The sequence below is a fragment of the Tiliqua scincoides genome, chromosome 2, assembly GCF_035046505.1.
Source record: "Tiliqua scincoides isolate rTilSci1 chromosome 2, rTilSci1.hap2, whole genome shotgun sequence".
Taxonomy (NCBI): Eukaryota; Metazoa; Chordata; class Lepidosauria; order Squamata; family Scincidae; genus Tiliqua; species Tiliqua scincoides.
Window position 1 is genome coordinate 148,746,981 of NC_089822.1, and position 144,179 is coordinate 148,891,159.

Here is a 144,179-nt window from a genome sequence, read left to right on the forward strand (position 1 = left end):
TCATGAGTTATTTATACAGTGAAGGAGAGGACTTTCATGGGCTCAAAAAGGTAGAATGGCAGTAATGTACGGAGGTCACTTGTCATGACTGTGATCACCAGTGGATAAAACAGGATTTACTCAAAATCGCTTGCCTCAAAAAGATATTGCATCTCACCAGGCTCTGGTTCTGCTGTTACACTGAACAATTTGTTTGAGATGTTATATATATGGTGCTAACCCCAGTGTTCTTACATGTAGCTGTCAAGATCAAGAAGAACAAGGATAATGTGAAATTCAAAGTGCGTTGTAGCCGGTATCTGTATACGTTGGTAATCACAGACAAAGAAAAGGCTGAAAAACTGAAGCAGTCTCTGCCACCAGGTAACTAAACTTGAAGGATGCTATGTATTGTAGGGAAAGACTCTGGTTATGTGATCGTGGTCTTAATTTGTTTTCAGGACCAACTGATATATATGTGTGTGTATTATTTAATAGTATATAACCCGTCATTCTCCTCCAGAGACAGTTGACAATTTTAAAAAACACCAAACATAAAGATTAATATCCAGTATGCATATTTATTATTATATCAGTATAAAAAAGACACTCTCATAGCTGATAGCCGGTTGAATGTCTGCCAGCAGCTCACACAGGACCTCATCCAATGTCTGTGGGGGTAGGGGCGTAGATTCCTATGGGGACTCGAATATCTTAAGATCTTCTCATGCATTTCTTCATGAGATTGATGATATGGGTGCAACCCAGCTGTAGTTAAGCCCGTTAATGTTAATTTCTTTTGAAGAGTAAAATATGACCCTAACACACTCCCTTTTTTGTCATTCACGCTTGAAATTGAAATCTAGTTGGATTATGCTTAAATATCCATTTCTTGTTAAGTCAGTGGCTCCTAGCACCGGCACCTACTTTTTTTAAAACTACACTCTATTGGAAACCACCTATATTTTCCAGACTTTTTAAAAAGGAGATATAGAAAGATTTATTTATTAGTAATGAGAAGAAAACATTTATCTCTCTACATTTGCACATGCTTGCAAACTGCAGGAACTGAGCTTTTTGCAAAGTAATTAGCAGCTATAGTATCTGATTTTTTTGAATAACCTCAGGTCTTGAGATAATTAATTATCTGACCATTCCATCACTCTTTGGCAACCCAGCATTGGGTCCTGATCCACAGTTTGGGAACCACTGGGTGATATCCCCCGCCCCGTTCATTCTTTGTCATGGAAGAGCAGTCTTTAATGTGGTGTGTTTGGTAGTCCTAGAAATCTACTCAGTTTAACATGTTGGCTTGCATTAAAATCAGATCTTAGTTTTTAAAAAAATGCCCAGTAAAACTGGAAGTTCTCAAATCAGATTTAAAAATCAAGGGGTTTCAGCATGGTACAACTAAAATGGGTGATGGTCACTAGTTTTTAAGACTGGGTGAAAACATTTATAGTAGTGATCAGGGTGAGTACCAATATTTGGTGTGTACTTCAAAAGTTAGGGAAAACAAAGCTAGAAGTCCAATTCAAGGATAAATTAGTGAAAGGTAATGCCATTTCCCCAATTAAGTATCCATGAAGGACATGGCATGAGAGAGAAGTTCTCATACAACAGAGCTTGTAAGATCTAATAATATTGGCTTCTGAAGCTGTAGGTCTCTAAACATCACTTACTAAGGCGGAAAGCCACTGGACAGAGAGAAGATACGTCAACCTGAAGAATGACATTGGCTCTCTTGGTGTGAAATGTCATTGAACATTTAGCTGTAGTAGCAGTACATGTATGAAAAGTCCTGCAAGTGTTCTGACCACCTGGTTCACAAGTCAGCTGGTTGTGGGGGTCAGCTAACAAGCCTTGGCAGCTTGTGGCTGGAATGTAGTAAAAACCTCTGGGGGTCTGTCAGTCTGACAAGTAGAAGTAATGAGAGCAGAATCTGTCTCTTCGCAGTTCTTCAACCTACTTTTCTCCCTTCTCTTTAGGTTTGGCTGTGAAAGAACTGAAGTGAACCAATCGTGTCTGAAATTTGGCCATGGGTTGTAATAAAGGAACAAACTGTTCTTCCTTCTCAGTGTTATATTTTATGAAGGGTAGCTCAGGCAGGTGGCGGCTAGCAATACAACTCTAGTCCTTGGAGAGGAGCAGCAATTCATGGATTCCTGTTACTGTTCTGAAGAACTTTGTTTATCTCCTTGAGGGGTGGGGCATTAATAGTCTTTAGTCAGTCTGTTCATCCCATTAGCTGTTTTCTTTCCACTTGCCTAAATTTTGAATCCAAATAGTTCTAAGATAGGAAGGGTGACTTTCGTTCAAACAGTTCTTAGCTTTCCTGTGGTTAATATATGAGCACCATTTTGAAACACTCATCTGAGACATTTGATTTCAATGTACAGTCGTGCGCCAGTTGACAGGGATTGGGACCGTGATCCCTGTCGTCAAGCGGTGCTTGATGCAATCTGAACCCTCTGCGGGGAAGGGAATGCTCCACTCCCCTCCAGAGGGTTGTCAGAGCCTTCCAGAGGCAGCACACATCCAAGCACTGCCTCTGTGAGGCTCAGGCTGAGGGAAATCGCAGCTCTCGCGTGACTTCTGGATTCACGGAGGAAGCCATAAATTGCACTAGAGGTGCAATTTCCTTCAGTCTGAGCCTTGCAGAGGCAGTGCTTGGACGTGTGCTGCCTCTGGGAGGATCAGACAGCCCTCCAGAGGCAAGAAGAGCGGAGCTCTCCACATTTGAAGGGTGGGTGTGTGCCCCCATGACCACGTGACCACACATGGTCGTTGCATATGTGATCCCAGCATAGAGGTCACTGAGGGGCGCACACTTGTACATAGAGAGTCCAGCGTTTACAGATCTTCACTTGAACCCCAGAACTGACACCCAAATTCAGTATCTCCTCAAAGCATTCTGCAGTATACTCATTGAAACCCTACAGTGTGGAATTTATAGACATAGTAGGTGGGGGGGAGTGGAAGAGAATTAAGTTATTCAACCCTGTGGTATGAGTAGAAGCTGGCATGGGCTTTGACCGAAAAAAGGAAGCCAAAAAAACAGTGATGGGAACTTCTACCATATAGTACTTGAGTTTGGAAAATATGAACTAGCAGAGAGTTCAGGCTTTTATAACTATCAGTCTGTGTTCTTTAGAGGGAGGCTGTAAAAGTCATCCCAGCATGGCTTGATTTTACTGGTCAAAATGTATTTCTGAATTATCTTCTTTCCCACAAAATGTGCCGAGGCAGTAGCAAAATCTAGTTTTCAGTAAGTGTACTAGTAAATGCTCCATGAAGTCATTTGTGATATAGGTCATTGTTCTGCAGAGTGACTATCCAGGACAACTGGAAAGTTTCCTTGTTAATTAAGAATTTGGGCCCAGGTTCTTAAAAATAGAACTCTGTCCACGTGCAAGTCATGTTGGATATGATCATTTTTGCTGTTTTCCAAATTGAAATTGTTAAGATATTTTTCTATTAGTTCCTCTTTTTAATACACCAAAAATGGAGAGATCTGTAAATTCAAGGGAAAAATACTTCATTTAGACTTACTGGGAATGTCACAGTATAAGATAACACATATCACATAATGATATGATGAGACCATTACAAGAAGGGTGAAGATTCCTTCATTGTGGGTTTCTGTTTCAGCTGTAGCTTGAAGATGACTGCACAAGTCTGAATTTTAGTCAAAATTCAACCTAAAATTTTCTTTCAAAAGCACCAGGTTGACTTTAGAGTGTTAATGACTAGTATATGAAGAACACACATCTACCATCCATAGCTATTTCCTACATCTGGGGTTGTACTCATGGGACTCCTGTACTCCTGCCATTAGGCAGTGAAACCAGGAATGTGACCCGACTAACAGTGATAGGAGGCTGCTCAGCAGGCAGAGCTCCAAAGCCTGCTTTTCCATACTCAAAAAAGCCCTTCTATTCACCCTGAGCCTCTTACTGGTGTTATGTCACATCTGGTCTCCCGATGTAGGAAATGGCTTGTAGTTTGCAATGCACAACTTTTAGGTTGCCCTGAGGCCTAGTGCCTCTGTTAAGAAACACCTGCTGTGTCTCTATTTTCATTAACCTGAATGAAAGTTGTTACAAGATGGGAGCAGCTTAGCTCAAGAAAGGCATAACCAAAATAATTTATGCCTTTGCTATATCAGTCTGATATTTGAATTGTGTCCTAACACATGTTCATTAACATAAGGCACTTTCATCCATAAGAAGGGGGTTTGCTAATTTCTCCCTCCCTTGACTACCCATATTACTATTGCCCATCTTGCTGTAGAGCTACTGTTCTCAGACTGGAGTATGACCCAATTTTTGGCAGATAGGGTTACACCTGTGCATCAAGGGTTAAACCTGCTACTCACAGGGAGCACTACTGCCCAATCACCATTGTAATCACAGAGGCTTGAGCAGCTGGTAAGGTGAAACATTTTTTTAGGTGGGTCCTGATGCTAAATAGTTTGGGAACGTCTGGTCTAGAGGGCTCGATCCTATGCCAAGGCAGTGCCAGTTGCCTGTTGCTGCCTAGCAGTGGCCATCACAAACATACCATAAGGCATGTTGGCAGTGGGCCTCCATGCCAGTCAATGGCCAACAGAAGCCCACAGCTGTATTATGCCAAGCAATGGGGAAGGCATTTCTGGATGGCAGAGGGAGTAAAACTGGATGGGTAGAGGGTGGCCCCAGGGATGAATAAGGCCCATTGGTGGCAGAGACTGCCACCAAATCCAATTCCCACCTTCTGCACCAGAAAGCCCTAAATGGGATGTTCAAATCCACACCAATTTCACTGGTGCAGATCTGAGTAGACCCACAGGGGCAAGGGAACTGATACCCTGAGGAGATCTCCGGCTGGCTTGTTGGCCCCACTGAATATAGCAGCAGCTGTTTTGGCACATCTGTACCATGGCACCATCAACCAGCATAAAATCGAGCTGTAAGTGGCTTTGTAATCTCTGCATTTTCTCTTTGCCTTTTCTATAACTGTACTGACTGAAACAGAAGAGATTACTGATACAAAATTAACACATTTGGAGTTCTGCATAAGAGCTACAAAACTGCAATAGAGTTTCAGGGAACAGTGTTTCTCAACCAGTGGTGCGGGTACCATCAGTGGTGCTTGAGGTGGTGTCTGATGGTACTCACAGAACCCCTGGACTCCTGCCATCCAGCAGCAAGACCAGGAACATGACCCAACAAATAGGTAAGAAGCTCGACTCAGCAAGCGATGCTCTGGAGCATGCTTTTCCACACTCAAAAAAGCCCTCCCGTTCACCCTGAGCCTCTTGGGGTGCAATCCTAACCCCTTAAGTCAGTGCTTTCCAGCACGACATAAGGGCAATGCAGCTCTGAGGAAAGGGAACAAACATTCCCTTACTTTGAGGAGGCCTCTGTGAGTAACACTCAACTGCAGGATGCAGCACATTTCCTGTTGGCACCGCTATGCCAGTGCTGGAAAGCACTGACATAAGGGGTTAGGATTGCGCCCTTGTGTTTGTCATGTTGCATCTGGCCTCCCAACTTAGAAGTAATGAGTGATGATGTCATTGCCAGTTACTAATGTATGTGGGGGACAAACAGACACTGCTTTAGAACTTTCAAAGTTCATTGTCAGTCAAGAATCTTAAGAATTATTTAGGTGGGATGAACTTGTTACATCCTTCAGTCTCCTATGGTATCGCGCTCTAAATGGTGGTTCTGGAACTGTCCTCTCCAGTGCGCGAAACCTGGGTAAAGCAGATATGGAGGAGAGACTGTTACCGGTGCAGGAAATCCTCCCTCCAGTGGTTCAATGGAAAAGCAGAAGCCAATACAGTTGGTTCCAGCGGTGTTGCAGGAGTTGCCAGAACGTTGATGTGTTCAGCCATGAACTGCCTCAGGGACTCCGGCTCCGGATTTTGCCTCGAGGTTGACTCCTGAAGCCTTTTCCAAAACTGGATGTAGCCACAAGGCGGTGGAGGTTTGGGATCAGTTTTCCTTCTCTCAGATGAGCTGCCTTCCCATGCTAACGAGTCTCATCTACCCGGTGGCTGTTTAGTCGCCTCTTACGACAAGTACAGCCAAACTGAGGGCCTATTCTTATCCCCCAGGGGAAGGAATGAACTTACTATTTCTGAAATAGTGTTGCACAGCAAACACTGCTCATTCTGTCTTTTACTTCAAATTCCCCACCTGAACTTTATTGACAATAGTCTTTATTTTTTCACCCAATGAGAAGCTTGCTATAAGTTTCTAAAGTGGTAGCCAGTCTGCTCTGGCTCAAGGAACACCCTCAGCTACTATAATTATTTGCCCTGATGCCAAAGATATGTTTAACTAATGACATCAAGCACAACCACTGTTTCTGCTAAAGATAAGTTGAGTGCTCTTCAAAATCCTGCCCCTAGATGTCGCTCTATGTTTTAAAAAGTCCAGTTGTGTGTTTGGGGGCAGGCAGGTAATACAGGGCTTATAAGTGAAATACCCTGTAAGGTTTGAGTGTTGAAGGTCATTCAACTCACCTCCCAGTCCATTCTCTGCTCTTTAGTGTATCAATAAACTTCCAATTAAACTGTCTTGTGGGGTTGAAATGGAACTTGTCTGTTTGGAGCAGGTACTCTGCTTGCAAATCACTTTGGCTTGACATGTGCAGAGACAATTGCCTTGTCTGCCAAAAGAGCTCTCTTCCTGCTAGAAATGTACTGTAGGTTAGCTACTTGGGGCTGCCTTCCCCAATGCTAACTTTCAGTGTAGAGCTCCTGCCTAGCAAGAGGTGGAGGAAAGTCTTTACAGGGAGCTGAAGCAAGGAAGAAGATAACCTAGCAACAGTGGGCTGAGATGGACAAGAACACTGTTTGGGCCTAAGTCTGTGCCCTATTAAGGTGAAGAGTTGCTGTCCTGTAGGAACCTGACCTAAGAAGAGAGTTCACTGCAGGATTGTCAGCCAATTATACAGTCCCAACCAGTAAAACTCAGATATTAAAAATTTACAACACACCTCTAATCACACTATGTGATTTGGTCTGAATCGCAACATAAAACAACTTTAAAACGTAAAACAAATCAGTACACAATCAGAGCAGGAAAAAAAAAATCCCAACAGAGCAAGTGATAAAAATTGATAATGGAAAATAAATCTAGCAGTCAAGTCTTAAATCTTCTATTAAAAAAAAAAAAAAAAAAGCCAGGTTTTGGCCTGGTGTTTGATGGTATTAAGTGAGGGGGTTTATCCTGGCTTTCACAAGACTTATGGGACTGCAGAAAAGGCACTGTAAGGTAACTGCTATTGGTGGACCTAGATCCAGCTGGCAGGGCCCAGGAGCAGGGGGTAAAGGGTAATTTGTACCCGGGCCCAGGGTCAAAAAGGGAGCCCAGGAGCCAAAGGAGGGGGCCCAGAAATTTCCTGGGATTTTACATTTTCCTATCTACTCAGACTTGTTGCTGGGGACACTACTATGAGCATGTGGCTGCAGCTACTGGCAAGCCATATATGCTGGGCCAAGAAGTGCATACATGACACTGCTTAACACAGTGTCAGATCTGGGAGGCAACTGGACCGCTACAGTAGCTCTTTAGCTTGTGGATCTGCTTACTATGAAGGAGTGTATAGGAGCTCAACGATGCAGTTGCCGACGATGCAGCTGTCACTACCCACTCTCCCAAAGATCTCCAGCAGCCCATGGATCGTTTTAGCAAGGACTGCCAAGATTTTGGACTGACAATCAGCCTGAAGAAAATACAGGTCATGGTTCAGGATGTGGACTTACCTCCCTGCATTACAGTCTCTGTGCATGAACTGGAGGTTGTCCATGACTTTGTGTACCTTGGCTCAACGATCTCCGACACTCTTTCTCTCGATACCGAGCTAAACAAATGCATCGGTAAAGCAGCTACCACGTTTTCCAGACTCACAAAGAGAGTCTGGTCCAATAAGAAGCTGACGGAACATACCAAGATCCCAGTCTACAGAGCTTGTGTCCTGAGTACACTTCTGTACTGCAGTGAGTCATGGACTTTTCGCTCACTACAGGAAAGGAAACTGAACGCTTTCCACATGCGCTGCCTCCGACGCATTCTCAGCATCACCTGGCAGGACAACGTTCCAAACAACACAGTCCTGGAACGTGCTGGAATCCCTAGCATGTATGCACTGCTGAAACAGAGACACCTGCGTTGGCTCGGTCATGTCATGAAAATGGATGATGGCCGGATCCCAAAGGATCTCCTCTATGGAGAACTTGTGCAAGGAAAGCGCCCTACAGGTAGACCACAGCTGCGATACAAGGACATCTGCAAGAGGGATCTGAAGGCCTTAGGAGTGGACCTCAACAAGTGGGAAACCCTGGCCTCTGAGCGGCCCGCTTGGAGGCAGGCTGTGCAGCATGGCCTTTCCCAGTTTGAAGAGACACTTGGCCAACAGTCTGAGGCAAAGAGGTAAAGAAGGAAGGCCCATAGCCAGGGAGACAGACCAGGAACAGACTGCACTTGCTCCCAGTGTGGAAGGGATTGTCAGTCCCGAATTGGCCTTTTCAGCCACACTAGACGCTGTTCCAGAACCACCATTCAGAGCGCGATACCATAGTCTTTCGAGACTGAAGGTTGCCAACTCCCATAGGAGCTCAGGGACACCACTGTGGGGCTACAGGTGCTGGAGAAGTATACTTTGGTGCAATCAGGGCACTTTCCATTCTAGGGTGAGCCTAAATATGATGATGCAGTCTGAAGAAAACACAGGTCATGGTTCAGGATGTGGACTCACCTCCCTGCATTACAATCTCTGAGCATGAACTGAAGGTTGTCCATGACTTTGTGTACCTTGGCTCAACGATCTCCGACACTCATTCTCTCGATACCGAGCTAAACAAGCGCATCGGTAAAGCAGCTACCACGTTTTCCAGACACAAAGAGAGTCTGGTCCAACAAGAAGCTGACGGAACATACCAAGATCCAGGTCTACAGAGCTTGCATCCTGAGTACACTTCTGTACTGCAGCGAGTCATGGACTCTTCGCTCACAACAGGAGAGGAAACTGAGCGCTTTCCACATGCGCTGCCTCCGACGCATCCTCGGCATCACCTGGCAGGACAAAGTTCCAAACAACACAGTCCTGGAACGTGGTGGAATCCCTAGCATGTATTCACTGCTGAAACAGAGACGCCTGCGTTGGCTTGGTCATGTCGTGAGAATGAATGATGGCCGGATCCCAAAGGATCTCCTCTATGGAGAACTCGTGCAAGGAAAGCGCCCTACAGGTAGACCACAGCTGCGATACAAGGACATCTGCAAGAGGGATCTGAAGGCCTTAGGGATGGACCTCAACAAGTGGAAACCCTGGCCTCTGAGCGGCCCGCTTGGAGGAAGGCTGTGCAGCATGGCCTTTCCCAGTTTGAAGAGACACTTTGCCAACAGTCTGAGGCTAAGAGGCAAAGAAGGAAGGCCCATAGCCAGGGAGACAGACCAGGGACAGACTGCACTTGCTCCCGGTCTGGAAGGGATTGTCACTCCCGGATTGGCCTTTTCAGCCACACTAGACGCTGTGCCAGAACCACCTTTCAGAGCGCGATACCATAGTCTTTCGAGACTGAAGGTTGCCAATACAATACAAATAATTTTTTGCATGATTTTCTATATTTAAAAAATGTAAGAAAGACTTGGGAGTGTGTTTGGTTTTTCATATTACCGTATCTAGCTGCTGATGTCACATGGGTGGGTAGACCAGAGCTCTAAAGACTTTTCCAGGTGTCTCCACCCTCCCCCCACCCTGTTTCACCCTTCTCTGCCTCCATTCTGCTCACCTGTCACACCCTCCCCTGCTCTGTTTCACCCCTCCCCCTTTGCAAAGGGGCCCAAAAGAAACCTTGTACCCCCTGATAAAATTCCTCTCAGAGGCCATGCCAGCTGGTCTCCACCCCATGACTTGCCAGATTCTGCTTAGTAAACTGACTTTAAATCTGCCCAGATGTATCAGTTTAGACATTAAATTGGCAATCCATGTCACTATGGTATGGAGGGGAAGGAACCAGAAGAGGAGACAGCAGCAGGCTCTAGGGCTCTACAACCTAAAGCGGCAACATCAGATCTTCATGGTCCCTCCAGGCATGTAAATGGGTACCTGGACAAAGCAACATCTCAGAATCTTCTAAAACAAAATAGGACTGTGCTCATGCTCCTTTCCTCAAGGAGGAAGATCCAGCATGATGTGCATGGTCACTCACATATGCATGTGTGCATGAGACATTCCTTCCTTCTTGGGGTTCTTGGATTGGTACAATGTGACAGCAAAAGGGAAAGAAACAAAAGAGGAGAAGATGAAGTCTGGGACAGGCTTTGGAGCCTAATCCTATGCATGTCTACTCAGAGATAAGTCCCATTATAATCAATGGGGCTTACTGTTGGGTGTGAATAGGATTGCAGCCTTAGGTTCAAATCCTAACCAACTTTCCGGCACCGGCATATTGGTGCTTGTGTGTTGGCAACCTTCAGTCTCGAAAGACTATGGTATCGCGCTCTGAATGGTGGTTCTGGAACAGCGTCTAGTGTGGCTGAAAAGGCCGATTCGGGACTGACAATCCCTTCCACACCGGGAGCAAGTGCAGTCTGTCCCTGGTCTGTCTCCCTGGCTATGGGCTTTCCTTCTTTGCCTCAGTCTGTTGGCCAAGTGTCTCTTCAAACTGGGAAAGGCCATGCTGCACAGCCTGCCTCCAAGCGGGCTGCTCAGAGGCCAGGTTTTCCCACTTGTTGAGGTCCACTCCTAAGGCCTTCAGATCCCTCTTGCAGATGTCCTTGTATCGCAGCTGTGGTCTACCTGTAGGGCGCTTTCCTTGCATGAGTTCTCCATAGAGGAGATCCTTTGGAATCCGGCCATCATCCATTCTCATGACATGACCGAGCCAACGCAGGTGTCTCTGTTTCAGCAGTGCATACATGCTAGGGATTCCAGCTCGTTCCAGGACTGTGTTGTTTGGAACTTTGTCCTGCTAGGTGATGCCAAGGATGCATCGGAGGCAGCGCACGTGGAAAGCATTCAGTTTCCTCTCCTGTTGTGAGCGAAGAGTCCATGACTCGCTGTACCAATATAATGGGACTTGTGCTGCATCCTGCAGTTGGGTGTCACTCACGGAGGCCTCCTCAAAGTAAGGGAATGTTTGTTCCCTTACCTCAGAGCTGCATTGTCCTTATGTCAGTGCTGGAAAGTGGGTTAGGATTGTGCCCTTAGTCAATGAATTCGTATGGACTGACTGACCAATCAGGGACTCTGATGGGCAACAGAGGCTTTTACATTAGCTTTTCTAGCATAGTAGTGCCTAGATAGTATGACTGGACATTGTTTGGCCAAGGTTTATTTGTGCCAAACTGGCCCTGTTTTCTGCATGGGGAATGGATATTTTCTCTTTGGATGAAAATTCTTCTCTTCCTGCAACTGCACTAGGGTCAGAAGGTGAGAAAAAGGCTTTGTTTTGTGGGGTTGAGTGCTTTTCACAGCAGCAGTTGCTAGGGTATTCTGCAGCAGTGGGGATGGGGAACAACATGTCTGTTTGGCTGGTGGGGGCTGAATTTCCCCCCTTCAGGAAACTGCTGCTGCTGTAGTCAAGGTTGATTAATAATGATAATCTACAGGGACCCCAGATATGTCCAGTCAATTCATGGTGGTGCTACGAGTAGTCCAGCCACCTTAAAGAAAGAATGCAAATAGAATAATAGCATAATCCTATGCATGGCTATTCAGAAGTAAAGTCTTCTGAGTTAAATGAGACTTATCCCAGGTAAGGGTGTATAGGATTACAACTGTATTCTTGTCAGTCTCAGAAAAAGAAAAAGTACTTATTGGGTCCTTTGAGAAATCAACAGTCGCTGGAAGTTGCAGCTAATGTGAACTACACCATCATCGCTACAATACTGAGGAGGGGGCATTCTTCCTAACCCCATTAGGATACCACTGAGATACCAGATTAAGGGTGCAATCCGCAAAAGGACTTGGGCCAGCCAGCCCAGCGGTGTTGCACTCCCAAGAGAAGAGGGAGGCTGGCCCAAGTCCCGTTGGCATGAAGGTATGCCCGCACCAGCCAAGTCAGGTTGGCAGGGGGCGGGGGAGGGCAGGAAGGAGACGTTTTGGGGTGGGGAGCACAGGAGGTGGGTCAGCGGGCAGGCCAGGAGCTGCTCAAGTGCCAGATCCTAACCCTGGTCCCGGGCAGTCCAGAGCAGCTCAGGGCTGCTCAGGTTTGAGCCACTTCTTGAGGATGTGCAGATCTGAGTAGCCCCATTGGGGCTGCTGTGGCTTTACTCAGGGGAAGGGGAAGGAATTCCCCTTGGCCCTGGCTGAGCTTCAACTGGCCCCAATCCTGCTCAATAATGTTGTTTGTGTTTATGAAAAAAATTGTTAATCACAGAAAAATATACCATAGTCATTGCAAGGTTCTTGTTCCCCTGTTGCTTAATGCCATTTGATGATTGCATAATGTCAAGGAAAGGAGATTTTTGTTTCTGTACAATCACTTCCACTTTGTATTCACTGATAATTTTTATATCATAAAAACAATTATTTCTTCCAAGTGTGTACTTATTTAAAGCTGTCATGTCCACTGCTGCTGCGGAAATACCTCAGAATTACAGCACCTGTTATGAGAATCCACAAAAATTGAACTCATGGAGAGGTGAGCTAAAAAGGAGAAACACAAAATGTAAAATCTACAATAATCTGAGGCAAAGAAGGAAGGCCCATAGCCAGGGAGACAGACCAGGGACAGGCTGCATTTGTTCCCGATGTGGAAGGGATTGTCACTCCCGAATTGGCCTTTTCAGCCACAATAGACGCTGTTCCAGAACCACCATTCAGAGCGCGATACCATAGTCTTTCAAGACTGAAAGTTGCCTACAGGACAATAATCAAGTGCTAGTTATTTTTGGAAGAAGACAAAATCCTGTTCTCAAAGCAGTCCTGCTTTCACTTTCTGCTCTTAATTATACAAAAGTTAAGAGAAAATCCATTTATGGGGCAAGGCAGCTCCTTCCTACTAAACCTCTTCCCACCATCAGCAGAGCAAGGATTTAAAAGTGTTCTGAGGCTGCTTCAGCTCCACTCCTGCAGTGACAAACTCAGAGAATTATTTATACCACAGTCTGATGCAGAACAGAAAACACGTGCGGGAGATGGTTTTCAAGGACGTAACTCAAACTGTATTTAAAAGCACCATAAAGAGGAAATGGGAACCAAAGTTCACATTTCAATAAAAATCTCCCAGGCAGTGCTGATGTATCCCAGGCCCACCACTCACTGTTCTTTGCCTATATATCATTTGCTGATGCTGTTCCAAGAGAATCTCCACAATGGGATAACGAACAGAATCAGGAAACATGAATTCCTTCAGGGATATTAAAAGTGTCCAGCATCTTATTCCAGCGAAAGTTTCTCCACCACATCACAATACGCAATGGAAATTTCACCAGTGCCAGGAGAACAAGGTGCAAGGTGCCTACTAGTATCAGATGGAGTGAATTATTTCAGGATATGACTAGAGCTGAACCCACAGTTTCAGACTCGAATAAATTCCAATATTAGAATATTTTACTGGAGGTCAAACACTCTGAGGACCTTCTTCAACATTATAAATACAAACCACTTCTAGGAGAGCCACTCTGATTTTACTAACCCTTGAGATAACTAAAATTGATGAGGTGATCTTTTCATTATGAGACTTGAGGATTTGTGTGTTTGTGGATGGCAAGATTTGAACTTGACCAGTGGTTGGTTATATCCACCTGCCTTGGAAGGAATTCTGTCAAAATAAAAGAGTAAATATAGCGACACAGGGTGGCATTTCTTGGAAGGCTTGTGAGGATGGTATAAACAACAAAAGAAGATAGGCTATTGATATACGGACCCAATTCATTTATGCTGCAAATGACATCAATAAGATCAGAGGTTTAATTGGTTGGTTTAAATATAATGCCAAACTGTGGTCCGGTGCTAGTTGAATGAGGCCCGGGCTTGCATTCTGCCTCTGCCTCTGACTTGCTTTGATTTCCTTCCTCATTTCCAATGTACTTGCAAACCATAGTTTGCCAAGACACCCAGCCTGAGGCTCACATCTCAACCTGGAAACAGAGCAAATCATTGCATGACATGGCAAATACAGCTTCTCTACAACCAGGATTGCAACCTCAGTTCAAGCTGTAGTTTGCAATCCTAGTTTGGCACAAGCCATAGTTAACCCAGTTTGGGTATAACCGTATACGATTGTTAGCCATAAAATTGAAAGTAAAAGAAGAAATCAGAGCACTGAGGAAAGGAAAGCATTCATGAGTGCAGGGCTTGGTGTTTTCTTTATAGGACAATAGGAAGCTGCCTTCTACTGAGTCAGACCATTGAACTACCTTAGCTCACTATGGTGAATACCGATTGGCAGCAGCTCTGCAGGGCTTCAGGAAGAGACCTTTTCCAGTCTATCTTTTTAGATTATGAACCTTTTTCAGCAGAGGGAACCATCTATTCATTTAGCTATATAAACCACTGTGAACTTCCTTGTTGAAAAGTAGTATAGAAATTTTCTTCATAAGCTGCAGATGCCAGGGATTGAACCAGAGATGTACTGTATGGGAAAAAGCATGTGCTATCCCACAGAGGTAGAGCCAGCCCCCATTTCCATTCCAAAGTGTTTAATAAAACCAACTAGTCAAAGATTGCTGCACATATATGGACATATTACTTGCATTAAATTGTATCAAGGGGTTGCAGAGAGGGCTGTTCTGGCAGTGAGCTAATTACCATTCCCTAGAAAAGAGCCTTGAGTTGGAAGGGTGTGAAAGATTCATTGCATCAGGCTGGAGGCCTTGACATCATGCTGAAAACACTTTGGGATTTATACAGTCTATTAACCAAAGGAATAGGAAGCTATAAATACAGAGCACAGCTACTGTGATTCATAGAGGCTAGAAAGCTGAACAGCCTATTAAATTGTCTGGCTAATTTCCTGCAGACCCATTGCACAACTGTTTCCAACAAATGTAGGGGTTTTCAGAGTGCTTTTTTCTTGAATGTAGTTTTGTTTTGAGCTAGTAGTTTCTAAATTAAGCTAAAGTTTGGTTCTCAAGTGGGGTATGTGCAGAAATGGAGCCAACTACTACAATACCAGTGGAGTGGAAGAAAGAACTGATTCTCAAAACTGGGACATGAGAGGGAGAATGATGTGGTAGGAATGTCTTTAAAAATAGGGTAAAATATGTGATTACACAGTTGTGAAAAGGCAGAACTTTCAGTATCTGAAGCACACTAGGTAAATATTTTATATTCTCCTTTTCCAGCTTCTGTTATAGAAGGACCTACCTGTGTTAACTAGTCAAAAAACAGAGATTGGTATTGTTATGGTCTCGCATCTCCAGGTAAATTTTCTATGTGAGAAATTTAGGGAAACCAGATTTCTTAAAAAGTTTTTTCTGGTCGTTCTTTCTTAAGAAATCCCGTTTTATCAATTTGGGCAAAGAAAATGTTTCTGCACCACTGAGTCTGGCAGCAGGGAGGGGGAATCCCCTTTGAATCTGTGGACCATGACTGGCTGCTGCCAGTCTTGCTACTTGGATAACAAGTAAGATGGAAATAACAAGAGGTTTATGGTGATAGGAATCCATTTCCCCATCGATAAGATTAAGCAAAACCATTCTAGGAGCCCAAGTTTAAATGACAAGCTGTGGTATTGCATATTTCTGTATAAACATCACACCAGACACTACGGATTACTGAACATTCAATCCACAAGAGGTGACAGGTTGACATTTACTCTAATAGTACATCTTGAGTAGCAATTTTTTTTTTTTTTTAGGACCTAGGTGGAGCTTATGGGGTCCAAATTCTCAGCTCTTGAAACACAATGGTTACAAGATGACCTATGAACAAGGAAGTCCCTGTTTCAAATCTTACCTGAATCTAGAACTCTTCAGATGGCCTTAGGGAAGCCACTCCTTTTCAGCCTCACATACACACATCAGCCTGCAGTATGGAGGTGGTAATCATGACCCTACACCAGGGGTTCTCCAAACTATGGCCCAGGAGCCACAGCCAGCCCACCACAAGAATTCATCTGGCCCTCAGCAAAATATTTTTTCTCAACCACGTAGTTCGACAGTTAACACATGCAGTTCTGTCTGCCGCACTCCTTCCATAGAGTGGTGTCAACCCATCTAACCCTCATTTTCAGTCACCTGGACCATATGCTTTAAGACCGTCAAACCATAGTTATTCAATGTTAACCTCACTTCTGCTGGTAAAACAATTCAGGTTTCCGCATGTTGATTTTTCAACAACATAGTAAAACAATTGCGGTGAGGAAAGAGACATTTTTGCACATGCATAAACTACTTCTAACAAACTAGGTTTTGAAATGGATCAGACAGAGCCAGTGTGCCATGTGTGCTTGCCTCCACCCTATATAAAACTGATATTTTTTTCAACCCACAAGAATGTGTAAAATATACAATGCAGCTCTCCTATTGAAAAGTTTGCCCTAAACAATTATGCTAAGGAATTTTGACTTAATGTACATTGAATGAAATCACTACATAAAAATATATGGGCCTCAGCAGGAGACTAGGTAGGCAACAGGAGAAAAAAATCTCATTACAGTATATTGCTGTGCGATGGTAGAAGATGTTCAACATGAAAAATACAAGGTATATAAAATAAAACTTAAATGTATAAGGAAGAGCAATATAGAGAACATGTGACCATATATTTCACAGTGGGGTGGAGAATTAAAACTACAAGTTGATTCCTGCTGTAAAAGTAGCACAGAATTTTTTTTAACCCTTATAGCAATGAGGTCTAAATTTATGCAACAGTGTTCTATAACCTGATCTGGGAGTAAGCTCTATTGAATAGTTCTGAATAAACATACAATGGATTGCACTATTAGATTCCTTTTTCAGAAATGGAAGTGAAATCTGACATTTCTTCAATTCTTATCAAGTATATATGTATGAATAAAAAGAAAGCTCTGTCTGCATTCTTTCCACATAACTGAAAACAAACTTATTATTTTTAATATCTCACTTCTCAAGTGATGGGAAGGAATTTCCAGCTCCGAATTTATTTTTACCTTCTTCTGTAGCAGCAAATATTTCACCACTGCTGGTGCTATGTGGCCTTGCCTTTTGGTGCTGACACCTCTAGCATGCCATAACAGCGTTTCTCAAACTGTGGGTTGGGACTCACTAGGTGGGTTGCGAGCCAATTTTAGATTCATTTCAGTATTTTATGTTTAATATATTAGACTTGATGCTACCATGGTATGTGACTGCATTTGGGGAAATGTCACAGACCTGTACTTTTAACAAGCTACTATGTATATGCTTTTAACAATGATAATTAGACTTACTCCTGGGTAAGTGTGGGTAGGATTGCAGCCTAGGATTGTTAAAAATGTTCTTGCTTGATGGTGTCACTTCTGGTCACGGCATCACGTCTGGTGGGTCCTGACAAATTCTCCTTCTAAAAAGTGGGTCCTGGTGCTAAATGTGTGAGAACCACTGCCATATGAAATTCCCTAATGCACTGTTTCTCAAACTGTGAGTCAGGACTCACTATGTGGGTTGTGAGCCAATTTCAGGTGTGTCCCCATTCATTTCAATATTTTGTTTTTAGTATATTAGACTTGATGCCAACATGGTATGTGACTGCATTTGGGGAGATCTGTACTTTGTACAGGCTACTATGTATATGCTTTCAACAATGTTAGTCAGTGGGGCTATCTCCTGGGTAAGTGTGGATAGGATTGCAGTCTAGGTTTGTTAAAAAATTTTCCTGCTTAATGATGTCACTTCTGGTCATGACATCCCTTCCAGGTTATGACATCACTTCCTGTGGGTCCCGACTGTCATTCTAAAAAGTGGGTCCTGTGCTAAAAAGTTTGAGAATCACTGCCCTAATGCAAATAGCTCCAGGCTGAATTCTTCTATTAGATAAACTCATCAACTAGAGCTGTTGAATGAATATGGAAGATTGGATATCAGAGTTGGAGAAGATCTGTGCTATAACTCTTTCAGTCATTCAGGCAGGGATATAAAATCTACCCCAACTTAAAATATTTTCTCTTGAAAGGGAGAACCTTATTTTTCCTTAGGGTTTCCTTATTTTTCCTTAGGGTAACCCTGTGAAATAGGGTTAGTGTGTATATGTAAGACTGTATTTTGTATTCTAAATGACCAGCTGGAAGTAGGTCACACACACTCTGATTAACAGTCCAATCCTATCCACACTTTCCTGGGAGTAAGCCCCATTTACACTAATGGGACTTACTTCTGAGTAGACATGCATAGGATTGGGCTGTGGATCTGTTACTCTTCTAAGGGTGCGTGTGTCCTTTTTCATTCATATTTTGCATAGTAATGTGACCTTTCTCTTGCACTGCTGGGAATCACCTCTCCGTTCCTTCTAACCTTCCACCTAAGGATAACAACTTCATACGTCTGATGAAGTTGGTGGCACTGGTCTGTTAACTGATGTCTCAATAAACCAGTTCATCCTTCAGCGCCACCAGATTCTTTGCTATTTTTGCCACAATAAACTAACATGGCTACCCCACTACAGCCGATTAGAAAAAGACTACAGAAGCAATACTCTCCCAATGATAGAGTTGCACTGAGTAACACAAAGAGAAAATATATCCTCTTGCTCAAGAACTGTTTGCACTGCACTGCTACAAGGTGAAGAATAGCTTTATTCCCCACCCTTTGAGCAGCAGGTCAGATATGATTTCATTTATTCTTTCTCATTGATTTGCTAGGGAACCTCTCCTTGGTTTAAAAAAAAAAAAACAGCTAGATTGATAGAATATCCATTTATTCTGTGCCGCAGAAGGCCATTCTGGCTTTCCCTGGGGAATCCCCCAAGGCTGCCATGCTGAGCTCATTAGGTAAAAGTGCTGTGTGGCAAAGGACTGACTCAGAGGTGTGAGGTCAATGTAGCATTGATACTTTTTTCACTCTCACAGCTGCTGTCACCAGATGTCAGAAAGTGAATTACTTCAGAAAAGGAAACGGGCTTGAAGAAAGCTGAATTAGCCACTCCTGCCTTCCTTAAGGAAGAGCTAAGGCTGCTGTTGGGCTCATACAATTGCTCCATTCATTTTTGCTGATGATTGGGGTGGAAGTTAAGGGGGATATCACTGTATCACAGAAGTTGGATGCGGCATGTCATTTGCTCCTTCCCCACCCACAAGGATATGTGGAAACACCTGCCTTTCTAATTCTCTATAGCAGGGCTGTCCAAACTTTTTGGCAGGAGGGCTACATCATCTCTCTGACACTGTAGTGGGGGGGCCGGAAATAAAAATTTGAATAAATTTACATAAATGAATATATTAGATATGGCACTTATATGAATGAATGAAGGTCTTGCAATAGCTCAAGGCCTATAAAAGACCTTGCACAAAACAAAGCAGGTGTTTCCTTCGCTGCTGCTGCTGCATCACAGATGTCAAACAGCAAGCAGCCCTTGTCGGACAGCTCACATGAGAGGTCTAACAGCCACCCTCACACTGAGAGCAGTTGCATTGGGCCAGCATGGCTCCAGCAAATCTTTGGAGGACCAGAGGCTCATTGGAGACTGGGGACTCCCCGCGGGCCGGATTGGGAGTCCCTGAGGGCCGCAAGTGGCCCCCGGGCCGGGGTTTGGGCACCCCTGCTCTATAGACAAGTGACCATACCAGACAATGCCAACAGCAGGTTGCAGGGCAGGCCCCCATAGCCCTTCCCTGCCTGTCTTAAGATGGTGCATTGAGCAATATCACTACCCACTGGTACTGTGAGGGATCAGAGGGCAGCTCAGCCAGGTCAGTCCTATGATGGGTGTGGACCCTTAGCCAGCGCCTGATACACACCCGATACCAGGTGTGATGAATGCCCTGTTTCCCCATTTTTATTTATTTTTTGGTCTATTTTTACTTACTTTGGACACTTCTAAGTCCCTAGAAGCTCCTTTGCAGTTTCAGCAGTCTAAAAGTGCCTGGAACATTTTCTTTCCACCACCTTTGTACTTTGCATGAAATGCCATTACTAGCCAGCCATGTGTTGATGTAGATTTGGGTTCTTCACCTTGTCTGGAATAATGAAGTCTGGAGTCTTTTGTCTGGAGTTTCAGATGCCTTCTGAGACTGGCATGGGCCCACCAGCTGGGCAGCTAAACCTGGTCATGTAGGTAAAGCAGTGCGATGCAGCAGCCAGATTGGCACTCCTCCAGATAGGTCAGTGTATGACACCATTAAATCTAGGTGACTTGTGCTTGTTTCTGCCAGATCTCCTGTGAGATCTACTGCTGGTATTTGGAAGGTTTGTAGAAGGTACTTACTCTCCTGTGGGTGCAGGGACCTTGATTCCTGGGAACAATGTAAATAGCTAGTGATAGGGACTAAAATCCTCGCTCCCATCACTTCAAGCCAACCTGCCAAATTTCACTAGTTTAAAGATGTGCTGGGGGTTTTGGGGGCTTTGCTCTTGAGTAGCATCACAGCTCCATCTGTTGGGCACCACTAATTACTGTAACTAAGGGAGCAATCCTAACCCCTTTTGTCAGTGTTTTCCAGCACTGACATAAGGTCAATGCAGCTCTGAGGTAAGGGAACAAACATTCCCTTCCTTTGAGGAGGCCTCTGTGAGTGCTACCCAACTGCAGGATGCAGCACATGTCCCATTGGCACCACTATGCCAGTGCTGGAAAGCACTGACATAAGAGGTTAGGATTGCGCCCTAATTTGGTCAAACTTTTTCTTTGTGTCCATCCAGTCATGTTCAGGCATTTCCCTTCAGACTACTTGCATTTTGCCCAACCTACCCTCCCCTTTCCCATTTTAATTCCTTATATTTTGATTCTTTGCCTAGTTTGTTTCCATGTTTACATTCAGGTAATGCAGTGGGTTGTCACATCTAATTGCTCCAGACACTATGGTTTTAAATAAGGACTCCTGGGGTTCTGTGCTCTCCTGGGAAGGTTTTCTTTTGTCGAGATACCCCACCCCCATGCCTGGTCTCTTCAGCTTGAGATGGTGGCATAGAGTGGGATAGAACTGGGATAGAACTCCCAGTTTCTTCTCCATACAGCTGCTGGCCCTGTAAAAAGGGAAAGGGGGGAGCAAGGAGAGATAACCACTAGATACTACTACTCTTGGTCAGCCTGGTTTCTCCCAGTATCTTCCCTGACACCAGTCAGTTATTTCCAGAGGCAAGACATGTGGAGAGCTGGTTGGGAATGAGGACAAAGGGGTTAAGCTGAGGTTCTGTCCAGGAAGAAAAATCCAAAACACCTCATACTACACCACCATACATCTCATACACCTCCATACACCTCATACAACACCACCATAGCTACACATAGGTAGCTACGCTGACCTAGTAGAAGTTTCTAAAGTCACAAGGGTTGCCTAAGCAGTTAGGAGGAACGGCAGGGAAAATGTTGGGTATGATGTTGAACTCGAAACCCCAAAGTCTGTAGTTTCTTAGGGCGCAATCTTAACCAACCTTCCAGCACTGACATAGCTGTGCCAATGTGGCATGCACTGCATCCTGCAGTAGGGAGGCAGTCAAGGGGGCCTCCTCAGGGTAAGGGCATGTTTGTTACCTTACCTTGGGGCTGCATTCACTGGCTCACTGCCGGCGTGCACTGTCACAAGCATACCATAAGGTACATTTTCAAACCTTACCATGGGCCCAGCACCAGAGCTAGCCCCAAGCAAGCCTGCATTGGGCCAGCTCTTGTGCTGGGCCCATGGTCCACTTCCTAGCGCTCCATTTGAAGTGCCAGGCAGCAGAGAGGTAAGACAGGATGGTGGGAACAAGACATTCCAAGGCGGGCTGAGGATCAAGTAGTCCCATTGCGGGGCTATTTCCCTTACTTGGGAGAAGGGAATGAATGTCCCTTCTTCTAAGGAGCTGCCGATACCCATTTTGGTGCCTTGGCAGCCCCATGCACCAGGCAGCTCAGGATAGAACTGAAAGCTCCACGGAACACAGCGGGCCTTCCTTTTGAGTCAACATGTATCGGATCGCCCTGCTAACACAAGCCAGCACACATTTTGCTCTCAAAACCTATTCCAGGGTATATTTGGGGCATCTTGCTGAGCAAGCACTCTCTCACAGACCACCAGAGAGGGTGGAGAAAGGGCTGAAGTGTCAGCTGTGGCCGGCCCATTCTTGGAAGCCCATGGGGAGCACCAAGCTTGGAAGACACTTCTCCATGGATCAGCCAAAAAACAGATCACCCTCATCTGCAGCTGGCAACAAAAGCAGCAACCCACTAATCTCTATTTTTAAAAATCTAATTAATCTCTAATTACAAATTCAATGGCATTTGCAGGAGGTTGGGGGTTGCACACAGTCCACGACAATTCCAATTTTTGTATCAGTGGTCCACAGACTCCTGATAGAAAAAAACCACCCTAAGTTTTGGGGAACAAAAAAAGTTTTTCTGACCCTCAAGTTTGCAGGCCTGTGATCAGTTTAAACCCTGATGGGTGCAACACAAGGCTCGGTTTGCACAGAGGGCTGCGAGTCAGAGGATGGCGACGTCTTTATCTGAGCGTACAAAGAGCCAGCGATGCAGGCACTGCCCTCTGTGTTGAGTGGATGATGCCCCCGGAGGTGGGGGGGGGTGCATAGGAGTGAATCAGTAGCCAGCCCAGTCAAAGAACCAGGGCGGCTCCTGCAGGGGGCATCCTCTCGTCCGCAAGCAGGCTTCGTCGCGCGCCCCGCCCCCGTCACCGACAGAGCAAAGGCGGGGCGGGGCTTGGGGCCGCTGGGCCGGCGGAGGGAAGGGCTGCTGGGCTAGGAGTGCGCGGCTGGCTGGGGCAAGCGCAGCAGCAGCAGGAGCGATGCTGTCGACGGCGCGTGCAGACTACCTGGCGCCCTGGTGGGCGTCCTGGCTGCACGGACTGCCGCACCTGAGCTTGGGCCTGCGCCCCGTGCCCAGCGCCTTCCGCCCGGGGGACGCCGACTACCAGCAGGTGTGGCTGAATGAATGGATGACTGCATGCGTGCGCGCCTGCCTGCCTGCCCGCCGCTGGGCTGACCTTTGCGCGCGGCCGGCTGGGCGCTTTGTGTCCTCCCGGCCCCGGGCAGTTCCCCTGCGCTCGCGCGCCCGTCCACCCCGGGAGCCCCTGGCAGCCCTGCCGGTGTGTGTGTGTGTGTCCTCTGGCTCTGTACAGTGGAACCTCCGGGCTGCTGCTCCCGGAGCTTGTGCAGTGTCTGGCTGGCTTCTGCAGCGGGAGGGAGCCCCGTGGAGGGCTCTCTCCTCGGCCTGCAGGCGTTGCCCTTTCCAGGGACCCGCGTCGCCCATGCTGAATGCCTCTCGGTCCACGGAGGAGCCCACAGTGCAGGGCAGGACTTTCCTGTCGGAGGAGGGTCTTCGCCTTCCCTGCTGCCCCCTTTGTTTCCCCCGGGTGGTTCCTCCGTGCTGTGGAGCCTGAGCCCCTTCAGATATGCTCCCGCCTAAGGCTGCAGTCCTGTCCACACTTTCCTGGGAGTAAGCCCCATTGACTCTGATGGGACTGACTTCTGAGTAGACATGTATAGGGTTGGGCTCCTAGCCACGCATCCCTGGGAGTAAGACCCATTGGACAACAAGGAACTTACTTCTGAGTAGGTATGCATAGGATTGGGCTCTAAGGCTGCAACCCTGCCCACACTTACCTAGGAGTAAGTCCCATTGACTCTAATGGGACTTACTTCTGAGTAGACATGCATAGACTTGGGCTCTAAGGTTGCAACCCTACCCACACGTACCTGGGAGTAAACTCCATTGACTCTTATGGTACTTCTGACTAGATATGCATAGGATGGGGCTCTAAGATTCATAACCCTCCATCAGTATAGTGCCCTGTGTCCACCCCTCATAGCTAAGCTCCTGCCAGGTCTTTTCTTGGGTGAAGCAGCCCAGGATTCAGGCTAGAGGGATGCCTCCTTGACCCCCTTTCTAAGGTTCCATTCTTCCTCACCCCAGCAAATAATGTGATGATTTGGATTTGTTCTGCCTTCAAGCTCCAGAGTAGCCTGTAACTATTAAGAGTACCCACTGAGTGTGTTTTGAGGCTCTGTTTTGGGGGGGTCTGAAGCTTCACAGCAGTTTGTGTGCCAGACTGCCCCAATCTACAAAATTGGATCCTAGGTGGCAATTGAAAATGGGGTTAAAAAAAAAGACTTAAGTCAGTGAGTGTTTCCTTTGAACTTTTTTAAATGTTTAAAAAAGCAGGGTGTGCACAGCATCTTTCCATAGTCCTAAAGTTTGTTTTGATGTGCTCCTAAACCTGAGAAGGCAGATAGCTCTTCCTATTGGTTTTCTGCAGCTGCATTCACTCTCCCCATTTACTCCATCTCATCCTTAGATGACCTCTGCTTCCCCATGCCTCTTATCTAGATCTGTTTCATTATTCAGTCCTCCGCAACCTGAACCCATTCTCTGTCCTGGAGTTCCCTGTGTATCCTCAGGATGCTGTAACTCTATGTAAATAGTGTTCCAGTTGACCTCTGCTGATTTAACTGGATGTTTTGGATATGTCATTCATTGTCAGTCGGGATGTACTTTGCCCCTGTATTGTCTCAACTCTATCTTGGGCAACTTCTGTGTGTTCCATCTGATGTTGGGGCTTGCTTCCGTCATATCTGTAACAGAGTTTTTAATTCTGTATGTGGGGTTTGTGGTGTTCTGGAGAAGGAGAATTTGGTAAACTCTTACTATGCAAGTAGCACAGAGTTGCAGGCTATAGAGAACCAGGTAACTAGAATGAGATTGCTCTTTTTCTGGTTGGGAAAGAACAGAGAGCATGGGGAAGCTGCAGAAGGTTTTTTAAAAAATCAACAGCTTCCATCTTCCCTTAGTGCCACTTAATAGTGGCCACCTCTGTGTATGCTCTTGGAATCCATGGAGTGTGTGTATTTTTTAGCTGAGAAACATATGGTGTTTGTGAGCTTTGTAGATGTTCCTAAGCTTGTTCTGGAACTTCCTTGCTTGATTCTTTATTGTGGTTGGTGCTTACTTGACCTTCTGATTATATTTTCTGGGCATCTGAGACTCTTTCCTCACCTTGGTTTTCTGTTACTGGCAGAATTAACAACCTCTTTGACTGCAGCAGGGCCCTTGATTTCTTAAAGAGCCTTTCATGAGTTCTGAAAGTGGAGAAGATGTGAAGCACTTTGTCTCTCTAGATGTCTTTCTACTATGTTAGCCATTGAGTTTGGTATGTGTCAGCCAAAGCATGCCTGTGTAAAATAGAAGACCTTTTTGGTGTTTGTGTCTTTTTTGTTACTGCACATTGGTTTTCTGTTTGTCAGATTATTGACTAGAAGAGGAATTGCTTAGTGTCAAGTTCTTGCTTTGTACAAATGATATTCCAATTAAGAGTGCTAAGGGAAAGTGCTCTTGAGTTCATTCTCTTGTACTTGTCTCAAGCAGTATGTAGCTGGCCTTGCATTTGAACACTGCTTCTACATGTATTTGTGTTCTTGACACACTATTCTTGCAGCACATTCAGTGCACATATTGAGTGTTCCTTCAAAGCAAAGCTTGCTGAAGATGCCCAAATGAAGGATATTGGCAGTGGCTGGAAAGGCCTGCAGCTTCTTAAATTTTCTCTTTGTTGGCATCATACTAGATCTGCTGCCTGGTGGATTCTTCCTGCTACAGCTTTTCACTGTGCCAAGGTACCTTTGGCCCCTGAATGTGCCTGTCCATGTCTGTCATCAGCTGGGGCCCTTCTCAGAGTTTCAGCTGCTTGCTGTGGAGATGTGATTGGCAGGGCATTTGACATGTAACCTTTTTGTTAGTGGCCCCCAGGCTTTGGAACTCCCTTCCCCTGAAGGTTTGGTTGGTCCCCTCAGTGGTATCCTTGTGTCACTTGGTGAAGACTTTTTTGTTTACAAAAACTTTTAGTTGAGATACTCCAATCTTGCTGATTTAGTTAGCTGTTTTATTATTTTTTGTTTTTTGTTTTATAATGTTTTGACTATATTTTGTCTTTAACTGAATGTGAAATCATGAGGGCAGCTTAAGATAGAAAAGTGGCATATAAATGCTCAGATAAATTCAAAATAATTGCATACCCTCAAAAGTACAGGGTGTTTTTTAAAACAGTGGGTAGCCAACCTGCTGCAAGGGTGCCACTAAAGGCGCATTGAGCAGGTGTTTGTGGCACTCTGGGCACAAGCAGGAGGACCTGTGAGCCTGGCCATGGCAGGCAGGTCTGTTCTCCTGCCTTTCTCTTCTGTGCTCGGCTGCTGCCAACCCAACTTTAGCAGGCATGGGGAGTTTCTGTAGCTCAGTAATAGAACATACACTTAGCAGGCAGAAGGTTCAGTCTGTGCCAAGGAAATCCCAGTGAGCCACTGTCTGTTTTGTATGGTCATAGTCATATCAAGGCACAGGGGGAGCTGAACATGTACCATGTACTATGATTACATGCTAGAATAATTGCAACATCTCTTAGAGATACCATATCTGCCACATACAAAGCATGTCTGTCCCATCTAAAAAGATTGACATCTATTTTTCAAAGAGCCCTAGATTACTAAGTTCAGAATCTATTAAAATCATCTCCAGTTTCAGTAAAGGCACACTTATGTTATCAAGGATCTTACAGTTGTTATGGAGGCTGTTAATTCTGGATTACTGCAATTTAAAAATGTCTAGGATGAGGAAAGTCTCTCAAGCGTCCAGCAAATATATCAGAAGGTAAACAAAGGTGTTTGGCACTTCGGTTGCTGTGTCCCCTGCCACCTTCAGATCCACTGCCAATGCATCCACGATCCACAATGCGATTTTGTTGTTCATGGCACTGCTAAAAGCTGTTAAGGCCAATGCAGTCAGGGCCAATGATGGGAGGGTTGCCCCTCCCCCATTGACAGGGCCTCATTATGTGAATGATGGAAAAAACAGGGCAATGAATGGAGCCACCCCAATGGCAGCTGGAGCTGGCGGACCTGTCCACACACAGCCTCTCATTCAAGCACCTCTGTTGTTGCTTAACACATCTTTTTACAGTGTTGCATGACATGTTTGTATGTGTGCATGGCCCTGGGTGCCTGCCAAGCCAGGAGAGCATGACCCAGGCCAGTCTCCTGGCATCTGAATTGGTCTGATGCCAAGAGACCTCAAGGAAGGATTTATCAGAGCGATCAACCCCACTCCCATCCCAGCTTAAGAGAAGCCTTACCTTTGGTTAAGACCATTGGTCTTTCTTAAGAGAAGCCTTACCTTTCTTTCACTTATTTTGGAAAAATTCCATGAATGCTCCTTACTTGCATAACAAATTTGAACCCTTAAACAAAAGCTATATCCTGGGAGTTTCTTGATTTGTGCAAACAAAACCACTATCAGCACAAAGGAAGGGGTCTCCAGCCTTAGCTTTCCTCACCAACTCATGGCCCAATCTAATTGAGGATTGTATGCTAATTGTGTTGCTAGTTTCCAGAGCAGGGGTGTCCAAAGTTTTTGGCAGGAGGGCCACATCAGCTCTCTGACACTGTGTCGGGGGCAGGGGAAAAAAAGAATTAATATACATTTAAAATTTGAATAAATTTACATAAGTTTACATAAATGAATATATTAAAGACGAGCTTATATGAATGAATGCAGGTCTTGCAATAGCTCAAGGCCTATAAAAGGCCTTGCACAAAGCAAGGCTGGCCTTCCCTTTGCTGCCGCTACTGCATCGCAGACATGAAACAGCAGTAAGTGGAGGGAGCCCTCATCCCACAGCTCACGTGAGAGGGCAAACAGTCGCCCTCATGCTGCGAGCAGTTGCGTTGGGCCATTGGAGACTCGGGGCTTCCTGAGGGCCGCATTGAGAGGCCTCGAAGGCTGCATGTGGCCCCAGGGCTGGGGTTTGGGCACCCCTGCTCCAGAGCATGCCAAGAATTCATTGCCACATTCTCAGCAGGTTGCAGAGCAAAAGAAGCACCAGTCTTCAGCAGGGAGAGGAAACAATTGAAGGCTCTCAAGGTGTAGGAGAAAGGCACTGAGTAAGGACCTAAAAGGGGCCAATTGGGGACAACCATGTGGGAAAATGAATCTTTGAGTACTTGTTATCAAAGCTTTTAGTGTGTGTTATCAAAGTTTGGTAATAGTAATTTCTTAAGGAGTTTTCTAACAAAGACTTGGTCGTCTCAGTTTCACATGTCTGTTGCTGATGGCTCAAGTGGAGTGTGGGTTTCAGCCATTTTTCAGTGGGACATAAACTTCCAATGAGTCTCTTAAAGAGATGGAGTCTTTCATCAAGGGCAAATGGAACACTGTGCCCTTGATACAAGATTGCAACATTGTGATCTACTAGCAGATCCTGAGCTGGGTCACAGTAGATTGCCAAAAATTCCTGACTCCAGAGACACAGGAGCACACAGTGCTCTTATCAGTTAAATGTGGCTTTAAGCAGTGAAGTTGGACTTCTGGTTCCCAGTTTCTTATTTGACACAGAGTTATATGAGCATGTTGGCTTCAGTTTCATATCTGAGCTGTTCATCCACTGCTGTGTAATAAGGAACTGGAAGCTAGTAATTAATGTTAATCTTGTTCTCGGGCTGCACCTCATATTCTCCCCCATCTCATTCGTTTGGAAGTCTGATCCTGTGGAGGACCCTTTTTCATTGCTGTGGCAGCCAGCTTCTCGTTGATCTTGCTGCAGCTGTTTGATTCTACAGTCCCCTCCCAGGAAGCTTTGTGTGTGCACTCCTGACCCATGTGTTGCGCATGACCATTTAGTGAGGAGGTGGGGGCTTGCATTGAACCAGGCCAGCTCACCCCATCCAGTGGAGCTTATGGCTGCTCGAAGTAGCAATGCTGTCTTGCTGGTAGTCATGCAGCAGCTGCCTAGCTTGCAGCTGGAGCGGCAGTCACTGCTAGGGACCATCTCTCCCTGTTTCTTTGGGCTACTAAGTCTGCTGTGCCTGTGGTTGGAGCAGTTGGCAACCAGCATGGAATGATTCCAGGATTGTGTGGAAGTATTGGTGTGTTTCTCATGTGCCTTGCAATAAATTTCCTTCCTTCTCCAAAATGTGTGGTGGGTGGATTGGGGAAGGAAGGGAATTTACCCAGCCCACAGGACTGAATTCCCTTTTTGTCTGTGTGGAAGGAGTAGGGAATGGCTATTTCTTGTGCCAATTAGAATGAGTAAATGAGACATGGAATCTCCATTTCCGTTCTGTTCTCAAAATGCACACATTGTAGTTAGCTGTGTATGTCCATTTTGGCAAATTCACAGTATTACAAAAATACTTCTATCAGGACAAACTAAAATGCCTATTCTGTATTTGTATTTCTTTTTCTCTGTGTGAATTTCTGTATTTGCTGTGGGTTAGATAACCATACCATCCCAACCCTCTCAAGTCCACTTGCTGATGTCCTGGGGAATTCTGGTTTGCTGAAAGGGTTCCATGTGTAATCCAAACCAGGAAGTAGTTGTCTAATCCAGGTTTGCCATCCACAATCTGAACCAGAGCTGAATCTCTATTTCAGATTGTGGTTTGTAAACCTGGTAGTTTTAGTCACAGTTCTCATAGGGTGCATGAAGCTGTTTTTTAAGCAAACTGTTGACATCAATCCATGCTGAGCTGGAGGGGGAGCAGGAAGGCTTGGACGGGTTAGAATGCATTATGACTGAACAAGTTTGTGGTTTGTTCATCTTCTAAACCGGCCCATTGTCTGTGTGCTGGCTTCTGTAAAAGGGGCTAATAGTGATTGTGTTTACATTTCAGCTCTTGCCATAGATTCACAGTCACCTTTGGGATGTGCCTCAACCTCAGTATTTCTTTTCTGTAAAATGGGTGTGTGTTTTGTAGAATTATTTTTTCCTGCGAGCATAACTCCTTATGTGGTGCTTGACCCGTTTTCAGTCACTTCTTGAATAATCTGTTCTACTTAGGTATCCACCCCTTCATTCATACTTAGGTGTCCACCCTTCATTCATTCAGACATTGGCATGACTGTCTGGAGTGTGTTATGATCTGTAGCAGTACAATAATGATAGTGTGGTATTTGGTGATCCCCTCAAACGTACCAAGAACAGCAGCCTCTGGTTTAACATGTTTTCTTTTCCTTTCATATACAGTTTCCCTAGTTCATTAATATAATATTGATTATAATATTAATACTATTAATATTAATAATATAATAGGAACAGAATGACTATTCTTTGCATAGTAATCATATGCTTATTAGAGCTGTTCTGCCTCATTTATTTGCATTGATTGTCCTACTTTTTCCAGAAGTTTCCCTCTTCTTCTCCCCATTTACAGGTTTTTTTTGGTTCCTCATTTAATTTTATATGAGGGAAAACACATTGTGCCTTTGGAAGTCACAAGTTTTATTCCACATCTCAGCTTGGTACTGCTAAATCCACAATGAGCTGTTTGTAGAGGTGTTTGAAAACTGTGTTTAATGTAGTTTACTCAGAAGTATGCCCATTGTTTTTAGTAAGATTCAGTACCCAATCCTAAACAGTGCGTGCTGGCTCACCACTGGTGCGTACTGCCGCAAACATGCTGTAAAGCACATTTGCAAGTCCTTATTGCTGGCTGAGCACCAGCGCTAGCCTAGTGCCAGCTGGCGATGGGCTAGCGCCAATGGATAGCCAGTGCTCTGCCATTCTGCGATTGTGCAAACCGTTGGGTGGCAGAGAGGTGGGTGGGGAGGAGGCAGCGGGGTAGGACCAATGGTTTTCAGCTCCATTGGATCCTGAGTTCCGTGTCAGGCTGCACGATCCGACACGGAATGCTTTGTTTCGGCGGCAGCTCCAGAGCTGCCATAGAATTGAGTAGCTCCATTGAGGGGGCTACTTTCCTTATCCGGGGGAAGGGGATGAAAGGATGTTGCAGCAGCCATTTTCAGTGCTGTGGCAGCCCCGCGCTCTGGGCAGCTCAGGATTGGGCTGTTAGGTTGTAATATATTTTACTCACTAGAAACAAACACCTCTACTTAAAAATAAGAATGTTGGCACAAATTGTTGTTTTAAAAAAGGTAAAAACAGTTATCTGTCCTGGATTATGTAGCTAGCCTTGGGTTAATCATTTACTGATTGTCCTCAGTGTTCCTGATCTGTAAAATGGCAGTACTGCCAATTAGTTGACTACATTCCAGTGTCTTTGTATAGCACTTTTAGAGTTTGTTGTAGGAAACCTTGATCTGAGGTAGCTCAGTGAATTTGCTCTTGTACAGAGTGGTTTATTGAGTGTGACAGGTAATTGTGGCAGTTTGAGCCTCTTGTGCTTCCATCTTGTAACTAGCTCTAACTGGTAGAGAACTTGGAGCTCTGCCTCAGGAGAGTAGATTGTTCAAGCCTGATGCCTGCCCAGTCCTATGTTAGCCCAGTTCCACTATCCTCTTCCTGCCTGATGGAGAGTTAACTTGATTAACTTTTTAACATGGTTGGTTTAGTAACCATAGAAAGGGGTTTTTACTATCCTGTCAAAAAAACTTTGTCTTCCTTGGGAAACTAATTGGTCTTGGCTTAAAACATTAACACCTTAATACCACTCTATTGGTACATTGTTGTGTATTTCAATTCAGTTTTATCTTCACATTTAAGTTGTGATTGTATAAAATAGCCATGGATTTACGTCAAGGTGGTACATAAATAAAACCAGAAGAAGTGTAGATTACATACTGAATGTTGAACTACAGGCAGCCTGTGTGCGTTTTGGTTGGGTTGGGATTTTTTTGTTTTGTTTTGAAGAAAGATGCATAACTGAAAATTCATGTGACTCGCCGACTCACAGTACTCAACTGTGTCTGCACTCATCTTCATGACTCTGTTTGCAGATCCTTAATAGAAGTCCCCAAGAGTTCTGGTCAGGGTCATCTTTTTCTGCTGCTTTTGCAAAATCTTTTCTTCATAAGATTTGCTTGTCCATTTCTATTCACTCTCTCTCTACCATGTCTGTAGGGGCTGCTTCTTGCATAATGGTTGGTACTGGATGCTAATACCACAGGGTGAAACGGAGGCATTCTGGCTGCCTCAGATGTGAAGGGCATGCATGTGTTAATGTGACTGCTTTGTACATTCCAGAAAACATGAATGCAAGGCCATTGCCTCTCACTTGCTTACCAGTGGTGTGGTGTTTCAGGAAACTGTTCTGGAAACGTTTGTCAGATCAGTTGGGATTAACTGGGCATGTTCGTTTGACTTTTATTTTAGTGAGCAAAATTGTCAGCATGCCAGATTTAACTGTATGTGCGCTATAAATGTCTCAACAGTTTTTCCAACAGCCAAAGGTATTTTAATTAGAATATTTAATTGTAGGGAAACACTTAGTAAAGCCCCCAATTATTCAATAAAACCTCAGGTAATAACTAACCTACATTAGGATCTTGTTTGGTGGTTACGCATTGGTATTTTTTGTACAGCATATTGGTCAGTGCCTCTTGTCCACCTGGGCTGAGGCTGTGTCACTGTGAAATGCTTTTGTAATTCATTTTTTTGTGTGAGTCTGTCCATGCCAGTTCTGGTTGCGTGCTTATTCTGCGTATTGGAGGTTTGGCATACCAGGTTTGGCATACCAGGTTTGGCTCCTGGTTTGGCATACCAGGCTGGGGGGAAGGTCCCCCAGAGGGCATCATGGCCCACTCCTTCAGGAGTGCTGCCACTACAGCGGCCTTCGACCGGTACACTTCCCTTCTTGAAATCTGCAGGGCGGCGATGTGGTCCTCGATCCACGCTTTTGCCAAACACTACCAGATAACCTCAGCCGCTTCATTGGACGCCGCCAGGGGGCGTAAAGTGTTGCAACAGGTGGTGAAGCAGTGAGTTAGCCCTCACTGGCCCACCCTTCCTAGTTGGCTCTGGTATATCCCAGCAGTAGGAATGCCAGACTTCCTTCCCAGAGAAAGTAGGAATTCCTTATCTGAGAATTCCAGTTCTGGGAAAGGAAGGATGGCATTCCGCCCGCCGCTTTTCCAGCTCAGGGGGTGCACTGCTACTTCAAACTTCCTCAACGTCCGTCCCCCCCACCCGGGGCGGGAAGTGCTTCACAGTTAAATTACAAAGCTGTAGTTGTTGGTTTTCTCAGTAGTTATTTCATCTACAGTTTGGTTAGGTTCTCTTCCAAATCAGGCCTCGCAATGGACACACTGTACCTTTAAGGACAGGCCATGGCCAAGGCACGGGGGGCATTCAGGTCTTCTCTTTTCTGCTTGTCAAGTCCGTACTGGGGATCAGAGAGATGCCCCCCCCCAACATGGGAGGAGTATCCATCAATCAAAGTCCTGGTCCTGCCTCCCAAGAGGAGGGGCATCCCAGCAGTAGGAATGCCATCCTTCCTTTCCCAGAACTGGAATTCTCAGGTAAGAAATTCCTAATAATAATAATAATAATAATACAGGTATTTATATACTGCCTTTCTTGGTCTTTATTCAAGACTTTATTCAAGGCGATTTATATAGGCACGGATTTTTAAAATTGAAAGAAGGTTCTATCTTTCAAGAACCACAACATTCCAGATGTTTCTCTCTGATCTGGTATCGCATTCTGGCCTCCATCCTCCCACGCTCAGAGCAGATGGAAATAGCTCTGCTCAGCTTGTCAGCTGCTTCAAGGTCGCATGGTGTAGGTGGCCTCGAACCGGTGACCTGTGGATGTTATCTTCAGGCAAACGGAGGCTCTACCCTCTAGACCAGACCTCCTGCCCTACTTTTCCTTTTCCTTGCTTCTGGAAGGGAAACGCTGGAATGATTTAGCCTGAAGTGGACCATGACCCACATAGCAGCCGTTATAATTGTAGGATGACTAAGGGCCCAATCCTAGCCAACTTTCCAGCACTGATGTAGGTGTGCCAATGGGGCGTGCATTGCATCCTGCAGTGGGGGGGGGGCAATCACAGAGACCTCCTCAAGGTAAAGGAACATTTGTTCCTCATCCTTGGGGCTGCACTGCAGCTACATTGCTGGAAAGTTGGAATAGGACTGAGCTATAAATTGAATTCAGCTAAAGCAAGGAATTTAATATGTATTTCCTGCTGAATTTCACTTTTATAGAGGGGAGTTGATTCTAAGGGAATCTGCACATAGTGTCCGGTTGTGTACCAAAACTTTGCTGGACCCTTCTCCACAGCCCCTCATTACTTTCCTGCAAGCTGCTCCTGAACGTTGGAGGGAACCTACAGATCAACATTCCATATCATGAAATGGTCTGTTTAGAAAAATAAATTGGGCCCCAAAAAGCCCTATACACTAAAGCTCCTCTGATCTGCCTACAGTATTTTGAGTTTTGAGCTGGTGCATAACACTATGACAAGATGTGGTGGTTCTTAAAGTTGCAGAAGTGCTAGTGTAAAGTAAATTACAATTGGCAATCTTCTCTCTAAAGATCACGGATTCTGCTGTGGTTGCCGGTGTTGAGCAGAGATTTAGACTAGATGATTTTCCAGGGTCCTTCTAAAATTCTGGGATTCAGTGGAACATTTCTTGAAGGTTCTGCTTGTTCAACTGCAAATGAAATGTAACTTAGGATAGTCCAGGGTTTAGAGGAACACTGCAAACATGTCGATTTACAGGCGCACGGTTGCCAGCCATGTGGTGCTGCCTGAAACGTAGTTCCAGGCTACTGCTGCCAAAAGGAAATCTAGCTCTCAACATGCTCATTGTGTGTGGATCAGGACAAGTGCAATAAAAAGCACGTACATCTCTTGGGTTTGACTGGAATGATTCTGCCCTGCATTCTATATGACCTCCCTGGAGGTGAATCTGTTTGAATTGGGAAATTGGCTGGACTTCAAGCAGGAAAAGCAACCTCTTTCTCAGAATGCTGAGTGTATATCCAGTTTCCTCAATACCTTGGCAAAACTCCTTTGAATCTCTTGGGTTATCTTGACTCTTCAGACTGCCCAGTTGGTAGGCGCATGCCAATCTCACAAGAAAGCTTTATTACTCTGTATAAGAAAAAAGACCTGAATCCTCATGAGCACATGGTTATCCGGCAATGGCATTTCAAACAAAGATAAAGACTGCTGCAGGAACATGCCCCTGCAGCTTTTTGTCTGCTGTACTAGCACAAAAGCTTCTGGCTGGTTAGAAGTATCCAGTAACAAGGCTTCTTCACAGTTGTACATTAAATGCTGCATCAAATTGCTGCTTAAGATAATGCTGGTTGTTTATAAGCAGTGAGTGCTGGATGCTTCCATTTCCACTGAACTGGGTCATGTGAAGGCAACCTCTTCTGCAGTTCTGCTTGTAGATACATGAACTGACTTGGAAAATGGCTTCAGAGAGGTACCATGGTCTCTAGGTATATTTGTTGGTTCTGTTTTCTAGAATTTGGAATAATCCATTAGCAGTCCTGGGCTAGGATTTAGATTTGCCTCCCTTGGCAAGTTAGTGAGACATTGAATAAGGAGAAGTTTCTAAATGATGGTCTGCAAAATCACCACAAAATTAGGGGGAAATGCTGAATGCCTTTTGCTGAAAGGCAAAAACAGAGGTGGAATGCCAAATTAAAATTTGGCTTTGTTTGCAGTCCAGTCCAGCCATTTGGAGATGTCTGGCAATCAAGGCACAGAAAGTGTACAAATCTAAAAACCTTTACCTAGCTGTGCTTTCTATGTCTTCACCTGTGCATTCAATACTGTTGTACTGAAATTCAGGAGTCAAGTTGTTAATTTGGAAAGATCTGCAAGAATAAAGTATTTATACTTTGAAAGAAGGGAAGGGCTTGAGTTCTTAAAAGACAGCCGATTTGTCTCTATCCATGGTGTGTTGGGCCTTGAAACGCTGTCTCCACTTGCCTATTGTCAGCAAATACATTAAAATATGAGGGATGCTGTGACTGCCGAGTGGCCATATAGGTGTTGTACTTAACCCATTTCTACCCAGCTCACAGGTGTACACATTTGATCCCTGTTGCATATTTGCAACATTGCGCAGAAATTACTTAAAGTGACTTGAGTCAGACATCATTACTAAAGCTTCAAATTTCTATATTCCTTCTGATGGCAGACTTCAGAATTTTATAGTGACTGCTATATCATATGCAGCCAGCTGTGTTGTAAATGAAAAATGTATTTACCACAATTAGCTCCAAAATGTATGAATCCTTTGCAATCATGTTCCAGTAACTTCCATCTTCTCTATCTTATACCATTAAAATTTAAACGTAAGAGATTTTCTGTTGGCAAACATATTCTGTATGCATGTGTGCGCATTCACAGATTTACAGGTGTTAAGACTGTCCCAGAAATGCTGGTGATGAAGTTGATCTTATCTGTGCTTGTGAGAAGCTGTGTTACCACAAAGTATACAAAGGAGGTAGTATTTTGACAAAGTCAAATTGTATTGGGCTTCCTGTTTGTTATCTCTGACCTCTGATTCAAAGGCTTAACTATGGAGGAGGAGAGCTTCTGTTTATGACTGTGCTCAAGTCTTGTGTGCTGATGCACAGTTATGATGTGCACTATGCAGTGTCAAAGAAGATGGGGATCTTTCTGCATGCAACTTTCTCCATGTCACTGGGATGTAAAGTAGACATGATCACAAATATGCTGCTACACAGGTTGTGCTGCCTTATCTTGATCTCAGTCATGGGAGCTTTAACTGCTAGCTTGTCTGCCATAGTGTCTAAGGAAGGTTGCTGGGGGGCTGGTGGCAAAGTTCTGCACAGGCCCCCCCCCATGGTGCCAACGAATGGTGCAGTGGCCTGTCATTGCCACCAGTACTGAGAGTTTGGAAGTTGGCCCAGCCAGGTGTCCTTCAGCTAGTGCCTGATACGACTGTTGTGGGCAGGGATATTCACAGACTCAGATTGTGTGAAGTCCCAATTCTAATCCCAAAATATCTGTGCTTCCCAATTTCCCTGTATCCTCCTTTTCCTTAGGCTGCCCTAGAATTACCAAACATGCCATATTATGGGCAGGACTAGAGAATATGCTCAGATTTCTGAACCTAATTTTTTTAAGGCATCATGAAGGCTGAGTGCCCAAGAATGTAGTGGTTCTTATTGCCTGCACTGTATATCAAATAAAAAACTGAAACACCCCAAGTTTGTTTTGTTGCAGAGTTCTGTTGGTATGTTCACAGAACTTGTAGGTCCTTGTAGCATAGAGAGTAAATTGCACTTTCTTTTTTAAATGAAATTATTCGTACTCATGAAGATAGCAAATTGCTTGTAGAATTAGCTCCATTGTCTTTCCACTGATAGAGACTGGTTGACATTAGGTTTTTCGGCCTTGTTTTTAAGTCAAAGCTACTTTCAACAGTATTGACCTTGCTCCCTTACAGCCCAATCCCGAACTGCCTGGCGTGCGAGGCTGCCGCGGCATCCTAAGCACACCAGGCAGCCAGTGGCAGCTCCTCAGGGGAAGCCCCACAATGGGGCTACTCGGCTCTGCGGCGGCAATTTAGCCAGTGCAAAAATACCTTGTGTTGGATTGCATGATCTAACATGGCGCTCTGGATCCAGCAGAGCTCTGCTCTTCCGGTCCCACCCCCTCCCATCCTGCTCCCTCCCCCATCATGCATTTTCCCCACCTTGCACCTGCCCTGGGACGCCTCCCCCCATGCCCCCACTTACCTCTCTGCCACCCAGCAGTGCCAGCACTTCATACAGAGCGCCTCTGACCGACTGCTGGCCAAGTGCAGGCTCGCGCTGGGCCAGCTTTGGCACTGGGCCAGCGCTATTGGTCACAGGCATGCCTTACAACACGTTTGCAACAGTGCACACCAGCAGTGAGTCAGTACACATTCATCTGAATTGGGCCCTTAGTCTGCTATCCGATATGAGCTGCAGGAAATCCAAATAAATATTTGTGTAGCTTTGAGGATTAAGGAGACTACTTAGGGGAGGGGGGGTGTTCTTGGTTCAGAACGGCTGTGAAAAATCAGGTGAGCTCAGCTCATCCTTGCATTAGTAGGATAGGTAGGTAGCAAACCGAGCACTAAGTTATCTGTGTTTGAGTCTTTGCAAGTTATGCAGTAACACGCATGAGCAGAGTGTGCCAGCCTTTTGTAAGAAGACAGGGCTTTGTTTCTACTGCATGGTGGTAAATGGTATTTCCTGGGGAGTGTTTGTGGTGTTGCATCACTGGTCTCATTGGAGGCTGCTTGTGGGGCACTTTGCCAGGATGAATCTGAGCAGCCACTTATCTGATCTCAAGTGTGTATAGCTGACGAAAGTGGATAGAATTTTTCTTTACTCTCCTGTATCTCCTCCCCCATGACTTCCCCTTTGTGGAGCTTTTCTCTGAGCTCAGGTTTGGAAATGGCCCAGGATGTGGACCATTGCCTCTGAAAAGCCTGGCACTTCTTGGGAAGATTGGTGCCAGCTGGGAAGCAGTCTGTGGAGCAGGGCACAGCTGTCCACTCTGGGGGATTCCTGCTGTTTGTCCTTCATTCCAAGGGCGCTTATTGGTGTTAGGGAAATGTGCACTGAGTGCTTTCATGGCTGGCAGAGAATAACTGGCTGTGGGGGTCTGTTGCCAATTAAGGGCACCAGTTCACGTATCCTCTTCTTGCTTTTCTGACCGCGGCAGGCTATTGCACACTGTCAGGCATGGTGTCAGCATGATGTGGGCCACTGAACTCAAGAGCATTGGCTTCCAGCACAGCACACAGCAGAATGCTGTAGTTTTTGTGCTGTCCTAACAGCTAAACACATTTCTTTTATTGCCTCTTAGAGTTCGAATCTTTCTCGGAGGCCATTTCTCATTGAGCTATATATGCCTACCCGCAGGCTGTGTGTTTCTGGCTACACACTTATAGACAAATGCATGGAAATGTCTCAATGTCCATTTGCTCCCTAAAGCCAGGCTGCTTTAGAAAGGGTTGATTTTAGAGCAGTGAAGGGTGTGTGTACAGAAGCAGAAAAATCCACTCTTTAGAATTATTTATCTTCCACCACCCAGAGATTGGATTTTTTTTTTTTTAAGGTGACTGGAAGATCTGAAGTGGTAGCTGAATTGAGTGATTTGGATCAGAGGAAGCAGCCCTAAGGTCTTGTCTGCTGTGAGAGCTTGGAGGCCTTGCCTTCCCAGGCAGAGAAGCGTCGCTCTGAGCAAGAACTGCCTTTGTTCCTTCTGTCACTTCAAGTTAAAGGGTTTCCTTGCCGTAAAGGGCTTCTGCGCTCACGCTCGCGCTCTCTCTCTCTCTCTCTCTCTCTCTCAATAAAACACTTGCTGTTTGTTTGCTGTTAGGGCTATGGATTTGTGAAAAATACCCTTTCTTCCTGTCTGTGACCTTGCAAGGCCCTTATCTGATGGTCTCATTTGATATTCTATGTATTGTAGTCCAAACAGGAACTTTTTTCAAGTGATGTTGTATGCCTCAACAGGCTGTGCCTCCTCTTACCCCTCTGCTCCAGCACTGGTTTGAACCTGGTGATTGGAGCCTTTGATCTTAACCCAGACTAACAAAGCATCCTTCTATCCCAGTGGGTGGAAGTGACGCCCCTTGACAGCAGCCAGGAAAGTGCTGGGAAAAGCTGTGCCTGAAGCAATCCTTGTGATTTTTCAACATTCCCTTTTATTGGGTGCCCCCTTTCCACAAGACCCTCACTGTTTCCAGGCTTGGTTGATGAAAAGCAGCCCCACGACTTCTCTGCGAAGTCAGTGGGACAAACATAGCTTTATTCAGGGGAAAAATGTGGGGGAAGAATTCTTTGAGCCCTTTTTTGAGTCCGGTAATGTGTTCCTCCTTTGGTGCAAACCTGATTGCATAATTGTAAGTTCCTCACGGCAGGGGCCTATCTTATTCTTTGGAAAGCATCATGTATATGGATGGAGCTGTAGAAATAAATTATATGCACATAGCTTCAAATACTTGAATCTGTATGGAAATATTATTTCTGGATTGATTTTACTCTTTTCTAATTGCCTAGAATTTCAGTTAATTCCACATCCATAATTTTAGAAGGTAAATATGCCACCAGTGGAGCATAATGATTAACATATGAGGCATGAACAGGGCCGTTTCCAGTTTTAAATTTTGATTCAGCCGTGAACTCATATAGATGGTCTTGGGTAAGCTGTTCATTTATCTACCTCGGCCCTCTTCCCCCACTCACATTTGTAATAACCAGGACATTGGAAATAATATCTTAAGGACATAGTGGTAGTTCTTACAGAGACTATATGTGAAGCATTTTTTACACTTGGGAGGGAAAAGTGCTGAGTAAGTCTTTGCTGCTGTTATGAGGGGAACGAAAAGCCAACGGCAGTGTTTTGAGAACTGCCGTTTTTATGTGGCAACAAGGTTAAACAGAATACATACCAGATAGGGGTAAGGACTCTGCTAGGTGTTGCATCCTCTTGCAATTGTAAATGTGATGATAGTAACTTCCTGAGATGGGTACTTCTTGGAAAAGGCGCCTGTCAGCATGCATGAGAAGGTAGTGCTGTTGGGTGGACTGGATGGGACCGCACCTACCAGATAAAGAATGAACAAAAGGGTTGCTGGTGATTCTCAGTTAGAGTTCTAGGGCAGGAAGTGATCAATGGGGGCACTGCTGCAGACCCAGCTGCTGACTGTAACTTGTGGGTGTGTTGTGCTGTAATTAATGGTGAACTCTCTGAAAGGGCCCCTTATGAGACGTTCCATGGCTCCCACTCAGTTTCTTGCTTTCCTCTCTGTGCTCAAAGCTAAAGTATCATCCTGCTTGTGGCCTTGTAGCACAGGCCTTTCTTTCATCTGGACCTTCTGCATGCATATGTAGAACAAAACAGGGAAGGAGCCAGTGTTTCCCGTCTTGTGGGGAACCTGACAGAATGGGGCTTTTCCTTTTCCTGCTTTTTCTTTTTCTGTTCAGAGGGGTGGATGAGGAAAGGGGCAAATCCAGACAACTTTTGTATCCATTTGCTTATAAAGTATTGTGCCCTGGGGAGCTGGGTATTCACTTGATGAGCTGTAGATCCACCCTTTAAGCCAAGGTATACGAGTATTCTCCATGTCCAAAACTTAGTCCCAGCCGGCCTCCTGTCTGCCTTTCATTCATTCTGTAGCAGTGCAGAAACCTGGCAGGACAAAACTTCCTCCAAAGTCCGATTGTGCAACAAATGCAGGTTTTTGGTACTGTATAAGTAGTTGCAAGGGAAAATAGAATTGGACTGCAGTTTATAATGGGACTGCTGCAACTCCTCTTGATTGATCAGGTTTGTGACTGGGGATGCACCTTTGTAGTTCAGTCTTGTAAATTAATCCACGAGAGTTGCAACCTCCACATATTAAAAAAATTATTTGGGCTGCATTGATGGCTCTTTTCTTCACCTGTAGGCTATCTTTTCCTTGCTTGGTAATCTGCGGGAGATGCTTACTTATCCAAAGTGAGCAGACAAGTGGTTGTTTGTACCAAACTTGTCACAAAGTTGGAGTGATTATTCTATTACATGCAGTTGAATGTGAGGGCTGACTAACATAACTTATTTCAGATTAGTCACGTCTTCTAAAACTGACCCTTAGCAGGACCCCACCCCCCAACTCTTTAAACCTCACTCAAACCAAGTTGGGTGAGGTTTCTGCCCCTCAGTGCTCTTCTGCTTCTGACTTCATTCATTCCTGTTGGGGGGGGGGGGATATAAGGAAAAAGGGGAAGTGGATGTTCTTCATAGTTACTCCTTACAAGTAGGTCTTGGGGATATTTGGGAGTAGCTGATCGATCAGGCTAAGAAATGTAAGTTGCCAATAGTAACTGTAGGAACCAAGGCCAGAATGACACATTGCATGACCAAGTTATATTTCCAAACTCCAATTACTGCTTCTGTATCACATTGAAAGGCAGGCAGAAAAGGAACATTGCAACACAGGTTTGGTGTCCTGGCCGAGGAAGGCGGTGGGGTAAACGGGAAGAAGGAAGGATTACACGTTCTTTTTTCTTCTCGCCATTTCTCTCCTGCCAGTCACCCTCTCCTAGTGCCGTTTTGCAATAAAGAGGTGGCAGCTAGTCACATTTGGAAATGCGACTTGTCTGTGTAATGTGGTGTGCTCATCAAACAGGTGTATGTGGCATTTGTGTTTAAAGTGGGGCAGGAAATGCTTGCTGTCTGTTGGAACTGAGTTTCCATCACCTTTGACAGACCATATTCCTCCAATTAACTTGTGATTTTTTAAAATTCAATGCTGCATATATTTCCATCTAGGGATATAGAAATTGAATTTTTGTAACGAGCTCACTCACCATATATTGTTCCTGTGTATATGTGAGTGTGGGTAGAATTTCTTCTGATGACTTAGTATATTATAGTATTTTGAAGAGTCTAGCAAGGGAGGTATCCAAGGATGTCTGGCCAAACAGTAGTCTTGGCCATTTCCCTGAGCTGCATTATCCGCAGCTTTATGCATGACAGTCTTGGTGAGCAACACCCAGGCTGAACTGCTAGGAATGGAAAAGGGAGTATGTTATGGCAAGATTTGCCGTTGGTTGGTTTGTGCAGTCAGTTCCACAATGCAGTGGGGCAAAACATGAGTTTAGAGGGCCCAGTTTTTGCAAGGTCTGCTAGTATGATACACAACCCAGCAACAGCTTTGCTGTTCAAAAGTTTCTTCACTAAATCATAGGCATCTGAAGCAGCAATTTTCAACTTCTTTCATCTCACAGCACACTGACAAGGTGCTAAAATTGTCAAGGCATGCCATCAGTTTTTTTTTAAGTGACAGTACACACTGCACAGCTGGTAGGGGGCTCACATCCACCAATGGCCCTACTAATAAATGACCCTCCCTCAAATGCCTACAGTACACCTGCAGGCCATTCATGGCACACAATGCGTCCTGGCTTGCTGGTTGAAAATTGTGATCTAAAGCCTGTTCCCTTCAGTGCTGTGGGGAACTTCATGGTCAGTGCCTCTTGGAGAAGAAAGGTGTATTAGCAGCTGTGTTCACATCCTGAGTATGACCTCGCTTTGATGTCTGCTTGACCTCAGCGTGACCTTTGTGACCAAGGAACTTGGACTCCTCTGTGCCTCAGTTTTTCATCTGTCAATTGGTGCTAAGTATACATTGCCCTGCCTTAGAAATATGTGCCATGAGAATAAATAGGTTTAAGATGCAAACGGCTCAAAATGTCATCTGGAAAGGAAAATGAGGAACTGTGAATAAGGCGCATAGACTTTTAGCTGGAATGCCAGAATGCTCTGGTTACTACCATACTTTGAAAACTTCACACAGAATAATCACAGTATTTGAACCCGTGTGGATGGTTCAGGAAAATGCTGAGCTGTTTCCACAGAGCCCCTTCAGCAAAGGGAAGCGAAGCCAAGAGTACTTGCCTTGCATGCTACTTTGTTGATCTTGCCAGTGATCTTGTTCAACTTGATACGTCATTTGGCCTTCTCAACAGCAACAAAGTTATGGCAAACAGCATATTAATAAAGTCTATTAGGTTTGGGTGGTCCCTACTTTCAGCCCCTGTATTTGATGCTTTGCTCATTGGATAGTAGTCCTTTGTGACTATTATAGTTTGTAGTTAGTCAGTAGTTTGGTTTGTTCACCTTTTCTTATATTAAGAAATGGAGAGCTGGGTTTAGGAGTGTGAGCCCTTGAATTCTGACACATTTTACAGTCTGCTTATGTACAAAACCAGCATCATTACAACCATATTTTTATCATATCTAGTGATATAGCTTATCAAGTTGAAAGTACTCGAGTTAAGGAACTAGCATTCTAATCTTATGCATGGTAATCCGAAGTATTTTGTGGAATTTACTCCCAGGAAAGTGTGCACAGTGCAGTAGCCTCAAAGTGCACCTGAGGACAGCAATAAGTCTTTGATTTATTTGTCCTGGCATGCCATCTTTGTGTGCAGTACTTGCTTTTTACTTGCGTATGCAGGTGGTGGTAGTTGTTAGAAATGTGCTCTTTCTGTTATGTGTTATGCCTATCTTATTTCATTTTCTAAATGTGCCTTAAAAGTAACAATGGCCGATAGCTGTCTGTGATGGACTCTTTGGGGGTGTCCTTGAAAATGATTTGTAAGCTATAGCTTGCAGAGAATGTTGCAGTCTTATGGCTGACAGACAAGAGCGTATATAATTGGCCTTGTGCCAACCTCAGTAGCTGCTAATGAAGTTCTGGGCTCAGGATGCTGGTGTTGACCTTTAAACTAAGCATTCATGGCTTGAAATTCCCATCTCAGAGTATCTCTCCATGTTGGAGCCCACCCACATGCTGAGATCTTTAACAAGGGCTGTTTTCCAAGTTTCTCCTGTTCAGGAAGTGATGGTGCTTAGGGTACAAAGCAGAGCCTTTTTTAATGGCTCAGTGGAATGACGTCTGTCAAGAGGCCATTCATGCTCTTCTTTGGCTTAGGAAACTGTTTAAGCTGTCTTCATAGTAGGACCTCTGACTAATGAAGAAAAGGAGCTGAAGTGATGAGGCTGATTTTAATGCTGCTGTTTGGTTAATGGTGCCTTGCTGTGTTTGGTGTCTGTCACATGAATTTGGAAAGGCAGATACAAATGTACCTACGCACCTACACACAGGTTTCCCAGACCTGAGTGGTACTTCCTACCTCCTGCAAAACCTTTATTGGTGCACTATTGCCTTTGCGCAGTTGCACCTGTCTAATCTTGGATCTTGTTCTGTGCTCTAAAATTGCTCTGCCTTGTTCCTTTTCAGTTAAGCATACAAACTACCGTATTTTTCGCTCCATAAGACGCACCTGACCATAAGACGCACCTAGTTTTTAGAGGAGGAAAACAGGAAAAAAAGTATTCTGAACCAAATAGTGTAATAAAATTAATAAACTATAACAGAACACCATTTGAACCATGTAAAGTGAACAGCAGTCAACAGTGGCATTAAGAACCATTATCACTGTCATTAACAAATGGAGAGACTTAAAGGTTTGAGTACTCTAGTTTTCTGGAAACCCCAAGAACTCATCATTGCTAGAGTCAGAATTTATGAAGCTCACAAAAGCAGGTGCACACAAATAGGGGATCACATTATCTTTCTGCTACAATGATGTTCTGCCAAATCCCAATCCACTGGGCCTTGTGCCCGCTTAAGGCTGATCAGTCCCCCTTGTGCAACTCACCAGTGCAGCAAGCAAAAGTGAGTCCAGTTCCAGTCCACAGATGCCAAGTAAATCAGTTCCATCAATCAGAGTTGCCAAATCAGAGTCCAGAACCAATAAGCCAAATTACAGTCCAAGGTCAGTCAAATCCATCAGGGTATCCAAGTCCAGTCACAATCCACAGTCAGATTCCAAATTCAATAAACCCAGTCAGTCTCCCCTCCAACCTGCACTCCTTCAAAACCCACAAACCCTTTCTGCCTCAGGTACTCCTTATATCCCTGAGGGCCCTATTGCCTTCCAGTGGCTGCAGCTGTGCAGCACACTCTGCTGAATGCCCAGGCCTTACCCTTAAAGGGGCCACTGCTGACACCACTTCTACCTCCTCGCCAGTTCTTCCGTGATTCCAATACAAATGAACAAGTGGAAAGTCCAACCACAACTTGAATTCTCAAGACACAACAAACCTCTGGATTTATGGTGAGAACCGAGCCTTACCTGGGGCTTGTGCAATAAGCAAACACTGGCATTCTGACCAAGGAGACAGTTTTTTCTTTGTGATGGGGGGGGGGGGCGGCTTACATTCAGATGCTGGATGAGGTGAGTGAAAGCGCCCCTCCCCTGCTGTGTGAGTGTGTGTGTGGGGGGGGCAGAGCATCTGTGTGTGTAAGAGAAGGGGGCAGCCTGTGTGTGTGAGAGAGGGGGGAAAGTGTTTGTGTTGCAGAGAAGTTGTGATGCTCCAGGCTTGGGGTGGGGGGGGGGAAAGAGAGGCTGTGGTGCTCCAGGCTTGGGGGGGGGGAGAGAGAGGCTTTCTTGGGAGTAAGCCCCCCCTGACTCTAATGGGACTTACTTCAGAGTAGGCATGCACAGGATTGGGCAGCGAGACTGCCACCCCACCCACGCTTTCCTGGGAGTGAGCTCCAGTGACTCTGAGACTTACTTCTGAGTAGCCTCTGACTGCCCGGGGAAGCAGAGCAGAGTGAGCGGGCAGGGGGTGGGGGCAGGTGTTTTTTTTTTTTTTTTTTGCAGTATTCGCTCCATAAGACGCACACACTTTTCCCCCTTATGGAGTGAAAAATATGGTATCTGTTACTGGCATTCTGCTTAAAGATTCTCCCCATGAGAATCTGCCCTTTATTATAGGATTGGAAGCCAAGAGATTCCCTGCCAGCCAAAGTCATGCAGAGCTACATCAGAGGTTTGAAACCTAGACTAATGAAAAGGCCACTGTATGTTCTGGGATGGGACAGGAAAGGTTAAATGGTTAAGATGCTCCCAGGATGACAATACAAGGCCAACAGTGCTGTCTTGTGTATTGTGTTCTTGTAGCATGAAAGCCTTGAATATGCTAGGCAGGAAGCCAGAATGCAGACACTGTTTGGTATTGGAAGGAATTTGCATATTTCTTGTAAACTGGCACTAATTTGAACTGCCTAATAAAATTAGTCTTGCTTGTGGATACTTGTGCCCTTAGCCCAGCTAGGTTGCAAATTACCCCTGTATTTGGGTTGGACCTGTATTATATTAAACTTTTACATATCATGCAGGGTATCTTTCAGTGTTTTCCTTACTCATTGAGAGGTAGTTGTTAGCCTTAATCTTTGCAGGTGTTCTTGAGGCTTCCCACTGAGTTCAGTGAAGCTGTGGTGGCATTTGAGTCCAATCCTACAACCATATCTTTTGCATCATTGGCTTGTGCTTTCTTCTTTGCTTATGGACATTTATACACCATCAAGCTTAGATCAATTTTTGCTAATCTGTAATGGGGATGTAAAACCTATAATGCTTTCTGTGCCTAAATGATATTTGCATGCTATACAAATGGTGTAAGAGTTGAATGCACCTGTTAATGCATTCACTGGCTTAGTGTTTGAATGTTGCATAATGGCACAGAGCAAGAAGACAACGCTGGATTCACTCAGCTTTGCCTTCAGAAGATTAATGCTCAAATACTGGGTAATTATCCAAGAGTTGCTGTGTAGAATCTCACTAGCCTGACTGGTGTGGCTGCAGGGAGAAAGCAGTCCCATTCCCGACTTGGTATACTGATCACAGGATAAACATGCGAGCAAATCAGTTTATGATAAAATTGAATCTCCAGACCAGCAGTTCTCAAATACTGGAGCCACAATCTACCACGTTCTCCACAGGCCTCCAAAACTGCCTTCAGATGCAACCTGTAGCTGTGATCAAGAAACTGGAAGTGACCCAGAAGTCACTTCCAGAGGCTTTCCAAGACCCACAGAGGCCACTGGAGGCCATCCCGGGCCCAGCACAACATGGGAGTGGCCTCTGAAATGGCCTGTGGTTGTATCCGTTTGGCTCCAGTTTGGAGCCAGATAGAGAGGCGGGGGTGGGCAGGTGGGCCCAACTTGTGACCCACCTGACCTCAGGCCACGACCAACCAACTGGATTGTGACCCACAGTTTGAGAAACGCTGTTCTAGACAATCTCACTGTAAAATAAGAATGTGATCTTTGGATACTTGGCTAATTTTAGCTGTCTTCTTCTATCCAAGATAAGGTTTATGGAAGATGCTATTGGATCCCTGACATTTGCTGTTGCCAGATACCTGGCTCTTGTTCTATCAAAAACTCTTGCTTTTAGACAAGTTAATTTGTCTTTGCAAAATGTGTGACCTGTTTTTTTTTTTTTCACTTGCTTTGGGAATTTCCAGAACGCTTTATAGTTGATCCTAAGCCGTGATTCCTGAGTCATAGTAATGGTTGGTTGAACAGTTTACTCTTTGTGGATAGATTTTTCCTTGATGTGTGTCGCTTGTGTTGCATGCTTTTTGGTGTCTTTGTTTTGTAGATTTGTTACAGATGTATTTATGCCATTAAAGGTTTACTACTACTAATACTACTACTACTACTACTATCCAAAATAATCACAACTTCATCATCTGACACATTATGCTCCAAAGTCACTCATATTTTGTTCCAAAGAAGCTTAAATTCTGTGCTGAAAATAAACTGTGCAAAAATGTTTCTACTCTGATCCGTTTGCACACCTTATTCTCAGTCTCAAAAGGGAACTATTGTAGGATGTGGAGTACTCTTTGGCATTGTGGTAGAAGTGTATAGGGAAGGACAACACTGGGTACCTTGGGTAATCTGAATTTTATGCTTCCTATATGAGAATCTGCAGAATCAATTGTTTGCGTGTAGTATAAGCAAACATATGTTTGCCTTTAAGACATTGGTTTCCAAACTTTTTAGCACTGGGACCCACCTTTTAAAATAAGACTATACAAGGACCCAATCAGCTTTATAAGAGGTTTATTGGATTGGGACCATTCTGGTGGCCTTGTGTGCCCCTTTACCTGGCCTTCAGTGAGATCCAAGCCACAGTCACTATGACTAAATTCACTCATTTGTAAATGCACATGTATGCGTCAGTTTCACTTTCCATAGGGCTCAATACATTTTCCTTGTGAGCTTGAGGGAAGACTTCCTTCTTGAGAGTTTGTTGGGGCCTGTGTCCATTAGACTGAGATTATTCTGGTGGCCTTGCGTTCCCCTAGACCTGCCCTTCAAAATGAACCCAGGTACAGTCACCTACTCTTGAAAAACATGCACATGCTGTTCTGTTTCAGTTTCCATGGGGCTCAATACATTTTCCTTGTCGGCCATTAGCTTGCCGCAAGTTTCGCAACACACCAAAAATTGAGTTGCGTGGATTCTGACACACGGTTTGGGAACCGCTACTTTAAGGCATGATAGTATCTTTAAATTTGGTTTAATAGTGGTCAGTGACCGATTTCCTATGGGTGGCAACTCTAGTTTTAGATTTTCTTATTCTAAAGCAAATGGGGAACCCTTAATAAGGAAGAGTCCCATACAATAGGTGTTGTGGCCATAGCTTTGCAAACTCTTCTCTTTGAAACTTCTAGCACATTCCAATGGCTCTGATCATGTAAAGAGTGCATTTCTCTGATTAGAAAAACCTTACCTTAAAAAAAAAAGCAAAACAAAACCATTTCAGTTTTGTATATCATTTAGGAATGGGGCTGCCTTTTAATATTGGCTAATTAATGATAATACTGTATGTGCAAGGAGCCTTTTCAGGAGGGAATCAGAGGGCTTAAGCAGCCCTTGTCTACTGCTTCTTCTCCCAAACCATACCTCGGCCTCAGCTCTCTGGTTTATTTCTGGTCTCCATACCAGGCAGAAAAGGGGAAAAGCCTGGCAGGGAGGAGTTGAATTGATTGCCTCCCCTGCCTTGCAAATGAAGCTTCTTCCCAGATTAGAAAGCAGTAGTGGGAAACTAGTTCTATCCTAACAAAAATAGTTTAGTTTGAAATCTTGTTTTGCATTTTCAAATTAAGAGGGTGTAAATTCTAGTCAGTTGGCCACCTGGCTAGGAACCAGTCAGGTAGAACACACAGTTGTGCTTCATGGCTCTTCCTGTGGCAGTGCAATCTGTCTATGCTTTCACATAAAAGACACTGTATTTATCTCCCTTTCTTTTTTCCAATTTTCCTCCCCCTTCCTGCCAGATGTTGCTTGAAGGCTGGCACTGACTGTTTTGCTTGGATGAAAATGTAGCCAGTCTCATGAGAGCATTGTAGGCTAGATTTTTCCAATATCTTGCTTTGCTTGACTGGAAATGTGGCCTTCCCACAGGTCATGCGGCCAGCCAGGGGTCACATGATTTGCCAGCCTGCCGCTAGTAACCTGGTTAAGCTTTTTCTTGATCTTCTCTGCTTTGCTGCTGTTGATTAGGACTAATAGATGCCCTGTGTTGCTTTGCTATGTGATTCCTGACCTCATTTATATTTAACTGTCTCTTCCTTAACTCATAGGCTGTAATGGCCAACTGGAGTTTTTTATGCACTGAAATTTTTGTACTCTCCAGTCTGTTGGTAGTTATCACCCTTCCTGGATGCATTTAGTATTGTGTAGGTTGTATCCCACATGTGCTTCAGAGACCTACTTGCATATTTTTACAAAATTATTGCCGCCTCCACTTTTTGTGGTGTGAGGTTATTTCTTTCTTGTGTTCTGCAAATCTAATGTGGTTTGTTGTCTAGTGCTGAAACCAGGCTGTGTGTTAAAAAAAAAATTGTAAAAAGCATACTCGAAAAACTAATATTTGCAGATATGTTCTCCCATAGACTGACTTGGAACTCCAGCCTCCAGACTTTTCAAAGGTTCTCATCCGTCAAATTCCAGGAACCATGCTACTTCCTCTTAGCTCAGCTGCTAGAGAATGACATTCCTGCCTGCACTTTAAGCAAATGGCTCCTTACTGGAATGTTGTAACAGTAGTACTTGAGCTGGCTAAGCCAAAAGTTCTACTATGCTTATGTTCTGGGGTTTGTTCTCCTTTATATCATAGTTAGTTTATTTGTGGCAACAATGAAGAATTGGGTGCAGCTGTTGGGTGCAGTTACCAGGGACTTAGTTAAATGGAGCAAAAACAGTTGTTCGTAAATCCGTGCTGAAGCTAACCGTTGAAAGTGAGATGGGTCTTGCAGGCACCTGTGCTCCAGTTGGGGCGATATTCCCCATGGCTGTGGAGAGGAAGCTTGTTGCAGTGTGCTACAGCCTACTTTGCACTTGTTGCAGCTGTGTATGCGAGCAGAATCGCCCCCCTTCCACCCTGGGGGCTGTAGAGGTATGTCATTTGGGGTGTCTAGTGGGACCATTTCAGCCAGAGTATGTCCTTGATGCTGCTTAATATAACCTCTGCCATTCTAGTAGAATGTGTGCCTATTTTGGCTCTCAAGTTCCCCTTCAGAGGCATCATAAATTGTGTGTGTTGAATAATATGTGGAAATTTATCCTGTCGGCCTTTGCACTTTGGAGAGGCCTTCATTCTTGCTGTGGCAGTGAGGGAAGAAAGTGGTAACCTGGATTTTGTTACCTGTGAATTTTCTGATGAGGGTGTGGGGTGCAACCACAACACAAGATATGAGCATTTCTATTAGGCAAAGCCTCAAGAGATAAGCACATTTGTTTTGTAGAAAACAAGCTTTAGATACTTCAAGAGCCCACATTTTTCTCAGGGGAGGCATGAGATTCTTTTCATTTTGAGGGCGGGTAGCTGAAAACCAGCTTGGAATGGTTAGGTGTAAAAGGGAAGCTGTTTCCTTTGCACCCCATGTTGGGTTTGATTGAGTCTTGCTTGTCGGTTCTTGTCACAGAAGAGGCTTCCTGAGTGTGGTAAGACCGCTGAGGGCCACTCTACTTGCTGAGAATTACTACATAGAGCTGGGAGAAGAAATTGTAAAAATGAGCTCCTGAGTGAGGGATCAGAATTAGGGCTGACTGTTCTGGTCACTTTATAGCCTCCAATGTATGCTTGTAAAGTGGGAATGAGGTGGGGGGGGGGAAGAGAGAGAGAGAACTACCTGTTTTCTGGGCCTGTGCTCCTTGTGTATTTAGGCTGGCTGCATCTCAGAGAGAGGTGAGATGGAAACATCCTGCCAGTTGACCAGATGGAGGCCATCTGCCATTGTGCTCCTCCTCCTCTCACAGTTCTCTCAGCAGCCATCATTTTGACAATGACGTGACATAATGTAGCATTGGTATACAGATTGTTTGCTTTCTTCTTCCTTCCCCTTATTTTTCTCTTTTTGTATTGTGTCCTTTAGATTTTAGCCATTAAGTTGTGGATGGCCTTGTGGATGGTCAGCAAAAAATAGTATTTAGATATGATGTGTAAGCCTCTCTCTTTTCTCTCTCCTTCCTCAGTCTCTGCTTTTTTTGGCCCTTGTGGGAACCGCCTTTTTGGGCCTCAACCTAGTTTTCCTTGGCATCCATCTGATTTGCATGTGCTGCTGCAAGAGAGAGGAAGAGTCGGAGTCCAAGAGGCCTAATTCTTGCTGCATCACCTGGACTGCTGTGGTAGCTGGCCTCATCTGCTGGTGAGTTTCCTTTTACACTGGGGAGCAGGAAGAGTGGTTGTCTTGATGCCTGTTGCTTTCGAGGACAAACTGTAGCTAGGCTTATAGGAAAGGTTTTAATTCCGCAATAACTCCATATAATAAGTGCTGTGAAGGCCAAGACGATCCTAGACAGCGCACAGATTATGTCAAACAGGTCTTTAGGAAGAACTGGACTCTCTATTCTGCTTGTCATAAAGAGAGCTCGTCTCGTTTTTGCTGAAGAAAGGGGCTGCATTTGGAAGGAAATGATCACAACTTTGTGCAAGTAGGGGGCTTTGCCTCAAGAAGCAACTCCAAACTGGACTGAAGCTGTCAGTGGGAAAGTTGACCAATAGTAAGACTGATTGCTGGGCCCTTCGGTTGCTAGTCTCCTCCTATTTTGTTTTGAACTTCCTTGGCATGCTAGAATAGAGACAGAAGTCGATTCCTGATATAGTCGATTCCTGAAAATGTACATTGAGGTGTCAAACTTGTTTCGTACAGTGGGCCAAATAGCAGTCATGGAGTCTGCTGAGTGCAGGAAGTGACATAATTAAGCAAAAAGTGACGTAATTAAGCAGGTGGTGACCAGAAATAAGCACTTTGTTCTCATCTAGGAACTCATTAGTTGCAAATGACAGGAGAGAAAATATGCAAATCTTGGTTATAGCTTCAAAACATGGGAGAGCCCAGTTATCATGCAGGCCAACCTTTTAGCAGCATGCCTTCTGCTGAGGCTTCATTTTCCAGCTTAGCAACTGAGCTCAGCTTGGAGATCCCAGTTATAACGTGGGCCAGATAAAGAGCTTCTGTGGGCCGTGTATGTTCTGTGGGGCATATGTTTGACACCCCTGCTATACACTGTGTCCAATACCAAAAGCAGCAGCCCCACATCTCATCTTCTACCACCCCCAACTCCATTAATGTTTAGAAAGTCAAAATGTGTGACAAAATATCATTGTGTTGCATGTTTCCTTGCCCTTGCTCCATATCATTTGTTGCAGGTGGGCAGATGGTAGGGAAATCTGCATTGTGATGTTGCCTCATCATGTCTGTGGCCTTTCTGAACACTAATAGAGGGGGAGGCAGAGGAGGAGAACGAGGCATGTTTCATGTCCCATAGTTCTGTAATAACCTGTAGTTCTGGTCTCAGCAGGTTGTGGAATAAAATTTGCTGTTTTCAAATGGAAAAATGAATAGGTGCATTTATTCACTTTGTGGAGAAGCCAGATTATCTGAGCCTTACATTCCCTAACCCTTTGCAATGGGGAGAAGCAGTAGTATGGAATATAATGAAGTTAGGAAGCATGGGGAAAAAATCATGTAGCATGTGTAGTTAGCAAGTCTTACTTTTCCCCCACTTCAATTCCATATTGTGACAGGTTGGGGTGGATAGATGGGCTACAGTTGAAGGACTACCATATTTTTAAAAGCTTGGCATGCTTTATTAGTCATATATTCCCTTTTTGACCTGTGATTACTTTTGGGAATGTTTAGTGAAGTGACTTATGGCCCAATCCTATATAGTTTTCCAGTGCCAGTGCATCTGTGTCAATGGGGCATGCACTGCATCCTGTGGTGGGGAGGCAGTTGCAGAGGTCTCCTCAAGTTATGGAGTTATGGGAACATGTATCCCTTACCCTGGGACTGCATTGTGGCAGCACTGGTACTGGAAAGTTGGATAGGATTGGGCTGTTAGTCAAGACACGGAAATCACCTAGTTGGACACTGGTTTCAAATCACTGAGAAGAGAATATGTATACAGCAGTGTGGCGCAGTGAATAGTATTCAGTATCTTAGAGTAAAGTTTAAATACCAGATCATCAGTGCTCTTTCCCAGTGACCTTGAGTGAATTGGGTCCCCACCACCTCTCAGTGGTTCTCGGTTCTTTATTTGTGAATGGGATTTACCAAGGTATTTGATGGTTCTTCTGGACCAGATTGCAACAATAATTAAAACACTAGGTTGCTTTGCTGTTTTTGCTGCTTGACAGATAGTAAGTATTCATAGTCTTCCTTTGAGTAGGAAACTAAGCCACTTCCCCTAAGACTAGTTTCCTACACAGATATTCCTTCTGTGTATGAAAATTGCCTGTAGGCTGCAATATGCAACAAGAACATACATGTCCGTTTCACTTCATGTACATGTGTCCAATTCATACTCCCCTTGTCCTGTTGCACTTCTCTCACTATTCATAGTGGTTGCTTCACCAGGGAGGGAGAGCCAACTTGTCTGTGATCTTGCTGGCTGCTTGCTGAGTTCTTGTCTTTCCATTACCAAGCTAAAGAGCATACAACACACCTGGGTTGTTTTCTGTATAAGGACTGCACACGGGTGTCCTTTGACTGCACAGAGGAATAGTTGTGGTAAATCCATTTGCAGCTGCCCAAGGTTCTAGAGTTAAATGTTGTTTTCCTCAGGAGGGCTTCTGTGTTCTGGTAGTTGTTCCTCTTGTGGCTAATCCTAAAGGGGGATGGGAGTGTGGAGGAGTCCTTTAGCTCTTAATCCCACCCCTTGAGCAGATGGCACAGCTGGCTGACTGAGGTTGGGTGAGGCCTGAGGTTAATTGCATATGGAGTCTGAGTCAATTAAAGGAGGACAGCAGGGCTGGGAGTCCCTGGAAAGGGAAAGCTCCATGTCATTTCTTCCTCCCTCCATTCATACTTTCCTCTCCACCCCTGGTCAAGCCCCTGGACCAAGAGCACTGTTGTCCAGAGGCTTCTGTATGACTGGGGAGGTAGGTCTCCTTCCTCTGCAACTTGCCTTCTTTTGTTTGAAACCAATTAAAAAGAGGACATTAATTAGGGATGTGTTGTAGAGAAGCAGTCTCATGTTTGCTCAGCAGTGTGTGAATTGGCAGCCCTGGGCGTCCTGATTCATTAAACCTCTACGGAGGCGTTCTGCCAAAGGGGTTGTTTCCCCATCTAAAGGAAACAGCAGGAATGAGAGATTAGGAGAGACTGAACGAATTCTGGGGTGTTGAGCACTTGGACAGGCTTTCCAGTGAACAGGTAATGAAAGGCAGCCAAGGCAGAATCAGCCAGTAAGAGGGTCTGCAATAAAATGAGGGCCTTCTTTTTCCTTCTGCTTCACCATTTAGATGAGGTTCACACAATTCATTCCAGGGACTAGCCAACAAGTTCTGTGCCCACAGTGGCTGCTCCCTGCTGATGGTATACAGGACACTCAGCTTGTGTTACTGCCAACAGAAGCTGAACTCTTGCCCACTGCTAGATAACATGGACTGTAAATTTCAGATTTGCTCATGATAATGAAATGAGCTGAGTGGTTTGGGAGCAGCTGCCATAGGCATAGGTTGGGGGGGGGGGAGACATGACTATAAGCAGAATAGATATCTATTGTGAATTTAAAAAAAAATTTTAAGTATCTATTTTTCTAGGAGTTACAGCTATATGATGAAGACCATTCAGCTTTCAAAATCCAGCAGTAGTCTGCCACGTTTTGTGCAGCTTCCATATGTTTCTCATAATGGGATGAGAACATTTAAGATGTTCAAATTGGAGAAGTTATTGGGACTATAGATACCTTGGGCCCAGTAGCGAAATAGATTTCTTCCACTAATTCACACTCACCTGTTTTCTATACTGGACATTCAAAATAATTCAAAGTGAAAGTCTGTAGTAAATGTAGTTTGCTCCTCCATTTGTGTGATCTCTTTGCCATTGTATGGGGCTTTCATAGTCAGGATACACCTTTGGTTTTTGATTGCCTTTTGTTGTCCCATCCCTGATCTTTTCTCTTACCTTTTCAGATTATAGAAGTTTCAGAATGTGGCGCACTATTTAATATTTGAAATCTAATGCATTTCAGCCTCTGCCCAGTCATGAATTCAAATACAAAGGAAATAGTGTCCTTGCCATCATCTGATGTGCAGTAAAACTCCAATGGTCTGGCACCTTCAGGACCTAGGTGGTACCGCTGCGTTTCTCAAATTATGGGTTGGGACACTAGGTGGGTTGTGAGCCAGTTTCTGGTGGGTCCCCATTCATTTCAATATTTTATTTTTAATATATTCGACTTAATGCCACCATGGTATGTGACTGCATTTGGGAAAATGTTACGCATCTGTACTTTTAACAGATGACTATGTTTATGCTTGTAACAATGATAGTCAATGGGACTTACTCCTGGGTAAGTGTGAGTAGGATTGCCGCCTAAGATTGTTAAAAATTTTCCTGCATGAACATCACTTCCAGTGGTCCTGACAGATTCTCATTCTAAAAACTGTGTCCTGATGCTAAAAATTTGAGAACCACTGTAGTACCGGATTATCAGATATGTTGGACTATCAGGAAGTGTAATCCAGACTTTGATTATCCCTGGATCTAGTAATAGGTTACTACGTTACTATACTACCATAGCCTGTCTCAGAGACAGGGGTCAGGGAGCCTGCACGGTTGGGAGTCCACTCCTGAACAATTTGATGCCAGACAACTGGGAGTGTTGAACATTTGGAATCCAGGACACTGAAATGAGGGTGTATATTTCTACTTCAGTATGTTTGTTGAGAGGTTCACATCATGCTTTATTGGCTCTTTGTGACCACATAAGCCTTTCTCAATTATCTCATTCAATTCCATGTTCCAGGGACTTCCCAGAGCTTTACTGCTTAATTATTTGAGGGTGATCTGAGTTTCCAAGTGTAGGGGGAGGATGAGAATTTTTCTTCTGTTAGCTGAATAGAGCTATCTGTGTCCAGAAGAAAACACACTAATTAAACTGGCATGTTCTTCCCATGACTTGCTTTCTTCCTTTGCCCAGGCACATGACTTCCAGAGTCTCGGGTTTGTTAAAACTCTGTGTGTACTATATCTGCGCAATATGATAAATGCATAAGCCATGGATGGGTAAGATGGAGTAGGCAAAGTAATAAATATCTAAGTGCTTTTTAAATCCCCAGGGTGCTTTGATTGCAAGTGCAACAATATAGAGCTAGCTTCTGGGCATCTGGACTCTTAAATGCATTGATAAGAGCAAATGAGACTCTTTTCATGTTATGCTATGTCTAGCTTGCTGCTGTTTTTTTCTGTTTGCAGCATGCCATAAAGAGCATCATTTCGACAGATCTGTGGGGGGTGGATAATTCCAAGTTTCAGGTTTTTTCCATTGAGTGCAAATAAAGTTCTAGAGGTGACAGTGGAGTCAATACTGCATTGCCTAGTAGAATTTGGAGTTTTGTCCCAAATTTCTAATACAGTCTCTCTCCCTCCAAATATAAAACCCAAATATACACAGGCTGGCAATTGATGCTGAGTATTTTAACTACACGTCTGCCAATTTTATGTGCCCAACTCTGCATTCGCAATAATACATCTACTGTTCATGAAATATATATCTACAATTAAAACTGAAAGGTATTAACATAAAAGTACTAATGACTTGAAGTGCAACAAATAACTCCACCCCCCAGGTGGGAAGCTTTAAGTTTTTAGTTTTGGTTAAACTTGACTTGGTAAATACCGTGCCAACTCTGCACACTGGAAAGCCCCCCGTGTGTCCCTAGCAGTGTTTAGAGGGTGTACAGTGTTTAAAGGTTTAGATCAGTGTTTAAAGGTTCTGAACTCATGGATAAACTTTATTGGGCAGAGAGTTTTCATCATAATGCGGTCCTGCATGCTTCTGGTGGCAACTAAGTACTGCCCTGAAAGCTTTCCACCATAGTACTAGTGCATGTAGTCGTAATTGTGTGTTGCAGCCTCTTTGTGGAAGTGCATATGTTTTCCAGTGGGGCACGTAGTATTAAGGTTGGCCTTCAACCATTGAGAAACTGAGGGCAAGTAAAGATAGCCATAGCTGAGTAGTACTTTGAAATTCTTTTTGGGTCATACATCTCTTCCACTTTTCAATATATTGCCCTTCCTTGAAGGAGTTCAGGGTGGTGTATATAACTTTAGCCTTCCTTCTGTCCTTGCAAAACAACCCTTCAGGTAGTGACTGGATCAAAGTCATCCAGTATGTGTCATGGCTGAGTAGGAACTTGAACATGGAACTTCCTTGTCCAAGTCAATCACTTTCACCACTACACCATATTGGTTCTCACTAGAAAACAAGAATTGTTGTGGAGATCACTGTTTAAACAGCAGAATCCATTTGAAACAAGGAGTTTGTTTTAAAAAACAGTTGACAGGGGGATGGGTCAGTATGAACCAATTTATTGACCAAAACAGTAAGAGATTCTTGTTCTCCATACTCTTCTGCCGAGCACAAGTTAAGTGGTCATTCAAGGTCATTCTGTCTCAGGGCTTGCTTTCCTGTGATCTTGGGTTCCTTGCTATTTTCATTCAAGAGCAATAGGACCATCTTCCCTTTTCAACAAGCATAAAATGAAATGGCAAAGTGTTGCCTCAAATCGGGGCACCAGTGCTTCTAGGAAAAAAGGTTGGCATTGGGTAAATTCAGAGAGTGTACTCCCACTGCCCAAGGTCACTCAGCCTGGCACAGTTCCCAGGGAGTATGTGTGTAGCAGCTGTGGCTGAAAACTTTTGTTGGTGATGAGGAACACACAGGACAGACAGCAGGGTCCTTCACCAAACTTGTATTTACAGGTACATTGCATTCCAATACAGGCAATAAGCGTGGGTTCCAATGCAGGGAACCAGAGCCATGCACTCTCACAATATATGGAGCACAGCAACAGAGTGCTCTGCATCCAGCCATCCAACAACCCCATTTGACCTGTGGTGGCTGCTTTGGTTTTATAACACTGCTGGCCATTGGGTGCCTGTGAGAGGGCAGGCTTGGGGTAATCGGCCCCACCCATTTCCAGCTGCGTTTACAGGTCGCACCTGCTGAGTGACTCAGCACCTCTTTTGTTTTTTGTAATAGGCTTTAATTGCCTCTGCTGGGGCGGACTTTGAAAAAGGCCTCCTGTGTTACAAATCGGGGTACTCCTCCAGTAACTCCCTTCAATGAGATTGGGCACAGCCCTTGACAAGGATGACAACCTGTGACTATAGCCCACATTGCTGCCCTTCATCTTGAATGGCTGTGGCTATGTGGTTACCTCCTGGGTGCAGACTGAAGATCATGTACTGCGAGTTAATTGCCCCTTGATATTCTTGAACCACCCTGCTCACAACTGGGGCAGAAGTTAGGAATTTTCCCTGATCTTTCCATATATGAAACAAGGATTTGACTCTGGGTTGTCATCTCTCAACCAACAGATGGGGGGGGGAAGAGAAAAGGAGGACTGGGAGACATTTTGTTGGCGCTTCCCCTGCCAGCCCCAAGAACATCTCTCTGCAGGAAGAGGATTGATATCTCAGTAGTTGCTCCTATTTGGAGCCTGCCCCAGAGCCTGGAATTCTTTCCTCTCTGTGCGCACTTTGCCTTGAGGCTTAACCAAGGAGTAGCTTTAATCCAGAACAGTATTTCTTTTGACAGATTCTCATAATCTGCTTAGTCCACTCTTTTGCCTTTTGGCCTAATCTCTCAGCATTTGGGAGGGAATGGCTTACCATTCAGCATGTTGCTGGCTTGTAGTGTTCTTTTAAGCCCTACAGTTGGAGGGGGTGAAAAGCAGGTTAGTGGTGTTTGGTTTCGCTAGACAGATGATCATAAATGCCCTAAAGCACCAGGAAGGAAAAACCCATCCTGCCAGCATCTTTTATTCTTACAAGTCATCCTTTCTTGCACCCTCTGCTGAAGCCAGGGCTGAAATGTTCTTCTCTCCTTTCTCGCTTCATAATGGTCAGTCCCCTGATTATCTAAATTGTAAATCCCCTAGAAAGAGGATGTGTTTTGTTGTAACAAAATAATCTCACCAATGTTATAAATATAGACCAATTTCTTATCACTGCTCCCAGATTCCTATAGTTTAAACATCTTCAGAATGAATTAGCAGTTCCTCTCTGTTGGTAGATCATTGAGACATTTGAAGTGCACAACCCATTTCTCCATCTCTCTTCCGCTACCAACGCTGATTCCTTTGCAGTGTCTGCAGTCCTTTTGACACACTCGAGCTCACTTCACATAAGTTCATTCTTGCAGGGAAAGCTCTTTCATGAAGGAGGGAGCATGATGCCTGCATGTGGATCATTTCGTATAACAATTGTATGAATGTGTTTTTCACTGAATATATGTGTATGCAGTCCCCATGGCTCAACCCTCAGCAAATTTTAGGATATTTTCCTGCCCACAAACCTTCTCTTTGTGAAGTGGCTCATATTCTCCAGCTCTCTGTTTTGATAATCCAGACATGTCAGAGTGGATGCTTCCAGGCTCATATCTTTGAGAGGGTTTTGGTGTCTGGAAGGTTTGTTTGACCCAGCCTTGCTTTAAAAAAAACAAAAACAAAAACAAAACAAAAAAAGCAGATTACATCTGTAGCAAAGAGTGCTTTTATCTTCATTTGTTCTGGGCCTACCTGAATCAAGATGATACTGCAATGCTTAGCCCTGGTTTTGTAACCCTTCTCCCTCAGTACTGGCTACAGTGAACCTCTACTTGGGGCTTCCCTTGAAGACAACTTGGAAGCTTCAACTGGTGCAAAATACTGTGATGTACCTTTTGATGGGTGCAAGCAAACACAAGCATACTGAACTTCTTGTGAATGTCGCATTGGTCACTGATTTGCTTCTGGGCCCAATATGAGATGAGATGATCACCGTTTAAACCTTTTCACTGCTGGGCTGGCCCAAAGCCTCCTGGTGCTTGTCTTGGTACCTAGTGATACAAGCCTCTCGTCCACACTTCCTCTTCTGCTCTGTTCCTTCTCTTCCTTTTCTCAGGGCATGGGAGGAGGAGCAGTAGATGAATGAGGGGGGCACCCATGGCCAATCTGCTGCCTGAGGTGACTGCTTAATTTGGCCTCATGGATGACCCTTTTTCAGAGCCTAGGCCCCAGACTTTCAAGACAGTCCCTCTTTGTATAGACCCCTGTGCTGCTTCAGGTCAGATCCTGCTTTGAATTCCATCACTGTGTGAGATGAGACAGGTTGCAGCCAAAAGCAGGGCATCTATTTTTGTTGCTGGGGAAGAATCTTCCTTCTAATATTTGCTATATCTCCAGTATGGCAGCTTTTTGCCTTTCTGGCAGCTGCGGAAGGGTATCAAACAATCTCTCTACCAGCTGATATTTGGTACAGTGACCTAGCTTGACCTGGTCAAGAGAGATGGTAAATACTTCTGTGCCTGGCTCCTCCAAGAGAGCAGGCAAGAGCTTGGAGGCAGCAGTGGGCTGCTGCAGCTACAGGGCTAGGCTCTGAGTGAGAGCAGCCCAGCAGTTGCTTGCTTCATCCAACAGGAGGACAATGGTGCATGATAGCAGGGTGGTGAAAGAAGAGGAAGGTGTGTTCCCATAATTACAGTGCTACTGGGTTCAGTAGGACAATTGAAATAAGTTGGTGGGCCAGAAGTGGCTTGCAAGTTTTTGTTTTGGGATCTATAGGATACAGCCTCTAAATGTATTTGTACAACTGGTGTGCAAGTAGCTCCCTTGCTTGAGTTTTGTGTGATGTGACTGTCGTGAATATGTACATGTTAGGCCTTGGTTAGCACGTGGAGCCTGAACCAAACTAAGTCAGTAATGGAGAAGTTGCTAGCAGTTCCTAGCTGCAAGAATGTGAGTAAACAAACACAAAGATTGTTGTCTCTCCTCTGCTGGCCAGAAAGGACAGACAACAAGAATTACAACCCATTGGAATGTAGCACCTTTGCAGACAGAGTGGCGCCTTATCAAGCTGATGAAATGCAGCTGTGGATCTCCAGTTGGGAGGGGCAAGAACTAAGAGGGCTAGAAACCAGGCCCACTTTGAGAAGGTTCTGTCCTCAAAAGTTTCTGATTGGACAGTCTAAATAAGTATGAAGTCACCTCAGCACTATTAGCATAAGAAGTATAATAATGAGGGTGCAAGGGGTGTGTCCATGTCTCTTCTTGTACAGAGGTTTTGGGTGCAACATCCTACATGCTGGGAGCTCAATTGTCCAACATGGGCATCTGGCCTCACAGGTAGCCTGGAACTAAAAGATCTACAAGAATAACTGACCCAGGTGAGAGTTGGGGATTAATAGAGATAGCCAGCTAGCTTTATTATTTTATTGCTGATATGTTTCCTAGATGTTTATGCCTCTAGCATTTGCTGCCTTGCTGTAACCTTATGTATTTAATAAACTAAAATCTCTTTTACTAAGTTGTTTCATTGTCTGTTGGGGACAAGGGTTCAGAATCCTGCCTAGCCATTCAGCAAGCTACCAAGTGCTCATTGAGGTCTAGTAACTTGAGGGCTGAAGCTTTAATTGGAGAAAGCGCTCAGTGCCTGCAAGGGATAGAATTAAGCCTAGAGTGTCTCATTGTCCCTGGACTGAGACACTGGCACGTACATGGTGGTGGCAGTACTACTGAACGGGGCCTTGAGGGCTTTAGGATTAGAGAACCAAGAACTCTGAGCAGCCCAAACCCCCCTAAGTTTACGACAGTGACTTTATCAATCACCATGGAATTTTCCCCCCACCCTTTATTATTGAAAAGATAAAAGTACAATCAAAAGAACAGATATCGGAAAAATATTACATGTATTCAACAATACTACTTTATCTTAACAGTTAAAAATAAATCATTCAGGAAAAAAATCGTAGCAATCTATACTATAAACCTTAATCCAAATAGTCCCAGATTTGTGAAATCCAGTACAGTATTGTGTTTGGGAACAGCAAGCACATTTGTGAGACTGGTTCCTGATTCTTGTGGAAGCAGCTTTTTTATATTACATTAGAAGTTTATTGCTATTTTTAGTCCTAAGACTCAAAACAATTATAAACATGACAGCAAAACAACTTGATGAGGGATTTTAATTTTATCAGCAACACATTATTTAATGTGGTGCATCACTTTACATTAATGAACCAAAAGGTCAGAATATTCAATTCCCTTTACAAGAGGTGTTGTTTAAGAGGGCATGACAAGTCTATACTGCTGAGTTGCCAAAATGAGCAGCATCTTTGGGAATCCATTAAAGGTTGTGGTTAAATGGAGCCTTCAATAATGTGTCCTTCAACTATTCCCAACCATTTTCTATCATTCCCATGATCCCAACTGGATCATGTTGTTTGCATTTTGCTGCTGCTCCTCCTCCTCCTCCCTATCTTGTTTCCCATTTTTTCAGTGGTTTATTATTTACATAGGTGTACATAAGCATTGGAGATGGAAGGAAGCATACACATGTATGCTAATTGAATATTGCACAGACATGTGAACTTTTAGTTGAAAAGCGGTATATAAATACTGTTAATAATAATTATGTAAGATATACCTAAAGTGTAAAGGCTGTACCTGTGTATGTGGTTCCCCATACCCATGTTGGCATAATATCGTTCATGTAGTGTAAAACAGGTTCATCTGTTTTCATCTGGCAGACATTGGAGGATACACATGCTTGCAGAAACCTCAGGGTCCAATTTTAGATTCCCTTGGCTTGTCCCAAGATCTTGCAGCAAAACTGAGTCCCTGCCTAAGCACAGAGGCATACTACTGGTCACTTTTAGTTAGAAACTACAGATAAACTCTTTGGGGAAGAAGATTACAATAAAGAAGGTGGTGGTTGTGTTTTTACTGCACTATCCCACTCTTTCCTGATCCAGCAGTGGGAAGGTTTTTCTACCGATTTTGTGGTATCAAAAGACAGCTTTTCTCACTTGAATGTGGGCATTGGGGCACTGGAAAGGTGTCCATCTTAGACATACTGAGGCAACAGTTTTTTTCCCCCTCTTCTAAATAGCAGATGTCTTTCCCTCACACCATGAAGATTCAGTAGACTTGGGGGTTAGAAGCCATCAGACCTGTGTCCCCTTGGCGCATTTTCTCTCCTTTAGGCCCCAAGTTAAAAGGAAGCTAATGATAAACCATCAGGTTGCAGGGAGTTGGTTTTCTAGAAACGATGGCTGAGAGCTTGCATGCTATACTTTCTGTCAGCGTCTGAACACGCATGTTGTAACTCTCGTCCCTGATGACTTTAGAAGGGATTGAGAAGTGGAGTGTGTCTCCCAAACCCAATATTTTCTAGCACATTTCAGGGGTTCCCTGGTATTCGGGAACCTTTCCTCATGCCTGTCGTAAACTTAGGGGGATTTGGGGTGCTCAGAGTTCTTGGTTCTCAAAACCTAAAGCCCTCAAGGCCCCCTGTTCAGTAGTACTGCCACCACCCTGTATGTGCCAGTGCCTCAGTCCAAGGACACTGAGACCCTCTAGGCTTAATTCTATCCCTTGCAGGCTCTGAGCTCTTTCTCCAATTAGAGCTTCAGTCCTCAAGTTACTAGACCTCAATGAGCACTTGGTAGCTTGCTGAACGGCTAGGCAGGATTCTGAATGTTTGTCACCAACAGACAATGAAACAATTTAGTAAAAGAGATTTTAGTTTATTAAGTACATAAGGTTACACACTCTACAATAAGGCAGCAAATGCTAGAGGCATAAACATCTAGGAAACATATCGGCAATAAAATAATAAAGCTAGCTGGCTATCTCTATTAATCCCTATCTCTCACCTGGGTCAGTTACTCTTGTAGATCTTTTAGCTCCAGGGCTACCTATGAGGCCAGATGCCCATGGTGGACAATGGAGCTCACTGCGTGCAGGATGTTGCACTCAAAACTCTGTCCAAGAAGGGTCATGCACACCCCTTGGGGCACTCATTATTATACTTCTTATGCTAATAGTGCTGAGGTGACTTCATACTTATTTAGACTGTCCAGTCAGAAACTTTTGAGGACAGAACCTTCTTAAAGTTGACCTGGTTGCTAGCCCTCCTAGTTCTTACCCCTCCCAACTGGAGATCCACAGCTGCATTCCACTCCACTTGATCAGGTGCCTCTCTGTCTACTAAGGTGTTAAACATTCCAATGGGTTGTAATTCTTATTGTCTGTCCTTTCTGGCCAGCAAAGGAGGAACAACAATCTTTGTGTTTGTTTACTCACATTCTTGCAGCTAGGAACTGCTAGCAACTTCTCCATTACTGACTTAGTTTGGTTCAGGCTTCACATGCTAACCTAGGCCCAACACATACATATTAATGACAATGCCTTCTCTCAGGACCCAAATGAGCTCCCACAAGTCAGTATGCATCACATGCACCAGTTGTAGGATGTGATTTAGGAGCTACTTATTTCTCGGTTGGGAAGACCAAAGTCCTAGAGAGTATCAGTCTGAACCTTGGTTTTGACCCTCGCTGTGAATAAAAACACCGTTTTTGTTCTCTCCTTGTCTAACCCACATTTCTCTGTTTCATTCCTAGTGCTGCTGTTGGTATTGGTTTCTATGGCAACAGCGAAACTAATGATGGAGTATATCAGCTGATCTATGCCCTTGACAATGCTAATCACACCCTCTCAGGAATTGATTCACTGGTAAGAAATGTGATGGGCTGAACTGGTATGATTTTTGCCATCATTTAATGCAGGCATTCTGATCCTGGTGGATTCTGCAGAGAATGCCCAGAGTTGGGAGCAACTGTCTGAGAACAACAACAAAATCACTGTGAGTGTCTCTTCCTAGGCTGGAGCACAAGAGCTTGCAAAAACAAGGCATCAGTTGTGGAAGCTGCCTCCATCTCCATTTTATCTGAAATAGCATCTCTCCCTTCTGGATGCTCAGGCTGTCCCTGCTTTGGGAGGCTGTGCATTTTGCAGTGGGAAAAATGGAAGGGAAAACAATTTCTTTTCAGGTGAGACAGAGATAAGGAGGAATAGGAAGCAGGAAAGCGTGCTTCCTGTTCTTTCATCACTGTGTTGGATGGGCAGCTGCTATTAAGTACATTTCACTTCCTCATGGATGTCTCCTGATATGAGTGCTGTGCCTCAGTTGCTCTTTTGATCTAGCTGTGGAGGGAGCCAGGGCTTCTGGTATTGATGGGATTTAGTAAAGGGAGATGAATAACTTGCCAGCAGAGCCCAGAAAAAGGATCTAAAAACTTTGGTTCCTCTTGATTATTCTGTTGCCATCCTTGCCCTGTTCTGTCCAGTGTGCCCCAGCTTTCCTGTCTATTTGTTCTGGGTATGCAGCTGTCCACACTAATTCAAAGACCAGCAGATTGTATTGTAATTGCTTTCCCTCAGTTAGATGCGTTGTACCTCAGTCACCCCTTTCAAGTGTGACTATCTGCATATGAGACAAGATTCTCTTTTTGTCACCTTTATTACTCATCATCCTCTGTCTCCTGACCCTTTATATGCAAATTGTAAAGAACTGAGATCGGAGACATCCACCATTCCAGAGTTCTCCAATACAACCTCACTTAAACTGCTATAATCTGCAAGCCCTCTCAGTCTGGTTTGAGCTAAAGACGGCTGCGTCCCTCCACAGATTACCAGGATCATGCAGTACTTCTGCTGGGCATGGGCCATGCTGGCAACATTCCTTTTGTGCAGGCTGCAAAATTGGCAAATTTAGAAATTTGAAGCTTGAGAGTGGACATTCTTGCTAGTATGGGGGGAATGGATTTCTGTAGCACTGCTTGTTATTGGCTGTTATTGTTGCAGTTCAGCAATTGTCTGCTGCGCCAGATAATTTTAGGTTAAAGGTGAGGGGAGGCTGTGGGTAGGGATAACCAATAGACACATAGAATCTGAAGGAGACAGAGTTTGAGAGTACACATACAGGAGATCCTAGAAATACTGGGGAACTTGCTAAGCCCAGCGATAAGCACAATGTTTATGGCCGGGGTGAAAGCTTGTGGGAGTTTGCCACGCTTTTGTCTGTTCTCATCTTATCGCATCTGGTATTTGCACAGACCAATTTCAGAAGCCTGTGTAGAATCCAGAAGGATTTCTTAAAGCCCAGGCAATCTGCCAGACCTTCTGGCAGCAGCACAACTATACAATCACTCACTTGGTGACAACTCTATGAATGAGGAAAGCCTGTGAGATTTGGAGAGGAAAGATAAGAAGTTCGGGCTTGACTTGCTAAACTCCGTATTGTGACCTAACTGAGGCCTGTTGTTGCAGCAATTCAGGTGCAAACCAAACCTTTGGGGCAGTTGCCACCAACTAGACTGAGGCTAGCAAAGAGCAACTCTCCCTTCACCTTTCTGGTAGCTCTGGATAATGCCATGTGTCAAGAGCCATTGCGAAACAAACCTTCTTTGCAGGGACTGTTCTTATCAACTACAAGATGACCCAAGACTGTAGCCTTTCATATGAAGGAAAGGCTGATGAATCTGTACCACAATATTGCAAGAGATCTAGAATGATCTTGCTTGTACCAATTCTGTCTTTATGGTTTGCTCCTTTACCACATCCATTCTCCTTCCCTCCTCTCAAATTGGGGTGGTGGTGGACAGGTCGATGAAAGTGTCGACCCAATGTGCGGCAGCAGTGAAGAAGGCCAATTCTATGCTTGGGATCATTAGGAAGGGTATTGAGAACAAAACGGCTAATATTATAATGCCGTTGTACAAATCTATGGTAAGGCCACACCTGGAGTATTGTGTCCAGTTCTGGTCGCCGCATCTCAAAAAATACAGTGGAAATGGAAAAGGTGCAAAAGAGAGTGACTAAGATGATTACGGGGTTGGGGCACCTTCCTTATGAGGAAAGGCTACGGCATTTGGGCCTCTTCAGCCTAGAAAAGAGACGCCTGAGGGGGGGCGTGATTGAGACATACAAAATTATGCAGGGGATGGACAGAATGGATAGAGAGATGCTCTTTACACTCTCACATAACACCAGAACCAGGGGACAATCACTCAAATTGAGTGTTGGGAGAGTGAGAACAGACAAAAGAAAATATTTCTTTACTCAGCATGTGGTTGGTCTGTGGAACTCCTTGCCACAGGATGTGGTGATAGCGTCTAGCCTGGATGCCTTTAAAAGGGGATTGGACAAGTTTCTGGAGGAAAAATCCATTACGGGGTACAAGCCATGATGTATATGCGCAACCTCCTGATTTTAGAAATGGGCTATGTCAGAATGCCAGATGCAAGGGAGGGCACCAGGATGAGGTCTCTTGTTATCTGGTGTGCTCCCTGGGGCATTTGGTGGGCTGCTGTGAGATACAGGAAGCTGGACTAGATGGGCCTATGGCCTGATCCAGTGGGGCTGTTCTTATGTTCTTATGCTCTGAGAGAATGCCCTTTGCTTAAGCTTTTTGGCATCTGTGCTTCAGCAGTTCTTCCTTATTTCATACCATGGCTGTTGGGGGTGGGGTAGGGATAGTGGCAAAGCCAGAGGCAGGGGGATATTTGTTTTTATCCTTCCCTTCCACTTATTGGATCATAGGGTGGATACATTCTCACTGTTAAGTGCTGAAATGCAAAACAACTCTGAGAAGAGGGCAGAGCTGCTTTAATCAGGCTATGGTGACATTTCCTTTTACTCAATTACTGTATTGGTGAGTAACAGCCAGTTCTGTGTAAACATTAACTGGTTATATATTTAAGTTGGTGCTTCCCAACGTTTTAGGACCACGACCCATCATATATAAATCTATATAAGTAAATTATATAAACAAATAATTCAATTAACATGATGCCAAGTCAGTCCGCAAACCTGTGTGAGGTAAAGAAAAGAATTCCAACGTTTGGTTGCCAGGTAGCGCCCCAGAATGCTTTGTGACACCACACTGGTGCCCTGCCCACTTACTGTGTTCGGGCATGAGTGTGGTTAGCTTGGGTATCCTGTCAGGTCCAGAGGCTGTGGAATGCTAGCTTGGGAGGCCTTACAACCCACAACAAATCGGGTCACAAACCACAGTTTGGGAGCCACTGGTTTAAGTGATTCTGTGAGGATGGTAACTTGATATAGCATGGTTTAACACTTGTCTGAGGATGAGAAAGTGTGGTGTTCCAGCCGATAGGCAGGTTGGGGGATGTAGGTTGTAACATGCAGACTACACATGACCTTGAGTTGCCATAGAAAGGGCTGCATAGTAACTTGTATTTTGGGAAGGAATGTCTTGCTGGGTACACCTACTCACAATCAGGTGGCCGAGATGACCTTAATCCATGACACACTTTAACCAATCTTTTGGTCAGGTACAGTGTCATTCATGCCTGTTCTTTTGGCACATGTATATATGGAGTGATGGTTCTAACTCTAGATGTAGAATAGAAGTGTTGATGATCATTTTAATTTAACTACTGTAGAATAGGAATGCAGTATTGTGCATACTTGGAGAATTCAGTCAAATTGTTGTGTTTTTGCTAGTAACAGTTTTTCTGTTTGGCCTGTTAAATGCCCTTTGATCTTGATTGGTTAGTTTTTCTCAGCAGCGGACTTAGCAAATGCCCTGGGCACTGAGCCCACACTACTCTAGGACCATGCAGAAAACCTCAGTGAGGCTCCCAATGTGGTCAGAAACTGCACTTCTGGTTTTCTGCAACCCAGTCAGTCCTATGAATGCATAAGGCTTTGTTGCTCTTCAAAGGTAGGGGGAGGCATCTTGTGGGGGGTGATTTCACAGATGCTTGCCCCGGGAACTGGAAGTCCACCACTGTTTGATCTTAGCCATCCCTTTTTCCCATAGAAAATATGAATAGGATTCCAAGTGCAAGAATTCCAGCTTGCTGCTTCTCATGGACTTGTCTGTCTTTTCCGCAGGTCTCCGGAACTACTTCACAGATGAAGGTGGCTCTAGAGCAGCACCTGGCTCGGCTGAATGAGATCTTTGCCACCCGAGGAGACTATGTGCAGACCCTGAAATTCATGCAGCAGATGGCAGGCAACATTGTACTGCAGCTCTCAGGGCTTCCTGTCTGGGGTGACAGCACTGTAGACTTGTCCCAAGTAGCCAGTGATGTCAGCTATGTGGAGTATTATAGGTAAGTTAAAGTGGATGTAGCAGAGGAGAGATGGGTGGCCGATCCAGAGCCTTGTCAGCATTTTCTGTGGGAGACCGCTTGAAGCGTGTCTTATTTAAGCTAAGGAGATCCTTTGCTAAGCTCCTGAAACCATTAAGATGTCATCATCTTCTCAGATAGACGAACAATGTGTTTAAAAAGTTTATTACACTGGTACTCCACCTTTTTTTCCATTGTGGAACCAAAGGCACTATTCCCAAGCAGTCTGTCATCCAGACATGGACCGGGCCTGCTTAGTTTCAGCAAGGCTTACTGTAGCATTACATCCTCAAACAGTGTCATGGGATATGTGATATCTTCATCGCATCAGTGCATGTGGTATTGGATATAATTATTGGTATGTGTTAGATATTATAAATGGAAGCACTATTGCATCTGCATGAATGCCCCTGTCTTAAATTGAGGGAAGGGGGATGACAACTCAGTCACGGTGACTTCTTTCTCTCTTGTCTGAGTCTCAGACATTTCTCTTGGCATTGTCTATGAGGGTGAGAAACCTTGGTCTTGTTAAAGCACTCTTCCCCCCATAAAACTCTGCCCCCCCCCCCACTGTCTGCAAAGGTGCTTTCCAGGGTTCTGTCAAAATGAAATGTTGGTGTCTACATCCTTGGTGTTCAGTGGCACTCTTTTAATTGAAATATTTATGTTTCAGTGTGTGTTTCCCCCAGTGTATATTTCAATATATGCAAGTTCTAGTGACCCTTTCTGTCCATGAAGACAAACCAGAAACTTAACTTGCTGAGGCAGATGGCACCCTTCTGTCTAGGCAGTCATATCAGCAGTGGCTCTGGACCAAGGAGCCTGTGGTGTTTGGAAAGTCTGCTGTACTTGCTGGAATGTGGCACAGGCTGTTCAGCCCCCAGGTGGCAACCAAGTATTCCTGGGAGAATGTAGAAGAGAAGAGTGCAAGGCTCTTCTACAGTTTGGTGTCCCTTCTTCCTGCCTAAAGGTTTAGGAAAAGCACTCCAAACCATGCCCTGGACCCATGATAAGTTCCATACATGTTACTCATGGTTTCCTGATAGTTCTGTCATGCACTGCAATGAATCCCCCCCCCCCCGCGGTGATTCACGGTGGTCTGAAAATGGACCTGACTGTGCAGCAAAGACCTGCATACTCCTTTGATGTGTGGCAAATTTGTCATGAAGCTTTGGGTTGAGAAACTTGGCCTCTCTTGGAAGTTTGTGGATTTGTGTTGCTTTACTGTAAGCTATTCAGGAAGCTGCCTCCAGTTCTGAGTGTTGGAGTATATTGGTGGAAACCAGAAATTAGTCCAGAGCTCTCCTCCCTGCTGGTGACCTTTTTCTTCCAAATTAAGCAAACTCCCCTAGAGCAGTGACAGTGGACCCCAGGCTGCAGTCTACTTTTGCCCAACTCTGGGTCGAAGCAGAGGAATTTTAATTGGGTCCTTTCTGACTCCAGGCGGTGATTTAAAACAGGAAGAATTAACTGATCTCACTCCTCCTCCTCTTCTGTAGTGTTAATGAGGCAGAAAGACACTGGCTGTGAAGAGAGCCAGAGCAAAGCAGCATCTGCAAGGGTGGGAGGGATCAAAAGCCCCTTTTTGCCAGAGATAGAGGAGGAGAAATCACTCACATGCTCTGGAGACGGGACTTGCATCTCAAATACTGTAGCTTGTACAAGTCTGTGCACCATGGCTGTATCTTTCCTCTCGGAGCAAGGGGTACTTGGCACATGGAAGACCAGAAAATCATGGGATATCAGTAGCGGTAGAACTAAATTCAGGGCTGAGTCTCTACCTCAGGGTGGGGTAGGGGAAATTTTGTAGCAAGATAACCCAAATTTCCTATCCAGAAAAACTGAATTCTGCCATTCATGTGAATTAGATTTAAGCAATTGTGGACACATTTTGCCTGCTTCATTTATGGGGAAAAGCAGAGAGCTGTGCAGGGTGTTATCGTATCCCTAGAGTGCTCAGCACACTCTATTTTCCGAAACTGCACACATCCACAATCACATTTTCACAGCTGTCAATTAAAGGATGCCAAGATGCTGGGCTAGCCCATTTATAAAGCCAGCACACAGGTTGCACCAGCTGCAGATTGGGAGGGGTGTGAGGGAGCGGCACTTTGGAGTGTCTTTCACCCAGATTCTGCTACCCCCTCTATCCAACTCACTGCTAATGCAAGCCACGGTTATCTACTTCCTTCTCACTCATGTGCTAATGTCAAACCTAAAAGCATGGGGGCTCTTTTATTTGCACTGTCCCTGCAAATAAAACCAGAAAGTCTGTACTTCTGGGTTTGGCAGCAGTACATGTGGAGCATGGTAAGGGTTTGGGTTTTTTTAGCATAGCTACAGTAGACCTAAGATAGTATTAGGCATAAGAACATAAGAACAGCCCCACTAGATCAGGCCAGAGGCCCATCTAGTCCAGCTTCCTGTATCTCACAGCGGCCCACCAAATGCCCCAAGGAGCACACCAGATAACAAGAGACCTCATCCCGGTGCCCTGGCAGAGTTCCAGGTTAGGCCAAGATGCTCAAAACTGATAAATTTTGTGCCCAGCATTACTGAGAAGAGAAATGTTGCTGAAATATCAGTAGAGAACTTCCCCCAAATGGCTTTGTGTGTATTGTCTTTCAGGTCCTGCTTGTGGGCTTTCCCAAAGGCATCTGGTTAGCTACTGTAGGAAACAGGATGCTAAATTAGATGGCTCCTCCATCTGATTCAAGAGGGTTGCTCTTTGTAGTGTTTTGAGGAAAGTGGGAAAGACCACATCATCCCAAGCTTTTGCTGTGGGCAAGGTAACCTGGATGTTCACTTGCAGTGATGGGATAGCCCTCACTGGTTGCAGCCTGTAAAGGGCAAAATGTGATTTAAAATGATGCAGAAAGGATTGCTACCACCTTGGACCTATATAGCTGCCTTATACCAAGTCAGACCTTTTAGTTCACCTTTCTCAGGGGTGTCTACACTGACTGACAGCAGAACCCCAGAATTTCAATTTCAAACAGAGATTTCCATGCCCTCCCTACCTAGAAATCGTAGGGACTGAACCTGCAACTTTCTGCATGCAAAGTAGCTACTCTGTCACTAAACTACAGCCACAACCTTCTAAAGTCATTTGGAGGCTGAATTCACAATGAACGTTGCACATAGCAGTCACTTTTTTCCTTCTACATAGTGCTGCCTACGGAGTGGGGGCGGGCTCACAGGACAGAAGCAGGCATGACCCAAATACAAACTCTTACTTTTATATTCATCATGCTTTTGCTTAAATAATGCAAGTAAAAATAATGTCATGCTGTCTGTATGTGGTCACGCTTTTTTTTTTTTTTTTTTTGCATAATTATGAGAACTAGAGCCTATGTAACATCTATAAATTTCTTGGGGAAAATTACAGTGACTATTATAAAAGCTTGCCCTACCAAGAGAAAAATCCTCATGGCTTAACATAGCATTTGCATTCCCCCCCCCCCATTCATTCATCCACAAAAATAGGCTTCTGCTCAAAATTCAGTGATGCAGCTTTCTGTGACTATATTTTTGTCCTGCAAAACATTTATAAATTGCATATTTGAAAGGGAAAGGAGGATTCTTTGAACAGAACCCTACCTGATTCTGACATTCATAGTGCAATCCCAACAATTCATCTCTGATTATCTTTTTTACATTAGAGTCCCTCAGGCCTTCAGTCAAGAAGGGGCTGCCCTTGTCAAATGTAGATCTCTTTGGAGGAATATAATACTAGGCCTGTTGCAGCTAATCCAGTGATATTTGAGGAAATGCAATCCCTCAGGCTTACAATTGGTGGTCTTGCTTGGATTTCACCATGCCCTCTGCTAGCTGCCAGTAGTGGGCTTGGTGGCTGGGCTTCTGCAGGCCCCTCAGGGTCTTACCAGTCTGCTTTCTCCACAGGTGGCTTTCCTACCTCTTGCTGTTCATCCTGGACTTGGTGATCTGCCTTATTGCCTGCCTGGGGCTAGCTAAGCATTCCAAATGTTTGCTTATTACGTGAGTATGCATGGTTATTGTACGGGGAAAGAAAGTGTTTATCCTTGTAGAGTGCCCAGGTACCTGACAGTGTCTGATGTCTTGGGAACCAAGAGTGCCTTTCATGTCTAGCGAGGGCCTGAGCTGCTTGTTCCCTATCTTGCTATCTTGGGGACGGGGGGGGGGGGAATAGATTCCTCTCAAGATTCCATAGAACTGGTATGGTCAAGTCAGAATGCAGCTCATGGAGCAATCTTGTGTTTCCTGTATTCCACTTACTAAAGTGACTTGAGGTCATGTACATGCACACACAGGCTCATAGTTGTTTTAACATGAAATTGGGACTTGTCTTAGTGTTGTTGTAGCCCCGAGTGACTTCCCCCTTATGAGAAACGTTGGATAATATATGCCCTGTCCACAGTGAGAGACTGTAGGAGTTTCCCATCCATTCGGTAAAGAGCTCTGCCCATACATACATACCACCTTGCTCTGTTTTTACACAGCATTCAAGGTGGTTTCTATAGGCATGCTAATCTAAACCATCATTTTTCAATGGGGTTTTTACAATACGTGCTGTGGAAAAGACTTTAGGAACCCTCAATCACCAGGTGTTGTCTTGATAATGTGGCTATCTCTTCTGGCTGTGTGCCATCAAGCTTCAAGCCGCCCACACTTACTGTTTCATTTTAACAGTGGCCCTGTTGGTTTGAGTCAGCATTTTCATTCCTTCTCTTTGCAGCATCTATTTCTTGGCATTATCAGGGCATGCAAATAGGGCAAAACAAATGATCACAGATAAGATGATGACTTGCAAAGATGCCCACTGTAGACACTTGCCACATGCAGCTGCTTTCTTTTGGGACACAGCATATGCTCAGCACTGATCTGAAGAAAGCTTGGGGTCAATTCTCATGTTACATTTCACCACAGATATGGATCAGCATGCTGAGAGACTGCATAAATGTATCATGACTGTGTCATGCAGTGTCCCATATTGTAAAATTTGAGAAAATATGATACTTGTGGAGCTGTTCCCACATCGTATTTTGCATATTCTTTCCAGTGCAGGTAAGTATTTGAGTGGACATCAATGAACGTAGGAGCTGTGATCTGATTGGGGCAGGAATTGTCCCATGACCAAGTCTACCCTAATTAATTGTGGTTGAGGCCAGGCAACTGGAGTTCAGTTCTCTCTTCTGCTGTGAACTTATTTTGTGGACTCAGGCAACCCCACCTTGCCTCACCTTCTCTGCAAAAGGGGTGTAATAGCACAGGGTGCTTGCACAGGGTGTTTTGGGCGAGTGCAGTGAAGGTGATTAGTTGCTTTATGTGCTCAGTGCTGCGTGAATGGTGATGGTAATGGCATTCTTCATTCTCAGTCTTGCTGCCACTTAGGTGAATTCCTCTTCTTCCCTCCTCCTGTTTACCTTTTGTCTGTAGGATGCTGTGCTGTGGACTTTTTGCACTCATTCTCAGCTGGGCCTCCTTTTCAGCGGATGTTTCAGCAGCTGTGGTAAGCACAATGGTTGAGGCATGGCTGCTTGCTTTCTGTTTCCTTCTAACCAGTTTGTTCAAGCAGGGGTGGTTTTGAAAATGGAAACTGTGGCTGCTGTTAGTCCACCACAGTGGTTTTTTTTCCATATCCCTTGTGCTTCTTATCTGGCTACCCCCCACCAATAGTTCTCACTGGTAACTGGGGCCTAACTAATCTGAACACTCCAACATGTAGCTGCTGAAGCCTTGGGTTTAAGTACCTTCAGCAATCAGGCTTTGGGGAGGGAAGTCAGATGCAAACTAGCCTGTTCTATTATCTTAATAACTGGATGCAGTGAGGAAATCCAGTTGAGCAGGTATTTCACTGATAGCCACAGCCAACTCGTTGCTCTAATTTTGTTCACCACCCCGAGAGACTTGATTTTTGTGGCTGAGACATTCCTAATGCTAAAAGCACCTCTTGTGCATTATTTCACATGTGTATGACTGCTGCCAATGCAGCCAAGAAAGTGGAAGATTTAAATTAAATGTGCCTTCTTAGATAGCATTAAGATATTAAAATCAAAGACACATGCCAAAAACCTTGCTCCCAGTAAGAACATAAGAACAGCCCCACTGGATCAGGCCATAGGCCCATCTAGTCCAGCTTCCTGTATCTCACAGCGGCCCACCAAATGCCCCAGGGAGCACACCAGATAACAAGAGACCTCATCCTGCTGCCCTCCCTTGCATCTGGCATTCTGACATGTTGGCAACCTTCAGTCTCGAAAGACTATGGTATCGCGCTCTGAATGGTGGTTCTGGAACAGCGTCTAGTGTGGCTGAAAAGGCCGATTCGGGAGTGACAATCCCTTCCACACCGGGAGCAAGTGCAGTCTGTCCCTGGTCTGTCTCCCTGGCTATGGGCCTTCCTTCTTTGCCTCTTTGCCTCAGACTGTTGGCCAAGTGTCTCTTTTTGGCCATATGTCAAGAATGGGCCATATTCTTGACATATTCTTGACATATGGCCCAATTCTGACATAGCCCATTTCTAAAATCAGGAGGTTGCGCACACACACATCATGGCTCGTAACCCATAATGGATTTTTCCTCCAGAAACTTGTCCAATCCCCTTTTAAAGGCATCCAGGCCAGATACCATCACCACAGTCTGTGGCAAGGAGTTCCACAGACCAACCACACGCTGAGTAAATAAATATTTTCTTTTGTCTGTCCTAACTCTCCCAACACTCAATTTGAGTGATTGTCCCCTGGTTCTGGTGTTATGTGAGAGTGTAAAGAGCATCTCTCTATCCATTCTGTCCATCCCCTGCATAATTTTGTATGTCTCAATCACGCCCCCCCCAGGCGCCTCTTTTCTAGGCTGAAGACTCGCAAATGTCGTAGCCTTTCCTCATAAGGAAGGTGCCCCAGCCCAGTAATCATCTTAGTAGCTCTCTTTTGCACCTTTTCCATTTCCACTGTATTTTTTGAGATGTGGCGACCAGAACTGGACACAATGCTCCAGGTGTGGCGTTACCATCGATTTGTACAATGGCATTATAATATTAGCATATTAGCCGTTTTGTTCTCAATACCCTTCCTAATGATCCCAAGCATAGAATTGGCCTTCTTTACTGCCGCCACACACTGAGTCGACACTTTCATCGACCTGTCCACCACCACCCCAAGATCTCTCTCCTGATCTGTCACAGACAGCTCAGAACCCATTAGCCTATATGTGAAGTTTTGATTTTTTGCCCCAATGTGCATGACTTTACACTTACTTGCATTGAAACGCATCTGCCATTTTGCAGCCCTTTCTGCCAGTCTGGAGAGATCCTTCTGGAGCTCCTCACAATCACTTCTGGTCTTCACCACTTGGAAAAGTTTGGTGTCGTCTGCAAACTTTGCCACCTCACTGCTCACCCCTGTCTCCAGGTTGTTTATGAAGAGGTTGAAAAGCACCTGTCCCAGAACAGATCCTTGGGGCACACTGCTTTTCACCTCTCTCCATTGTGAAAATTGCCCATTGACACCCACTCTCTGTTTCCTGGTCTTCAACCAGTTCTCAATCCAGGAGAGGACTTGCCTTCTAATTCCCTGACTGTGGAGTTTTCTCAGTAGCCTTTGGTGAGGAGCCGTGTCGAACGCCTTCTGAAAGCCCAGATACATAATGTCTACGGGTTCTCCCGCATCCGCAGGCCTGTTGACCTTTTCAAAGAACTCTGTAAGGTTTGTGAGGCAAGACTTACCCTTACAGAAGCCATGCTGATTCTCCCTCAGCAAGACCTGTTCGTCTATGTGTTTTGAGATTTTATCTTTGATTAGGCATTCCACCATTTTACCCAGTATAGATGTTAGGCTGACCAGCCTATAGTTTCCCAGGTCCCCCCTCTTTCCCTTTTTAAAGATCGATGTATTTGCTATCCTCCAATCTTCTGGCTGTTTTGAGGGACAAGTTGCATATTTTTTTCAAGAGATCAGTAACTTCATTCTTCAATTCCTTAATAACTCTTGGGTGGATGCCATCAGGGCCCATTGACTTATTGATCTTTAATTTATCAATGAGGTCTGAAACCTCTTCTCTTTTAATCTCTATCTGACTTAATTCCTTGGTCAGGAGGGGCCGTTCGGGCAGTGGTATTTGCCCGAGGTCTTCTACCATGAAGACAGATGCAAAGAACTCATTTAATTTCTCTGCCATCTCTGTCTCCTTTTATCTCCCCTTTCCCTCCCTCCCCATCCAGAGGGCCAACCACTTCTCTGGCGGGTTTCCTGCTTCTAACATATTTGACAAAGCTTTTATTATTCCCCTTAATGTTACTGGCCATGAGTTCCTCATAGTCTGTCTTGGCCTCCCGTATCATCTTCTTACATTTCTTTTGCCACAGTTTATGTTCCTTTTTATTCTCCTCATTAGGGCAAGACTTCCATTTATGGAAGGAAGCTTCCTTGCCCTTTACAGCCTCTCTAACTTGGCTCGTTAGCCATGTGGGCACCCTCCTGGATTTAGTGGAGCCCTTCTTTCTTTGTTGTATACACCTCTGCTGGGCCTCTATTACTGTTGTTTTAAGCAGCCTCTATGCACTCATAAGAACATAAGAACAGCCCCACTGGATCAGGCCATAGGCCCATCTAGTCCAGCTTCCTGTATCTCACAGCAGCCCACCAAATGCCCCACTCTGGAGACATTGGACTCTTTTTACCTTCCCTTTCAACCTCCTTCTAACCAGCCTCCTCATTTGAGGGAAGTCCGCCCGTCGGAAGTCAAGGGTTTTTGTGAGAGATTTGCCCAGGATTCTTCCCCCGACGTGCATGTCGAAATGGATCGCAGCATGATCACTGTTCCCCAACGGCTCCGTAACATTGACATCTCTAACCAGGTCCTGAATACCACACGATATTAAATCCAGAGTCACCTGTCCTCTGGTGGGCTCCATGACTAGCTGCTCTAAGGCACAGTCATTTAGCATGTCAAGGAATCCAGTCTCCTTTTTGTGACCAGAACACAAATTGACCCAGTCAATATGAGGATAATTGAAGTCCCCCATGATTACAACCCTGTCCCTCCTTGTCACCTCCCTGATCTGTTTCCTCATTTCAAGGTCCCCATCCGATTTCTTGTCTGGAGGACAATAGTACGCCCCCAGTATTACATTGCACCTCAGGCCTGGTAATTTAACCCACAGAGATTCTACGGTGGAGTCTGACCTGCCTTCAATCTCTACTTTGCTGGATTCTATCCCTTCTTTAATGTAAATGGCCACCCCACCTCCAACGCGCCCCTCCCTGTTCCTCCTGTAGAGTTTATAGCCCGGGATTGCGGTATCCCACTGATTCTCCGCATTCCACCAGGTTTCCGTTATGCCCACTATGTCAATGTTTTCCCTTATCACCAGGCATTCCAGTTCTCCCATCTTTGCTCAGAGACTTTGGGCATTTGCATAAAAGCATTTGTACACGGAGTGCCCCAGGATGGGCTGCTTATTAGCTCCTTTGTTTCCGCATCCTCTCAGTATTCAGTCTTTTGCCAAATTGTGGTGTTTCCACTTTCACAACATTGCATGAATTTGACCCTTCTACTCTGTCCCTTCTAGTTCACACTGGTAGTCCCAGGCCTTGATTACTGTAGCTGGTGGTCTTTGCTGATCGTCCATTGCTTCATTTCAGTTTCTTCCTCTCTACCAAACACTCTTCTCCTAAGGTCATGTATTGCATCTCTCCTCAAATCCCTTTGCTGGCTCTAGTTCACTCCCGGATCCAGTACAAGCTCCTTGTCCTTGTTTTCAGAGCCCTCCTTGGCCTCATCCCTTCCCAGCTCTCATATCCTCCTATGCTCATGCCCTTAACCTTTGTTCTTCCAGTTCTACCAACTGTCTCCTTCTTTCAAGTGTCACTGCCATTTCTGCCTTGCTGACCCTAATGCCTGGAATGTCTTCCTGACTCCATTCAGAATGGCCCCTCCTTCATTCTCTAAACCCCTCCTTCAAATTCACGTTTTCTGGGAAGTCTTTGGCACCACTCTTAATTCCTGCTGTGAACCATAAGTAAGCTTAAGGATGCGAAACTGAAAGAATTATATATGCTTCCCCTACTTCCATCCCTTGCCTTCCTTGTTATCTCCCAGGTATCAGTTTTCATATTGTAAATTGCTTGGGGCAGGGATCTGTCCTTTTTTAAACTCTATGTAAAGTGTCGCACCCATTGATGGAATAATAATAATTAGTCGTGTTTGTTTCCAGTAAGATAGGATTACAGCCTAAGCCTTACTGAACATAATGGGCTTACTTTGAAGTAAAATAACACAATTTTCAAACACCTCTATTGGTTTTACATACATTTGTGTGACAGATATGGAAATTGGGGGGAAAGAAGCCAATTTAAGCCTCATTTGTGTGAATTCCATTTAATTGTGACCATCACAGGGTACCAGCGATTTCTGCATGGCTCCAGATAAGTTCATCATGAACATGACGCAAGGTGACCTCAGTGCAGGTAATAGTATTTCTTTGGGCATTATTTGTAAAATGGCAGCAAGCCCTGCCTTTGGCAAGAGTGAACCTAAGAAGAGCATAACTGACTGCAGAGCCTGACTCCAGCCCATGTGTAATTCTGTCCCTAAGGCTGCAATTCCATGCACACTTACCTGAGAGTAAGTCCCATTGGACTAAGTGAGACTGTCTTAGTAATCATGCACAGGATTGTGCTGAAAGGAACACTAACCAACAGGAAGCCATTTTTTTGCACCAGATTCTGTGATGTGCAGCACATGAAATACACTCAGGCTGGCCTTACTCTTCTCCTCCTCCTGGGCCTGGCAACAGTCTGGCACAGCCCTTGCAACTAAAGCTTTTCTGCAGCACTTCCCATTCAACAACACTTGGATGGGACAATGTGTGCCTTGCAGAGGGAGTCCTTTTCAAAGCAGATGAAGTCCAAATCAAACTGGGAGTTACTGAAGTTTACCATAGGACTACTTTGGGCTCTACCATGACCTCTGATTCTTCCCCTTGAACTTTGTTTTGCAGAAATTGTTAGCTACTACCTGTATTGCAGCCAGAGTCTGCCCAACCCCTTCCAGCAGGTAGGTACTTGACGCATGAGCTCCCTAGTAATGAGAGCTCTCCACTATCATGCCTCCTATCTACCTGTACTGAGAAGAGATTGTATCTTCATTCTAAGAATGAACTTAGCATCACTGGGCAATCGGTTCTCATTTGGGAGTGTTTGTATTCTGATGAGTTCTGTCTAGGGCAGCCATTTTCAACCACTGTGCCATGGCACATTGGTGTGCCTCAAGTGGTCCATAGGTGTGCCACAGAAATTTGGAGGAAGGTTGTTTATTAATATGGCCAATGGCAGAACCCCCCCACTGGAAGCATGATGTACTTTGTCAATTGTTAAAAACCTGGTGGTGTGCCTTGACCATTTTAGTGCCTTGTCAGTGTGCCTTGAGATGAAAAAGATTGAAATTCGCTGGTGTAGGGAGTGACTCTTCCATGGTTTTGGATCTTTAATGACATGACAAACGCCAGCCCTGGTTCCTTGGAATACCTGGTTCTCCAGTGGGATCTCCATGTCCGTCTTAGTCCTTACAAGTGGGTAGCTCCTCCCTCTCAGGTAGGCAGGCCAGAGTCTTTTGGTCTGCCTGGGGCTGCCTGGACTCGCCAGGGGCTGCGTTTCTTTTTCCAATTTTTAAGAAAGATAACCCAGCTCTTCCGTCCAATTACCGACCAATAAGTCTTTTGTCCAGCATCGGGAAGATTTATGCCAAATTCCTCCTTTCTAAATTATCGTCCTGGGCACGCTCAAATAACCTTCCAGGGACTGAACAATCTGGTTTTCGCCCAGGAGTTTCTACTCTTGACCATGCTTTCCTTTTATCATTTTTAGTAAAGAAATATTCTATTTTTAACAGATCTAGTTTATTTGTTGCTTTTATCAACCTTCAAGGTGCGTTCGATTCTATAAATAGAGATCTTTTATGGAACAAGCTCAATAATTGGGGAATTGATTTCCGTTTATTATTTTTACTTCGTCAACTTCATTCTCATAATTGTTGTCAAGTACGGATTCCCTTTTCTAATGTTCTTTCTTCTAGCTTTCCAATTAATAAGGGTGTGAGGCAAGGATGTATCCTTGCCCCCCTACTATTTAATTTATTTTTGGCAGATCTCCCTTCTCATTTAGCAACAAATTCTTTTTCTCTTCCAGTAATTAATAATCTTCCGGTTCCTATATTGCTCTATGCAGATGATGCTGTTCTCTTGGCTTTAACTAAATCTGGGCTAAGGGAACTTATAACTAAGTTTCAATCATACTGTAAGAAGAATGATCTCATCATTAATTCTAAAAAGACACAAATTATGGTTTTTTCCCGACACTGGTCCCCTTCTATCTGGTCAATCAATTCCCAGGGGCTGCCTGGACTCGCCAGACTGGCCTAGCCTTTCGGAGAAGCAGGACAGAGCTGGGTTCAGCAGAGCTGAACCCCCCCCCCACCCGCTGGAGGAGCGAAGAGGGTATTTTATTCTTTTTTACCTTTTCCTTAACTCTCCAGCCTTCCAGCAGGCAAGAACAGCTGTTGTCCCTTTAAGAAATTTGTCCTTTGTTTTACCAGCTCCCTGCCTGGAGGCTCCTGCTTTAGAGCAAGACGGCCAACTCTACTCTTGAATTTCGCGCCTTTCCACACCTAACTGGCCCGCTTTCTGGGCTGCCCTCGCTTGACCCAGGGCAGCCGTGCAACGCCGGAGCACCCAGGCTGCCCTCATCTGACCCCAGGGCAGCCCCCCCATTGCTGGCAACAAACGCTTAAGCGGCAGGAGCCGCACACCCAGCAGGCACTTGCGTGTCTCCAGCCGCCTCCCCCCCTGCGCCTGACAGGGGCGAGGCAGGCTCGCCCGTGAGCACTCCGTCCACAGCCAGCCTCTGGAGTTGCTTTCCCCCAACAGCAGCGGGGGCGCAGAGCTTCCTCCTCCCCTTCTCATTGTTATAGGGCACCATGCGGTTGGCGGGCGCCATCTTGGATTAGCACTTCAACCGCTCGCCCACCCACACCTGCCAGGGGTGAGGCAGGCACGCCTGCAGCCAGCCTCCAGTGCCGCTTTCCCCCAGCAGCGGTGGGGGCGCGGAGCTTCCTCCTCCCATCCCCATTGTTCCAGGGTGCCACGTGGTCGGCAGGCACTATCTTAATCCAAGATAGTGCCTGCCGACCACGTGGCACCCTGGAACAATGGGGATGGGAGGAGGAAGCTCCGCGCCCAAAGAGCGCGAAGACCAGCCCCCCCAAGTGGGGCAGGGGCGGCAGAGGCAGGCTTGCGATGGCAGCGGGGGCTGTCCAGCTGCTTGAGCCGCCTCCAGCCGCAGAGGAGAGGACCACGCGCATGGATGGCAATTTGACCACGCGCCAGCCCGGGACCGGACCGGACTTTGGAGAAGTGGTGAGCCCCCTCGGGCTGGCGGACACCTCCCTCACACATGCGCGCATTCCCTGCGCAGGGCTCAGCCGCTTAGATTGGGGAGAGCTCTCCAGGGCCATCCAAGACATGGCCCAGACCATAATCAACACTGCCATGGAGGCACACCAGCAACCACGGGGGGAAACCCCAGAGCATCCGCCCATGGGGCTCCCAGCTTCCACCCCAGAGGAGAAGGAGGAGGACGAAGGTGAACCCCCCCCAAGAGGTGCCAGATGTCATCCGTGCGCAGTGCCACCCCCTAAACACACTCACCTCCAGGAACAGGGCAAAGGGAGCTCCCACACCTCATCTGCGGAGGAGGGAGAAATATCGGGGGACGAGGTTGAGACACACAGGCCTCACCTCTTCTACGCTGAGCAGTTTAAGAAGCTAGTCTCGGGGGGTGGTTCAGGTGCCAAACCTGCAGTCCGAGCACCGCAAGGATACGGGGCCCAAGACCAAGTGGGGGTCCCCAAAAGTCTTCCCAAACCAGCAAAAAACCCGCAATGGTTTCCCTTCCCTCCTTTCTTCCAACAACTGGTGGACTAAGAGTGGAATAACCCAAATAGGGGCAGGGACTCCAGCAAGCCTTCCACCAGGTTCTACAACCTGGCCCCAGAGGTCATGGCCCGCCTCAAGTCACCCCTGTTGGACACCTTCAGGGTGTTCAGCGTCCCCGGGAGAAGAATCTTGGCAGTTGGTGATTGTGGCTGCTGGTGAACAGATCTATGGTCATCGGACCGAACTGGCAGTTGATCTATGCAACCTGTGGGTGAAGCCTCCATTCTGAATGGTAGAGGTCCTGGTGACTCAGCCAGTCTGCTGCTGTGCTTTCCAGTCCGGCGATGTGCTCGGCTCTGATGGAGGTGGGGTTCTTTTCCGCTCACAGCATCAGCCTGCATGCCTCTATCTGCAGGGCTGCTGACCTGGTGCCCCCTTGACGGTTTATGTAGGCCCTTGCTGCAATGTTGTCGGTGTACACTAGTACGTCTTGACCCCCGAGTCGGGGGAAGGCCAGCAGGGCTCGTCAAATGGTCCCCAGCTCTAGCAGGTTGATGGGAGCTGTCCTCTCGCTTGGGGACCACCAGCCCTGAGCTACCTCCTTGGGGGTGTGGGCCCCCCATCCCTGCAGGCTCGCGTCTGTGAGCAGGACGGCTCTGTGGTGTATCTGGAAGGGCGAGCCCTGGTCCAGCCTGTGTGGCTGCATCCACCATCGAAGGTCCTTGAGAGTGAGGGGGTCCAGTCTGACACGCTTGCTCCTTTTGGAGACGATGAAGTCCTGGAAGGGCAGCAGCAGGTGCTGGAGGGACAGTGCCCTGTACCTGGCCCAGGGAATGATGCCCTGGCAGGAGGTCAGCATGCCCAGGAGATGGGCTAACATCAGTACGTTCGGTCTGGGGGAGCAGAGGACAGCGTTGATCAGGTCTGCAGTCTTGGCCCGCTGTTCTGGGGACAGGAAAACTTTGAACTGGGGGGTATCGATGATTACTCCCAGTTGTTCTATGGTCTGTGAGGGTGTCAGGTGACTCTTCTCCAAGTTGATGAGGAACCCGTGGTTCCAGGGACATTGGATGGTCTGGTGCAGGCGTAGGGCGCCCTCCTCTGGTGAGGCAGTTTGCCTTCTGTGTCATGCAGCTGTGCCTTCTGGTGGACATCAGGATGGAGCATAGGGTCCCCATCTTGAATTTCTGTTGACGCATCCATCTGTTGAGCCACTTGAGGTCAAGGATGGCTCTAGTGCCGCCAGTTCTCTTGGGCAGGGTGAAGAGGTGGAAGTACACCCCGGACCCCCACTGCTCCCTTGGAACCGGTTCGATGGCCCCGGCCTATAGGAGGTGTTGGATTGCCTCGAGTGTCTTGCCGTGCTTTAGTGGGCACTGGGGTCTGGGGACCTGTAGGAACCAGTTGGCTGGATGGCTGGTAGTTACTGAGACTTTGGGCCCTTTGCGCCAAAGCACTGGGGCTGCTGTCCTCTGGGCTTGTGGGCTGGCCATCTTGGGTGCCAGACGGGCCTTTGACTTCTGAAAGAGACCGCAGAGGGTGAGGTAATGGGTTGAGAGCTCCGTGAGGGCTGAAAGGGGCCGGCGCTGTGATCGCTGGGCGGGTCTTGGGTTCCTCTCCCTGGTGGGCAGTACCCTCTTCTTTCCCCTGGGCTCTACCAGTAGCAGGTCCAGGGCGTCCCCAAACAACTTGGCTCCTTGGAAGGGGAGGCCGGTGCCCTGGCGTGTCAGGTTGCATCCACGTCTCAGCTACGCAGGTGCTGTGGCACGTGGCAACTCCTGCAGCCATGGCCCTGGGTGTCTGCTACGAAGGTGGCAGCTGAGGTCATCTTTCTGATATTCGAGTTAGCCCTGGAGGGTAGCTTGCGGGTCTCACTGACCTGCTGAAGCCAAAGGATCTACGCTCTGGAGCAGAGGGAAGCGGAGGCCCGCAGCACATTGGAGGAGGCCTCGAATCCCCTCCTGGTGGCTAGCTCTACCTTCTTGTCTGCGGGGTCCCTTGGGAGACCACCACTGTCTGTGCGGATGGCGGCTGGGGATCCTAGTGCTGCTACAGGGGTGTCCAACAGGGGTGACTTGAGGCGGGCCATGACCTCTGGGGCCAGGTTGTAGAACCTGGTGGAAGGCTTGCTGGAGTCCCTGCCCCTATTTGGGTTATTCCACTCTTAGTCCACCAGTTGTTGGAAGAAAGGAGGGAAGGGAAACCATTGCGGGTTTTTTGCTGGTTTGGGAAGACTTTTGGGGACCCCCACTTGGTCTTGGGCCCCGTATCCTTGCGGTGCTCGGACTGCAGGTTTGGCACCTGAACCACCCCCCGAGACTAGCTTCTTAAACTGCTCAGCGTAGAAGAGGTGAGGCCTGTGTGTCTCAACCTCGTCCCCCGATATTTCTCCCTCCTCCGCAGATGAGGTGTGGGAGCTCCCTTTGCCCTGTTCCTGGAGGTGAGTGTGTTTAGGGGGTGGCACTGCGCACGGATGACATCTGGCACCTCTTGGGGGGGGGTTCACCTTCGTCCTCCTCCTTCTCCTCTGGGGTGGAAGCTGGGAGCCCCATGGGCGGATGCTCTGGGGTTTCCCCCCGTGGTTGCTGGTGTGCCTCCATGGCAGTGTTGATTATGGTCTGGGCCATGTCTTGGATGGCCCTGGAGAGCTCTCCCCAATCTAAGCGGCTGAGCCCTGCGCAGGGAATGCGCGCATGTGTGAGGGAGGTGTCCGCCAGCCCGAGGGGGCTCACCACTTCTCCAAAGTCCGGTCCGGTCCCGGGCTGGCGCGTGGTCAAATTGCCATCCATGCGCGTGGTCCTCTCCTCTGCGGCTGGAGGCGGCTCAAGCAGCTGGACAGCCCCCGCTGCCATCGCAAGCCTGCCTCTGCCGCCCCTGCCCCACTTGGGGGGGCTGGTTCCGAGGGGTAACATATGCCTTTCCTCCCTCAAAGCTCCGTCAGAGGGTCCTCACGAAGGTCAGGCTAGAGCAAGCCGAGGTCCTCCTCATAGCCCCAAACTGGCCCCGGTACCCAGACTTGCCTTCACAGGGCCCAGTCTCACACCCACAGATAGCCCAGCTCCATCTAGCTGCCTGGAAATTGAACGGAAGAAGCTAGCCAAGTCAGGCAACTCTCCCGCCATACTGGCTACTCCTCTCTCCAACCGGAGAGGATCCACCAACCAAGTCTACAATGGAACCTGGAGGGTCCTAACCGATTGGTGCCAACCCCGGAACTTTGACCCTGAGAGGATCCGGGTCAAGGACTTCCTGAACTTCCTCCAGGCAAGCCTCGACAAGGGCCCCTGCAAGGCCACCGTTAAGAGGCAGGTCTCAGCAGTCGCCTCCATCCTGGGGTTCCCCAAGGGAAGGGCCCTGGTGTCACACCCCTATGTTAGAAAATTCCTTAGGGGAGTGAACCTCCTCAATCCACCCCCTGTGACCAGGGCCCCCACATGGGACCTGACCCTGGTGCTGAGGGTGTTGACGACGCCTCCCTTTGAGCCTATGGCGACATGCTTGCTAAAGCTATTGTCACAGAAGACTGCTTTCCTGGTGGGCGTCACTTCTGCCAGAAGAGTATCCCAGTTGGCAGCCCTCTCCATAGCCGGGGAGCTCTGCCAGATCCAGGAGGACAAGATTGTCCTCCATACCGACCCTACCTTCCTGCCGAAGGTGAACTCCCTGTTTCACCGCTCGCAGGAGGTGGTGCTGCCCACCTTCTGCCCCAATCCTTCCCATCCCAGAGAGCAGGAATGGCATGCCCTCGATGTGTGTCGAGCAGTGAGCTTTTATCTCTCCAGGACCTCCGCCCATCGGCGTTCAGAGGCCTTGTCTGCCTCATTCCGACCTAGTGACCAAGGCAAGGAGGTGTCTCCCTCCACCATTTCCAGATGGGTTAGGGAGGCCATAGCCGAGGTCTACAGGGCATCCGGCAAGGACGCCCCTAAGGGCATAGTGGCCCTCTCCTTCGGGGGCCGCCACCTCAGCCGCTTTCAGGGCTCACCCCTCCCTGGAGCTCACCTAAAGCTTTATCAAACACTACAAGATCAACGCCTTCGCCTCTGGGGATGCAGCCTTCGCAAGGCGCATCCTCCAGACCGTAGCTCTATAAGCTTACGGCAGCTCCCACCCTTGAGGAGCACTGCTTGGGCACATCCCACTTGTAAGGACTAAGACGGACATGGAGATCCCACTGGAGAACGGGGAGATTTGTACTTACCATGAATTCCCCTTCTCAGTGGTCTCCATGTCCGGATTAGTCTGCCCGCCCTCGCAGCTGTAAAAAAAAAGGGGGGGGAGGAGAAATAGACATGCTGAACACCAGAATGGTAAAGTCAGGGGGAGGCAGTACAGTGCAGAGTAGCAATAGACCTGGGGTAGGGCACTGTGCCACCTGGGCCCATTCTGCACTCACCCACCCCCGAGCCAACACGCAACGCAGCACATGACACCAGACGACCACCACTACAGTGCATCCAGATGGACACGAAACATCTGGCGTCGGGTGGAGGTCTTCAAGCTTGGACAGTCCGGGGAGTCCAGGCAGCCCCTCCCCTCAGGATGATCAAAAGTCTCTGGCCTGCCTACCTGAGAGGGCGGAGCTACCCACTTGTAAGGACTAATCCAGACATGGAGACCACTAAGAAGGGGGATTCATGGTAAGTACAAATCTCCCTCTGTTGTGTCACACAATGGGAAAGGATGAGCTAAGAACATAAGAACAGCCCCACTGGATCAGGCCATAGGCCCATCTAGTGCAGCTTCCTGTATCTCACAGCGGCCCACCAAATGCCCCAGGGAGCACACCAGATAACAAGAGACCTCATCCTGGTGCCCTCCCTTGCATCTGGCATTATGACATAGCCCATTTCTAAAATCGGGGTTGCACATACACATCATGGCTTGAAACCCATAATGGATTTTTCCTCCAGAAATTCGTCCAATCCCCTTTAAAAGGCAACCAGGCCAGATGCCGGCACCACATCCTGCGGCAAGGTGTTCCACAGACCAACCACATGCTGAAAAAAGAAATATTTTCTTTTGTCTGTCTTAACCCTCCCAACACTCAATTTGAGTGAAAGTCCCCTGGTTCTGGTGTTATGTGAGAGTGTAAAGAGCATCTCTCTATCCACTTTATCTTTCCCATGCATAATTTTGTATGTCTCAATCATGTCCCCCCTGAGGCACCTCTTTTCTAGGCTGAAGAGGACCAAGCCGTAGCCTTTCCTCATAAGGAAGGTGCCCCAGCCCAGCAATCATCTTTGTCGCTCTCTTTTGCACCTTTTCCATTTCCACCATGTCCTTTTTGAGATGTGGCAACCAGAACCGGACACAGTACTCCAGGTGTGGCCTTACCATCGATTTGTACAACGGCATTATATTAGCCGTTTTGTTCTCAATACCTTTTCTAATGATCCCAAGCATAGAATTGGCCTTCTTTACTGCTGCCGCACATTCACTTGGCCAACAGTCTGAGGCTAAGAGGCAAAGAAGGAAGGCCCATAGCCAGGGAGACAGACCAGGGATTGTCACTCCCGGATTGGCCTTTTCAGCCACACTAGACGCTGTGCCAGAACCACCTTTCAGAGCGCGATACCATAGTCTTTCGAGACTGAAGGTTGCCAATACACATTGGGTCAACCCTTTCATTGACCTGTCCACCACCACCTCAAGATCTCTCTCCTGATCTGTCACAGACAGCTCAGAACCCATCAGCCTATATCTAAAGTTTTGATTTTTTGCCCCAATGTGCATGACTTTACAGTTACTTACATTGAAACACAGCTGCCATTTTGCTGCCCACTCTGCCAGTTTGGAGAGATCCTTCTGGAGCTCCTCACAATCACTTCTGGTCTTCACCACTCGGAAAAGTTTGATGTCGTCTGCAAACTTAGCCATCTCACTGCTCACCCCTGTCTCCTGGTCATTTATGAAGAGGTTGAAGAGCACCGGTCCCAGGACAGATCCTTGGGACACACTGCTTTTCACCTCTCTCCATTGTGAAAATTGCCCATTGACACCCACTCTCTGTTTCCTGGTCTTCAACCAGTTCTCAATCCATGAGAAGACCTGCTCTCTAATTCCCTGACTGTGGAGTTTTCTCAGTAGCCTTTGGTGAGGAGCCGTGTCAAACGCCTTCTGAAAGTCCAGATATATAATGTCCACGGGTTCTCCCACATCCACAGGCCTGTTGACCTTTTCAAAGAATTCTAAAAGGTTTGTGAGGCAAAACGTACCCTTACAGAAGCCATGCTGATTCTCCCTCAAAAGAAGCAATGAAATTACTTCCTGGAGCTATCTGCTAGCTCTTTGTCTTTTTATAGCTATTTAGTGTTGTATTTCACATTATTGATCTTGAAAACTTACGTCCCTGTTGGGGGCGGGGGGAGAGAGAAATGTAAAGGTACTTTGGGTGGTGTTTTGTAATGGTGGGGAAGGGTGCCAGGATTTGGATGTGGCTGGTATTGACCTGTTTGCTTCAAAATAGTGAAGTTATCCCTGCTTGTAATATGGTGGAAACTGCTGAGATTTGTCTTGTGAGTAAAAGCCTAAGTAATGCCTTGTGCCCTGTTCTTTGTTGGCAGGCCCTAACTATCTATCAGCGCTCTCTCACGACTATGCAGATTCAGATTCAGGGCCTCATGCAGTTTGCTGTGCCCCTTTTCCCGACAGCTGCGGTAAGGCACACACAAATATAGTGCCCAGTTCATGACTGTGCAGTCCTTATTGTGGAGGCTGTGAATTATGTACATGTAGAATGAGGTAGTGTTAAAACAAATTTGCACCTTCTGTTTTTGAGAAGAGTGTTTGGCAAGGTGTGAGTTGGAAGTGTGAGATGAGGGACACGCAATCTGGAGAATGTCCTGTACTTTGGTGGGAAGGAGTTCTGCATAGCAAGCAGCAGAAAGGAAGCAAGTAAGGAAGTAAGCAGGTAATAAAGATACAATGAGTAGGAGAGGCGGGACAGGAGACTATATGTTTGGACAGCAATTCTTCTGGAAGTATTTTTTCAGACCACAGAAGAATTTTGGTTTTATAGTGAGAGGAAGCCTGAGAGCAGTGAGCTGGGAGTAACCTAATTGTGGCCCAGTGTGTTTTTGAACAGTTCGATACCAGAGACCCTATTTGTCCATTCACGGTCACAGTTTTGGCCCTTAACTTAAACTACCTGATGCTGTTCCAGGCCAGAATAGTTTTACCCCACAGAAGGTGGGGTAAAAGCAGCAAGGGGCAAGAGCTCCTTTATAGGATTGTGGGAAACTATATGGGACTATGAATTTCTTGTTAGTCTTGATTGGAGTGGGGCTATATCCATTTTGGTATTATTAGGGCATCCTACTGACTAATGTTTCTTTCCCTATTGTGAATACATAATTTCCTTCCCTGCTTTTTCTCTTGGTTTCAGAAAGACCTGGTTGGCATACAACAGTTGCTGAACTACTCAGAGACTAGCCTACACCAACTAACTGCCATGTTAGATTGCAGGGGTTTGCATAAGGTGAGCAGCGTAAAAGTTGCAACTTGCTTTTGGAGCATGGGCACAGCACTGATGGTCTCTTATTTCCCCCTGGATTACAGGATTATCTGGATGCCTTGATTGGAATCTGCTATGATGGGGTGGAAGGCTTGCTCTACCTCATCCTCTTCTCTCTGTTGGCTGCCACGTCCTTCTCCACCATCATTTGTGCCATGCCACGTGCCTGGAAGCACTTAGCAAGCAGGTAAGGTGGAAGTGTCTCCCAGGAAGACACACTTGGGGTTGGGGAGGAGGCACCTTACTATAAGTATGGAGGGTTTTTTAAAGGAGTTTTAAAAACTAGCTTTTTAAACCATCTGGTTTTATCCAGCTTTATGGTTTGTATGTGTACTAGATTTGGCTATTTTAATCTAGTGTCTTGGTGTGTTTGCTTGCTCTTGCGGCTTCTTTTTCAGAAACAAGGCTAGTGAGAATCATGGACAAATTCCTTCTTCTTCCCCCCCACCCCTCCGCACATACTAGGGCTGTGCAAACTGAGGGTTCCTTTCAAAGAACCTGCCAAAGGGTATCTCATGTACCACCTAACAGAAGGTACTGCAAGAATTCTAGTGACAGAGAAACTACCCAGTATAACATGAGGTTTCTTTATTATTTCCGTCTTCATATGTGGCGCTTTTCGTAGAGTGGAAAGACAGGTCCCCATTACTCAGTCTCGCAGCCTAAAAGAGAGAGAACAGAGAAAAGGAAGGAAAATGGGTACAGGGGAAGAAGAGAGGTGGCATCACAAAGGCATTATGAGAGATGATTCTGGGCATTAGGAGGAGCAGGAGACCTTTAGATGGCTGAGTGTGGTGGAGCTGAAGGAGTAAACATCACAGGCAGGAATGTATCGGGGCTAGCAGGAACCTGGCAATGTTCTACCTGGTCTCCTGAGACCACTTAAGAGCGTATGAATCTATGGTCAACAACCCCACATGTTTGTAGGTCCTCTGCACTCAATCTTAATTTGCCAGAAACCCAAAACAGAGAGAGTGAGTGTGCTCGCATTCACATCCCTTGCATCCATTTGGAACAACCATTTCTGAAAACCTCTGGCACTCACGAAATTTACACGTTCCACTTCCATTAAGACATATGCAAAGGAAGGACAATAAATATCTTATGCTTCTGTAATACAGCAACTACCTCTTGTGACCAGATTTCTTTGTAGACATTTGAGCCTTGTCACAGAATAGGATGGAATAAGTGTTTGTCTTTTTCCATGTGTAGCTTTTCTTGCCAATGCTGATGTTGGCATGAGATACATTTCAAGAAAGGGATCTCTAAAAACATCTGAAATGCCCTATTCACCAGTAGTGGGGATTGTTGACTTGTTTTTGCTAGCCGGTGTCTCCTTGCAGCCTGGAAAACCTCTTTTTTTCCCTGGCTGCTAAATGTAACCTTTCTCTTGGCAGGACAAAACCTTCTGTTGGACATGGTGGGTTGAGTTTGCAAGTCAGTTCAGTGTTACTGCATTGCTTGCTGTTTTGGTATCTTGTTGCTGTGGTTGGTGCTTCTCTGATTTTTGAGTGTTTAAATATGTATCTTGATTTATTTCTTCTTTTTTTATTTTGTGCTGCACAATATTTTAAAGTTCTTTTGCAGAAAAGTATTCTACTTAAAAAATAAACGTGCTTTCTCCAGGGATCGGGATTATGATGACATAGATGAAGAAGATCCCTTCAATCCACAGGCCCGACGCATTGCTGCCCACAACCCTACCCGAGGACAGCTTCGTAGTTTCTGCAGCTATAGTAGCAGCCTGGGCAGTCAGACGAGCCTGCAGCCTCCAGCACAAACCATTTCCAACGCCCCAGTGTCTGAGTACATGTGAGTATAAGATGCCAATAAGTCATTCCCTAAATCCATGGGCCTGGGGAGGAGGTCCCAAGAACACTTCAGGCATTACCCAAGCCTCTTGAGTACCCTGGATACATAGAGGAACCTCCCACCCTTTGCTCTCAAAGTCTGAAACCATCTGTCCCCAGTGGGAAACATGCTATCTTTCATATTTGCTTCTTTTTCTTCATCATTCTCTGAGAACCATGATACCTCTCCATTTCACTTGCGCAACAGCTGACAACCAGTACCCCCTGTCACGGGGTTGGGCAAGTACCTTTTCCTTTAAGAGGTTTTAAGCTGGTTGCTAAGTAAAAGAAAATGTGAAGCTATCCAGGTGTAGCTAATTTGTAATTGAGAGTATAAAATCTGGGTGTGGGTTCTCAGAAAAGAACACAGGAACAGCAGGAGAAAGGAAGTTGGAGCATGCTGGAAGGAGTGATGTGGCAGACTTGCCTGTAATGTTGGTAACTGTTGTTAGCTAATCTTTCTTATTTTATCCTGTTGTTGTAAAATGCATGTATTAATGTTTAGGGAGCAACTAGAGCTCCCTTAAAGTTTAACCTGTTTCATAATAAAATCACCCCCTATATACACTTTATATCCTGGATGCTTGTACATCCTCTGCACTCAATGAATGAACCAGGTTTAAAACTTTGGAGACCTCCTCCATGCTAAAAACACTTTTGAATTCCATTACTGCAGTGGTTTTCAAACTCTCCTGGAGAGTTTGAGCCCTTTAAGTGCTTGCGGGGGGGGGGGGGGGGAGAGGCAGCAGGGGCAGGTGGAAGGCAGTGGCGTGATCCCCAGGATCGTGCCGCTCAGGGGGCTGCAGGGGCTCAGGTGCACTTACCCAAGCCTCTTGCAGCCTCCCCAGGATGTGGCAAGCCTGTTGCGAACCTTTGGCAGGGCTCCCCGCAGCAGTGAATGCAAAAACGGAGCAATCGCGCCCCACCTAGAGCGGAAGTGGAACACGATCGCTCCACTATCACTTTCACTGCTGCGGGGAGCCCTGCCAAAGGTTCACACCGGGCTCGCTACACCCTGGGGAGGTTGCAGAAGGCTTGGGTAAGTGCACCCAAGCCCCTGCAGCCCCCTGAGCAGCGCAATCCTGGGGATCGTGCCGCTGCCTCCTCCCTGCCTCCAGGGTGCCCCCGCCCCTTAAGGGGGCAGAGGCCAGGGCCCACAGGCTGGGTCGTCACGATGCCCCAATTTGAAAAGCCCTGCATTACTGGATGGGATAGTCTGTGAATGCAAACCTTTAAAATGCTAATACTTGGGGAATGAGGTGTGTGTGTGGGTGTTTGTGTAAGAGAGAGTTTGTTGCTGTAAAACACGTAAATTGGTACTACTTTCTGGACTAAATATGGACTAATAAATTGCAAGCCACTGATTTAATGTAGAGCTCTCTGTTTTCCATTCTGTGTGAATGCCTATGTTTTCATTCATTCTCTTTTACGAAAATATCTATGACCCTTAGAAAGTATCACCTTGATTTATTTTTAGTAGCTCATTATCAAATAAAGGAGGAGCACATGGCTCAATCAGACTGCCATTTTGAGGAGGTATACTTGCCCATTTTATCCTTGTTCTTTCCTGTATATTTCATATGATTGCCTTGATTCCTAGTGGATTACAAGGAAGTTAAAAGAATATGAGCTAGTCAAGCAACAGCAATAAAGGAGAGTGCTTGCTCCTTTTCAGTCCCTCTGTTACAAGGAATGTGTGGCTACGAAATGATCTATCTGTGTTGCTGGATCACCTTTAGTTGAAACACAGCTTCATGGTGTTTAGTTTATTTGCCGCAGAAAGCCATATCCAGGAAAGTGAGTAAGGAAACTGATTATGAGATATATCTGCTTTAGTTAAACAGTGCCAGGGAGATGTAAGAGTTATAGGTAGTGCCAGCTACACTGACAGGTAATTTGAATCTCAGCCTGCTCTTGTGTGCTGGTGCTATTTTTACTTTAGTTTGGTGGATCCAAAACGTGACTGCTTCCCTGAATGGGGGAGAGGGCTCCTAGTGGAATAGGCATATGGGAAGTCGTAGTATAGAGTCAATTTCCCCAATACCCATTTCTGCTCTTGCCAAGGTGCCTCATATTATGCCCAGTATTTTTCCCTGCTACTTGGGCAAAGAGGCACTTTTTCAAGTGGTACTTCTTTTATATTTAGCAGGAAGAGAGTAACTGTCCCTCTTCGGCCCAGCCCAGTGCCTTTTTTTATTGGCAGTTGCAAGTGTTCTTTTTCGCCTTTCTAGATTGTGAGCCCTTCTGGGTCAGGGAGCCATTTAGCTACTTGATTTTCTTTTTAAATCACTTTGTGAATATTTTTGTTGAAAACGAGAATATAAATCTTAATAATAATACTCAAACTCATCTTTGGTCTAGTATCATTTTACAAATAATGAATGAAGGCTCTTATGTAGATCTTCATGTTCTCTTTGCTCACGGATGCTAGGTCTCTTAAGAATTACAAGATTTCTTTTGTGTATGTATATGAATTTTACCATTTTAGTTGTGGAGTAATTTTTTTAATTAAGATTGGGAGTACTTTCCAGTTTTGAAACTTATGGCTTCTTGTTGCATACTTTAGAAGAGAGAATTGAATTTTGCTTCCCTGCATGTACTTTCCAAATGTAATCTCAGAAGCAGTCCTTAAAATGCCTGTTCCAGACCTGGGCAAGTGGGAGCTGATTCAAATGTGCTGCTTCTGACGTGCTACACAGTAAGTCCTCAACTAGAACAGGGCCTCCTAGGTTTCCATAGACACAGAGATTTGACATGGGGGGGCTGTTTTTCAGATCACAGCTTCTCTTATGGGCATTCAGAGGTTGTACAGTTCCAAGAAAAGAGTTTACGGTGTAGCTGCAACTACTAGCCGAGTACTGTCTGCTATGCAACCAGACTAACTACTTTGTTTGAACTTGGTTAACCTTCAGAAGGGTTCGCACAGGGTCATCTTCCTCCCTTCTCTCCCTCACTTCTTTGGGAGGATAATGTTTGAAAACCTCTGGGCCAATGGGGTGGATGAGAAGTGGACTGCAATCCATTTTTCTATCACAGATTGATTTTTTTTTCTGATAGACTTTCAGATTTCCCCCTCCTCACAGGTTAGGGGAGGGGAGATTAATCCCTTCCCCTCAGTAGGTGCTGTGGGCAAAATGCAGAGCAACTAGAGAACTGAAGCAGTGTGCACCTGCTTTCTCTCTCTCTTTCCTTCTCATAGTGGTATAGGAGTGGTGATGGGGGAACACTTCCACTGGTCTGCTAGAAATCAGCTAGCAAAGGGTAGTGGCTGACATTCTGCCACTTCTGCCATAGACTTTTTCTATTAAATAGAAACAACCATGCACAATGTTAGCCTTTCACTTCTTCCTTCTTCAACCCTTGTTCCCCTCCTAGAATGGCTACTTGTGTAGGAACACAGGAACTAGTTCCTAGCCAGGGACTCACATGGAGTTCATATTACAGACTATCCTCCTGACCTTACTCCTCTCTACCTGCAGGAACCAAGCTGTGCTCTTTGGTGGGAACCCACGCTATGAGAACGTCCCACTGATTGGAAGAGGATCGCCTCCCCCCACGGTACGGTGGGCGTCCGAGGCCAAATCATTTTTGTAACAGACCCTTTATTTCCTCTGCTTTTACTAACACTCTCTTTTTATATTTAAAAGACATCTTTTAAATTGGGACAAGGAAGCCTCCTGCTTGTGTCAGAAGCCAAAGTAGTTTTGTTTCTGATGTTAGAGATGAGGAAAAGTATTCTTTTTTTTATCCCTCTCCCTGCCCTGCAGACCAGACCTTTCAGAAAGTGACAGTTCTGAAAGAGTTTTTTCTCTGTTGGGAGACCAAAAGTGGTGCAGGAGGTCCTGCTTTTATGGAGGTTGGCGTTTCTTATTGCCTCAGTTGTGTTATGGCATCACCTATAGGCAGCCGGTGGTCCATTGAGGCTGCATCCTTGCAAACTAGTTGCATTGCAATAGGCTGGAGGGCTCCTCCATTTTATGGCATGGGAACTCAGCCCACTGTCATACCTGCAGGCTTGTGAGAGGCTGCTGTGCAAACCTATCTGATTGGTAGATTTGTGCCCATTGATATGTGCAGCTTTGCAGATGTATTACCTCGGTGCCATATATTTTTTTTATTTCTTCTGTGTGCATTAACATTTGTTTAATTGTCTTGCTTCTGGAGAAAAGAGTTGCACGTTCTAACCATCTAGAAGAAGATGAGTACATGCTCTGTTTGCTTTTTCATCGTTCAAAAATTATTATGTGTTTCAATATTTCCTTCAAACTTATTTCACTGTAAGCAAAAACAGTCCTAAGTTTGATGTATGTTCCTTTAAAACCCATCTTGCCTGCTAACGTTTGCTTTGTTTTTGCATCAACTGTTTTGGAGCTTATGTCACCTTTCAAGAGTAAGTTGTTTATATTGTTGTTGGTTTTTTTCTTGGTTTGGGGCTATTTTTGTTTTCTGTTTTTACTCTCCTTATGACTTCCCACAGTTTTCCTTGTGCTGTGAATTTTCCCTCCCCTCATAAGCAATGCAACCTCTGGAATCTAGGCTGTCAGACCTTCTGCTGTATCTGCTGGACTTCTACTGTCTGTGTCTTATAGCTCAGTCCTATTGCGGATTGGGCTGTTACACTGAGGCATTTACAACAGCAGAACAGAGTTACTCTGTCATAAAATGGCTGTTGATGGAGTGCATTTCAACAACAATAAAAGTCTCGGAGGGGCACTTCACAGTGTGAAGTTGCTGAGTTGTAATGTATTCACAGATGTGAAGCTGTGGTTTAGTGACATGGGCTTAATAGGGACTGGAAGTAGCTAACTTGACTACAGAAATAAAATGTCCCTTTTTGGTGCTTATGTGCATTAGTTATCATCAGTTGGGAGTAGATCACATGCACCTTGGCTGAATGTTACTCTTCATCACTGAATCTCATTTATGCTTCTGCTTTGCATGATAATGTGGATCTCATGCACTGATGGGCCCTCTGATCTCACTCCGTAACATATCTCACACTCACCTCACCTCCACTTCTGTCTCTGTGTAGCTTCCAAATGATGCTGACACTTGTGCTTCAGATGAAATTGACTTTGTCCCAGGAAAATTTACACCATTGTAGATGAGTCTTTAATGTACCATTGGAGTATTCTTTCTATGTTATGTGTAGACGAATAGTGATTGGTGTGCAGGCATGGCCCAGAGGGAGTGGGGCTTGCCCATGTGGTGACGGCCACACCAGAATGTCTCTGATCAAAAGTGGTTATTAAAATTATGTGCCAAAAGGCCATTTGGGGAGTGAGACTTTCCAGACCACTCTTAAGGTTCTCACAGACCACCTGTGGTCCACGGACCATTGGTTGGGAATCACTACTTATAAAAGATTATTTAATTAGAGGTACATATTGAGCAATCGGAGGGAATAACACCATTACTTTAAAATCCCCATTTAGTGTCCAAATTAACATTTGTTAATTTTAACCTTGTTAATTAACATTGCAAATTGTGAGAGAGAGAGTGAAAAATGTGTGCCACCATTTTACTAAGTATTAATCAAATTGCACTATTCCCTTTTGGGCTTATCTTCCAGGGAGCCAGCAAGCATCTCTTTTATTTATTACAGAAGTATGTCCCACCTTTCCTCTCCATATGGAGAATCCAAGGCAGCTTTCAATCAACAACATCAATAAAGGATAAAAAGATATGAGAAATAATGGCAGCATAACAAAGCCACAGATAAGAGCAATGCAGCTAAAGCCACAATAGCCATATACCAATAGCAGTATCTTTTTTTGAAGCATACACATGCTACATTCTGTATTCAGATCCTGGTTTATGATGGAGGTGCTCTGGTAGCATTTCTGGCACTTCAGTTTTTCATCCGATAAATGTTAGCACAGATGAAAAAGAAGCCACCAAAGTGAGTGTCCATCATCCTGATACTGTGATTGAAAAGAGGAAGGAAGTACTTTGAAACCTTCCTCTTTAGAATATTAACCCAATTCATAGCAAACAAAATACAAAATATGCCTAAGGCTGCCATCCTGTACACATTTTCCTGGGAGTAAGTTCCATTAAACTTAGTAGGACTTACTTCAAAGTAGAGATGCACAGGATAGCACTAAAGCTGTAATCCTATGTGCATTTACCTGGAAGTCAGCCCTGCTGAATAAGATGGAGACAGACTTCTGAGTGCACATGTATGGGATTGTGCTATAAGAACAGCTACAGAGATGGTATTAATGCAAATAGAAAGCTCAGATGTCTCCACACATCCTGTTTTTTTCTGTACCTGCACCACATCAGAAATTCAGTGGTATGAGATATTTGGAAAAAGAACGGATTACCAAGGGAAGTAGTATGTTGTATGATTTAAATTGTTTTTGTGCGTATCTAATTTTAACTGCCTTGAGCACCCATGGTAGTGAGGAAAAGGTGAGATAAAAACACATTAAATTAATGGTAGGCTCTTCCTTGCTGGAGGTCTTCAAGCAAAGGCTTGATGGTTTGACACTTTGGAGGTATGCCAAGATCTGTTTTCTTGCTTCAAGCAAGGGGTTGGACTAAATAGCCTTGAAGGTCCCCTTGAACTCAGAATCTGTGACAGCTTTTGCTGTTTCACCTGCCTCAGAGATGAGCAGAAGCTTTTCAACATGAAGATTCTTGCTGCTCTCCCAGTTTGGAAAGTTATGTAAGATATATCACTGCTCAGTGCTTTGGAGAAGCAGTCTATAAATATAAAAATATACACATTGAGGATGCAGAAAGAACAGGAACTACAAGTTGCTTTATATCAATCTGGATGGACCTGGCCTCAGTTTGTGAATATTACACCTGATCTCCGCTACAGTAGTGACAGATCCCATTTGGTGTGTGCTGCACTGCAACAGTGCAAATTTAGATAGACGTTGTATGCATTGAACTCTCAAGAGCAAATGTGGCCTCATTGCCAGCATAATTTTAATCTTGTGGCTTTACAGGGACGGAAGTTCCAAAGAAAACATAATGATGACTATCCAGTAGATTTGAACCAAAAGCTTACGCTCTCCATGGTACTTCCTGTGAGACAATGAATTGGAAAGAAAAGAGCAGCTGAAATTTGAATACAACTGCTGCAATCTAATTGTTTGAATTGTTAAGCCCAACTGACAATTGTTCTGCCTCTCCTGCAGGAGCTATTTTTAAATCAAGCGTTTAAAATGTTGGGGCTCAACCAGCTTGGGAAGTTTTAATCTTGCTGTTGCAGAACTTGCTGTTTGAAAGCTCAAAGATGAGACTAAAACTAAATGCAACCAGATTAATTCAGACTCCTCCTTCCACACACACTGAACAGTCCAATTTAAATAGGATTTAAATCCCCTAAGGAAAGGCTTTCAAGCTTCTTTGATTTCCAGAAAAATAGACTGTGAATAATTTTCGTTAATGCTAAGACTTGGAAAAGACTTTCTCCTCCATCCCATCAAAGTGCTGCATTTCCAATTGTACCGATAGAACCAACAGAGTGAGATTCCGTCCCCACATTCTGGGTGGGATAAGGTAGCCACACTGCTTTTTCAACTTCATTTTCATTTTTAAAAAACAGTGCCGGATGGATGCTCTGTAGGTAGCTTTACACAGTGGAGAAGCACAGGAAATAATAAAATGCCATTTCAAGAGAAAGTTAATGAAATGTGAGGCAGTTCAGAATGAATGGGATTTGTCTAGAAAGAATTCTACTTTTGAGCTTATCAGTTGGGAGGGAGAGGCATTTCTGTTTTTAAAAACTAGTGCTGGATGATGTAATCTTGCCCACCTGAAGATGTCAGTTCTGAAAAGAATATTTAAAAACACAAGTTTGCAAAATGGAAGGAGTTTGAGAAGGGAGAGGTTACAAAAGATAACAGTCCATAGCTGTTTGATGCCTCTGCTGACCAACATGAGGGGAAAATCTCATTTTTCCAGCAACAAGATACCCACTGGTGATGTTGAATCTATTACATTTGTATGCTGTCCCTTCCGGGAGCTTCATGGTTCTCCCACCCTGCCATGTTAACTTCACAGTAACCCTGTAAGGTAGGTTAGACTTCAAAGATAATGACTTGCTCATAGCTTTCTAGAAGCCTTTATCATAGCTGAGTAAGTATTTGAACCTATGTCTCTCTCATCCAAATCATTGTTCAGTCCACTTCACCTTACTGAAAATGTGCAGCATCCCTGCAACTGAGGCAACACTTGAGGGAATATATGTAGATTCCACCATCATTGTGGAACAATTGCATATTATGTTTGTACACCCCCCCCCCACACACACACACACAAGAGAGAGAGAGCACGCCCATGATAGGCCCTGATCTGGTCTAGAATGGCATTTGTGTTCTGAGCATGAGTACGTGCCCAGAATTAGTCAACAGAGGTCAGTAACCGACCTGCCATTGACTAAATGGGGCAAATGCCCCTGGCGCAGAGTCCCGCACCCCTCTAGGACCACGTGGAAGCCTCTCAGGCTCCTAATGTAAATGGGAAACTGCTTCCGTTTTGTACCGGAAGCACAGTTTTAAGACATCGGGGAGGCTTCTCCGACACGTCCTGGAGTTGATTGAGGCTCTGCAACGTTTTGGTGAGTGGGGGAGGCTGTTTCGTGCATGGGGGGCTGTGGCATTTTGTCAGGGGTGCCATCGCAGATTTTTGTCCCAGGCAACGTGCTGGAGACGTCCGCCACTGGCAGAGGTTACCCATGCCTCATCCTTTAAGAGAGCTCAATTGTTCACTCTAGCATTTAAAAATTTAACACTGATGGATCGCAGGGGCCCTTTTTGACTACAGAAAGAAATGTGTGGTCAGAAAAAGCAGGGAAGCCCATGCAAATCTCACCACTGCACTGGCATGCTCACAAACACCTGCCTTTGAGATAATGGGGAAGAGCTCTTCCCTGGGTGTACGTTTGTCACTCCAGACAAAAGCTTTACTCACAGCGGGCAGGGGAGCAGCATTTACAGATGCATCAGCATGAGACTGGGGCTTTCAGACACACTGCCAGTTTCCCTCTGTGCTTGAAGACAAAAAGGGCAGCAACTCCTTAAAAGACTGAAGTTTACACTTGCTTTATACCACAAGGCGGTAAAGCCTGAGTCTTAGAGCTGCTTCACATGTAGTTTTATGAATTCGCATACAGGTACATGCTACAGGGAGCCACAACCAGTCAAGAGTTTCCTGCAGAATATACCCCTAATACATGTGTGTTCAAATGCAAAACAATTTAGCACGTATAAGAGGTTAGATGTTAAAAACCACTTGAAATTACTTAAATTTGATATTGATGTATTTTGTGAACTTCTGGTGCACAAATAAGTAGGAACTGCACCTTCTTCATTTAAACATGGTGAAGAACCCTTGTTCTGTAAACAAAGATTTGTTAGAGATTGTCTCCAGAAGAAGAAATTTGTTATAAATAAAAGAAAATGGTTGTACCTCATTACAATTTGGGACGGGGGGGGGGGTTAGTACTGAACCAGTGGAGTCCATGGGTTGGATCAAGGGCAGGGATTGCACAAGCAGAATACCAGTTTCATTTGTGCCAGCAGTGGGGTGCCATTTGTGGGATCTCTCATCTCTATCAGCAACCTTTCCATCATATTACATACTAGTTCTAGTGATTTCCCAATTGGAATCCTACAATTTTTTGTAGGACAACTGGCTGTCCAACATGGAGAAGCCTATCCACAAGGACTGTTCTGCTTCCAGTACTCTGTCTGGATCCAACCCTATGTCCTTATTTTATTTAGTTGTGTCTGAAACACTTGCAGGGCTGAGCAAATGAACTGATGAGGTAGAAAATTGTGAAATTGTTTTTATTTTGGGCATTATGTGGAAGAGGTTTTCCTTTTTTGAAAAGCAGTAGCTAAGTATTTTCAGCAACAGCTGTTTGTGAAATAAGACTGTCAAGAACCTGGTGTGTTAAGCAGTTCAGCTTGATTTTTTGTGTGTGTGTTCATATAGTAAGACTCCTAAAAGATTATTTACCTCTTCCCACCTACCCACTCCCACCCCCTGTTCTTCAGTGGACAGAGTTCAGGTGCTTGCTTCCGTTTTGCCTCCCAACTATCATCAGTGTTGGTCTTTTCAAAATAACCAAAGTGTCATCTTTGGCATTATACTTTTCTTTACTTTGGGTACCTCTCTGCTTTTCCATCACATTTCACTTCACTCACTGCCTACTGTCAGGGTATAGTTTCGTTGTTTCCAGTTATATGGATCAAGCAAATTTCAACAAAATGCACATAAAAATCTAGACCTAATCTGTTGTCATTGCCATTATGTGAGACTGGCACATTAGGGGGAGGGAGCACCCTTCCATGATCTCCATCAGGCAGAACCTGAGCCATAGTTGAAATTGCAAAGTATAACTTCTCTCCCCTTGTCTCTTCTCTCCCTAGTATTCTCCAAGTATGCGAGCCACCTATCTTTCAGTTAATGATGATCACAGGCGACAGTATGGCAACGAATTTCCAGCCTAGCACTCAACCTGTGGAAAAAAACCCACAAACAGTGTTTCTATAGCAGAACCTGGCAACAACGGAAGGTGTGTGGACTGCAGGGAATAGGGTTGCCTCGTGGTGAGATGGCAAAGAAGGACCCTTGGAGAGGGCATCAGTTGAAGACAATACCTACTGGCACTCTGGATAACTTCCAGGGGTTATCCTATGTGCTGAACTGGCAGCTGTTTGCTCACAAAGTTTAGTCTTCCTCTTCTGCACAGACAGGATGGCAGCCAATGCCTCCATCTTCTGAACGTGCTTCTCTGAAGCCTTTTCCTTGCCTTGTCATCTCCTCCTGCTTCCTTCCTGCCACCAGTGCACTGTTATCCCAAACCTATTTTTGGGAGGGCAAATTAGGAGGTAGTAGACTGTTACAAGTTTATGTGCAGGCCAACAATTCCTCTTTTTCCCTCTCTGCACTAACTTTGGGGGAACTTTGCCCATCATTGATGGCGTGGTTTGGTCTTCCTTTATTTTATTAGTGCAAATAACAAGACCAGTACACTGTACACATAACCAGAACACTGACACGTGGTGTACCAATGACCTAAGGGAAAGGGGAGTACTTGTTACAAGAGAAAATGCTCCTCACTTCCGAGTCAATACAATACCAGCCTCTGGAATGAATTTCATGTTTTCTTCTGGAGAGGCATCTGCACAAAGCCTGATGTTGGCTTGGCACTATGCTACTTCATTATCATCCTCATCCCCTTTCATTAGCCCTGGTTTGGTGCATATGGTACAAGATCCACACAGTATTCTCCTTTATCACCAGTTCCTTTGGTCCCAGAGAAAATATGAAACTTGCAAGCCATTGCTGTGGTGGCCTCAGGAATTTAGAACAAGCTGAATTTTTGTTCACGTCTGTATTTTTTGTTTGGTATATTCTTTTTTTCCACTTCCAGTGTTTTATATCAAGTGTCCAAAGAACATAACCTTTTTTTGTCTTTTAAATAATTTTTATTAAAAGATTAAACTTGTTTTTATATATGTATGAGTATTTTGCAAGTTGACTTTTATTTTAGCACTGATTTTTTTTCTAAGTAATGAAAAAAAAAAGCAAAATTTAAATTAGCCTCCCCCAAGCAACATAACACCATTGGTCTCTGTATGGGAAAGTTTCAACTTGTTCAAGCGTTATTTTCTCCCACTGTGTTGAGAGGAAGTCTGGAGTACCTAAGAAAATCAAACTGAATTGGTGTGTAATGGAGTGATGGCTCAAGAGCACTGCAGTGAAGGTGTTATTGACCATGGTTATTAGCCCCATTCCCCTTGAGTAATGTCTGTCTGCTGTGTCCTGCCATAACAGTATTGTCACAGCAGCTAGGCTCTTTGTAGAGGTTCTTGAAAGTAATTCCTGCTATCACTGCTGATCTTGCCAAAGTAGACCTGCTCTTCATTACTGCAGTGGTTGCTAGCACAATTTTTGGCAGTTGATTTATAAACAGAACCAGATTCCCCATGTCAGCATCAAAGAGGAAGACTCTACTATGCCTTTCTTTTCCTATGCATGTCTGCCTCTGGGAAAGGAAAGAGAACCTGGCTGACAGTGGAGAATTGCTAGGGGACATGGAGAGGCATCAGGGGATCAAACTGCATCCAAATAGGTGAGTGGCATGTTATTCATCTGCAGGTTCTCCAGTGCCACCATCTTAGTGATCTAATTTCAGCATATGCCTAAAGCAGGTTCTTTTTTGAAAGTCAGCTAGTTTGCATTTGCTCTGAGTTTTCCCAGTGCATTGTTCAGTACCTTGATGTTGTTAGGAAAAAAAAAACAGTATATAAACACTCTCATGAGAAAACAAAGGGTTGGGTCTACCCACCCAAGCACAAAGAACCCAGGAAAATCTCCCATTTAAAACACTGTAGATGACTTCAGGTGAGGCATCAGCCTGGGTTTATGAAGTTTTTGGGTGGCACATTCTTCAGAACTGCTATTGCCAACCACTGCACATGGGTTAGAGTGCTAAAAACTGCAGGCGTATAAAGTTGTCCTCCTCAGCATATATTGCCACATGGCAGTTTTACTTACTTGACAGCAAGAACTCACTGTGTCTTTTATCAAGAATAACTCTGTACATATCATGTATGGCTACGTCGTTTGTACATCCATCTTTCTGTGACTGATTACAACTTAAGGCATGGGGGATGGGGAACCCTGATTTTATGCTTTTAATCTTGTCATTGTAACAATACAGGTAAAACTGTTTTTAAAACGCATGTGAACTAACCTCATCTTGTGCTCCTTTTGGAGCGATGCCTGATTTGTATGTACTGACTGGGAAGTAAATAAACACTTGTACTAAAAGGAAACCTTCAGTTGTCTGGGTTCTTGAAAAGGTTCACCACCCCAGTACAGAGCCATGGCAATTGTTAGCTACATCTCTGAGGGGCAAGAATTGCGCTGGTGTTTTAAAAAACAAAAACAACAGCTGGCTGGTTTCTTTATGCCATGAAACTGAGTGCCTGCTTCAAGCAGCTGTTTGGAGGAAGTGGCAAATATCAAGGGGGGTGCACCCTGCATCTGCCCATAACCTACCCAGCTGCTTCAATCAACATTCTGATTCTCTTATCACATTGTTCCTCCAACTGTGAGTCGGGACCCACTAGGTGGGTCGCGAGCCAATTTCAGGTGAGTCCCCATTCATTACAATATTTTATTTTTAATATATTAGACTTGATGCTACCCTGGTATGTGACTGCATTTGGGGAAATGTCACACATCTGTACTTTTGACAGGCTACTATGTATATTCTTTTAACAATGATAGTAAATGGGACTTACTCCTGGGTAAGTGTGGGTAGGATTACAGCCTAGGATTGTTAAAAATTTTCCTGCTTGATAATGTCACTTCTGGTCATGACATCACTTCTGGTGGGTCCTGACAGATTCTCATTCTGAAAAGTGGGTCCCGGCGCTAAAAGTTTGAGAGCCACTGTCTTACCACTTTCTGAGCATAAACAAAATGATTGGAGCAGCACCCACTGTCCTGTGAATCCTGGTCCTAACTTTGTATGTGTCCTTTTATCTTAGATGACCCTGAGTTAGTATCTTAGATGATCCTGTGTTGGTAGCTTCAATGCGCTTCAATGTCAGTAAGTGTAAAGTCATGCACATTGGGGCAAAAAATCAAAACTTTAGATATAGGCTGATGGGTTCTGAGCTGTCTGTGACAGATCAGGAGAGAGATCTTGGGGTGGTGGTGGACAGGTCGATGAAAGTGTCGACCCAATGTGCGGTGGCAGTGAAGAAGGCCAATTCTATGCTTGGGATCATTAGGAAGGGTATTGAGAACAAAACGGTTAGTATTATAATGCCGTTGTACAAATCGATGGTAAGGCCACACCTGGAGTATTGTGTCCAGTTCTGGTCGCCGCATCTCAAAAAAGACATAGTGGAAATGGAAAAGGTGCAAAAGAGAGCGACTAAGATGATTACGGGGCTGGGGCACCTTCCTTATGAGGAAAGGCTACGGCGTTTGGGCCTCTTCAGCCTAGAAAAGAGATGCTTGAGGGGGGACATGATTGAGACATACAAAATTATGCAGGGGATGGACAGAGTGGATAGGGAGATGCTCTTTACACTCTCACATAATACCAGAACCAGGGGACATCCACTAAAATTGAGTGTTGGGCGGGTTAGGACAGACAAAAGAAAATATTTCTTTACTCAGCACGTGGTCGGTCTGTGGAACTCCTTGCCACAGGATGTGGTGCTGGCGTCTAGCCTAGACGCCTTTAAAAGGATTGGACGAGTTTCTAGAGGAAAAATCCATTATGGGGTACAAGCCATGATGTGTATGCGCAACCTCCTGATTTTAGGAATGGGTTAAGTCAGAATGCCAGATGTAGGGGAGAGCACCAGGATGAGGTCTCTTGTTATCTGGTGTGCTCCCTGGGGCATTTGGTGGGCCGCTGTGAGATACAGGAAGCTGGACTAGATGGGCCTATGGCCTGATCCAGTGGGGCTGTTCTATGTTCTTATGTAGCAGTTGCCATAAACATCTGTTCAGATGTCAGCTTCACTTTGATTTATTGTATGCTTACCCCAAAATGGAAAGATAGGCTTTATGTTTCTTCTTAACTTCATGGAAGTGGAGAACACTGTATTCCAGAAGATGGGGCTGCAACTCAGTGGAAGAGCATTTGCTTTGTATGCAGTAGTTCTTAGTCTCTGGCATTTCAGGTGGGGCTGGAAAAGATCCCAGCCTGAAACTCTGGAGAGCAGCTGCCAGGCAGCATAAGCAATACAGAGCTACGTGAACCAATGTTCTGACTTCTGTAGAAGGCAGCTTCAGTGTCTGAAATGGGTACAGATGCTGTTCTGATCTTTTGCTCTCATTATCTAATAGCAGCTGGGAGAGGGATTTGTGCAGGGGAGGAAAGGGTTGAACCCCCTGGCCCTGCTCAATGTATCACTGATCTTCAAAGCAGCCCTGCAGCAGGCTGATTTTAGACCTGCAGGAGAATCTAATCTAATCATGGAACCTGTTTTGAAAACAGACAAATGGGGTTCAATGTGTTACTGAAATGGGTTTTCCTCTATGGAATACACTATGGAATTCCTCTATGGTTGTGGTCCTAGAACCATAACAATTCACTGGTGAATTTGGCAAGCCAGAATTAAGGGAATGTAGGAATAGTTCCTCTGAAAACATACACCCAAGGTGACTGAGGGTGCAACCCTAACCCACTTTTCAGCATGGACATAAGGGCAGTGCAGCTCCAAGGTAAGGGAACAAACATTCCCTTACTTAGAGACCTCCATCAGTGCCACCCAACTGCAGGATGTAGCATACGTCTCATTGGCACCACTATGCCAGTGCTGGAAAGTTGGTTAGGATTTGGACCAAAATCTATCTGTCTGTGTCTCTCTGGGCTAAGGACAATTTTACACTATTTACACTATAAGCAGTCAGTTCTCATCTGCTAGGGTTAGGTTCCTGTAAATTCTAGTGGATACCAAATTAGTGGATACTGAATCAGTAAGCCTGTGGGGAAAAGGGGTTAGGTTCCAGGGAATCCTCTTCACCATACACTCCATTAGTTTTATGAACTTGAATCTTGAAGTCTATGGGCCTGAGTGACAGTGAGGGCTCATCATGATCTCCAACATATGCTTCCTTCTCTGTGCGGCTATCCCTCCACTTGTTGAAGGTTGTGGCAACTGTGATGATTTCTCCATGCTGGATATCTCTTGATTCATTGAAAGTTGCTGGCCCAACAATCAGCAGTAGGGAGGGGGTTGCTTCAATTGTCCTCCTCTACCTGTCTCTTGGCTCCTTCCCTGGCTTGCCCCAGTCCCAGAGGTGTCCAAGATGGTGGGGCATGTCTGGAAGTGGGCACAAATGTGTCCAACAATTCTCCACAGGCCAATACCAATACCTGTTTGATGCTACACCTGCACAGTTTTGGCAGATAACAACAGGGTCACAGATAATGAGAGATAGGTGGCAATTCTGCTCTTCACAGATAAGTGATAAGCTATCTGCTTGTCACAGATAGCAAATTTGCATATAAAGAGAACTGACTAACACCATTCCTGGACTAAACCACTGGAGCAGTGGGAGAATTAGTTGAAAACTTGGGGCGAATCATGCAGAAAACCTATATGGGGGAGGAGTCAGCCTGTTTTTCTACCTGACATGTTGATGGATGAGGGAGAGAACCTTATATGCAGGGAACCTTTTTCCTTGTTTGATAGCACAATAGTCAAATTGTTTCAAGAACAGTTTTGGCCGACCTGTCTTCAGAACAACTGGAAAATGTCCTGGTAGGCACTTGAACACCTTCCAAAATGTGGCTCTTAGTTCTGGAGAGGAGTGCCACCTTATGGCAAAACCCATTCTAGCATTCAATGGATAAGAGAACAATGTGTATTCTCCTGTGGAACAGTTTTGGACTATAAGGAATGCAGTTGAAACAACATAAATTAGTGCCAGGCACGTAGCCTAGGGAAAGTTGGTATATAAATCTAATTGATTGATTTAATTAAGTTAAAATTAGATGTAAAATTACATCTACATCCTTAGATGTATTTAGTATAGTAGAAACATGAGTATCTCTCTTGTTTCTACTATACTAAATACATCTAAGGATTATGCTCACTTTGAGCTCTCATGTTGGCTGCCTCATGATTTGTTAGACTAAAAAATCAGGGTTATGCTAGAAACTGCACTATTTTGCCAGTTGACAGCATGCATTCAAGTAAAAGAAGGTACTTGGAATTGGCAGCTCAAAGTGCATTCTTCTGCTGGCATCTCATATTTGATATGTGAGTTATTTTGGTATATTTTGCATATTGGTTCATTTTAACAATATTTAATAGTTTTGAAAAACAAAGGAAAAAACAGATTTTTTAAAAAGGTAACAATGTCATTACTAGCTTTTATAAGAACATTCATGCCACCCAGCTACATGATTCAGCTGCATTTGCATTGGTTCGAGGTCACAACTGGAGCATGTTGAAGCATTATAAACATTAATCACAAGAGATTTAAAGAGCATTAAGCATCAATAAGTCTAAAGCTACTGGCTGGTGTTGCAAAGTTTGAACTATTGAAGCCAAATTATTATATACCAAATGCTAAATAACTGCTGCTTGCTATAGGATGGCAGTGAAACCAGGTCACATGTTACAGCTGAACCCTAAAGAGCAACTCAGTCTTTGTATTTTATGCAAACTATCCACAACCATGCTTGCAGCTGCCCAGGATTGTGTGTATATTTTTTCCAGACCACTATTTCATGGGATCTAGTTATCTTTCAAGCAAATATATGGATATTGCCTTTCCCCAGCAGTCAAATCTCAATTAGAGTTCCTGAAATAATGCAGCTGTGCTCCCTGGCTACAGGGACCATTGTGACTTGAAGTGCTGTCTGGTATGTAAAAGCCACAGGCCCTGAAATAATAGTGCTAGTGATGGTACTGATAACTTCTGCAACTCCATTCTGAGATTTTTACTCCCATGCTCTGACCCTTTCCATTGCTAACTGTCCTGCAAAGAGGGAACTTGAACAGAAGCTTGCAACTGACTAGACCAGTGTTTTCCAAACTGTGGGCCAGGACCCATCAGTTAGCTGCTACCTGATTTTCAGTGAGTCATGAAACTGACAAGCTGATAACTGAGGAAAAAAATTTATTGAGATTTTGGAAACCAAAATGGAGCAGCTCATTAGGCAAATGTGCATTGATTCTTATCAAAGGCCAGGCAAAGGGAATGTAAGGACACCAGAATGATCTGATGATGGAGCTAAACAAATGCTCCAGAAGGTGGTTTCCCCCACCACAGTAAAAAGGATAAAAATGTGGGTGTGAGAGGCTGATATAGTGAAACTTTAGTCTCATAAAACTAAGTGAGTCCTGATAGTGTCATTTTAAAAAGTGGGAACCACTGGACTAGACTCAGAGTAAAGTTTGCAGAAGCCCCTTGTCGGTTTCACCATCCTGAAAGCAGCCTTTAGTTTGGGAACTTGATGGGGGCTGGTTGTAAATCTGGTTTCTGCAGAATCTGCCTCACAAGTAGGCAGACTGCGCATGGATACCTGTGCTCCATAGTATACATGGGATTTTTGAGAAAGAGGGATGCAGCAACAAGGCCGATCTCCCCAACCTCTCAGTATGACAACTGGGTATTTTGCTAGATTTTTAAAATAAAAATGGGGACGTGCTGGTGTATCCGTTAAATGCTAAAATGCAGCAGAGGCACTCTTTGAAGTCATATTTGGGAGAAGCTCCCAGCAATATAAAATGCAGCTCAAGTGCTGCAAAAATGCTCTGAACCTTGAAACTGAAATGTGTTCCTGAGACCTGGAAAATCAAATTCCTATACTAATAAAATCATGTTTTCAAAAATAGCTGCTCAAGAAGTCTTTCGTTTGGGAAAAATGAGTTTCCCTATCTCATCCAATATCTAAGATGAAGTTTCACCTTGGGTTTCTTCCAATGGCTTGCTTTTTTTTTCCTAACAGGTTTCTAGCAATGGCCCAATTTCACATGGATGCCTTTATGATGCATTCTGTTATTCCATGTTGCTTGCAGCAGTATTTGGAAGGAGGCCACTACTAGATGATACCGAAGGCACTGCTTATGACTGTTGGCACTGCAGGGCTGTTAGGTCATTTGGTGCTATAATACATCATTAAAATAATACAAAAAAGAACCATGTTTTTTGTTTGGTTTTCTTTTTTGGAAAGCATGTCATGTGCTTGTGAGAAACAGCTGGGTTAGGATGAAATTTATTCCCTTGTGAGATCAGATCATGAAAGCTGTTCTCTTCAGTCAAAACCTCTCATCTTTTTACAACAGATTGTCTGTGTGATTTTTCTAGCTGATGCAAGGCCCTTGGAAATCAAGTGATAGATATACATAGTTGCCTTCCAGTCAGATGCTCTGAGAAGATAAGAGACTAGCCAGTTAATAGCCATTTCATATAATTTATAGAGGAGTACATCACATGAGAGGTTAGTGCCTAATATTTTACTGTGTGTTGAGAAATGGAATTAATAAGCACTGCCATCTTGCAGCTTGAATATTTTCCACTCAGATGGGGAATTGTTCTGGCAGAGAAGATGCACTCTTAGGGACCAGGCCATCTTTGTGCTTCTACTTTACTCCCCCCCCCCCCAATATCAGAATGACTTTCCTTGCTCCCAGGGCTTGTAGTGATACCAATTAGTTCTGCAGATGTTTTGCCATCCCACAGTCAGTGACTACGCTGCCATTACTGCTCAATACTCCCACTGATAACATTTACATACTCTCTTCTAATTGTTTTGCAATCAAAACCAAGTAGTCAGACAGCCCTGGACTGGTGAAGAGATGCAGCCCCCAAAACTGCAAGATCTTGCAAGACAGCTAATGTTCAGCTTTGCAGCCCTCTAAAGACCCTATGGCTTCCCCTCTCTAACCTCAGTATACAATTGTCAGGTGTCTTTTACAGCTGAGTGTCACAAATGTAAGGGTACTGTGTGAGTCACCATGGTCCCCCTTCTTCCAGGGTCTCATAACTCTGTGACTTCTTGGTCTGTCTCTCAACTACAGCATAATCCTAGCCAGGTCTACTCAGAAGTAAGTTCCATTGTGTTTTAAGTTGGGCTTACTCCCACCTTCCAATAGGTGGACCATGCCAAGGGGTACAGTGGGGGGGGGGAGGGGACAAATGTTGACAAACACCGGTCTGTATTTTCAGCCAGAGGGTTTAATTGCAACAAGCCTGTGTTGTGCTGGGGCTTGACAGTCCAAGCCTATGCATGTTTACTCAGAAGTCAGTCCCATTACGGTCAATGGGGCTTACTCCCAGGTAAGTGTGGACAGGATGGCAGCCTCAGTCTGCCCAGCAGTCTTCCTGCCTGCCTGGGCGATGCCCCCCACCTTCAGCTCAACCACAGCTTCCTGCTAAGAGGAGCTGGAGGCGGTGAGGGTGCCTTGCTCTGCTCTGCTCTGCGCGCCCAGAGGCGGCCCCGCCCGCAGTGAGATGCTTCCCTCCCCGGAGCGTTCCGCCCCCCCTCCCATCCCAGACGAGTCTCCATTCCCCCCTAGGAAGGAACCATACAGAGGACCAAGGGGTGGGGCGGTTCCCCCTCTCATTCTCCGATGGTGCCTCCCCCTTTGCGAAGAAAGGAGGCTTTTTTTCCCCACGTGACGTTCCCCGGCGTTGCTAAGAGACTGGTAAACGCTACTCCAATCGGCGAGACCTGAATGGCAGGGAGAGGAGCAGGGTAAGGAGTCGCGGGGGAGGGGGCGGCATTTGATGTCAGCGTGTAGAACAGCCACGCGCCCCCTTCACCACTGCACCTCCCTTCCTCCCCCTCCGTGGAATGGTTCAGACCCACCCTGAACGCTCCCTCCTCCCTCTGGGCAAGCCCATGAGCACCACCAGCCCTGCAGCGGGGCTCAGCCTGGGCTCCAGCATCTCTGCCTGGCAGCCTTGCCCAGCCCACAGGGGCGCACATTTGGCCCCCCCGTGGCGTATACGCAACGTTGGGCAGAAATGGCTTAGGCTGCCATCCTGTCCACACTTCCCTGGGAGTAAGCCCCGTTGACTCTAATGGAACTTACTTCTGAGTAGACCTGCATAGGCTTGGGCTCTTAATTAGGTTGCAATCCTCGCCTCACTTTCCTGGGAGTAAGTCCCACTGAACACAGTAGGACTGACACTTGAGTAGACCTGCATAGGATTGCAGGTCTACTAATAGATAGATTAGTAATAAATATTACTCATAATAATAATAATTAGTAATAGGATTACTATTACTATTAGTAATACTATTAGTAATTACTATTTACTACTAGATTACTATTAGTAATCGTATTACTATTATGATTACTAATAGGATTGCAGGTCTAATAATCCCGTATGTGTGGGATGCGAATTGGGGCAACTCACTATGATCAAGGAAAGGAAGTTGATTCTGCACATGCTCAGAGGCACTATGTCTTCATATGCTCCAGAGCTAAGCTGTGGCACCCTGACAACAAGAGCAACCAAGGGGAACTTTCTGAAACTTCCCTCACTCCATCAGTCCCTTGCTTCCACTTTCAGTCTTTGTCACTCTTATCCTTTGTTGCCTTCTTTTAGTATTGTTATTGTTACTAATGGTATTTATATACCACTTTTCAACAAAAAGTTCATAAAGTGGTTTACGGTTTAGCTTTTAGCTTCAGCGTCAATATCTCTGCTGCTTCTGGCTGTTTGTTTCCAAATTGACTTGTAATTAAAAAAAAATTATTGCCTATTGATACATGTCGTGTTGGATAGAGCTATCAGTGGATACTAGTAATGATGGCTGAATGGAACTCAGAAGCAGTATACCTCTGTATACCAGGTGGGGGCTGTTGCCCTACTTCAGTGATTTTCAACCTTTTTCATCTCATGGCACACTGACAAGGCAATAAAATGGTCAAGGCACGCCACCAAGTTGTTGACAATTGACAAGGCACACCATGCTGCCAGTGGGGGCTCACATCTCCCATTGGCCCTATTAATAAATGACCTTCCCCCAAATTCCTGTGGCACACCAGTGTACCAGAGCACAGTGGTTGAAAATGGCTGCCCTACTTGTAAGTTTTCCAGAAGCATCTGCCAGGTCATGGAAATAAGAGATCTATGCTAGATGGAACTTTGGCCCAATCAAGCAAGGCTTATACACTGACACAGCACTAAAATTGTCAAGGCACACCATTAGTTTTTTACAATTGACAAGGCACACCATGCTGCTAGTGGGAGGCTCATATTCCCCAATGGCCCTACTAATAAACGACCCCCTCTCAAACTCCAGTGGCACACCTGCAGATCATTGGCAGCACATCTATGTGCCAAGGCACACTGGTTGAAAATCATTGCTGTATATAATCCTGACCTCCTGCCTTCCCACCTTTCTCTTCCTAGTTTAGAGAGAAGGCCAGTTCATTCTTCCTGGACCTCAGTCCCAATATGGGTAACAGGCTGACCCTTTTCCAAAGGGCTATTTTATTCCTGCTTCCTAGGTTTACACTATTTTATTTATTTAAGAACATTTGTATCATGTGTTTCCAACCCTATCTGGAAGCTCAAGGCAGCTCATAGAAGAAATGAAGAAAACTTCAAATAATAATTTAAAAAATAACACAATAACAAATACAAACGTAAACAGCACAAGCAAGTCAAAAACCACTCATAAAACATTCTGGAGCCAGAAACAAAAACAAAGTAATCAAAATCTATTATGATGACTGTTTATATATGACTTTTCAACAAAAAAAAGTTCACAAAGCTATTTACGGGGGGGGGGAACCAAATAGCGAAATGGCTCCCTGTCCCAAAAAGGCTCACAATCTAAAAAGAATGCAGAATACCACCATCAAATAGCCACTAAAGTGCCTCTTTGCCCAGTTAGCAGGGGTAATTACCCAAAAGCTTGGAGGAACAAAACAGTTCTAACTCCTCTACAGAAGAGCTGCAGGTAGGGGGCAGTTCTCATCTCAAAAGAGAGATAATTCAACAGGCTGGGTGTCAAAACAACAACAAAAAAACCCCTGCCATTTATATGTCCAGTGGTAATGGCACCCACAACAGGGCCAAATGTGATGACCTCATAGGTCAGGTAGACTCAAATGGGAGGAGATGGCCCATCAGGCCTCAGGTCCCAAACCATTAGGGGCTAAATGCATAGGCAGCCAGTGGAAATGGTTTAACAGAGGCTTGACATGGTCACAATCTTTCTTTACAGTAAGCAGTTTGGTGACTACATTCTGTACCAGCTGTAGTTTCCAGAAAGCCTTCAAAGGCAGTCCCAAACAGAGTGCATTAAAGCAGTTCAACCTAAATTGTACCAGTGCAGGGCTCACCACAGCCAAGCCTGCCCAAATAGACAAGCGTATTTAGACTAGGAGAAGCACCCCTCAGCTACATGGCAACTTTTACATGAGATGTTTAGGTTTGCAGCATTGAGGGTGTATTGAGCTATGGGCTTTTAGGAGTCATCACTCACCCTGTTAAAAGCAACCCTAGTTCTTAACCAAGCAACCCTAGCCAAGCAAAGGGGGATTCTCTGAGGCAGGCTGGACTTTCTGCTAGCTAAAGTCAAGTCTTTCATCTAGATCAGTCTGTGGGCCACTGTAGAGAACTACACTGATATCACAGACAGGTTCAGGCTCAGCATTTGTTACTCCATACAAGTTTGGAAAAGTAAAATTGGAATTTGCCTTGTGATTCTAGCCAAAAGAGGTATTGCACTATAATTGCTTCCATTCTGGATTCTAGGAAACTAGTGATAGAGATTGGGGTGGTAAGTAACCAACCAAGTCAGTACATTCTCCAGAAACTAATACTGAAAATAAAAATGTTTCTCCTCCCCAATCCATATCCTTTTTCCACTTAGGACTGCTGCATGATTTTTGATTAAGACAAGGAAACTAGGAACCTGCAGCCCAAGAATCAGTTGGTAAATTCAAACCTGTGTCCTCCACTGAATAGCCTAACCCATTCTACTACTTCTTCACTACAGGGCCCTCACTACACACTTAGGATTGCCAGGTCACAGTGCTGCAGGAATGACTGAAGCCATGACTGGCATCATCCACCCTCATATGCTTAGAGCCCTGTCAAGGTGTAGAGCTAGCCACCCAAAGCCCTCTTGACTAAGGGCCCAATCCTACTCAGTGTGTGCCAGCTAGCATGCACTGTCGCAGACGTACCATAAGGCACGTTTGCGGGCCCTAGCACCGGTGCTCTGTTGTTTGGTGGTTGTGCAAACTGCCGAGCAGTGGAGAAGTAGGTGGGGGCGTGGGGGGAGGCGTGGAGGAAGCATTCCAAGGCGGGGGGAGGGCGGGGAGAGGATGGGGAGGAAGCATGCCAGGGGTAGGAAGCAAGGTGGGAGAGAGATGGAACCGGTGGAGATTTGCTCCACCAGGTCCAGAGCCTCTGTATTGGGCTGGCCGCCCAACATGGAGGCTCTTTATTCTACGCCAACCTTCAGGTCGTCGTAGAATCAAGTAGCCCCATTGTGGGGTAACTCAGTTTACCTGGGAGAAGGGGACAAAAGTCCCCTTCTCCCAAGGAGGAGGCGGCAGCTGCCTGGAGTATGTGGGATGCAGCGGCAGCCATTTTTGGTGCCATTGTAGCCCTGTGCACCGGTTTATGTATTTTGATTACTTGTATCCCATCTTGCTAGCCAGTGATTCTCAAGATGGTCTACTATAGCTGCAGTGAATCAGCCCCCAACATACACACAGACTTTGTTCCAGCTGATAGCAGAGACCCAGAATGAGCTTTCCTTTTTCTGCAGTCTCAGGCCACAAAATTGTCGATTGAAGCAGAGGCTCATACTCCAGGCAGTGGTTGGGGTCAGGTTCTATTGGGCGCCTCAGATCTGCTAGTCCTGCCCATGCAGGGTCCTTGAGTCAACCAATACTGTTGGTCTCAACTTCCCCACCAACATGTCATCTGCAGAGAGCACATGATGCAACGATATGACCAAAGCCATGTCAAAGGAGCAACGTGACCTTTGTCTCTCCCGTTTACAGTGAGCACCATGGAGATAGTTTACGTTTACGTGAAGAAACGCAGCGAATTTGGTCGACAATGCAACTTTTCCGACCGGATGGCAGAAGTCAACGTGGACATTCAGCCCGATCCCTTGCTGTCTGTGAATTTTATTGAGAGGGACCCCATTGATTCTGCAGTGCAATGTGCCAGTGACATGTCAGAGCATGAGGTAAAGTGCTATTCTGGAAACAGTACTTCCTACAGTATGTGAATTTTCAGCCTGTGGCATGATTGATTTCCAAGCTGCATGATTCAGCTAGCCGATAAGAAAAGAGTGTTCTGGCACAAGGAGTATATAAGCAAGGGATATAGACTTCTGCACTTTTCAAAAACTATTCTAATGTACTAAACCACCACAAAGCCGGTTTTGTGGTGGTGGATAAACCCCCCCCCCCCCCAGTATTCACAAGCACAAAATGAATCCAGAAACCCAGATGCTTTTCATGTTTTTTACAATGAAATATGAATAAATTAGAAGTCATTAAAATGTGCGAGGCAACGTGTATACATGCCTTGAGTGGTGGAGATTTCCCTTCTGTCCCTTGACATGTAGCAATGTTTTTACAGGGATCTCCTCCCAAACAGATTACACTAGGCAGGGCCACTTTTATAACTAACTTTTCCAGTCATAGTTAAATGAGCATATTTGTTGTAGCAGAGGCGAGGGAGTTGCATCTCCAAGGCTTATTTTCATGTCATTAAGCTCTTCTGCTAAGCCCACATACAGATACTCATGATAAGAAAGTCGCATCGGTGGTATTACTCATTGATTGGCTGTGAAACTGCTTGCAGATAGATGACTGTGGTTTTTAAGAGTGTTGAAGACTGCACAAGAGTGACATCGTTTTCTGTCTCTCCAAAACCCATGAATAGAGATGACTATGGGATGAGTACATGCCATAAGCAACAATTCTTCTTTCAAACTGGAAAAATCCCAACATCTCCATCCTCGCAGAAGCTATACCTAGAGCAGTTCACATTTGCAAGCTGACCATTTTCCCTATGAGATCCCTCTTGTTTAAATGGTTGCAGTGCCACTCCGTAATTGAAATAGCTGCTGGGTTCAGTAGATGAACACATACTTGGCATGAGTGAGGTCCTAGGTTCAGTCCCTGTCAAAGGATCTCAGGCAGCTGGGCTGGGAAAGAGCTGTGCCTGAGGCCTCAGACAGCCACTGCCAGTCTGCATGGACAAGACTGGGCTACTTGACCAAGATCTGACTCAGCATAAGGCTGCTTTGTATGTTTGCTGGTTGGCTGTTGTGGGCTATGTCTGTAGTACACTGTAGTTTGCCCTTCAATTTCTCTCAGAGTGCCATATGTGGGAAGGATCACATGGGAAAAATGTACAGCTGGATCTCATTTGTAAACAAGCCTACAATAATAAGATGACCACTGCAGATAATCAGGGAGTTTGGATATATTATTACAAGTGTAACTGTAATATATTACAAGTATAACTGATGACATATATCAAGTTGTTCCTCTACCATCAATGAGCAGACAACCCCAACTGGTCACCAAAACACTTCCCTATGTGCCACAATGATTAGAAGTGCCACTGCAATGTTTATGTAGTTTTTTTTCTGAGACTCCCAACAGGATTTAGCAGCACTGGCCATATATCAATGGTGTTCTAACTACTCGCAAGAAAGAACATGTTTTTATGGCCATTGATGGTCATGATGATCATTTCATCAGCTCTATCTTTCCTTTACATCAGATTAACACAGAACGGATTGAGATGGAAACACGGGGCATTAACCATGTGGAAGGTGGCTGGCCCAAAGATGTCAACCCACTGGAGATGGAGCAGACCATTCGTTTCCGGAAGAAAGTGGAGAAGGATGAGAACTATATCAACGTCATCATGCAGCTTGGCAGTGTAAGGTCCCTTGGCTGCTCTGTTAGCACATCAGCTGTCAGCAAAGCCAGGCATACTGCTTTGCTGGTTCTTTTCTTGTAACTTCTCAGAGTTTGTTCTCAGTGATTCATTTTGCTGCTTATCTTGTAGTTGATGGATCACTGCATCAAACAGAACAATGCCATCAATATCTACGAGGAGTACTTTGACGATGAGGAGACAGCAGGAATTACAGATGAACCTCCCTCCGCAAAAACTATCAATGTCTTCAGGTAGCACTTGAGCAGCCAGGATTTGCTTCTAATACAGTGTGAGCTGGTCATTGGTTGTGCTGCAATTGTGATTTTAGTTGGCCACTGAATTTGTTGAACAAAGAAGCAGGCAGGGCTGACTGATCCATGAGGCCAACTGAAATGGTCACCTTAGGCAACAATTTGGTGGGGGGGAGCACCCTTCTCTATCCTGTTTATTTCCATTGCTCCTCCTTCCACTCCCTGGATTTGAAAAGGGAGAGAGAAAATGTTGCGGGGAGGAGAGTGCTGAGCTAGGGGGTTCAGTTTTCTTTAGTATCTGTTGGGGAATGGGAAGAGCAGAAGCTGCACATCACTGGGTAAAGGGGCAATATTTGGCATGCTGACTCAAGCATCAGGAGGCCTTGGGCTGGCCCTGGAAGCAGGCATTGTTGCAGCTGCTGTTATTAAAATGATTATGATTAACCCCAAATTCTTTGGTTGGTCATTATTGAATAGGGCTGCCTCTTCTGTGTTGGGATCAAGTTTTATAAATTTCCAGCTGCTATTCCTTGACAGTCCTGAGAGCAAGCATTGTGAATATCTTCCTGGTTATTGGCTGTTAAATTTTCAAGGTGGGGAAGATTGCTTAATGTGAGCTTGTCTTTCTCTCTCTTTTAGTTTACTTAGAGTTGAACTGGATGTTCAGGGGCAGATATGGAGTTGGAAGGAAAATGGTGGGGAGCGGCGCAATTTGCAATGAAGTAGCAAGTGAGAGACAGTGTTGCTCCCCCCAGCCAGTCCCCAGATTTGTGTTTGTACATCATGGGTGAGGGAATGACTAGAAAAAGCAGCAGATGGAGGAAGGCCAAAACCCTCCCGCCACATCCTACCCCATTACATGTGGACTGGGTATCACACATGTTACACATGTTACACACACACACCCCCAACATGGAATGGGAATGGCGGGGGGGGGGCAAAGACTGTATTGGGAATGCAGCACACATTCATTGATTATCTGGATTAACTTTAAGGTGAAGGAGTAATGTACACAGAGCTTTAAAAAGAAAAAAAAATCTAGAGGGAGAGACACAGGGCCCAATCCTATCCAACTTTCCAGCACCGATGCAAATGCAATGCAGCCCCAAGGTAAGGGAACAGATGTTCCCATATCTTGAGGAAGCCTCTGTGACTGCCTCCCCACCACAGGATGCAGTGCACACCCCTTTGGCACAGCTGCACCAGCACTGGAAAATAGGATAGGATTGGGCCTGCACACAGTTGTCGCATGTTTGGCAGGACACAAGAGAGAACATGTCTCTCAGATATAGCCTACATCTTTATGGGGACAGGTCCTATTCTCATGCCACTCACAGCACCCAAGTGGTTGTATTGGTTGGAAACAAGAAACCATTCAAACTGGACTGGGACTGGGACATCTTGAGCTCTCACCAGGTTTCAGCAGGAGGAATGCACTTCGAGGTGGGAAAATGAGGCAGCACTAGTAGTGCCAAAGAATAAGGGTCTTGGAATTGACTCTGTGGTCTTGGAGTATTACGTGCAGAAGAAACTGAGAGTATACTAATTAAGCCATAGTGATGTCTTTTGATACGCTGGATTTATAGGTATTTAGGCCTGGAATAGAAAATATTAGTATATAGTTTTTCACCTGCCAGACCTTTGAAGGATTTCTGTAGTGCACTCTTCAAGAGACTTACTAACAGACCCACATAGCCTACAGCCTGTTAGCAAATGAACACCATTGTCCTCTGTTTTATTATCAAAAAGGGACCCAAACTCAATCAAGAGAACTGCCACGCATCTCTCCTGGCACCCTGACAGAAGCCGGAAGCTGGCAGTCGCTTATTCCAGCCTAGAGTTCCAGCGGAGTTCCAAAGACATGAGCTTTGATTCATATATATGGGATCTTGGTAAGAGAGGGAGAAGGTTGGGGCATTATTTTTCTTGTAGAAGACCTTAGTGCTGGAGGATTCATCTCTTGATCTTGATCTACATTCTGTCTGGCTGTCCTATGCACTGTGGAAGATGCTAAAAGTTTCCCTGATCCTGATTTTGCCTGACAAATGCATCTCCCAGGACCTGGTCTCACTATTAGTTCTGCTTCTTATCTCTCTGTTCTGCCACTCAGTGCAGCTGTAGCCTCAGGTGAATTTGCCCCATTTCCCAATTCAAACTTACTGAATTGCTGGACAGTTACTCATAACCGCCTTCTAGTGTGAGGGTATGGGGAGGAGCTGAGTGAGTAAAATAGCGAAATCTTCCTCTTCATACTTTAGAATGGGGAGGGTCAGAGGGAACTATGCAATCTATGCCTTTTCCTTCTGCACAATAATGTATTTTCTTTCTTAGAAACCCCCAACAAACCAGAAATGCTGATCCGGCCCTCCTCTCCTCTGATCTGCTTAGAATACAACCCCAAGGATTCTCATATCCTGATTGGAGGATGTTACAACGGGCAGATTGGTAAGGGAAATAGATAATACATAGAAGGCAGAAATGATATGTGTGTGTATAGGTATATACGTAACTTGAATCCTACCCCTCTTTGGCTCTAGCAGTAATCATATCTAAACTAATCTTGACTCCTGGAATGATACAAGAAAATAATATTTCTTGTAACTTTAATGATCTTATTTGCTGGTGTTTAAAGATGCCTGCAGCTTTTCAGTTTGTGCACAAGTATTTTCTTTAAGCCATTTCTGCCCAACATTGCATATATGCAACGGGGATCAAATGTGCACACCTGTGGGCTGGGCAGAAATGGGTTAAGTCAGCCAGCTATGAATATTCAAAGCCAACAGCAAAATAAATTGGATTCCTCAGTATCCATGCCTAGTGAATGTTCATTTAGTTGGACTGATAATAATGGGCATCCATTGCAGGTCTTCACAGCCTAGGAACAGGTTTTTGCACCAAAATTAAATAATGAGTCACAACCCAATCCTATGCATGTCTACTCAGAAGTAAGTCCCATTAGAGTCAATGGGACTTACTCCCAGGAAAGTGTGGATAGGATTGGGCTGTAAACTAGGTATGGTTTTCTTCCATGTTGATTTAGGTTGTCCCAAGCCTCTATAAGGCTGAAAATGCATAGTGAGACATTGTCACTTGTCACCTAAGCACCCAGTGCTGTTGAATTAAACTCAGAAAAAAGGCTATTATTATGCTAGAAAATATCATACTATCTAAATACTGTATTATCTATTACTCATCTTAATACAGGCAGCAAAAAGATTATTTGATTCATGAATACATTCATCATTAGCACCTGGCTTCATACCAGTTCTGAACCAATCAGAATTCTGAAGGAAGAAAATGTAGCATCAGTTCTGGGGTTTAATTTCTTTAATCTTTTAAAAATTTGTTCCACTTTGCTAAATGGGAAGTCACCTCAATTAAGAAACAATCACGACATTTCACTCCACTCAATCATTATCCCAAAAAGGGGGAAAGAAAATTAATAAGTAATCCTCCAGCTGTGTTCTACACAGATGTTTCTGCAATCATCAGAATCAAAGTAACAGAGAGAAAGCACCAACCGTGCAGTCACAAGAGCAGGACTGGCCCATCCACGAGACCAACTGAAGCAGTAACCTCAGGCAGGACATTGGTGGAGGGACACTCATCTCTGTCTGATGCCTCTGTTGCTCCTCCTTCTCCTTCCACTCCCTGGATTGAAAAAGGAAGAAGGGAACAGAGGGAAGAGGAAATGTGGAGGGGGAGGCTGGCACATAATTGGGTAAGGGGGCAGCATTTGGCATGCTGCCTCAGGTGTCAGGAGATCTTGGGCTGGCCCTGCATGACAGTATCAAAAGGAGAAAGTGCCATCAGTACAACTGTTTGTCCCATTTCACTTCCTGCTCCAAGAGCAGCACTGAGTGTCTTCCTTAGCCACCATCCTCAGCTGTGCCTCCCAATTGGGTATGCCAGCAGTCCAGCCTCCCTCTGCTACATCTGACAGAGAAGAGGCATGGAAGCTGAATCCCTGTGATGCACCCAGACTCAAGTCCCCCTACTTCCTTCCACTTTGACTCTTCTCTTATCCTCACCAGTGGGGAGGGGAGGGTGGGACAACTTTCCAGGAGGTAATGATGGCTCAGTCCTCACCCTGGCTGCACTCTCACCCAGCAGTGGACCTCCCCATGCCCAGGGCAAAGGTCCATGATGGTGCCCCCCGCAGGGTACCGCCGCCCCCCCATGCAGAAATCTGCCCCTCCCACTCACCTGAGGCTCACAGAGTCTCGTGCAACTCAGGAACACGTTGAAGAAACCTCTGTGAGGTTCCCCAATGCTTTAAACTGTGCTTCCGGAAAACCCAAAGCACAGTTTCCGCCCGTTGGGAGCATCAGAGAGGCTTCTGCAGGGTTCTGGTGCCTCGCGCCTGGGGCTTTTGCCCTATCGGACCTTACGGTAGGTCCGCAACTGCTCTCACCCTAACACCCCACCAGCCAGTTTTTTTAATGGAACAACAGCATGTATGTTCAGCAGTAGGAACTGCGCCAAAGAAAGCAGCAAGTGATGCTCTGGCTGCACTCACTACTCTCTCCCATACTCTCATGCCTCTGTTTTGGAAAGGTACTGCCACTGTTGGAAACAGGAAACTGGGTGGGACAAAGTCAGAACTGATCCACTTTGGTAATTCCCTACGCTCCAGTGTATTTCCATAGATACTATTGTAGCCTCCTGCTTCTCACAGGAATAGGTCTTACCATTCCTGTTACTCTTGCCCTCTGTCAATGTGACATTTTCCCATTCTTGCAAACCACATAATATGAATGTTGAATCAAACCACTATCCCATCTTGCCCAGTCTTGTCTGCTCTGAATGGTGGCAGCCCTCCTCCAGGGCCTCAGGCTATCACACATCAGACTCGAACCTTTTTACCTGGGGATGACAGGGATTGAACTTTCTTCAGGCAAAACTTGTGCTCTGTCACTGAGTTGCAGCCTCACAGCTTGTCTTTTTTTTGGGGGGGAGGGGGTCGCGGCATGGGTTTACAGAGAAACAGCATGAATGTGTAGATCATAACAAGACTTTCTTACCAATCCTTTTCAGAGCATGGAAATCTGTGCTCTATAACTGGTGCTGTGAAGTATCGCCTGGGAGGCGCAAGGCCTCCTTATTCAGAATCACCCCCAACTGATTAACTAGAATGGTTTTGTGCCATTGTTTTAAGCGTTCCCCAAGGCCTCCTTTTGCCAGCTCCATTTATGATCCTATTACTTTTCCATTCACATCTGCCCTTTGATTTAATTGTACTCCCTTTTATGTTTCTGTTGCCATTTTCAGCAGCAATCGGATATGACAGGGTATATACTGAAGGACATTATCAGGCACTTCATAGGTAATGGAAGAGAGAGTTGATTTCACCTTGTCCTTCACAGGCCTCTCCAGGCATGCAGTAATGATCCCATGAAACACATTCTGTCACTTCCAATTGCTTAATTATAACTGAGCTGCAGACAGCAAAAGCAATTCCCTGCTGAGTCGACAGAGTTCCAGCCCATCTGCTAGCTTTAAAAAAAAGAGGGGGGCACTTCTTTCATATCAGTCTTTGATAATGGAGGCCTTTTGATATCAGTCTGAGGGTTAAAGTGCAAGCCAGAGATACATGGGTGAATTTCTGCATCTACCACAGCCAACACGTGATTTTTTCCCTGTAGAAAAGTAACCAGTACATCCAAATAATAGTCCTTACATTGTCATTTGAGATGGTTACACCATTTGTTTAATCAAGTTTCTTCACTACAACTTGCTTGCATTGTCTCTTCCCAATCTTTGGATACTCATCCTGTCCCCTAAATATAATACTACTAATAGAACGATGGTATGTAAATTAAATGCAGAGGAAAAGGTGGCAATTGGTTCAACTTTATTTATCTGTTCCAAAGAAATGGTGCTTTGGAAGGAAAGCTAGAAAGGCATATAGAGCTTCATGGCAGTCAGGACAGGTCAGAATTAGGCCTTTGAATGACACTTGAATTGCCCCTCTTATTTCTTGTGTCTGAGCATCAAAGGCAAAAGCTAGGTACACTAGATGGACATTTGATTTAAAATAGCTGTTGACATTTTCTCCATGTGCCAACATAAGAGAACCACAGTTTTTAAAAGACCCTACTTATGGAGGCGTATGTGAGTAAGAGCCAGTTTTTAAGTACATGTAGTAGGTTTGCTCAGTAAGTAGACTGTTTTGCAGGACAGTTGCAATGACCCAGTGCAATTGATGATTTTGGTAAGAAGATGCATAGATGAGCAAGTTGAGTTCAATAGGAACGAACAAGTATGGAATTTGATTACAGCTGCAAACACATTGATTGCAAAGAATGGAAGAGAGGGTTCTGCTCCTTCTCTCAAAGAGCAGCTAGTAAAAATTTGGAAGGTAATAGAACTATCTGAAGAAAGCCAACACACTTTTTCCAGCATCAGCTTTCATGAACAAGAGTTCACCGTCTGATGCCATCAGTTAATGGGATATATTCTTTTAAGAGACAGTAAACAAAAGGAAGATTTACTGATAAAAGGCTCCCCTTCACTAATGGTACAAAAAAATAGAGAAAAGTTGGATATTAACAAATTTGGCGGTTTCTCTATAGTTTCAGTATATCTTATTATTATTAACATAATTATTTGTGTATGATTTGTATGTTTTATATATTTGTTATGTGCGTATTATAAACATTGCTCTTTATATTCAATTAACACAATTCAGAAATGATGCATTCACACTGAAAGGTTTCATAGCTGCTCTTTTGAAAGCATTCTCAGAGGATAAGCTTTTGGTTACAATGTTCTGGTGGTGTGAAAAACCTAGCTGAACTTTTTGGAGTGTTTTTCCCCTTGTGTTCATATTCCAGGAGCTTGACACGTATTGAATAGCACAAGCTAGAATGTCTAGTAACATAATAGCCAAAATGAAATAAACTTCTGTTAACCTTGTTTTAGAAACAGAGGAAGGAGAGGATCTATGGTAGCTATGATACAGAAAGCCTGATAGTAGGTGACAGGGAAGGAACCCACAAGTAAAGGGAAGAGGTAAAAGACAAGGTGTAAAGCTGTTGATAATGTTTCTTGATTATCTTTTGCTTCCTCTTAGCTTATTGGGACACCCGAAAAGGAGGGCTACCAGTGGAATTAACCACAGTTGAGCTTGGCCATCGGGATCCTGTGTACAATGCAATCTGGTTGCAGTCAAAAACCGGAACTGATTGCTTTTCTGGTTCCACCGATGGGCAGGTAAAGGACTGAACAAGGTCACCATGGATATTAGAATTTGTCACAACTAACCACATCATAATTGATGGCCCTTGCGTAGGAAAGGTGGCACAATGGCAACCACAAACTTCTGGAGCAGTTGGAATTGCCTTGTGCTGCTGTAGCATGGCTCTGTACTCTGAAGCTATACAAAATGACTTTTGCTTGTCTGTGCTCCTTTGCCCTTGATTGGCTCAAAAAAACCGACTGCACTTATCAGCAAAGTGTAGTGCCTCTTTCATAGATGCTGAATCTAGCTGATAGTGCATATAGCCTAAGAGCAGCCAATAAGTTTCCTGGCTCCATTCCCATCAAATGCCCATGAACGAATGGAACAATCCAGACTCATGAGTAGATCTGGGCTGGGAGAGCTCTGGCAGGATCGCCCTGGGCTCTTTTGCTCACTCTTGTTCCTGTTTGCACAGCATACTATATATTCTGAGATGTGGATAGGAAAGTTTGGGTATCGCAGATCATGCCTCAGACCTGAGGAGTCAGCTGAGTATCATGTCACATCCAGTCCTTCAGTTCAGTGAACCAGGAGCAGAGATAGCCAAGGAAAACTAGGGTGAAAGGCTGATGTCTAGAGGAGATCAAGAGGCAAGAACATTCCTGGCTCTGGCAAAATGTGCAGTCAAAGCAGCAGTGCTTGTTTACTTTCTACTTCCTTTGGAAATATTATTGGAAAAATAGACATGCACCATCCAGAAGATGGAATGTTGAGCATAATGTGTTTTTCAGCATCTTGATCTTGTAGCTTAGGTTAAGGATTAGAACTTCTGAAGTCTGGTTAGAATCTTGCAGTTGCTGATGGGGTAGATATAGGCAACCATGCTATCCACAAGAAAATTGAAATTCACAGTATAGCCTGGCCATTTGACGTTTTACAAATACATTACATAACAGTACACTGTTTTTCATCTCTTAAAAGCCATAACAGAAAGCTCTTGTGGGATGAGATGCCAGTGGATTGTAAATAGTCCATCTTACATCACATATATAGCAATTGCCAAAGAAAAGAAAACAAACGTATGCATTTTTTCTTTTCCAGGTCTTGTGGTGGGACATCCGTAAACTAAGTGAGCCCACTGAGACACTTGTGATGGACATCAGCAGGAAAGGAATCTTGGAAAATGCTTTAGGAGCCATTTCACTGGAGTATGAGCCAACCATGGTGAGCTCTTTCTGGATTCTCCCCTTTGCCACAGCATTAAGTGGTTAAAAAAGAGCTATTTGTAACTATTCCAAGAAATCATATATTTCATGGACACTGTAAGTACAGTTTATCAGTGGTCAGAGGGACTAATCTGCATCTGCTAGATTTAAAGCCCTCCACCTGCTTTTTTTGAGCAACAGTATCACTTACAAAATGGCCTTAGTATAGCAGGTTGAAGAACAGAATTTGGATATTGAATGTACTGTGTATGTTGTTAAAAAGAAGCCAACGACAGTGGGAAAGACCTCCATGATCTTCAAAATAGCCTACACTTGTGTGAAGTTCTACTTTTTTCTACTTTCTTTCTATGTAAAATTGAATGGGTTGGAAATTTAGTTGCAAAAATTTGACCTTGAGACTGGAGAGATTGAGAGGACAAATTTGCTTTTGGGACTGTAGCAGTAGGAGAAGGTGATAACTATGGACAGTTTAATAGTATCATACACCCTCTGACAGCTACTGTTCACTTTCTGGGTCCCTTTTTCAGGCATGTGTATCAGTGCTTATGTTGGAGTACTGTCTTCATCACCCTCCAACATCACAGACCATTTCAGATTCTTAATGCTTTAACCTCTGGTATTAATTGGAACATTGCAGTGAGAAGGAATCAATCTACAGTACACTGAGTCCCCTCTGGCACTCCCCACTCACCCCACTGAGTGCTTTCGCTGCCACCGCGGCTGAGGGCTCAGGGATCAGCCTGGCCTATGGGCCTTTGGCCAGTTTTCTGCATTGCCAGCCCTTGATGCTACCCCTGGCTATACTAATAGGTAATAATCTATCTTTTTAAAAATGGAAGCATGTCTAGAAGAGGATGTTATTCATCAGTGTGCAGATTTCATGGAACTTTTTGGTTTTGTTTTAATACACCAGCTACTTGAACTTTCTTATCATAAGTGAAACATGGATCACAGTTACTCAAATTTGGGTCAGCACCACTGAGAGTGGAAGAAGGCAGGTGATCTAGTCATTGATCCCTCCATTTCTTATTTTTTTCAGTGGCAAATGCAGCAGTGGACTCTGATACCCTGGACTGGGACAGAAGCACTGGGGGAGGAGATTAACCCATTCCCCTGCGCATTGGTCTCAGTTGCAACTGCCCCTTCTCACTCCTCACCTCCAGAAGTGGGACAAAATGTTTTAAGTCCCTGTTTTAGCTGAGAATTCAGGCGTCAGTGTGGTAAGCCCAAACTTAGTTGAGGTACAAAGAGATTCAAATTCTTAGCCCCTGTAGCTCCTAATGTAAGCCTTTGGAAGAGATTTCCTCTCTTTGGGCATCACTGAATGTAACCAAATACCCTGCTGCCTTCCTTTCAGTTTTATTATACAACCTGTAGCTTGTCATACCAGAGCAATAATGGCCTGCAACCATGTCTTATAGATCAGAGCATTTATGGTGGAATCATATGACTCTAAATGGCAATGTACTGCTTTCCTCCATATTAGGAAGAATTCATTTTCTAACCTTGCATTCAAGTGTCTAGTTCTAAAATGGTTGCTGCTTAGGTTGGGGTGTGGGAATCAGTTGCAGCTTGTAAGAGGTCTAATCTCTACAGCCAGCAGGGACTGAATCTTGATAAGCACCTTCGTCTTTTTGTTACATGGCCCAGCAAACTCCTAATCACTGAGACTACAGGTTTGCTGAGAGCCATCAGAGAGGCTAAGATTGAGAAGCACAACCCATCACCATCATACAAACCTAATTTGAAGCTTTGGAAAGAAAATGAGTCCATACAGCCCAAATAGGTTGAAATTTAATTAATCCAATTAATTTAAATTAATGAGAGTATGTTGTTCTCCCCCCCCCCCCCACACACACACAAGTGAGTTATAGTCATGTGCTGGGATGGGGAGAGAAGAAGGAAGCATTCATTCTTGTCATGTTGTTGCTATGGTGTGTGACCGCAGGCTGAAGATCTGTGGCCAAATCATAGGACATCCTTTCCTGTTACTTATTACTATTTCCTACTAGCACTCGGTATTCATTTGCAGCTTCAGATCTGGATTGACATGGAGATAATCAGGTATCTAAAGTTCCGACCAGAGAAGGGGAGGGAATTGCTTCAGAAATCAATAAGGGGTCCTGAAGACAGGAGGAAGCGTGAGGCCCTCACAAGAACCCTCACAAATATTATAGGAAATAATCAGTAAGGGGTCCTGAGGACAGGGGGAAGCATGAGGCCTTCACAAAAACCCTCAGAAATATTATAGGAAATCCTGATTTTTAATACTACAATGGGTCCTCTTATTCGCTGGCTCAGTATCTGTGGATTTGAATATCCACGAATGCTGACCTTGCGGCTGGAGGGCCTCTCGGACACTTCTGAAAAGGCACTTCTCGTTTCTTGGTAAAAGAAGAAGGCACGTTTCTTCTTGTGCCTTCCAGTTGTGTCCAGGAGGTCTTCTGAGGGTTGAGGAGGTTGCACATGAGTTCCCTACACTTCGGAAAGCTTCCCAGTCGCTTCTAAAAGTTATTTCAGGTTTCACCCCAGATTTCCATGTAATTTGATATCCATGGGGGGTCCTGGAATAATCCCCTGTGGATACTGAGGGCCCACTGTATATGTTTTCTGAAAATTCCTACTTATTCACCACTTTGTGGCCACCAAGAATAACTACTTTTTCTCCTTTTCATATACAGTGTTTGATTAACTGACATCCTTTAGATAATGTTTGATTATCATACCTGCAGAATTCCATAACTGCTGTTTTTTGTTTTGTTGTGTTCCAATTGTACGTGGCAGCACTGTTTAAATTAAATTTAATTACATTTAAGAATTAATTCAGCATCACTTACCTGTCCACTCCAAGTGAACTGTGAGAAACCAACCTGAAACTTTCCTTGGAACAGGGCACTCCAATGCTCAAGTGACAATCGCATTCTGCTGTGTTTCCAATAACAGCCAACCAAGTTCATGGTAGGAACTGAGCAAGGGGTGGTGATTTCCTGCAACCGCAAAGCCAAGACTCCTGCTGAAAAGATTGTCAGCACATTCAGTGGACATCATGGCCCCATCTATTCCCTGGCTCGAAATCCTTTCTACCCCAAGAACTTTTTGACAGTTGGGGACTGGACTGCACGCATCTGGTCAGAAGAGAGCAAAGAATCCTCAATCATGTGGACAAAGTAGGTAACACATCCTTTTGGTGTAATAATAATTGTAATCACAACATACATAGACTAGTAATGTTAGCAGCAGAATCCTTGTTGCTGTCTCTCCTAGATGATGAGGCTTTTATAGGACAGGAATCTACTCTACTAAAGGTCTGTATTTTTCATCTCATATATTCATGAAGTGCATGCCAAAACAATAATCTGACCATGGATGCAAAAGCCCTCTAAGGTCGTCCTCCTCCTTTCCTCATTCAATGGCTGTTTTGACTTGTTTGTTGTGGTGTTTGGGGAGATAACACGCTTTGGCCAAATAATTGGCTGAAAACTCACTGCAGCAGAATGTCAACTCAGTGCTAGAGATTTGGTCCTCTGTGCGCAACATGCAAGGCAACTTCCAGCAGATCAGCACTAGGAATTTCCTTCCTTCAGTTCTCCTGTTCACGGATGTATTTGTCTGTCCACCAGTCTGGCAGCCCAATCCTATCCACACTTTCCTGGGAGTAAGCCCCACTGAGTCTAATGGGACTTACTTCTGAGTAGACATGCATAGGATTGGGCTCTTAGAGTGCAGCCCAGACAGCAGGACAGAATTAAGCATGCAATCCTATCACACTTACCTGGGAGTAAGCCCCATTGACTATAATGGAACTTACTTCTGAGTAGACATGCATGGGATTGGGCTGTAAAGCTCTGTTGGACTTCTTAGAGTAGGGGAGGTTTCCAGGTAGAAGAAAAAAATAGCAGAGATTGTGAGTAAGTTATATTGGGGCAACAGAAACCTTCAGAGAACTGAAAGTAATTAGAGATGAATTTTATGTCTGTGGTTGAGTTAACTAATTAATCATTTGATTGATACACTTTTTCAGTCCTTATTTTTTAGAAATGCTGAACCTATGGAATTTTCAAATTATTATTATAAATTATCTATAGATATATAGATAGTATATTGTATTTTATATATAATATTATATTTATATTAATATATTAATATTTTATTACTATATTAATTTATATTAATAATATATTAATATAATACTATTCTATTTTATTCTGCCCTTCTTCCAAGGAATTTAGGGCAGGATGCATGGATCTCTTCCCCATTATATCCTTCCGACAACCTTATGAAATAGGTTAGGTTAAGAAATGGCGTCTAACCAGGGGTTCCACAGTTTGCTTCATAACTGCATGGGGATTTGAACTCTGATCTCTTTAGACCTAGTCCTCTAACCACGACACTACACTGCACTACATGACACAACACTACACTATGCTACACTGTCTCTCAACATGGAATATTGAGGCATAACAAGGTTAGGCTTAACATGACCCAGCAAAATTAAGAGGAGTAAGTTTGTTTAATTGGGCACAATATACAGAATGTTTGTATCATGTAATTTAGGAAAGCAATATTGTTCACTTTGCCCCTTTTCACAGTGGATGTATAGCAGAAACATGCCGTTTTCATGTAAAACTGTATCTTCAACAGGCAATGAGGATAGCAACCCTTTGGGATGTAAGGGACAGGTTCCAATCAATGCTTTGTTCTGTGGCAGGTACCATATGGCTTACCTCACAGATTCGTGTTGGAGCACCACTCGGCCAGCTGTCTTCTTCACTAGTAAGATGGATGGGACCCTTGATGTCTGGGACTTCCTCTTCAAACAGAATAACCCCACCCTCAACCTGAAGGTGATTACTGACAAGAACACATCTGTGTTTATCGTATTCTCCTGTGACTTCCACTCTTTAGAGGTGGAACATTAAGTGGCTTTGGTGCATATATTGAGCACTATTAAAAGCAACTATTCTGAGCGATTTTGTAATCTCTGCCGTATATCTGTGGGTTTAAATAGGCTCTGGTGCTGCACCAGTGCCAGAACAGTGAGACTGAAAGATGAATTGCACCTCTAAGGGCGTAATCCTAGGTTGCTCTTGCGCCGGCACAAGTCCCTTGTGCTGACCCAGGAGGGTTGCAAACATTGCCATGAGGCACATTTGCACCTCTTCAAGAGTTGGCTAGGCTGGCGCACAGAGGCTGAATTCAGCCTCCATGCCAATGGAGGGAGCGAGCCTTGTGTTCACTGAGCTGGGCTGACGCAAGTCTCTGGGGTGGGTGGGGAGGAGGCAGGGAGGCAGTGGGGAGGAGGCGAGAGGGAGGCATTCCGGGGCCGGGGAGGGCGGGTAGAGGGTGGTCCTGGGAGCGGTTGGGTGAGGAGCGGGGCTGGGATCTGGCTGTTATGCTGGATCCCAACCCCATTCCCCAAGCAACGCAGAGCCGCTCCACTCTCCTTGGACTTGCCCACCTCAGGTGCTGCACACGGCTGCTTTCTTGGAAAGGGAAACTTGCATACCTGGGCTAAGTTTGCAAATGGCACAAATCCTTATTTGGCTGCAACTGCATGTGTTTCTGGAAGCAGCTTCCAAACATATGTAATGGCAACAAAATAATTACAGATTTCGGATACTTCTTTCGTGTATGAAGTTTATCTCTAGATAGGGAAAATGTGTGAAGTGAGGAGGCTGGGGAAACAAATGCCATTTGAATAAATCCCTGCACAATCTCTACTCTCGATCTGTTCTTCTGAGATGCTGGGCATTTTGGAATGTCTGAAAGTAAGAAGGTTTAAAGCTTCCTCTTCTCTCTTGCCCTGGTCTTTCTCCTTAGGTCTGTGATGAGCCTCTCTTCAGCCTGCGTTTGCAAGACAATGGACGCTTTATTGGCTGTGGCTCCAAGCTGGGCACAGTGACCCTCTTGGAAGTTTCCTCTGGCCTGTGCACCTTGCAGCGGAATGAGAAGAATGCAGCTTCAGCAGTGAGTGTCTCTTACCTTTCAGAGTCAGGGCCCAAGCAGGTGGCCTTCTCTCTAAGAATTGGTGTGGGGTTTCTCGCTGTACAGTGAGCTCTGCTTCTCCCTGAACTTACATCTCTGTGCTTTTCCAACATGGATTCTTGCCCGCATGCCTTTTTCAGTCCCTTTTAGAGTTGCTGAGCATGTTTATCTGTGGCAAATGTTTATTTTTCTGGTTTTGGTTTGAGTTTTTGTGTGTGTATTTTTTTCACTTGAAGAATTACTTTGGGGATAGAGGACAGGAGATGGGCTTTGATTTTCACAGGGCTGGCCTATTAACACTCCGCAGTCTCCCTAATGAAAATGTGATTGGAGAGGTGACTACAGAATTAGAACAGTGGCCGGCCAGCCAGTGGTCTGCAGTGCCAGCTTTTTCAGGAAGCAGGAAGGTACAATTGCTCCAAGGCTGAATCCAGTTTGGAAGTTGGTCTGTCTGACCAGAAAGGGATAATTGCAGCTCTACAGTGGGCTCAAGGTCTGTCTGCTGATCGGTCTCAGTCCTCAGCTGGTTTGAGGATTTGCTGCTTGTTTTTCTGCTGACCATTTTGCTGACATTGGTGTTGTCCTTCCTAGAGAACAGACTGTTGGTACATATGCCAAACTGAGAGAAATCCATGTTACCCAGCTATTACTCGTTGGAACACCACAGTGACATCCATTTTTTTTTTTTCTGTTTCCCATGTTTCTAATTTCCATTTTCTTTTTCTATTTTGCACTCAGGGCCTTTCCAGACAATCAGCTTATAACACTGGAAATGTGTGCTGGTTAGTGTTGTTGTGGGAAATACAGGTCTTAGATTACTGAAGTGCTTCTGTTATTGGGATATAACATTTTCCCAGGACTAAAATCACAGTTTACTGTTGCCAAGAAACTGGCGCGTTGTAGAATGTACAAAGAAGCACACACGTCCCAACCCCTATTGGATGGTGTAGGAATTGTTGTGTTCCCTGAGGCTTTTCCTCAGGAGCTCATGCAAGGCCATGAGCTCCTCAGTGGAGAGCTCTGTTGCTACACTCTTTGTCAGAAATGACCACTGTGATTCTAACAGTGGTGATGTGGCGACAGTTATGAATGAGTCTTATGAGGCAAATCACAGTCCTCAGACATTTTGTATTCCTCATCTCCACAAGGGCTTGGTTGAGCCCTTTCAGCTGTAACTCCTCTGTGCATCTCAGATGTTTGAGCGGGAGACTCATCGGGAGAAAATTCTGGAGGCTCGACACCGTGAAATGAGGCTAAAGGAGCGGACCAAGACAGAGGGCAAGGAGGAGGAGGTCAAAGAGGAAGTGGAAGAGGAGAAGCCTGAGGAGGTCCTTGCTCGGGTGCAGAAGGAGTTCTTCGAAGTCATTGATAATGAGCTCCGGCGCAGGGAGCGTGCAAAGACCAAGTTGAAGTCCATTGCAGGCCAGGTAAGGGGGCTGCTGACAAGGGAAGGGGGACACATTCAGGAATGCCATCTGGACTGCCATCTTATAGTGATGGTAGCAGAATGGAGTATCCCTTGAATGACTAGATTTGCCTCTTAGCCATGAGACAAAACCAAGGGAGACTAACAGCGCAATTCTAACTATGCACCAGTCCCTTGCGCCAGCCTAGGAGGGTCACAAATGTGCCAGAAAGCACATTTGAGCCTCCTCGGGAGCAAGCTGCTCCAGCACACAGAGGTGCGCTGGCACACAGAGGCTGAATCCAGCCTCCGTGGTGGCTTCTGGGGTGAGTCTTGCATCAGCCAAGCTTAGCTGATGCAAGGCTTTGGGGTGGGCAGGGAGGAGGCGGGGTTGGGAGGGAGGCATTCTGGGGTGGGGGGAGGCTGGGTGAAGGGCGGTCCCGGGGGTGGGCGGGCAGCAGGAGGCGGGGCTGTTATGCTGGATCCCAACCCCCATTCCCAATCCCAATTCCCGAGCAGTGCGGAGCAGCTCCAAGCCACTCTGCTCTCATTGGACTTGTGCCACCTCCTGAGGTGGCGCAAGCCCAAGGAGACCCATAGTGGCTGCAGTGGTTTACCTGGAGGTAAGGGGAAGAGTTTCCCTTACCTTTGCCTAAGCCACTGTGGAGCTCTTATCTCGCGCTGGATACAGCAGAAGATAGGATTGCGCCCTAAATGTCTGTGCTGGGAGTCACTTAAGTAAATGTAATTAGTCCTGCTTCAGGAGCCCCCAAAAATACCTTTTGAGATTCTGATACAATGGCAGCATGCATGGAAAGAGATGGTGCTCTCTAAGGGTCAGTCCCCAGTTCTGCAAAAAGCTTACATAAAGTCTGTTCAGTACTGAGTATATTACTGTGTACAAATTATTGTACACACCAGTGTTGTGTATCAGAAGAGAAGCTGATTTTAAAATCATAATTAATAAATAATAAGTAAGATATCTTACTGAGCTCCTCAACGTGAACATTTGAAAATATGCATATTTCAAAATTATATCTCACCTTTCTGCTTTGAATGGCATTCAAGGTAGCTTGCATCAATCTGTAAAGCAGTAAACCATAACAATAACATGATTAATGATAAACAAATGGAAAATAGAAATATTTTAAGCTTCAATACCAAAAATTCAAGAAAATCCAAAACTCAATCAAATGAGACAGAGAACTTAAAAACCAAGAACAGGAACCCCACCAGTAGCAGGAAGGGGAGAATAAGCCAATCAGCATATAAAACCACACAGTAAATCCACACACCCCCAAAGTTGAGAGAACAGGATGGACTTCAGCTGCCTCATCAGATGTGAGCATTGTCCAGAAGGAGTTCCATAATTGGGACACCAGCACAGAAAAGGCCCTGTCGCTATTACTCACCCACCTAGTTTCCAGTGATGGAGGCACCTGGAAAGGAAGCACCTGGAAAACTTTGATGGTAATCTTGACTTGTTGGCCAGGTACATATGGGAGAAGATGGTCTATGAATTACCCCAGTCCCAAACCATTTTAGGATTTTTAAAGTCAAAGCCACTTCCCAAATTTACCATCTCATACTCTGTCTTAGGGTTAGTTCTCTTTCACCAATAATTGATGGTGATACTCTGCATCACATGGTCTGCTTGTGTTGTCGCTGCTGATCTGTTAGTGCCCTGATTCTGAAATATACAACACATTTCCTTTGGAAGAAGTCAAGAAAATGTACTCTGAAGTGGCTTAGGATCAAGGTGGAATTAATTTATGCACCAAGATAGCTAGGCTAACCACCTTGCCCCCCCCCCCAAAACCCTGTCTTTATGCAAACCAGTTCCCTGATATGTTCCGAGAAACAATTTTAAACAGTGGCATTGCTAAGGGGGGGCAGAGCAGGGCCTCTGAGAGGAATTTTACCAGGGTGTATAAAGTTTCTTCTGGCTCCCTTGGCTAAGGGGGAGGGGTGAAACAGAGGGGGGAGGGTGATGCAAGCAGAATGGGGCAGGGAGGGGCAAAACACGGGGAGGGTGGAGACAGCTGGATAAGTATTTGGAGTGCAGGTCTACCCACCCATGTGGCATCAGCAGCAAGATACAGAAGTACAGAAAAGTCTCTCTAAAATCTTTTAAATATAGGAAATTGTGTCAAAAATTAACATCATCATATTTAACTTCACATTAGAATGGAAAGTGTACTGTTTGTACCAAAGCTTGTTTCTGCAGCAGCTGTAGGCTTGCAGCTGTGTCCCTGAGTTCCTATACATGTCCTAGTAAGCAGATCCACAAGCCAAAGAGCTACTGTAGCAGGCCGGTTTCTTCCCGGATTTGACACTGTGTTAAGGAGTGTCATGTTGGCCCAGCATATATGGCTCGCCAGTAGCCGCAGCTGCACACTTATGGTTGTGTCTCCAGCATCCCATGTGGGCAACAAGCAGATAGGAAAATGTAAGATCCCAGGAAATTCTTGGGCTCCCTCCTTTGGCTCTGGGGCCCCTTTTGTGACCCCTGGCCTTTATGAATTAGTTTCTGATTCTCAGAAGAACTCCCAGAGCCTTTAGACAGGGACTTCTGGTTTTTGCGGTGGGGATTCGTAGGATGTGGGGCGGGGGGGGGGCTCTAAAATCTTTGACTCCAAGCATCCGATACCTTAGCTACACTACTGGTTTCAAATTGTCACAAAAAATGTTTCTTATATCACCACAAAATACATCTTTCTTATATTTTTAGGGGCAGGCATTTGAAGATGAAGAGAATGGAGAGGCAGCCCCTAAGGTCAGTATTCCTTCCCACAGTTGTAAATACCCTTGTGAATATATACTATATAGCAGTGGTTCTCACACATTTAGCACTTGGACCCACCTTTTAGAATGAGAAACTGTCAGGACCCACAGGAAGTGATGTCATGAACAGTAGTGGTATCATCAAGCCGGAATGTTTTTAACAATCCTAGGTTGCAATCCTACCCACACTTACCCAGGAGTAAGTCCTACTGACTATCATTGTTAGAAGAATATACATAGTAGCTTGTTAAATGTACAGGTCTGTAACACTTCCCCAAATGCAGTCACATATCATGGTAGCATCAAGTCTAATATATTAAAAATAAATATTGAAATGAATGGGGCCCACCTGAAATTGGCTCGTGACCCACCTAGTGGGTCTCGACCCACAGTTTGGGAAACACTGCTGTATAGAGTTTTAGTTTCTGAATTTCCAGGTGCCCAGGATCCCCTGCTGATCAGGTTCACAGGGTCAACTACATTGTATCAAGAATTTTCCCTAAACTAAAAGCATAACATTAACTATATAAATCCTAAATGTTGATTTCTATGTTTTTACATTTATTTTTAAATACAGTATTTGAATCCTTTCTTTCCCTTCCCAATGCCCAAGGCAGCTCAGACAACTTTAAACAGTAATACTGCAATAGCACAGTCCTATGGGCTTGCATTCTGGTGGCACAGTGTATTTATGGCGGTTGCAAATGCAACTTGCCGTTCTGTGTAGCCAGGCCACTACCACAAGCAGTGAACAGCCATGACCATGCACCAGTGGCCTCTAGAAAAGCCCTAGTGCTTATATGTCAGGTGGGCAATGGCAATTTGGTGTAGGTCACAACTCTGTACTGTTTCTGTTTTATATGGATGGAAGCAGTGCAGGCTGGGAACTCAGACTTAACTACTTCTGTTTTTATCAAACAAAAGACATGTGGTGCAGGGAAGGTTGCACATTGCACTCTGGATAAAGAAAGGAAAGGGGGGATAAAGGTGCATCCGCTTATTCACCCACACTCCAGCCCTCCACCCTACAATCACGGGGGTACGTGCACATAAAGGTAACTTTGGGGGGGGGGGTTGAAGCTAGGGGACACTCTTACCATTTTCCTTCTTAGCACTTCTTCTACCCAACAGGTTGTTTTTTTTTAGCCACAGTGACCACTTGTGCTCAGGGCTGATCTGTACATTCAGCAAAACCATGTGATGGAGTTCCTCTGGGACGGTACCCCTCAAACTGCAGTTGAAGTGACAGTCTTTTGAATGCATCTCATCTAAAAATATGCATAACTGCACAGAAAAACTAGCATCAGTGTGCAGTTAGGCTAGAACCTTCTCCCTGACATGCTAGTTTCTATGTGCAGTTGATGTATTTGCATGTGGGCTAACTAAAACATGTTAAGTGGTAAAAAATACCACTTATTGTCACAAATGGCATAGTCCAGGAAGGATTTACCATAAGATTTTGCTGAGCTTGTAGCTTGCATCTTAGTATAGTACCTTTTAATTCATAAGTCATTGGGATGCCCCTTTCTAGTGGGAGTTTGGAAAATCATCCATCCTATTTTCTTTTCCTGCAGGGGGAGAAGGAAGAAGAGGAGGAAGAAGAGGAGGAGGAGGAGGAAGAGGAAGAGGAAGAGGAGTGAAGCCTGGTGTTGAGTTAAATGGAATTTATTTTCTTGCCTTGTTGGAGTTTTGTTCTCCTTCTGTTTGTCATTTTTCTACAGAACAGACTGCACCAATAAAAGTAGCAGCATTTTTCTTCCTTTCTCCCCCTACTCTGACTTAGTCAAACAAGTGTCCAGCTGAGCGTTGAGTGCCTTTGCCATGGAAACTCACAGTAACTCTCAACAGTCAAGGGCCAAAAATAAAATTCAAGATAGTTATGGTAGTTGAGTTTCCACCACTGGACTGAAACCAACAAAAGGAACTTCAGCGTAAAGTACTATTAAATGCTACATATTGGAAAGAGAACTCAAATCTGGATCTGCAAGACCTGGGAAATGAGCTGTTTCTTCATATCTCTGAGGGAAAACAAGGTGTACTAGTTGAGTAAATCCAAATAAGAGTCAGTGATGTGGTACAACTGAAAAATGACCAGTCAATAGGGATACAAATGAAGTAGACAGAACTCAGAGAAAGGGTTTGGAAAGTATGACTTGACAAAACACTGAAGGAAATTTCATGTTTAGAGAGAGAAGTTTACTAGAAGAAAGGACCTAAACACCAGTTTCCGGTACTATTCACACATAAAGAATGAAGTGAAAAACTTAGATCAGGGGTGTAAAACATAAGGCCCGGGGGCCAGATGTGGCTCGCAGAAGCTTTTTAACTGGCCCTCGAGCTCTCAGCTGCTGAGCAGTGCTGATGTGTCACTGCTGAAAGGGTGACCCAAGTGATATTTGGTCTCTCCCATATCTTGAAATATGATCAAGATTTGTGCATTTTCTCTTCTGTCATTTGCAGCTAATGAATTCCTAAGTGAGAAAAAAGTGCTTATGACCTGTTTAACGACCTCACTTCCTGCCTAGTGACATCACTTCTGGATCTCAGCAGGCAACATGAATGCTATTCGACCCTATTTATGAAATGGGTTTGACACCCCTGACTTAGGCCCAATCCTATCCAATTTTCCAGTGCTGGTGCAGCCATGCCAGTGGGGCGTGCACTACATCCTGTGGTGGGGAGGCAGTCACAGAGACATCCTGCAGGTTCCCTTACCTTGGGCCTACATTGCAGCTGCACTGGTGCTAGAAAGTTGGATAGGATTGGGCCCTTAGATGGTAGAATTCTGGACTGTATCACTTCAGATCACTAGTAAGAAGTTGCATTTTGGACACTATCATGTGAAAAGGCCCTTGCATGTATTAAACAAAAACACAAGAAGGCTGTACTAAATCTTTCCTCCATTATGTATTTTATTTTACTACCTGATGGGACCTTTTTTATGTAATCAAGCGTTCAAAAATGAGTTCCTCCCTTTGATCTGAAATGGTGCATTTCAGAATTCTATCACCTCAGCCTATGTAAAATCAATGGAAATGCTCTGAAAGTCCATTTTAAAGGGGAGAAGAACTAGATCCACTGTGGAGCAGAAGCAGTGAATTTGTAATGCACTATAGCACGTTTAGCCTGGATATCAAGAACTACCTCCCAGCTGTAAGCATGACTGTAAAGTCCTACCTGGAACAAGCTAGGAACACTACCAAATGTCCTTTTCTGGAAGAAAACTAGATGTATTAGGAACCCAACCAGTGCAGGTGGTGGGCAAAAGTGTCTGCCAATTCTATACTCTGTTTCATAGTTCTTCCTTACATTCGTTCTTCCTTAGATTGCAAGAAACAGGATCACAGCCTTATAACTACATTGTTCTCTGTGACAGAGCAGCAGCTTTGTCTTATCCTGTGGTAATTGGAGCATAGCTCTGCGACATCTGAGGCTGGACGTAAGGAACTCACAGCCCAATCCTAACCACCTTTCCGGCACTGATGCAGCCATGCCAATGGGGCACGTGCTGCATTCTGTGGAGCACGTGCTGCATAGGGGAGCAGTCATGGAGGCCTCCTCAAGACAAGAGAATTTGTTCTCTTACTTTGGGGCTGCACTGCAGCTGCATCAACACTGGATAGTTGGTTAGGATTGGGCTGCAACTCTTACTGAAGTAAAGACGCCAATGTATAAGCATGAACTCAGCCATGTTGCATCACCTTAGCAGATACCTAGAAAAAAATGTCTTGACAATGTACTGCATGTAAACACCCTGGAAGAGAGGGTGCACTCCAGATGTTTCCTAAGTAGCCCTAAAAGTCGAACCAGCATCAGAAGGTTAAGTGACGCCTGGTGTTTTTCTCTTGCGGTAGCTAGCCTGGTAATCAAAACTGTGGCCAGGTTTTTCTTCCCCCTTCTTTTCAGAAAGATGGGTCCTTTGGAGAGAAACTAGACAAATGCACCTATAGCATGATTGGGCCTGCATGATCAACTTTTACAGGTTGTAACGTGTACTTACCTTTTGCAAGGTAAATAACGTGTAGGGGACACTGTTGAGATTGGGATCATGGACAATTCAGGATCATGGACTATGTATTCTGGCTATATGATATCATCAGGTTCACATACAGTGTGCTCTAAGTACCAGATGCAGGGGAACAACATTTGGAGAGGGGGATTCCTCTCCCAGAAGCAGCTAGTTGGCCACTATGGGAAACAGTATGCTGATTTGGATGAACTTTTGACCTGATGCAATGGGGCTCTTTTTAAGTCCATAAGACAGTGCTTTAACTCTTTGCCCTACCACATTTTTCATCCACATTCCTTCACCGCCCAACACACGGCGTTTCTGTGTGCACGGGATGCCTTTGGGCATCCTGAAGGTTGAATGTATTTCCTGGCTAATGGATTTTCCTCCAAATGTATCACACATTTCTCTGTAACAGAACTAAGTGGAGAGTTTCTTCTTTTTCCCCTGGCCAGCACAGACGGAGAGAAGGTCAAGTATCCATCTCCTCCTTAAGGTTAAGCCTTAATTCAGGGGTGTCCAAAGTTTTTGGCAGGAGGGCCACATCATCTCTCTGACACTGTGTCAGGGACCAGGGAAAAAAAGAATTAATTTACATTTAAAATTTGAATAAATTTACATAAGTTTACATAAATGAATATATTAAAGACGAACTTATATGAATGAATGAAGGTCTTGCAATAGCTCAAGGCCTATAAAAGGCCTGGCACAAAGCAAGGCTGGCCTTTCCTTTGCTGCTGCTACTGCTTCACAGATGTGAAACAAGAAGTAGTGGAAGGAGCCCTCATCCCACAGCTCACGTAAGAGGTTGAACAGTCGCCCTCACACTGAGAGCAGTTGCGTTGGGCCAGTGTGGGCTCCAACAAATCTCCAGAGGGCCAGAGTCTCATTGGAGACTGTGGGCTCCCTGAGGGCCGCATTGAGAGGCCTCAAGGGCCACAAGTGGCCCCAGGGCCGGGGTTTGGGCACCCCTGCCTTAATTCATCAGACGTCAGGTCAGAGGGCTGCTATTGCTTGTGTGGCACAAGATTCTCTTTTTCCTGTACTCTGTCATGGTTTAAAGAGATGTTTCCCTTACTCTCTGAGCTGGAAGCTGTTGGCTGCCTTGCTTTTCCTCCTTGAGGAACCAGTTGCCCCTTCTCAGTTGCTGCTGGAAAAGCAACAGAGACATTTTTCATCCCTTCTCAACCCTCTAGCATTTTCAACGATGCATACACACTCACTGTATGTATCCCGCAGCTTTAGCTCCAGTGCCCATCCAAGCAAGAGTGAATGCCGGTGATCACAGCAGTGTCAACATACCTGCCGCTGATTATTGCAGGGCAATAGCTCTGCCAGGCGCTGATGAGTGAATTATTAATGGGATGATCATCTTGCAGTTCATGTGCAACACTTGCTCCCGGAGGCAGAGGCAGAGGGTGAGAGTAATAGAGAGGAGCTGCCTCAAATGGAGTCCTTTTACAGTTTGCCCATGGGCAAAATACACTTGAATTAGCAACCCTTGTAGATTGCCTATATTTTTAAACCCTCCAACCTCACTTTTTCGTGATATTGGACCTTTGAGGTGGCTAGCACCTTGATTTAAAAACTGTATAAAATACCATAACTAAAACATTGCAACTTTGACTCCTAAGCACATCAAACAACAGAGATGAGCTGCAAATCTCATGTTAGGGTGAATATGTGAAGGAAGGACATTTTTCAATCAGGGAGTCACTTTAGAGAAGATCCTGTCTCTGGGAGACGCCTAACTTTTGAAGGTAGAGGACACATAAAGCAAAGGCTCAAATGAGGATCTCAGCAGGTGCACAAGTGCATGCGGGTGAAGGCAGCAGTGATTTTAGATAGCTTTACTTGATCCCTGATCATTTTGCCTCCATAGTATGCAGGTCAGGGAAGTCAAGGTTGACCAGGAATATAGTTTGCCGAGCGCTAGTTTGAATAGCTGGGGCTATAGGCAGGCAACAATTCTTAAGTGAGTTGGAAAAAAGTGGGTTTGCTCCACAGAGGGTACACAAATATTTCTTTTGTCTCACTGCAACCTGTGGACTGATCAGTTTAGGAAGTTTTGAA

The 144,179-nt window shown here is 45.0% G+C and overlaps 3 protein-coding genes across 3 annotated transcripts in view; all 3 read left to right on the forward strand.

Moving 5' to 3' along the window:
• The window catches only part of RPL38 (ribosomal protein L38), a 6,855-nt gene extending 4,810 nt beyond the window's left edge, over window positions 1–2,045 (forward strand). The window contains exons 4-5 of the mRNA XM_066616799.1: window positions 241–363; window positions 1,968–2,045. Of these exons, the coding sequence (XP_066472896.1) occupies window positions 241–363; window positions 1,968–1,993 (149 nt within the window). The 3' untranslated portion in view covers window positions 1,994–2,045. The remainder of the gene's footprint in view (window positions 1–240; window positions 364–1,967) is intronic.
• Window positions 2,046–22,819: 20,774 nt separating this feature from the next.
• Window positions 22,820–105,656, forward strand: TTYH2 (tweety family member 2). Its single transcript, XM_066614878.1, has 14 exons — window positions 22,820–22,951; window positions 51,619–51,791; window positions 65,041–65,152; window positions 69,341–69,561; window positions 73,483–73,578; window positions 74,998–75,070; window positions 79,958–80,027; window positions 80,561–80,616; window positions 90,058–90,150; window positions 90,879–90,971; window positions 91,052–91,194; window positions 92,634–92,819; window positions 96,337–96,415; window positions 103,252–105,656. The coding sequence occupies exons 1-14, from the start codon at window positions 22,820–22,822 to the stop codon at window positions 103,330–103,332; spliced, it is 1,608 nt and encodes a 535-aa protein (XP_066470975.1). The 3' UTR covers window positions 103,333–105,656.
• An 11,709-nt stretch (window positions 105,657–117,365) lies between these two features.
• On the forward strand, window positions 117,366–139,737 carry DNAI2 (dynein axonemal intermediate chain 2). The gene is made up of 12 exons (XM_066616943.1): window positions 117,366–117,548; window positions 119,102–119,263; window positions 119,393–119,514; window positions 121,264–121,406; window positions 121,846–121,959; window positions 126,590–126,729; window positions 127,799–127,921; window positions 130,867–131,090; window positions 132,632–132,767; window positions 133,744–133,890; window positions 135,102–135,335; window positions 139,672–139,737. Exons 1-12 carry the CDS (start codon window positions 117,366–117,368, stop codon window positions 139,735–139,737), a joined length of 1,794 nt encoding a protein of 597 aa, XP_066473040.1.
• Window positions 139,738–144,179: the final 4,442 nt, after the last annotated feature.

What these genes read in the sequence shown, in the direction of transcription:
- TTYH2 (XM_066614878.1), top strand. Translation starts at nt 22,820, where the DNA reads ATGCTGTCGACGGCGCGTGCAGACTACCTGGCGCCCTGGTGGGCGTCC. An exon ending in TCTCAGGAATTGATTCACTG is followed by an intron (nt 65,153 to 69,340) that starts GTAAGAAATGTG and finishes TCTTTTCCGCAG; the next exon opens with GTCTCCGGAACTACTTCACA. An exon ending in TGCCCAACCCCTTCCAGCAG is followed by an intron (nt 80,617 to 90,057) that starts GTAGGTACTTGA and finishes CTTTGTTGGCAG; the next exon opens with GCCCTAACTATCTATCAGCG.
- DNAI2 (XM_066616943.1), top strand. Translation starts at nt 117,366, where the DNA reads ATGGAGATAGTTTACGTTTACGTGAAGAAACGCAGCGAATTTGGTCGA. An exon ending in TCATCATGCAGCTTGGCAGT is followed by an intron (nt 119,264 to 119,392) that starts GTAAGGTCCCTT and finishes CTTATCTTGTAG; the next exon opens with TTGATGGATCACTGCATCAA. An exon ending in TCCTCAATCATGTGGACAAA is followed by an intron (nt 131,091 to 132,631) that starts GTAGGTAACACA and finishes GTTCTGTGGCAG; the next exon opens with GTACCATATGGCTTACCTCA.